Consider the following 137,500-nt stretch of genomic DNA (forward strand, 5'->3'; position numbering starts at 1 on the left):
AAAGAGCTATTTTGGAGGAGATTTCTAAACTTCAACATACACTATATTGCCAAAAGTATTTGGCCACCTGCCTTGACTCACATATGAACTTGAAGTGTCATCCCATTGCTAACCCATAGGGTTCAATATGATGTCGGTCCACCTTTTGCAGCTATTACAGCTTCAACTCTTCTGGGAAGGCTGTCCACAAGGTTGCAGAGTGTGTTTGTAGGAATTTTCCACCATTCTTCCAAAAGCACATTGGTGAGGTCACACACTGATGTTGGTTGAGAAGGCCTGGCTCTCAGTCTCTATTCTAATTCATCCCAAAGGTGTTCTATCGGGTTCAAGTCAGGACTCTGTGCAGGCCAGTCAAGTTCATCCACACCAGACTCTGTCATCCATGTCTTTATGGACCTTGCTTTGTGCACTGGTGCACAGTCATGTTGGAAGAGCAAGGGGCCCGCTCCAAACTGTTCCCACAAGGTTGGGAGCATGGAACTATCCAAAATGTTTTGGTATCCTGGAGCATTCAAAGTTCCTTTCACTGGAACTAAGGGGCCAAGCCCAACTCTTGAAAAACAACCCCACACCATAATTCCTCCTCCACCAAATTTCACACTCAGCACAATGCAGTTTGCAATGTAGCGTTCTCCTGGCAACCTCCAAACCCAGACTCGTCCATCAGATTGCCAGATGAAAAAGTGTGATTCACCACTGCATCCGACGCTTTGCATTGGACTTGGTGATGTATGGCTTAGATGCAGGTGCTCGGCCATGGAAACCCATTCCATCTTTTTCAGTGCTCCAAAAAAAAAAGTACAATTTTAACATGCGTTTTAATAAGAATAACTAACTTCTAGATAAATAATTTTGTATATATAAAAAAAAAAAAATAGAATGTACTACAAACTAAAGTATTTTATGAAGTAAAGTAATACAATTGTACAGTATTTACCTTGGTGAGCAGATTTATTCTGGCTGGCATTTTTATAGCCTTTATCTCTGCTTCAGTATGCTTTAGATTTAAACTTGACTTTGCCAACTCAGTTATACTCACACTTCAGTCATGTTTGTCGATTTTCTTTCTTTATTTCGGTACGTGTAATCTGTTTCTTCTTCTCAGTACTTTCCTTCACACGCACTTTTTTTTACGACAAAAAGTTTTCTAACTACAGTGTGCCTCACAATACAAAGGTCCTGGGTTCGATCCTGAGCTCGGGATCTTTCTGTGTGGAGTTTGCATGTTCCCCCCGTGACTGCGTGGCTTCCCTCCGGGTTCTCCAGCTTCCTCCCACCTCCAAAGACATGCACCTGGGGATAGGTTGATTGGCAACACTAAATTGGCCCTAGTGTGTGAATGTTGTCTGTCTATCTGCTTTGGCCCTGCGATGAGGTAGCGACTTGTCCAGGGTGTACCCCGCCTTCCGCCCGAATGCAGCTGAGATAGGCTCCAGCACCCCCCGCGACTCCGAAAGGGACAAGCGGTAGAAAATGGATGGATAGATGGAATATCTGTGTAATAGCAAGCTATTAGGTAATGCTAGTGAGTAAGACCAGATGTTTTGTTCTCATGGGGTTGATTGGGACAGTTGCTAGTACGCCAACTAATGGCGGGGAAGTGTTTTGCATGCAACCTGAAGCAAAACATCAGTTTCTCAAAAAACGTATGAGCTGGGGCATTCTTAAGTATTATAACTTTTTTTTACTGTTTAATATTACAACTTTTTTTTCAGTATTGCATTGTTATTCTCATAAAATGGCGAACAAACAATTTTTCTAAAAGTAAATCTGATTTAATTTTGACAAGATTTTTACCTTTCAAGAAGCGCAAGAGTTTTTAGTTTGTGTCTCGATGTCACACATAATGTTGAAACTTTTATTTAGAAGGTCATGAAAATGTTTTTAAATGTTACAGTTAATGAATAATTCCTACTTCAAAGAAATTACTTTACCACGCTCAGGCCTTGAACCAAATAACAGCGATAAACGAGTGATTACTGTATTTAAGATTCCGACTAGATCTTCATAAATTGACACCTTTTTTGACACAAAAGTATGACATTTTCTCAAAAATGTAAATGACCTTAAACCCTTTTCTAAAAACTATCACAACTTTATTGCAGCATTATTTGTTTGTCTTAAGTGTGTCCTTAATTCTCCTTGGTAGAACTTAGTTTACAGGTGTGCTGAACAAAGCTTTTATTTGCTTTGCTTTACATTATACTGTATTTGCATGACAGGATCACGATCTATTCTATGTTTCTATTTTTTCTCTCCCGGTGGCGCTTGGTTGCTATTGGCCTGACCCCAGGATGCAGAGATGGTAGTAATTAGAACTAGGCAGGCAAAATTTAAAAAGCACACCATGAACATTAGCCAGCGAATCAGATAAACCCCCCTGCTTCGTGATCAGAGGCAGGTGAGTGCCCTGATCACTAATCTTCAGCAGGTGTGGAGAACAGCACACGGAAACAGTGGTGAAGTCCTACTGAGTTATTTATAACCTACTATATTTATATCCATCCATCCATTTTTCTACTGTTTGTCGCTTTCGGGGTCGCGGGGATCCTATTTGAATCAGTTATTCTTTCTTGTCTTTCTTTAGTTTTTTTCGAACATGAACACACTTACATCATAATGCATCACACAATTTCATATCATTTCATTTTTACATCATGCCCGAAAAGGAGTAGGAAGAAGCAAAGCTTATTTAATCCTACCCCTTTCCCACTTCAAAGTGTTTACAATTATATAGAATCATTTACTGACCTTTTTATATAATAAAATAACATCTATGAATTAGTATATACAACAGTTTTATAATATGTAATTAATTAATTCAGTCATTATTAACATACTGAGATGAAGAATATCTTATTTTAAATAAGGTTGGAAGTATTTCTCATAATTCTTTGTACTTTGTAAGCACTATTATTTTGAACAACCTCTCAAACTGGATCATATCAGTACAATTTTTAACTTCTTTACTTAATCCATTCCATAACTTGATTCAACATACTGATATGCTAAAAGTTTTAAGTGTTGTACGTGTATATAAATGTTTTAAATAATTTTTTCCTCTAAGGTTATATTTCTCCTCTTTAGTTGAGAAGAATTGTTGTACATTCTTTGGTAGCAGGTTATAGATTGCTTTGTACATCATTTTAGCTGTTTGCAATTTTACCAAATCACCGAACTTTAATATTTTTGACTTAATAAATAAAGGGTTTGTATGTTCTCTATATCCAACATTATGTATCATTCTAACTGATCTTTTTTGTAACACAGTTAGCGAATGTAGCGCACATTTGTAGTTATTTCCCCATATTTCTGCACAATAACTCAGATATGGTAACTCTAGCGAGCAGTCGAGAATAATTTTTGGCCAAGAACGTGTTTTGTTTTATTCATTATTGAAATGTTTTTTGCCACCTTATGTTGTATGTTTTGTTAATGAGATTTCCAGTTCATTTGATCTTCTATTAATACTCCAAAAATCTGGTTTCTTTTACCCTTTCGATGTCTACTATGGCGTCACATTAGTACCAAAAATCCGAGCGCATAAAAACTGTTATCGCGCGCTGATTTTCCACTTTGCGCGCGCGCGCGACACCCTTTTGCGCGCGCGTGGTACCTTTGTGCGCGCGCGCGGCGCCTTTTTGCGTGCGCGCGGTGCCTTTCTGTGCGCGCGCGGTCTTGGTCTGGCATCTCTCCTCGCGCTGTCATGTTTCTTTTTGTTACTTTGGGGGCGGGTATGCTTAGACCGCCCCTTCTTTCTGATTGGCTCTGAGCGCTGTCAGTCAATGGAGGAGCAACGTGGCGGCCATCTTACTTTATTCAAAAGTTCAAAAAAAAAGGAAATCACGTTTTCATGGGGCTATCATGGCTGAACAAGTAAATCTTACACTATTATCTCTCAGATTTAAAGGCCTACTGAAATGAATTTTTTTTATTTAAACGGGGATAGCAGATCTATTCTATGTGTCATACTTGATCATTTCGCGATATTGCCATATTTTTGCTGAAAGGATTTAGTATAGAACAACGACGATAAAGATTGCAACTTTTGGTATCTGATAAAAAAAAAAGGCTTGCCCCTACCGGAAGTGGCGTGACGTAGTCAGTTGAACATATACGCAAAGTTCCCTATTGTTTACAATGATGGCCGCATGAAGTGAGAGAGATTCGGACCGAGAAAGCGACAATTTCCCCATTAATTTGAGCGAGGATGAAAGATTTGTGGATGAGTAAAGTGCAAGTGAAGGACTAGTGGGGAGTTGAAGCTATTCAGATAGGGAAGATGCTGTGAGAGCCGGGGGTGACCTGATATTCAGCTGGGAATGACTACAACAGTAAATAAACACAAGACATATATATACTCTATTAGCCACAACACAACCAGGCTTATATTTAATATGCCACAAATTAATCCTGCATAAAAACACCTGCGTGTTTGTTACGCTAGCTCCTAGTTCCTCTGCTAGCTCCTAGCTCCATAGAACACGCCAATACAATTCAAACACCTGATCAACACACACAATCACTCAGCCCAAAAGACCGTTCACCTAACCCAAGGTTCATAAAGCTTATATATTTTTAAAAAGTTACGTACGTGACGCGCACATACGGTCAAGCTATCAAATGTTTAGCAGCCAAGGCTGCATACTCACGGTACCTGATATTTAGCTGGGAATGACTACAACAGTAAATAAACACAAGACATATATATACTCTATTAGCCACAACACAACCAGGCTTATATTTAATATGACACAAATTAATCCTGCATAAAAACACCTGCGTGTTTGTTATGCTAGCTCCTAGCTCCTATGCTAGCTCCTAGCTCCATAGAACACGCCAATACAATTCAAACACCTGATCAACACACACAATCACTCAGCCCAAAAGACCGTTCACCTAACCCAAGGTTCATAAAGCTTATATATTTTAAAAAAGTTACGTACATACGCAAAAAAAAGTTGCGCACATACGGTCAAGCGATCAAATGTTTAGAAGCCAAAGCTGCATACTCACAGTAGCACGTCTGCGTCTTTGTCATCCAAATCAAAGTAATCCTGGTAAGAGTCTGTGTTGTCCCAGTTCTCTACAGGCGTCTGTGTATCCAAGTCAAAAGTCCTCCTGGTTAGAGTCTCTGTTATCCGAGTTCTTCCATCTTGACTGCATCTTTCGGGAATGTAAACAAAGAAGCGCCGGCTGTGTACTGTTGTTGCTGACTACGTTCGAAAAATACGTCCATTTCGCACCGACAACTTTCTTCTTTGCTTGCTCAGCTTCCTTCTCCATAATGCAATGAACATGATTGCAACAGATTCACGAACACAGATGTCCAGAATACTGTGGAATTATGAAATGAAAACAGAGCTTTTTCGTATTGGCTTCAATGTGGAAGGCATACCCGTGTTCGCCGGGCTACGTCACGCGCATACGTCATCCTCAGAGGCGTTTCGAACCGGAAGTTTAGCGGCAAATTTAAAATGTCACTTTATAAGTTAACCCGGCCGTATTGGCATGTGTTATAATGTTAAGATTTCATCATTGATATATAAACTATCAGACTGCGTGGTCGGTAGCAGTGGGTTTCAGTAGGCCTTTAATTTGCCTAATGTATGGAGCTAGCTTTTTTTGTTGTTGTTTTTTTAAATACATATTTTTAACTGCCATCTATACTGATCTGGGCTGATATCTAATTTTTCATAGTTTGAGTTGTTTGCAGAAACCTAAATACTTTTTATAGTAATATTAAAACCATATTTATTAATTGTAGTGATAACCTGTCATTCATTATTCTACTAAAATAGTAATTGCAATCATAACATCAATAATTAGGCCCATATGCTAATCATGTGGTCCTGATATGAAGTACGCATAGATAAGTGGATTCGGGCAGACTCTGGTGTAAACTTAAAGTAGATAGAGGAAAGAAAATAAATAGTCCCACATTGTGGCATACATTCAATATGTACATATACAAATATTAAATAAATAAAAATATTTTTTTAAACAGACAAGTGAGGAAAGAAAACATATTTGAAAATATAATTTCCATCATTGACTGACATCTGTCGACTGGTTGTATGTGTATGAAAAGAGAGATATTGATCTTGACACTTCATTAAATATGTGATGTTCTCTCAACAGATGAAACATTACCTTCTTCAAAGACTTTTAGATAAAATTCAATTGGCATTTTCCACAACTCCACTAAAATTTGACTTTTTAGAATGTGTTTGTCGACAGGAGCTGTATCTTCTGCAAGCCCTATCCAACCACATTCAAGTACCAGCTGCTATTATCCAGACTTTGCAGGAACTCTTTGAACTTGTGAAAGCACAACTGGAACATCCAGCCCCAGATGTCACAGTGGAGAAGACAGGCACCAAAGGACGCCCCACAATTTTGAAGGAACTGCTTGGCGTACACCTTCCTGTGCCTTGAATAGCCACACTGATGGCTGTTTCAAGAATGACAATCTATCGAAGGATGAGAGAGAATGAGCTTTCTGTCAGGGCCATGTATAGTCCCATCACCGATGCTGAGCTTGACTATTTGGTTTCTGACATCAAGCGTGATTTACCAAATGCAGGCTACAGAATGGTAAAAGGCCGACTGGATTCTCTGGGACACAGAGTTCCATGGAGAAGAGTTGCTGCCTGCATGCACAGAGTTGATTCCATAGATATCATCTCAAGACTGTCCAGTCTTGGCTGTGTCATACGCAGAGTTTACTCTGTACCAGGGCCCTTGTCCCTGGTACATGTGGACACAAATCACAAGTTGATCAGGTTTGTATTGAAGATGTTTATATATATATGTAATCTGATAATCAACCAGTTCTCATTTGTACAGTGACTATCCATCATGGGGATATGTAATTTCACATAATATATGGAATATTTTTATTTGTATGCATTATTCTGGACCTTTACCCACTTAAACCAAATTTCACTGTTTGTACACTGTTTAGTGCACAAATCGTAAATGACTAAATTCAAGTTGTATGTTTGCTTCTCAGATACAATATTGTCATATTTGGAGGAATTGATGGTTTTTCGAGAAAGGTAACCTAATTTTTCTTTTTTACAAATCACATTATAATAATTAGTCTTTCTGTGGATTGTTTCATTTTAAAAAAAAATTTGAGGCTACAATAGTACCATTCTCAGTCCAATTGCTCCATGTACTTAAGCCTCCCAGGACAGGATCTTGTACATAATTTTTAATTTCACCCTCGCCTTCCCTGTAGCCAATATGCCAGAATCTCACATTATTGAGGCAACTTATCCAAAGCAGTTGTTCAAATTTGGCAGTTGCCCACATATTGTATTCAAACTGCCATCGTGTTTATTTTACTTTTTTTTAGTTTCCAAGTGTAATCTTGGTGCAGGTGCACACGCATGGTTTACATTTTATTTGACTTTTGTAGATACTGTACTTAAATGCAGCAACCAACAACTGTGCTTCAACAGCATTTCACTTCTTTCTGGAGGCCACTCAACAACATGGTTTACCCTCAAGGTAGTGTTATTCAGATTATTACAATGCTATGCATATTGGCAATTTTCAGAAATGACAGATACAAATATAATATTATGTACCCCATCCTTTGGCTGAACAACAGCATTAAGTGCTTATACTATTTGATTAAAAAAAACTAAGACAGGAACATATTTAATGCCATTTCTCCACATAGTTCATATTCTTTGCTCATGATTCCTTGCTATTGTCTCACTGCATGTTTTTAGCTGTAACCAAAAAGGGGACTTTATATGCATACTATTATTACTGGGCACATTTGTTAATGTTGAAAATACGAATTGGATAGTGTACTCATGTACAAAAGTTACAAATACATTGTTCTGTTGATTCCTCCATTTTAACCAATTTCAGGGTACGAGCTGACCAGGGAGTAGAGAACGTGGACATCGCCCGGTTTATGTTCACAGTCCGTGGCAACAATCGTGGAAGTTTCATCTCGGGAAAGAGTGTCCACAATCAAAGGTACAGTTCCTCTAGCTTTCACTTATCAACACAATATCATGTTTGCCTTCATGGAAATTCAATGTTTATGTTTTTGTGACTCTCAATAGGATAGAGCGGTTATGGCGAGATTTGTGGATCTCTGTATCGTTCAAGTATTCCAACCTTCTGTATTCTCTTGAAGAAAATGATATACTGGACATCTCGTCCATAGACGACATATTCTGTGTCCACTACGCATTTCTTCCAAGACTCAAAAAAGACTTGGAGATCTTCACTGAAGGCTGGAACCACCATCCAATGCGCACTGAGGGAAACCGAAGTCCGATGCAGATGTGGGAATGTGGACAGATGTTGAACAACAGTGATGCTCATTCTGAGAACATTGCAGTAAGTGTTTTGTCGACAGTATTTTTGTGGCTAAAAAAAAGAAAACAATCAAAACACGAGGATTGAATTAGCGTATACTGAACAAAGATCCAGGAAGAATGGAACACCTTGAAAATAAATAACAACCATACACTGTAATGATCTGTGTAAACTAAAATACTCTCTTTTGGCACATAGGATCTTCAAGAGCCGGACATTGATTGGGAGACTGCGGCTGATTATAATGGCAACGACTTGGAACCTGAAACTGGCATTGTGGTGCCTGAATATGATTCCCCTCTAACTGAGGAGGAGCTGAATGAACTCCAAACTCTCATTGATCCGAATGACCCAAACTTGACAAATGAACAACTATACATTGTCTGCCATGACCACTCATTGCACAGTGGGTCTCCTCCTTAAACTTAAACCCCTCAAGGGGCGGCGTGGCGAGGTTGGTAGAGTGGCTGTGCCAGCAATCTGAGGGTTGCTGGTTACTGGGGTTCAATCCCCACCTTCTACCATCCTAGTCACGTCCGTTGTGTCCTTGGGCAAGACACTTCACCCTTGCTCCTGCTGGTTAGCGCCTTGCATGGCAGCTCCCGCCATCAGTGTGTGAATGTGTGTGTGAATGGGTGAATGTGGAAATACTGTCAAAGCGCTTTGAGTACCTTGAAAGTAGAAAAGCACTATACAAGTATAACCCATTTATCATTTATTTATTTATTAATACCGGCTAAATTCAAAGCCATTGACAATGGCCTGAGAGAGTACTGTTTTGAACACTGCATATGTTCTCAGGTGTGCAACTGGGAATGAAACTGAGCAGGAACATGCATTAACCACAGGATAGCAGATGGTATGATTTGCACCATAACGAACCTCACAGTCATGGTCAAATTCCATGACTATTTTAAAGTGTTTACGTTCTGCATAACTTAAAGGAATATGAGACTGTCCTGTGAGCCACTGGCAGAACTTGCCAACATTAATATGTGTCTCATTGTTTTGTTTTTCAGCCTTGTTGACCTCATCTTCTTCTCTGGTCTCTGAGTTGTGTTCATCCTCTTCTGAAAAAGTGATAGAAAGTTTTTAGTTTAGTTTTTTTTATGTTGAAACAGGAAGTTTTATGATGGCATTAATGATACAAAACAAACTTCAGTTTAAGCATTAAAAGGCAGTATGATTATAATGTAAGTGTTGATGTTGACTGCTATGTAAAGGACTATATAGGACAAATATATGTAATCCACCAAATTAACTGCTAACAAACTGTGCTTTGTAATTGTTTTGAAGGTGAAGCAACAACATTTGAATTAAAAAGAAAATATTCACCTTCATCCTCCATAGCCTGTACAAAGTCTTGGAGAAAGTTGACCACTGTGGACTCTCTTTGATGTCTCATTGTGCCAATCTCACTAAAGAAAGGGGATAGGGACTGCACAAGAAAATCAGCATCCACCTTGAGTTTATAAAAAGAAGAAAGTCATGACAGTTTAATTGTGGATATTCTGTAAATTATTAAATGCAGATGATTTTTTAATGGACATTATGAAATGTTTACCTTGCAAAAAGATCCTGGAACAAAAAGCTGTCTGCAGATGTCGTTTTCCTGCTGGACTAAGGTGAGGAGGTCATACAGTTTCATTCCAGAGGAGATTTGTTGGAGCATGGGCAGTAACCTGACTATAGAGTGTAGAACTAAAGAGCTATAACAAAAATAGTGAATTAATTACATTAGCAACAAAAGTTGAAGCGACACTGAGGGACATGTCCTACCGCACAATGTCTTCCTTTTTTTCAATGGACACAGGCCCTGTGTATCCACATGACTAAATCCTGTCTGTGTATGCCATCAGGAGTTCACTGTCAGCAGCCTCAATCTTTGAAAAGTACACAAGTAATGAAATCAAAACAACATATGAAACCCAAACATGAAATTATTCAAAACACATTTTGCCCACACAGTTAAATGTGCTACCTCTTTTATTAGTTCCATGAGCTCCAGGTCCACAACGTCCTTTTCAGTTATTGATCCCTGGTCAAATTCACCAGTGGATATGTAGCTGTAACACCACTGCATTAAAAAGTTTGGTGGTGGTCCACCCTTGTGCGAGACTCACAGCAAATATTTTTCCAATAGTCCTGTGATCCCAAAACAAAAGAAAAATACTATTACTAATAATAATACATTTTTATTTATAAAGCACTTTTCATACATTTAAAATGCAGCTCAAAGTGCTTTACATAGTTAAAAACAAAATGAGAAATAACACCCACACCCCATGAAGACAGTCAAACATGTACATAAAAATAAACAAACAACAACAACAATAATAATAACAACACAATGACAATGGCACATGCATGGATACAGAGGCTCCAGCGAGAAGAGCCAATCACAGGAACCCTCTGGACGTGGAGATCCAGAGGGCTCTTTGAGGAAACACTAGATGATAAAATAAATGGATTAAAAATAATTAAAATACACATCAGGTAAAAGTCCAAAAATAATATGAAATAAGATAAGATATAATCAAACATAAAAATAAACTACAATATGAAAAACTATAAAATAAAATACAATAAAAACTGAAATATAAATATAATAAGACCATATAAAAATAGACTAAGATATGATGAAACATAAAAATAAGCTAAAATATGATAAAACATAAAAATAACTAATACTAATAGAATAATCCTGCACACTGGGCCTAATAATTGTGTAGTAAAGTGGTTTTTGAATTTGAGCAATGTAATCTGAAAGATGTTTAAAATAACAACAATTAATGTTAATATTTTTGAAACAATATGCTTCTCATAACATGAGTATCTGTGTGCATGAGAGAGTGTAAAGAAAAGCATTGCTATAGTTTCACTTCATCTGCCTTTTTTTTTACAACCTACTTGAAGTTGTATTTTTCAAAGTCGGTCATTGAGTACTTTGGTACTTTGCCATCAATGCCCCCCTCAAAAAACCTCCTCTCCATCCCTGCCAGCATTTCTGTTTAGAAAAGGAAGATGCAAATTGGTTACTATAGAATACAGAAGTACAGTATATAACCAAAATGTGTAAGACCGATGACATGTCATGTCACAGCACATTTAATTTGAAGGTCAACAAATAAAACATACCAGTGTTAATAAAATAAAATAAATAAAACATACCAGCCCTACATGATTTTTCATTTACATTCACATTTCGTAATGCAATCGAACAGAATGCAAAAGAGATGGGCTGGCTAGTCAGGCTAGGAAAGAGGTGTAAAATACAGGATGTTTCAGGCCAAAACGGGATACTTGACAAGTATTAGGACTATGATGAGAAGAAAAGTAATAATGCAACAAGCGAAACAACACACATGAATGTCTAACAGCAGGGATGCTGTGTGAACTAGCAAGTCCAGGTGCTTTTTTTATTACACTCATGTGCAGTGCATTTAATGTTTTCAACTAAGATAGCAGTGGAGCCTCCATTCTTCTAACAAGTCAGTAAACCCTTACAATCACTCCAAAGCAGTTCAATAATGTAAATAAGTGTGTCCCTCAACTTACCTCTTTTTCAGCCGACATTTTTTTGATCCACTTCTTCCTCCGTAAATCTTGATACATATTGACGATGACCCGCCCTGCTATACTTCTGATTGGCTCATATGAAAAATGCTCAGAGCCAATCAGAAAGAAGGGGCCTTCGACGCATGCCCGCCCCCAAAGTACCAAAATGAAACATGACAGCGCACAGACCGAGACGCACAGAAAGGCACCGCACGCACGCAAAAAGGCGCCGCGCGCGCGCACAAAGGCACCACGCGCGCGCAAAAGGGTGTCGCGCGCGCGCACGAAGTGGAAAATCAGCGCGCGATAACAGTTTTTATGCGCTCGGATTTTTGGTACTAATGTGACGCCATAGTCTACTCCGTCTATTTGTATTCGTGTATGATGCTCTTTTCTACTATTACCAAATAGCATTATTTTATCAAGCTGAGGTACGCTGGCTCCATCTAGTGGTACGCCAAACAATCACTTGATTAAAGTACAGTGTTTTATTTTCTGTTATTTACTGTGAAACTGTGTGTAGTGTTACAGTGAGCAACAATATTCTATTTTCTTGTCAAATAAAACCTCTGCCGTGTTTTTAATGACTCCTTTGGCCTTTTACGCTACTGTATTTTAATGGTGGTCATTTGGGTGGTACTTGGAGAGCCAAGTTTTTTCTGGGGTGGTACTTGGTGAACCACTGATTTACATTATTATGTTTCATTCTTGCGGTAAATCCGGGACCTCGCATATTAAATTTGCTTGCCATCTCATGTGTGCTGGTATGACATAAAGTAAATCATTGAATTAAAAAATAAATATTGTATATTTTTTGTGAATCATACTCTGTCACCATGGAAAGGATGTCTGTCTTGAGAATCAATAAGTTGGGGGATGAAAGGTCAAAGGTGAAAGTGAAGTGAAAGGAGACAAAGCAACATTTACTGGACCTAATAATTGTAAATGTATGCATGTACAGTGTATTAAATGTAGAAAGTTGCACATTTCTTAAGAGCACCGTGCAGAGCACCTGGGGACACGGCGGCCATATGTTGAAGCTTTGTCTCGTCCTACAAAAGTGGGCCTGCCCTTCCTGTGATTTGTCAAAGGGGGCCTTACACGGTGACAGGTGCACGCGGCAGCGAGGACCCGAGACGCAGCGTGTCCACAGGCATGAAAGGAAAGAGGGGAACAGCGGCGCTGTTTATTAAAAAGACTGTCTTGTTTAGGAAGAAAAGGATATTTTGAAGCAAGGAGCCTCCGGGCTGCTTGTCCCCCATGCACCCCCCCTCACTGTGTCCTCCTGTACAGGAGGTTGGGGGCACTGAACAGATTATGGCATAATTAAGGCGCTAAAGCAGCACATTATCCACCTGGTGGCTTAACTGGGGTGGCTAGCACTGCGGCTAGGCTAATCAGTATGTGAGTGGAGCGAGTGTGCGTGTGTGTGCATGTGTGTGTGTGTGTGTGTGTGATTACAGATATTTGCATGTGTGCATGCGGCAAGCAGCATGGGGGCCCATCTCACCTGATTAAGGCCTCTTAGAGGGATGTGTTAAAAGCATTAAGGTGAGGACAGGAATGTAATTCGTCATGTTTAAAGGCTGCAAATTGAATCAGGGATTAAAAGGCAGCCAAATGAGCACACATTTATGTAGCAGCGAGAATACTGTATGGAAGTCATGCGTATGGAGACAAAACAGCGCCCTCTATTTCTCTCAACATTGTCCTCTAAGTGGGCGAATTGAAAATAATTGTGCAGACAATGCAATCAAAAGAGCAGTGAGACAATATACTTGGAAGAGACGCCACTATTATTAGGTTGGAGAGACTACTAAGTGTATAGTGAAATACCTCAGAGAGTCATTTTACACCTTCAGACTTTATTAAAGCTAATGGGTTTATATAGACCTCCCCAAGGCTGCTCTATTCATTACTTCTAACCATTAGGAAGTATTACACACATTCGCTCACAGACACTCGCACACACACAACAAAGTCAGAGCAGCAGCAGAGAACAAAAAAAAGTATCTTAAAAAAATACACCAAAAAGTTGATTCGCACACACGAGGCATGGTGAACTGCACAAAAAATGAATAAAAACAAGATCCAAATTGTGCTTCAATAAATAAATAACATATTTTTTATATTGTAAATATTACTATTTTATTATTACATGTTAAACAATGTATATATATATATATATATATATATATATATATATATATATATATATATATATATATATATATATATATATATATGTATGTATATATATATATGTATGTATATATATATATATATATATATATATATATATATATATATATATATATATATATATATATATATATATATATATATATATATGTATATATACAGTATATATATGTATATATATATATATATGTGTATATATATATATATATATATATATTATTTTTTTGTTTTTTGTTTTTTTAACTGTTATGGTTTAGTAAATGTTTAGGTTATTTTGAACGTGCATTATTCAACATTGCTGAAAAAGGAGTTGGAAGAAGTAAAGCTTATTTTAGTAAAACCCTGTTTATGTATGTCAATTGATTCTTGGTCTGACCGTAATAAATTAATTCCTGCTGTAGGAATTATTCATAAATATTTATCAAAATCATTTTTTCATAGGTAGAGCATAACAAATCTTTCATACATGATAGGAGCCTCATCACATACACCCACATAGTCATGTTTACATTCGTAAAGGTGGGACTGGATGCTGTCTGAGGCTGAGAGCCAATCAATGGCCGTGATTGTGAACACTGGTTTGGTCTCCTCTCATGGCCAATACTACTGTGGTATTGATATTTTTTATTCATTTTGCCATGTGTATGCTTGAAATTGCTGAACTTAGGGCAAACATATGTAAAATGTGCTTTTAGAATTCAAATTCCAACATGATGACTGTATTTCATTTTTGCAATAATCACGTTCCCATTTGTATTTCAACTGACAACATGTATTATTATTTTGGTTAGTGCGCATACTTTATTTATTTCATTATTTTGCAACATGCTGTTTAAAGCATGCATTGTTCACAATGTGTCAGCTCAAGTATAATATTAAAGTGTGTCTTTATTAGCCTGCTGTAGTGTCCTTGAGCAAAACACTCAGCACTTTAGAGTTAATCTATTCCTCTGACCCCTCTGTCATGAGCAAATGAAGTTCCTGCACAGGACCGAAAGGTTAAAATGGAAATACATATCTTTAAATGTGTGTACGTGCAGCTTTTATATGCCGTTATCAATAAAACATAGCAATAACTATACTGTTCACATTTGGTTGGAGCATTTCTATGAAGTTTGTCATCATTTTTTTTTTTTAAACTGAGAGCGTCTCTCCTTAGTCTTAATGAAACTGCACAAAAATACATCTATGACAGGTTCAATTAAAAAAAAAAAAAAGGATATGAAAACATAAATTGAGAGCAGTTGAGTCATCGCCAAGGGCGTACAGTTTTGTGTGAAGGATAGGACATGTGCTCATATTCATGCAGCGATTCAACTGTATTCCTATGTGCACATATGGTCGTTTCATATGCTCACTTTTATATAATTTTAACATGTTTTTTTACAACCCAATTGTGGATTTTAAAAAGTTTATTATTCATGTTCATTTGTGAGACAAGTATTTGAATCCTCTCATTATTATTGTATGGCGTGTCAGACATTGGATCCTCATTTACTCAAAACTATTGCAGCTAAAATAAATAATACTAATTTTAAAAAAAGACAGACAACAAAGCTAAATGTACTAGTTAATATTTTCATGTTATTATATTTACATTTTTTATCAACACTAAAATTGTAATTTCAACCTGTAATCCTGCACCATTTTTAATATTATCATTATAACTATTTTATCAAAATTTCTGCTGTCTCGTTCACCCGGAGCCAACCAGGTCCCTCAGGTTTATCATTATTATTATTATTATTATTATAATTATTATTATTATTATTATTATCATCATCATTATTATTTTAGCCTTTATTTACACTGGGTGTCCCATTGAAACTCTAGAGCAATATTATTAGATATTATAGATATTATTTTTTGATAATAAAATGTTCACTAATTTTACTATATCCCTAATAGGAGTTTAGCATTTTTAAAATGTATTTATTGTATTTATATGTGTATCTAATTCATTTATTCATACACTGGAGTAGTGCATGATATTTTATTATGATTTAATATGTGTAACTTTTGTATTCCATTATTTAATGCTGTTATTACTTTTACTCATTTTAGTTTTTCATTGTATTGTATTACTTTTGATTGATATATATATATATATATATATATATATATATATATATATATATATATATATATATATATATATATATATATATATATATATATATATATATATATATATATACAGTATTTAAAATCTGCACAAAACTTAATTTCCCCTCTCTGGGGTGAATAAAGTATATCCTATTCTATTGATTTCATTGGTCAGTTATGTATTTACATATACGCTGCATCATGTTGTGTAACATCTCTGAAAATGTTCATGTGAAGATGCTCACCGAGACAAAGCAGCCATCAAATTATTTATTTATTTTTAAAAGTTCCGGGCTGATAATGATGTAATACCCGTGTAATAGTCGTGTAATTACATGTAAAAATGCCACACAGCTGCTTCATGTTAACAGGCCTATTATTCAGCTGACCTTGACTACATTTGATCGTCAAACACATGCAGTGTGACAAATACGCCTGCACCTGTCCTGTATTTTTATTTCACCTCTGAATATGGCAGGCGTCGCTATGCAGCGGTTTTATTTCAAAGTGCTGCTTGATTAGTGCATAATTACAATATGGTAAACAAAATATGTCAACAAGAGCAAAAATGGGCAATAATCTAGACTAGTGTCAGGTTTGGAGCTTCAAGCAGAGCAAGTAAGTGCATGAGTTTGTTGTGTTGTTATTACTATAAGGGAATAAACAACTTTATTTGAAACTTGTCTTACTATGTTGCAGTTGTGTTGCTGCAGAATGTGCAGAATTACTCAAAGACAAAGAAAAACCACCAGGTACTACACAACTCTCTCCTTTTCTATCTCTCCGGCACACACTTTCTACTTTCCTCCCGGTTTTTCTATTCCTCACACACACACACACACACACACACACACACACACACACACACACACACACACACACACACACACACACACACACACACACACACACACACACACAAACACACACACACACACACACACACACACAAACACACACACATACACACACACACACACACACACAGACACTCACACACACACATACAGACAAACACACACACACACACACACACACACACACACACACACTCACACACACGCACACACACAGAATTCATCTGCTACGCTCCCAGTGTGATGTGCTGGTATAGACCGCCATCTACAGGCTGTCTGCTTTATCTCCTGCAACTTTAACAACGTTCTGAAGTCAACACTGCCCTCAAACAGCTGTGATGCTGAACATTTAATCCCATAAAAAGTATTAAAAAGATGTTGGAGTATGCTTAGATAATACATTAAGTGTACTATTGGTGATGCTGAGAGTGAGAAATGTTAAAAAAATGAAGCAAATAACATAAAAATGCAAAATATAGTTTTTATGGTTTTGCCTTTATACTGTACAGTACACCCCAACTATGGTTTGTTATTCTTAATTTAAGAATTGTGTTATTTGCTTGTAACTCTCTAAAAATATGTTTGGTTTTTTTGGTCTTTTTTGAAACTCTAAATCTGGCTGTCAAATGATTTTAATATTTAATCTCCATTAATCGCATTGTCCATAGTTAACTCATAATTAATTGGGATTGACCGCAGATTGAAAGTGTTTATCTTTAATAAGTCTACCTTATACAGATAATTTTCAAGTTTTGATATTATCAACATAGGACCGGACAATTTTTTTGCTTTGTAAAAATGTTTGTCCATTAAATATTGTGCTTCTTTACACAGCTCAACATAAAACAGACACAATCACTCGTTTACAGACACACACACACACACACACACACACACACACACACACACACACACACACACACACACACACACACACTCAAATATACTCTTTCACACATGCTTACCACTTCTGACACTCAATTTGTTTGTTTGTGGAAATTAGCGTTAACTCGTTATTACTGCATTAACTTTGACAGCCTTTGATAACAAACACATACCAAACTCCTCAAAATTTATTTTGGTCCAACTCACTTTAGATCTGACTTTACTCCATTTTTGAACAAGTTTCCTAACCCAAATATGACTAATTTGAATAACGAGAGTGTTTTTAGCATAGAATTAGCAAATACATGAAATATAGCCACATCTCATTTATGCTATTAGCATGTTGACACTAAGCACATTACAGGAAATCAACATGTTTTAAATAAACAAAACAACATTAAAATAATAATTTAGGTAACACGACTGTGCAGTAGGAAAGGGATTCATACGGCCCTATTTGTCACGGTTTACTTGACACATGAAACGTGACGAATTGGTGGGGTGTACTATCCACTTTAGTGTTGAATATCTTTAAATGTGTTTTGTGGCAATTTCAACTTTGATCACAGCTTCAGTTGCAAAGTAGAGTGGCGCTTTCCATAATTTTCAGCAGACTGCATTGCAAAATGGTTAACCACCCCTCTTCCTTCTCACGCTAGATCCACCCAGGAATGGGGCCATATGAGTCCCTTCCCTACTGTAACTTATGTAAAATACCATCTGCTATTGAAAAAAAAAAGTGAGTGAACTTACTTTTGGCCTTCTTCTCATGGCCTGCAGAGGATCTGAATGATGCAACTTCCTGTGGGCCATGTGACCTGGGCAATATTCCACCTTCTTAGAGGAAGTAATGTGTTAGTGTAACAGGACTGAGTTAAAACATTGCAAGGACTAAAATGTGAAATGTAACTATATTGTCTATTTTTTTCAAAGAACATTGACTTAAAGCATTATTGGGTTAAGGAGTAACACACATATGAAACAAAATAATTCCTAAAGATTGAAATTGTTACATTTAATTTAAAGGCTAAAACTAGCAAACTGGGCAACGCAATAAATGCTAGTTTTTCCAACAGTCCAGGTAGTTTTTATGAATATTGTACATTGTATTCATCAATAAATAAGTAATCATATCAATGTACTCGATAGACAAAATATTTTACATTTGATCGTACTGTGCATTTATTCCTCTAATTTCCCTGAAATGGCACAGCTTTAGTGGAATGGTCCTTTTGCTGTCATTAATTCTACAAACATACGACAACTTTTTAGCGATTGAAAGATAATTTTATCAACTTTTTGAAGGCTTTTTACTTCGTCTATCAACGTTAACACGTTAACGTATGTGATTACTTGAAAAAAATATATTGCTTTTCCATAAATTAATGAAGATTAATCACAGTGTTTGTTTTGACCGCCGGAAGGTGGCACGCATTGACAGGCAGTGTTCGCATCACACATTTTGTTGACAAAATGTTTACCTTTTTGATTTTATATATATATATATATATATATATATATATATATATATATATATAACCGCCCATGTCCTAATAGCCGCCCGGGGTCTGACCCCATTTTAATAATAATAATAATACCTGGGATTTATATAGCGCTTTTCTAAATACCCAAAGTCGCTTTACACGTGTGGGGGGGGGGGGGGGGGGATTAAAACAACTTTATTAGGAAAAGAAACTAAGAAAAGAAAAATAATAATAATAATAATAATAAAGAAACACCAAGGGCAGGGTCAGTTTGGAAAGGCTAATGTGAAGAGGTGAGTTTTTAGGGTGGTTTTGAAGGTAGGGAGGGAGGGGGCTTCTCTGATGTGCCTGGGGAGAGCGTTCCAGAGAGAGGGGGCAGCCACGGAGAAGGCCCTGTCGCCCCAGGTTCGGCGCCTGGTCTTGGGGACCTCCAGGAGGCCGGCATCACTAGACCTGAGGGAACGGGACGGGACGTGTGGCTGGAGGAGGTCAGAGAGGTAGGGTGGAGCCAGGTTATGGAGTGCCTTGTAGGTGGTGAGGAGTATTTTAAAGGGGATTCTGTATTTGACAGGCAGCCAGTGGAGGTCATGAAGGACAGGTGTGATGTGCTCTCTGGAGCGGGTTCCGGTGAGCAGGCGGGCAGCGGAGTTCTGGACATATTGCAGTTTATTGAGGGTTTTGGAAGTGATGCCATAGAGGATGCTGTTGCAATAGTCTAGCCGGGATGAGATGAAGGCGTGGATGAGGGTTTCGGCAGCAGAGGGTGTGAGGGAGGGCCGGAGACGGGCAATGTTTCTGAGGTGGAAGAATGCAGTTTTGGTGATGTGGTTTACATGGGGGAGGAATGAGAGGGTACGGTCGAAGATTACACCTAGATTGCGGATGTGGGTGGAGGTAGTGACAAGGGAACCATCGATGTTTAATGAAAAGTCCTGAGTGGAGCGAGTGAGGGAGTCGGGGCCAATTATAATTATTTCAGATTTGTTGCAGTTGAGTTTTAGAAAGTTTTTTGCATCCAGGTTTTTATGTCTGTGAGGCAGGTGGTAAGGGTGGAGTGGGTGGCTGGGGTGATGGTCGTGGTGGAAAGGTATAGTTGTGTGTCGTCGGCATAGCAGTGAAATTGAAGGCCGTGGTGGCGGAGGATCTGACCGAGGGGCAGGAGGTAGATGGTGAAGAGTAGGGGGCCAAGTACTGAGCCTTGGGGGACGCCGTGGGTGACTGGGGCAGTGGAGGAGGTGCAGTTGTTGATTGAGATGAATTGCTGACGGTCAGAGAGGTAGGATTTCATCCAGGAGAGGGCAGTGCCGGATAAACCAAGGGAGGAGTGGAGGCGTGATAGGAGGATGGAGTGGTTGATGGTGTCGAAGGCAGCACTGAGGTCGAGGAGAATGAGGATGGAGAGGGAACCAGAGTCGGCGGAGAGGAGGATGTCGTTGGTGACCTTGAGGAGGGCAGTTTCTGTGCTGTGGAGTGAGCGGAAGCCGGATTGGAACATTTCGTATAGGTTATTGTGGAGAAGGTGGGATTTGATTTGGGAGGCAACTGCACGTTCGAGAATTTTAGAGAGGAAGGGGAGGTTGGAGATGGGCCTGTAGTTGTTGGGGAAGTTGGGGTCGAGACCGGATTTCTTGAGGATGGGGGTGATGGCAGCCAGCTTGAGGGCAGGAGGGACAGAGCCAGAGGATAGGGAGGAGTTAATTATAGTGGTGATGAGAGGTGAGAGTGAGGGAAGGCAGGCTATAACTAAAGTGGATGGGATTGGGTCGAGGATGCAGGTGGAGGCTTTCATACCAGAAGTTATGGAGGATAGGTCAGTTGTGGTGATTTCGGAGAAGAAGTTGAGTGGGTGGTTGGAGAGTAAAGGGGGGGCATGATCGGGGGTAGGGGAGGAGGTGGGAGAGGAGGCGGCCAGTTCAGAGTGGATGGTGTTGATTTTTGATTGAAAAAATGATAAAAATTCTTCACATTTGCTGGTGGTGAATGAGGTGGTGGTGGTGTCCATGGGTTTGAGGAGTTGGGTTACGGTAGAGAAGAGTATCTTGGGGTTGTTGCTGCCGGATTGTATGACGGAGGAGTAGTGGGAAGTGCGTGCATTGTTGAGGGCATCTCTGTATTCCTGTTGGTGTAGTGTGTAGATGTCCAGGTGAACAGTGAGACCGGTTTTCTTTGAGAGCCGTTCAAGCTGCCGGCCTTTGGCTTTAAGGTGACGGAGGTGGTCAGTGTACCAGGGGGCAGTGTGGGTGTAGGAGACAGTTTTGGTTTTTATGGGGGCGAGTTGATTGAGACAGGAGGAGAGTGCGCTGTTGTATCTGTTAACCAGTTCAGTGGGGGAGGCGCTCAAAGTTTTGTGAATTAACCGCCTCTTCCTAATAACCGCCTATGTCCAAATAGCCGCCCATGGGCTGTTATTTGCATAATTTAGATTAAAATGCTACTGGGGTTGCGTTTGCTGCAGTATTATTGTTTTGATGGTTTTATGGTACTTGGTACCATAATTTTATTTTTCCCGGTAGGCTGCTTTATTTAAAAAGTGTATTTATTTTTAGTATTGGTATTCTATTTGACAATTGTTGCACTACTGCCATGTTGAGGCCTTGTTGATCTCTTGTCTTTTGATAGCCTACCTCATGTTGATCTCTTGTTTTTTTGTTTGTATGTTTACAATAGCTTTTACATTTAAAGTTTTTTGTACGAAAAAAAATACTGGACAGTAACCATTGTAACCAAATAATGGCCTGGTGCAGGCTGGTGCAAAAATAAATAAAAGCCTTGTGCAAATAACCGCCTGCTTCTTTTAAACGCCTGTCTCCAAAATCGATTTTGTGAAATAAACACCCGGGCTACTATTTGGTATATATATATATATATATATATATATATATATATATATATATATATATATATATATATATATATATATATATATATATATATATATATATATATATATATATATATATATATATATATATATATATATATATATATATATATATATATATATATATATATACGTGTATTAAAATAATTTAACAGGAAATAACAGAAATGGAACATAAACATATATTTGAAGCTCAAATCTTAACTTTAAAAATGTAATGAGGACTACTATAATACAGTTTTACATTATTTATATACACAAAATTGTATACATGAACTGTTGGCAATTTGGAGAGCATAACTTACAGAAATTATATTTTAACTATTACGTTCAAAAACTTGATTGTAACTATTTTCTGTTCCATCATTAAAATGTAATGTGTACATTTTATCATGTCGGTCTACTATTTATTCAGACAATTGTGACCTACCAAAACAGGAACACTCTCAACGCCAGTGTACAGTACATGAAAATATGTGTGCATGTTTATGGTCATATGAAAAAAAACTAGTTTTATTATATATGGTATATAACCACTAGGAGTGTGGGAAAAAATCGATTTGAATTCGAATCGCGATTCTTACGATGTGCGATTCAGAATCGATTCTCATTTTTTTTAAATCGATTTTTTTTTTTAAATGTATTTTTTTATTTTTTTTTATTTTACTTTTAAAATAAATACTTTTTTTTTAATTAATCAATCCAACAAAACAATACACAGCAATACAATAACAATGCAATCCAATTCCGAAACCAAACCCGACCCAGCAACACTCAGAACTGCAATAAACAGAGCAATTGAGAAAAGACACAAACACAACACAGAACAAACCAAAAGTAGTGAAACAAAAATGAATATTATCAACAACAGTATCAATATTAGTTACAATTTCAACATAGCAGTGATTAAAAATCCCTCATTGACATTATCATTAGACTTTTATAAAAATAAAAAAAAAGAACAATAGTGTCACAGTGGCTTACACTTGCATCGCATCTCATAAGCTTGACAACACACTGTGTCCAATATTTTCACAAAGATAAAATAAGTCATAGTTTTGGTTCATTTAATAGTTAAAACAAATTTACATTATTGCAATCAGTTGATAAAACATTGTCCTTTACAATTATAAAAGCTTTTTACAAAAATCTACTACTCTGCTTGCATGTCAGCAGACTGGGTTTAGATCCTGCTGGAATCCTATGTATTGAATGAATAGAGAATCGTTTTGAATCGGGAAAATATCGTTTTTGAATCGAGAATCGCGTTGAATCGGAAAAAATCGATTTTGAATCGAATCGTGACCCAAGAGTTGATATTGAATTGAATCGTGGGACACCCAACGATTCGCAGCCCTAATAACCACACTCGTGTGCACAATAATTGGCGTCTTGGCCACTGTCCCGTGTAAACGTGGCAACCAGCGTTACATATACAGTATATATATATATATATATATATATATATATATATATATATATATCAGTGACGTGCGGTGAGGTTCATGGCTGGTGAGGCGCTGACTTCATCACAGTCAGATTTACAGACATATGAACCCTAAAGAGTATCTTATTCACCATTTGATTGGCAGCAGTTAACGGGTTATGTTTAAAAGCTCATACCAGCATTCTTCCCTGCTTGGCACTCAGCATCAAGGGTTGGAATTGGGGGTTAAATCACCAAAAATGATTCCCGGGCGCGGCGCCGCTGCTGCCAGTTTCTCCCCTCACCTCCCAGGGGGTGAACAAGGGGATGGGTCAAAGGCAGAGGACAAATTTCACCACACCTAGTGTGTGTGACAATCATTGGTACTGTAACTTACTTTAACTTTACACATACAAACTGTAGCACACAAAAAAGCACATTTAATTAAAAAAACTTTATTATGGTCTTACCTTTACTTATAAAGGAAGTCCATGCGCTGCTCCTTCTGAACAAAAGCATCGATAACTTGTTTATAGAAGTCTTCCTTATCTTTCTTCAGTTTTAAAAGTATCTCTGTCTCGATGGAGATCTTCCTTTAATTATTACCTCCTGCTTCGATTGAATGTCCAGTTTAGAAAACTGTTTTATTTTAGATACGTAATCCTCCATGTTAAAAATCCAGGCGAGAGGAAAAAATAAACGATCGCTGCTAACTGTTGCTGCTTGTTGTCACTTCTTCTGCAGCCGAGTAGTCGCAAGAATGATCTCTGGGATCACTAGCGCCCTATACCACCAGGAGGCGGGTATACTGCGAGCCTCAGCCAGGACGTCTTTTGCAGCAGTTTTATGAATGCTCAGCACAAAAAATACGTTACACACATACAGTTGTTGACAAAATACACTGTACATTATATACCTCATTTCCATGATGGCAGGTGAGGCCCCGCCTCCCCTGCCTCTATTGACTGCACGCCACTGATATATATATATATATATATATATATATATATATATATATATATATATATATATATATATATATATATATATATATATATATATATATATATATATATATATATATATATATATATATATATATATATATATATATATATATATATATATATATATATATATATATATATATATATATATATATATATATACAAAACTTTATTCCATGACATTCTGACTACAACATTGCATTTGTATCCAAATATTGGGGTATTTTCATAAGCACATTTTATTAATGCAAGCAAATGACAACCTGTGATTAATCATGATTAATTACACTTCAAGAAAAAAAAATCACTTGACAAGCCTACTATTTACAAAATACAACAGAACTGGTGTCATCTCGAGACGGCATGGCTCAGCCGGTAAAGGGGTTGTCTCCCAACGTGATGGTTGCTGATTCGATCCGTAGGTAAATGTGGAAATAATGTCAAAGCACTTTAAGTACTTTGAAGGGAGAGAAGCGCTATACAAGTAAAATCCATTTACTATTTATCTTTGAAAAGCAATTTTTTTCATGATCTTTGAGTCCCAACCCACTTTTATAGAAGTCCCATCCATCCATCCATCCATTTTCCACCGCTTGTCCCTTTTGAGGTTGCGGGGGGTGCTGGAGCCTATCCCAGCTGCATTTGGGCAGTAGGCGGGGTACACCCTGGACAAGTCGCCACCTCATTCCAGGGCCAACACAGATAGACAGACAACCTTCACTAGGGCCAATTTAGTGTTGCCAATCAACCTATCCCCAAGTGAATGTCTTTGGAGGTGGGAGGAAGCCAGAGTACCCGGAGGGAACCCATGCAGTCACGGACAGAACATGCAAACTCCACACAGAAAGACCCCAAGCCCAGGGATTGAACCCAGGACCTTTGTATTGTGAGCACATGCACTAACCCCTGACCACCGTGCTGTCCCTTTTATAGAAGTCAACTCAAGCAAATAAACAAATTAATTAGAATAGGTCTAAAAACGTTATTTATTTGAGTAGTTAATTCCATCCATCCATCCATTTTCTACCGATTGTCCCTTTCGGGGTCGCGGGGGGTGCTTCAAAAATGGTAACTCTTTTTTATATGAATTTTCTGCACCCAAGAGTGAAATAGTTCAAGAATGTATTATTTTTTTGTAACTTTCATGAGTTAGCTTACAGCTAATAAAACCCCAAAATTCAGTCAGTATCTGATACAATTTGGAAACAAAATGTCCAAAAGTTCAATAATGTAAAATTGCTGTTTAATCAAAAGTTTAACTGTAAAAACAAGCTATTTATGTTGACCAGACAAAGAGAGCAATTAATTAAAGTCTCAGGGTGTTTTTACCGTTCATTTTTTGATTAACCAGTACTTTAATTTTTTATTTCAACAACCCTATTTTTGATATATACCAAAAAAGAAGATGCTTTTCAATCAAAAGTTTATTTCAAAACTATTTTTAGTTCAAATTAGGAAAAAAAAACAAATCTGACAATCGCCGCATATTCAATATGTTAAGGTAATTTCTGACTTGCTTTCTGCGATCCACCAGTTGAGAATTCCTGCGAGACAAAGGTGAAGACAGCAAGAGTCACCAACCAGCAGCAAGTATTCAGGGAAGAACATTGATTTTCATCCAAGTATTAAAAATTATGCTAACACTTGGAGCCCCTGAAAATAAATATATTCTAGAATAACTAGTGTTCAACATTTTTACACCCCGATAACAGGTTGATTGTTTACTTTCAGCTGTGTAGTGTATAAAGGCTAAATCATCATTTCAAAAAGAAAAGCTCCGTCACTGTCCTAAAACTTAACTGTGTTCCTTCTATAACTTATTCAAGCGTTCAATAAATGATTTAATTCCTAATGGGATAGGCATTTATGTTACCTGCAGCTTGATGGAGTGCAACTGCTTTAACTTCTCTCGTCTGGTTTGCTTGCAAAAAACCTCTGTTATATTTGTAAAAGTGATGAATGATTCCGCCCTAATACATTCTTCATTTTGAGTGTGTGCGCGTGTGTGAGTGTGTAAATTGTGTCCAGCACTTTCAAAGTCATGGTTTCCCGAGAGAGAGGTCAGTCGTCGGCGGGGCAATGCTTATGCTCACTGACCACTACTGCATGGGGACATTATAGTACACTAATAGTCTGACAGTACTGTGCATAAGTCTTGGTCCACGATTACATTGCTTGTATTATAATATCATATAGTGTAATGAGCATATGCTGTATGACTATAGAAAATTGTTTTCTTTTTTAGGCATGCATCACAAAAAGAATAAAAACAAGTTATTAAGATTGTTTATCACATTTTATACTTAGCCCAACACCTTTTGGAAAAAAATATCTTTTGAGAAAAAATTGTACATACAGGTACAGTGGAACCTCGATTTACAAACATACCATATTTTTCGGACTGTAAGGCACACTTTGTGTCACAGTGCATGCGGAATCCCGCATGTCTTCTGCTGCAAACACAGCCGGCACCTCCTCTAGAAGTGCGCCAGTGCCCCTGCTCGCTCTTCCTGCATCGCCGCCACGCGGCTGCAGGCAATCACCAATCTGCGCACCTGGGTCTGATGAGGGCAGACAGCATAAAGACCAGCGGACCCGAAGATCCATTGCCGGAACATAGTTCACTCCTCGTAGTAAGGATCCCGTCTCTAACTTCCCTCCTGCGTACTTGCGCTCTCTCTGTGCCTTCCCTGTGCCCGTGTCTTACGTCCTTTGTGTTCCCCGCAGTGTCTCCCTTGTTTCGCGTGCTCGAGCTGTGTGCCACGACTTCCCTCTGGATTCCGGACTGCCTCCCTCGATCCTCGACCCCCGCTTGGACACGGACCTCGTTGTTTCTCTCCAGCCCCCGACCGCTTGCCTGCCCACGGACTGCCTTCTCACCTTGCCCTTTTGGTCTGACGAAGGATTCATCCAACACACACTTACAACAAACTCTGGTAACATTTATATTGTAAATTCTACACATCCTCTTGCACCATTCATCTTTAGTAGCATACACACTCCCCCACTTCATCAACATCGAGTTCAATAAACCTACTGAACTAATCTCTGCCGTGGTGTCGTCTACTTCCCCCGTTGTACGTAACACTTAGGATCCTTAATTTTTTTATTTTAAACTTTAATCCTTTAATCCTTTAATTTTTTATTTTTCAAAAATTGACACTGCGCCTTATAACCCGGTGCGCCTAATGCACAGAATAATTTTTGCAATTTTATGTGGTACAAGGTGTAATGATAAGTGTGACCAGGAGATGGCAGTCACACATAAGAGATATGTGTGGACTGCAGGTTGAAGCCTGTTCAATAAATTAAAGCAAACCCAAAACTTTGATGTTTCATTGAGAATAAAGAACATTACACACAGCGCTGAAAAATCTGTCAGTGTAGACTCGCAATGGAAGTGCTAAAAACTACCGGTACGGCAAAGATGACGGGGGGAAGACACTGTCGTACAGCGGAAGAAAGGGGGAGGATGATTTGATTGTCTCGACAACGCTGTGGATATTTCCTGAATTTTTCAAAACACATCACTTGTCCATTACTATCTTTGGACTCGTATTGAAAACATTTTTTTAAAAGGCTAAAAAAATCCTTAGGAGCTAACAGCAGCACTGCTGTGCTTACTAAATGAGCACCAAAGATCAGGCTGCCCACAATGGATGTGCTGCCGGGCACAAAATGGCTTCACTGCAAGAGACACAATCTGTGAATGAAACGTTCATACACTGAAACAAGGTTCCTACAACCGAGCATATTTTCATACGGTCTGTGGTTTGTAAATCGAAAAGTCCGTACAACAAGGTGTTCGTAAATCGAGGTTCGACTGTATATCATATTCCCTCGCAGCTGAACAGTTTGTTTGATTCATCGACCACCATTGTCTTAAAATTCACATGATAACTCTGCCAATTCCTCTGTCGTTTGCTAAATTGCTAACAACTTTTGAGACACTTTTCTGTGTCTCAGCATCAGAGGTGCATCTCTCCAGGTCACTGGAGTGTGAGTGATTGGAATAAAAGCTCTGACTTGCTTGGGGAGAAGACGTTTGGCGCCACCTGTTGATTTATATCTATACATCTCAAAACACCCAATATAAAACAACTGAATTTTTGCAGAATTTTTTCTTGGAAATAAATTGCCCAAAAGCAGTGTGCCGTGGTTGGTAGCTGGGCCGTGCCACCAACTTGAGGGTTCCAGATTCGATTTTCGCTTCCGCCATCCTAGTCACCGCTGTTGTGTCCTTGGGCAAGACACTTAACCACCTGCTCCCAGCGCCACCCACACTGGTTTAATTGTAGCTTAAAGATGTAAATAATGAAACCGCTTTGAGTCTCTTGAGAAAAAGTGCTGTATAAATATAATTCAATTTACTTCATTCACTTCACAGCTTACATTTGGGTCATGGCATGTCATACCCAATGTTTGGGCAGAGATCCAGTCACTGTAAACGTATAATAAAGTGGGCAACTGCACATATTTAAACATGGGGCAACAACGATATTGTTATCAGATGTTCTTCCTGATTCATTTATGCCCAAATACTGGGAATTAATATTGTAATCCAAGCAGCAAATCAAGTACTAATCCAAGACTAGTACTGTATTGTACTTTTTATTGAACTACCATAACCTCTAGAATGTGTTATTCTTATAGCCAGACCTGTGTGTTTACTTTCATACCTGACGGTTTCGGCTACAACTGTTGTCTTCCTCAGAAGTTGTCACGTGATTGCATAATTTTTTGAAGGCCTAATGAACCTCTTTGGATTGTAAGCCTCTACTTTTTCCAACGTTTTGAACAATGTGGTTTAAAAACTGGTGCGGTTAATTTATGATTTTTTTTTTGCTAAAGTTTTGTATTCAACATATACTTTTCAGATTACACCAACAGAGACACTGAAAAGGTGTGTTATTGTTTGTGGTACAGCGCCATCTTTTGGACGAGTTTGCTAACTGGAGGTACTGCAGGTTGAAAATGTACTTCCTGTTTTGTGCATTGAACTGGAAGTGTAAGCGTCCATAGCGTTTCTGCTCGAAAATATTCTTCATTCATCACTCCAAGCAACGTTTGTAGGTATTACAATATAACTAAAACAATTCATACTTACTAAACTGTCCCACGTGTGACATCCGTAGGAATGTTTTCATGCATTTTTGTACGCGCTGTAACGACCGGGTCGCATCGTGGTGCGAGGGTGTTCTCCCAATGATGCAGACGGCTCGGACACAGCTTGCAGGTAGGAAAATGATTTATTTCCACAAATAAATCAGACAGAAAAAAAACAAAAACGACTAGCGTGGGAGCTAGTAAGCAAAATAATATAGCATGAGAGCTAGCAGGAAACAAGGTGGTCGTTAGCTGTTGCGTGAAAGCAAATTAGGAAGCCAGGCAGAGTGCTGCCCGGGCGAAGACTAAATAGCCCTCTGATTAGCGCTCGGGCAACAGGTGCGCGTCCCGAAACGCTAACCAGAGGCAGGTGAGCAAAATCTGCAGTCATGGCAACAGAAACAAACACGTGACGCTAAAGTGTAAACAAATTGTGATCCGAGCAGCGGATCCTAACAGTACCCCCCCCTAAAAGGACAGATTCCAGATGTCCCTTGAAAACAAAAAAAACAACTGGAACCCAAAAAAAAAAAGGCAATAGTTCACGAGTCAAGGGCGGGCGGGGGGGGTGACTTGGTGGTGGGTCGCCAGGCCACGTGTCCCCGAATCCACCGGGGAAGGGTCAGGTGGCGGCGGCGAATGGAACGCCGCCGCCGCTGGCGAGGCGGGCGAGGCGGGCGACCACGGTAAGGCCACATTCGTGGCCGCCGAGAAGGTGGGGCGTGAGTGGCGCCAGAATCTCAGCAGCCTCTGAGTCCTCTGAGAAAGCTGCTTGCGCAGCCGGACCACTCGAGGTCGCTGAGACGTCGCCGTGGAAGCGGTAGGTGTCGACGTCGCTGTCGTGGCAGCCGGAGTCGCCGCTGTCGTGGCAGCAGGAGTCGCCGCTGTCGTGGCAGCCGGAGTCGCCGCTGTCGTGGCAGCCGGAGTCGCCGCTGTCGTGGCAGCCGGAGTCGCCGCTGTCGTGGCAGCCGGAGTCCGCGCTGTCGTGGCAGCCGGAGTCGCCGCTGTCGTGGCAGCCGGAGCCGCTGTCGTGGCAGCAGGAGTCGCTGTCGTGGCAGCAGGAGTCGCTGTCGTGGCAGCAGGAGTCGCTGTCGTGGCAGCAGGAGTCGCTGTCGTGGCAGCCGGAGTCGCTGTCGTGGCAGCCGGAGTCGCTGTCGTGGCAGCCGGAGTCGCTGTCGTGGCAGCCGGAGTCGCTGTCGTGGCAGCCGGAGTCGCTGTCGTGGCAGCCGGAGTCGCTGTCGTGGCAGCCGGAGTCGCTGTCGTGGCAGCCGGAGTCGCTGTCGTGGCAGCCGGAGTCGCTGTCGTGGCAGCAGGAGTCGCTGTCGTGGCAGCAGGAGTCGCTGTCGTGGCAGCAGGAGTCGCTGTCGTGGCAGCAGGAGTCGCTGTCGTGGCAGCCGAGTCGCTGTCGTGGCAGCCGGAGTCGCTGTCGTGGCAGCCGGAGTCGCTGTCGTGGCAGCCGGAGCTGGTGCGAGAACCAGTCGTGGTGCAGGTACTGGTGCGAGAACCAGTTGTGGTGCAGGTACTGGTGCGAGAACCAGTCGTGGTGCAGGTACTGGTGCGAGAACCAGTCGTGGTGCAGGTACTGGTGCGAGAACCAGTCGTGGTGCAGGTACTGGTGCGAGAACCAGTCGTGGTGCAGGTACTGGTGCGAGAACCAGTCGTGGTGCAGGTACTGGTGCGAGAACCAGCCGAGGTGCAGGTACTGGTGCGGGAACCAGCCGAGGTGCAGGTACTGGTGCGGGAACCAGCCGAGGTGCAGGTACTGGTGCGGGAACCAGCCGAGGTGCAGGTACTGGTGCGGGAACCAGCCGAGGTGCAGGTACTGGTGCGGGAACCAGCCGAGGTGCAGGTACTGGTGCGGGAACCAGCCGAGGTGCAGGTACTGGTCTGGGAACCAGCCGAGGTGCAGGTACTGGTCTGGGAACCAGCCGAGGTGCAGGTACTGGTGTGGGAACCAGCCGAGGTGCAGGTACTGGAACCTGTGGTGGAGCTGGTGCTAGCCTTAGCCTTGGCGCTAGCTTAGGTGCAGGTGGCCTAGCTGGCGGTTGCGGCTTAGCAGGCCGAAGGACAGGTGGCGGTGGCCGAGCAGGAGGTTGCGGCTTAGCACGCCGTTGTGCCACCCCACTCGCACAGCTCCCAGTACTAGCCCCCCCCTCAAAAAGCGGATCCCAGACGCGCTCCTTGCGGATTGGAACCGTCTTCAAGGGTGGGTGGTGGGAGGTCCGGGGGAGGGCTGAATCCTCTCCTCTAAATTGTCCAAAATGTCTTTTCTTACTCCCCACTTGAGACTGGGTGGGAGCACAGGGGGAAAAAATATGTGCAGTGGGCGGAGCAATAGTCACTGGGGGTGGAGCTAGAAAGTCAGGTGACCGGGACTGACTAGATTTACATTTCACAAAAATGTCCTGATAATGTCTTATCTTAGAATTCAAGTCCTTAGGAGGTGGCTGATAAAAAGGAGCAGAAGAATTTTAAAAAAATTCTTCGTCTCTGACGTCATCCACAGTGGGCGGGATGACGTCATCTGTGTGGGTCTCCAGCTGACTGACAGCCCAATCGGTGAAATGTTTGGCAAAGTGGTCGATAGGGTTGCCAAACATGTGAGGAGGGGAATCTTGGGCTGAATGTTGCTTACTGTGTACCGGTGGAGGAGTCTGTGGGAGTGGCGCGTCTTTGCAGCGAAGTGAAGACCTCGTTGGCGGCTTCCGTCTTCGCTGACGCGTCCGGTGGTGCGGAGGTGTGGCGATGTCCTCGGGCCAAACGGAGTGGATTGGGACCAACCTTCCGTTAGGACCCCATATCAGGTCCTGGCGCTCCGAAGGGGAATAGCGGAGAGTCTCCGCCTCCATTGCTCGCAACACCATCCACGCACCTTCGTCCATCTCCTCCGACGTGCTCGTTGCGGGAGAACTTCTTCTTGCTGGCTTCCTACTGTAACGACCGGGTCGCATCGTGGTGCGAGGGTGTTCTCCCAATGATGCAGACGGCTCGGACACAGCTTGCAGGTAGGAAAATGATTTATTTCCACAAATAAATCAGACAGAAAAAAAACAAAAACGACTAGCGTGGGAGCTAGTAAGCAAAATAACATAGCATGAGAGCTAGCAGGAAACAAGGTGGTCGTTAGCTGTTGCGTGAAAGCAAATTAGGAAGCCAGGCAGAGTGCTGCCCGGGCGAAGACTAAATAGCCCTCTGATTAGCGCTCGGGCAACAGGTGCGCGTCCCGAAACGCTAACCAGAGGCAGGTGAGCAAAATCTGCAGTCATGGCAACAGAAACAAACACGTGACGCTAAAGTGTAAACAAATTGTGATCCGAGCAGCGGATCCTAACACGCGCTATGGTAATATATTCAAGCTAGTGTTGTTAGCATTAGCGAATATGCTAACACATATACATATACATGTCTATTTTAGTATTATTAACTTACAATATCATTCTTTTGTTTAGTTTCAGTTTTGTAAATTCACCAAAACATCACAGAGGAGTTATTGAGTCTGTTAAGTTGATAGGAGAGTTAGCTTCCGTAGCTAGGGGGGTCCATGACGATGACTTCTTTTAAGTTTGATCAGCCGTTTTACTGCCGTGTGGAAACAATTTAAGGGGCTGTTTGCAACATTTACACAGATGCCTAGAGGGCGCCAACGTTCCAATGTATTTAATAGAGTATTGGCTTCTCGTACCTAATGACGTAATTACGTACATGTGTAAGTATTAGCTTTCGGTGTTGTTAGCAAATAATAGCAATTTGGATAGCTAGCGTTCGCTGTTATTAGATGTATATTTTATAATAACAACAACATGACTGCAAATCGGTTGTTGTTTCTCTTGGACTGCATTTGTATGTGTTGCACACGCTCCCTGCATGTACAGTAGGGAAGGGATTCATATGGCCCCATGCCTGGGTGGATCTCGCGTGAGAGGAAGGGGGCGGTTAATCATTTTGTAATGCAGTCTGCTAAAAATAATAGAAATTGCCACTCTACATATTGTTGCTATGGTCAAAGTTGGAATTGCCACAAAACATATTTTAAGATATTCAACACTCCACTGCCATCTGGCAGTTAAAGTGTATTGTGCGCCCCACCCAATTTGTCACTTTTCATATATGAATCTCCTTCCTACTGTACGTGTTGACGACACCAGGTAAGTGACCGCCGTGAACACCTATCATTTTACTCGGGCCGTTAAAAAAATGTACCACAAAAACTTAGTAATTGTGAAAAATGTAGACAACCGTCATACAAATGTGTTCTGTTAAACAACTAATGGTAACATAAGCTAGGTGTCCTTGTTATATTTTTTGCTTTGAAAAATATAACTGTGGGGAAGCTGCAAACAGCCTCTTTAAGGTAAGTAAATAAAGATTTACAAAATATTTCATACCGGTATACATCTGCTGCTTATAGTCCGGTGCGGCTGTGTAAAAATACAATTTTGGGAGGGTAAAATTTGGTGAGTACTTTTTAAATACCGGTGCGCCCTACAGTCCGGAAAATACATTATATCAAGTATTTGTATGAATGTAACAAATTATGTACGGCAGCACATTGCGTAAACCTAATTTTCCAATGCCTTAAGAGCTCTACTGGACAATGGGTTGACAGCCTGTGACTTTTAGCTCTTTTGCTAGCACTGCTCGAAGTCGAAAAATTCTAAATCAGTGGGGATTTGTGACTCTGGTTTGAGCCCAGCATGTAAATCAGGAATATCAAACATCACGGCAATGGTTGCCCTCAACAAGCCACCTGTAAAACTATAGAAATGTACAGTCGCCACATGATATTGTTACACAATTTCCCTAGTCATATGGTTATTGTCGTATTGTGTGTGACGTGATTTTATGTGAATCTAATAACAAGTCACGGTTCAAATCTATTCCGATTTTTTGGGTGACGATTTGTTTCAGAATTGATTCGATTCAACACAATACTCAATTTAAACAGATTCTTGCAATATATCATTTGATTTATAAATGATAATAAAACCTTTTTAAAAAAGTGTTACAGGTTACAAAAGCTCGTCTTGGCTGCTGACGTATAAGCTGCAGATGGCCTAAAACAGTGTTTTTCAACCATTGTGCCGCGGCACACCCGTGAGATACAGTCTGGTGTGCCGTGGGATATTATCTAATTTCACCTATTTGGGTTAAAAAACATTTTTTGCAAATGAGTAATTATAGTCTGAAAATGATGTGCTGTTGTTGAGTGTCGGTGCTGTCTAGAGCTCGGCAGAGTAACTGTGTAATACTCTTCCATATCAGTAGGTGGAAGCCGGTAGCTAATTGCTTTGTAGATGTTGGAAACAGCGGGAGGCAGTGTGCAGGTAAAAAGGTATCTAATGCCTAAACCAAAAATAAACAAAAGGTGAGTGCCCCTAAGAAAAGGCATTAAAGCTTAGGGAAGGCTATGCAGAACGAAACTAAAACTGAACTGGCTACAAAGTAAACAAAAACAGAATTCTGGACGACAGCAAAAACTTACTGTGGAGAAAAGACGGCGTCCACAATGCACATCCTAACATGACATCACAATAAACAACGTCCCCACAAAGTAGGATAGAAACAATTGAAATATTCTTGATTGCTAAAACAAAGTAGATGCGGGAAATATCGCTCAAAGGAAGACATGAAACTGCTACAGGAAAATACCAAAAAAAGACAAAAATACTTTTTACTGTCAACTGAGTTTCGGTTTTTAATTATTTCTGCTGGTGGTGTGCCTCTGGATTTTTTCAACGCAAAAAATGTCCCTTGGCTCAAAAAAGGTTGAAAAACATTTTTTATTTTATTATTTGTTTAAGTATATTTTTAGGATTTTTTTTTAAACTATGAGCCGATATTGTATTTGAACAAATGAGAATCGTGATTCAGATGTGATTGGATGGAAAATGAACTTTGCGATCAGAAGTCAAGGTGACAAGCAGATATTAAAGTTCAGCTTTTGTAGAAATAATTTCAAAAATAGTTTCAATGACAAAAAATGCTTAGAATTGTTTTTGACCTCAAATAATATTGAGTTAGGAAGAACTGCAGCTCTGTGCGGTACAATTTTTTCTGCCAAAGTTTAGCAAAAATGCTGAAATACATTATCAACATACATTTCCAGATTTTTGCAGGCCACGTACACAGCAGGATGTGCAGGATGACCAGTGTTACTTAAACAGGAGACAATACGTTGGTTTTTTTACATAGGACATAATACTGCTGTTTCGGAACAACAGTACAGGCGTGGCCTATACCTTAGGATCACAAAAACAGACACACACACACGCACACACACACACATTATTATTATTATTATTACTATAGATTGGAGTGTGCCATTTCTCTTCTCCCGTCTGCTCACAGCCCTGGAACAATTTGAGTTTTAATAGCTTTTACTAGGTAAGTGAAGCACAGGAGTGATGAAAAGGAAGGACAACACACACACACACACACATGCACACAAACACACATTGTGAAAATAGAGCCGTCAAAAAATGAAGGCCGACACGGCGAGACCGACAAAAAGACAGACAGACATATCCCGGGAGCATCTTGTAATTATCCCCGTGGACGAGTTGCCTCTAGCAGAGCTCAGCGACGGACCCTAATATCCCCCCTCGTTCTATCATCCCTCTGTAACCCCTCGCCTTGCTAATTTCATCCCAGGGATTATTTCCCGCTTGCTTGTCTATCTTGCAATATTTCTTGGGTTGCAACAGTGAAACATGTCTTCTACTTCCAGACTCCATCCTCCTCTGAGGGTTAAACAAGGAGACGAGGATAGGGGGAGAGAAAGTACCTGCAGGGCAAGGTAAACTCTTTTCTTAATGCATAAAATAGATAGAGGTGGGGGTGGGGGGTGGTGTCATACAGTATTCTATACAGTATACAGTAGTATAGTATACAGTAGTCATAAAGTATTTTATACAGTAGTATAGTATACAGTACTGTCATAAAGTATTTTATACAGTAGTATAGTACACAGTAGTTTCATACAGTTTATTATACAGTACAGTAGTATAGTATACAATAGTTTCATACAATATATGGGCGGTGTGGCGTAGTGGGTAGAGCAACCGTGCCAGAAACCTGAGGGTTGCAGGTTCGCTCCCCGCCTCTTACCATCTAAAAAATCGCTGCCGTTGTGTCCTTAGGCAGGACACTTCACCCTTTGCCCCCGGTGCCGCTCACATCGGTGAAATGAATGATGAATGATAGGTGGTGGTCGGAGGGGCCGTAGGCGCAAATTGCAGCCACGCTTCCGTCATACGAAAGTAGCTTACCACCACCAGGTGTGAATGAATGATGGGTTCAGAAAAACATGTAAAGCGACTTTGGGTACTTAGAAAAGCGCTATATAAATCCCAGGTATTATTATTATATTACACAGTATACAGTACAGTAGTATAGTATACAATAGTTTCATACAATATATTACACAGTATACAGTACAGTAGTATAGTATACAGTAGTAGAGTACAATATGTTATACAGTATACAGTAGATTCATGCAGTAGATTTAAACAGTACAGTATACAGTGTAGTATACATTATACAATAGTATAGTGTGCAGTAATGTCATACAGTATTTTATACAGTATACAGTGCAGTAGTATTAGTATTGTATACAGTCGTGTTATACAGTCTAGTATACATTATGCAGTAGAGTAGTATTTTATACAGTATACTGTATATTAAACAGTATAGTAGTATGGTATTCAGTAGTATCATACAATATATTATACAGTATACAGTACAGTAGTATAGTATTTTGTAGTGTCACACAGTATAGTATACCGTAGTATAGAATACAGTAGTGTCATAAAGTATATTATACAGTAAGTAATATAGTGTATAGTAATATAATACAGTGTATTAAACGGTATACAATAGTATAATGTACAGTAGTGCCATACAGTATATTATACAGTACACAGTACTGTAGTATGGTATACAGTAGTGTCACACAGTACATTATACAATATACAGTAGTATAGTATACAGTAGTGTCAAAGTATATAATACAGTATACAGTAGTAAAGTATACAGTAATGTCATACAATATTGTATACAGTAGTATCATACAGTATATTATACAGTACAGTAGTATAGTCATACAGTATATCATTCAGTATACAGTAGTGTCATACAGTATATCCCTTTCTAGTTTTTTTAACTGTCTCTTTACCAGAGCCTGCATAAATATTTGGCATAACTTATACATACCATTATGCATCATCTCTTTTGTAATCCAATATGAGAGTTAACAATACATATACAGTAATAGTAGTAGTATTGCAGTATGTGTCCATGCACTAAACGACCTGCAGCCTGGTGTCTCCTCTCCATCACTCCGGCCTCTCATTACAGCGGCACAAGCCCAGCCTGTCACGTAATTAAAGGCACAGTTATAAACGACCGTCAGGCCAAAAGCCATATTTCACAGGTGGCCATCTATTTATTTATAATTTTTCACCTTTTAAATGTGTTTTTTATGCAAATGAGCACCCGGACACTTTTCAATTAACTTTGGGGCCAGTCCCTCTATGAGTACCACAGAAGCTTGTTATTAAAAAATAGAATATTTTTTTGTTAGCAGCCATAAATTAACCCTGCGCGGTAAAGTAATGTATGTCGCAGCTATATTTCTCTTCCCTTTACATCTTGGCAATTGCTTTTTTGTAAATAATATACAGCCATATTCATTCTCTAGTACAGACTACTGCACATGATGTATTCCCTTCCTCTTTGTCACAGCAGCTGCACTCAGACAGCAGGGCAGTTTAATGGGATATTATATGCAATGCAAGCAAGCAATTGGCTGCCAGGTAGTCGGCTATGGTCCTTTTTATGGTAACAGACTGGAAGTGTCCCCCTCATTTTCTCCCTAATTGACCCCACAGAAAAAGCAAAGACTCAGCGACAATATCCCCTCAAGGGAGACGCAAAGAGCAGCTATTCAACTTTCTAGCACAGCTTTTGACTGAAGAAAGTTAAGGCCAACTTTTCTCATAGTAAATGGAAGAGTCGTCTTCTATTCAGGGTATGTAGATTCCCATTGGTCCATCTGTAAAACAGAAACTGTTAATCACTTGTCATTGCTTTGACACAAAATGCATTCAGTGACCTCAGTCACCAAAATGTATGAAGTCTTTTTTTCAGTTGTTAGTTGAACACCTGCAAAATACCTCATTTTTACAGGACATTTTTCAAATCCTAAAACACTTTAAAGCTGTTAAAACGCAATCAAAACACCATGATGGGGTAAAACATGACACATTTCTGCTCCGGTCCCATTGAAATCTATTAAAAAAATAATAATATCAAAATATTGCTAAAATTATAAAGAAAGATCACATGTATTTATATATTCATACCAAAGTCTATAAAAATGGGACCCAATGCCTCCCTGCTTGGCACTCAGCATCAAGGGTTGGAATTGGGGGTTAAATCATCAAAATGATTCCCGAGCGTGGCCACCGCTGCTGCTCACTGCTCCCCTCACCTCCTAGGGGGTGAACATGGAGATGGGTCAAATGCAGAGGATAATTTCACCACACCTAGTGTGTGTGTGTGTGACTATCGTTGGGACATTAACTTTAACTTTTATCTTTATATAAGATTTTTCCAGACTATAAGCCACACCCACTAAGTTTTAGAAGATTTTTCATATATGAGCCGTACTAGACAATAAGCTGCAGATGTATTTGTAAAATAAGATGCTCACATAGAAAGATTTTGTAAATGTTTATTTACATACTTTATTGTTCCCAAACGGTGCCTATAACACGGCTGTAATGGAAATGCAGGCTGCGTTAAGAGTTTTGAACATGTGACTTCAGTTTCCGCCAACACTTGTTAGCAATCGAAAAAAAACTGTAACTTCTCATTATACTTGTATGCCAATTAAGAAGTTTAAAACCAGTGACGGGCAGTGAGGTTCAAGGCAAGTGAGGCACTTTGGAGTTTTCTTTTTTTTTTAATGTAATTTAATTTTCTCTCATCAATGTTAATACAGGCTGCTCATTAATAGGACAAGAAGAAAAATAAGATAATAATTCACTTAAATAAAAATGTCATCAAATACTTCTTGGTCACATTTATTTACTTTTATAATATTAAAAAACATTTTGGGTCTTGCTTTTTATTTGTATCTGAGGTACGTACTTTTTCTCTTCCAGGAAAAGCACTTATACATGTGCTGTAAATATAAAAGTGTATATATATATATATATATATATATATATATATATATATATATATATATATATATATATATATATATATATATATATATATATATATATATATAAATGTGTGTGTGTGACGACCGGTAGACAATGGATGTATGTGTATGTATATATATATGTATATATATATATATATATATATATATATATATATATATATATATATATATATATATATATATATATATATATATACATATATACATACATATATAAATACGTACATTAGATACATTACACAGGCTGTATAGAGTGCAGGAAGCTGATATCAGGAAATGTGCAAATATAGATATTTTTACTAGAGAACATGTTAAAATTGTATAAAATTGTAAAGTTGTATTCATGAGTTTAGAATATTTCCAATGGAAAAACATAGAAGTCAATCAACATCATGAAACAGACTTTGGAAGTTACTCTATGTTAATAAGCACTGCTCTGTCTTAATTATAAATATATATTACATATCATTATTAATTATCATTATATTACATATCATTAAAAAAAATACCTAATAGCTTCCTTCTGCACCCTTGCCCTATAACAAGCTTGTGTTGTAAGTAGCTTTTGTTCAAATGTGCTTACCATATAAACGTCTGTGCGCGCGTGTGTGCGTGTGTGTGTGTGTGTCTGTGTGTGTGTGTGTGTGTGTGTGTGTGTGTGTGTGTGTGTGTGTGTGTGTGTGTGTGTGTGTGTGTGTGTGTGTGTGTGTGTGTGTGTGTGTGTGTGTGTGTGTGTGTGTGTGTGTGTGTGTGTATGCTTGTGCGTGCCCGTGTGCAGCTGTGCCCTCTCCCTGGTGCGTAAAAAACATCCATTAATTGAATTCCCTTTAATTTCCTCCGTCAGCGTCGCCTTGCAAAGCGAAACGCCACACTTCAGGTGTGCTGGATAATGGAGGATGACGTTTGTGTCCCATCATGCCTCGGGGGCAACATGTGATACATGGCTTCCTTCTATGAAGGTTAAACTGAACTACCTGCCTATGGCGTTTCATTACCCACTTGTTAAATACTCTTATGGTCATAAAACTATTTTTAAAAAAAATGTTTAAGGCCTCTTTTTTTTTAAACGGTGGGTAATGACTTTGGATAACGATGTGTGTGTGTGTGTGTGTGTGTGTGTGTGTGTGTGTGTGTGTGTGTGTGTGTGTGTGTGTGTGTGTGTGTGTGTGTGTGTGTGTGTGTGTGTGTGTGTGTGTGTGTGTGTGTGTGTGTGTGTGTGTGTGTGTGTTCTTGTATTTATACCCTTCTTCAGACATCAACTACGGAAAAGTATTGTTGTGGTATTTTAGGCTTCATATTGCGCCACACATTTTCAATGGGAGACAGGTCTGGACTACAGGCAGGCCAGTCTAGTACCCGCACTCTTTTAATACAAAGCCATGCTGTTGTAACACGTGGCTTGGCCTTGTCTTGCTGAAATAAGCAGGGGCGTCCATGATAACGTTGCTTGGATGGCAACATATGTTGCTCCAACACCTGTATGTATCTTTCTGTATTAATGGTGCCTTCATAGATGTGTAAGTTACCCATGCCTTGGGCACTAATACACCCCCATACCATCACAGATGCTGGCTTTTCAACTTTGCGCCGAGAACAATCCGGATGGTTCTTTTCCTCTTTGGTCCGGAGGACACGACGTCCACAGTTTCCAAAATCAATTTGAAATTTGGACTCGTCAGACCACATAACACTTTTCCGCTTTACATCAGTCCATTTTAGATGAACTCGGGCCCAGCGAAACCGGGCAGCGTTTCTGGGTGTTGTTGATAAATGGCTTTTCGCTTTGCATTTTCAGATGTAGAGACCAACTGTAGTTACTGACAGTGGTTTACTGAAGTGTTCCTGAGCCCATGTGGTGATATGCTTTACACACTGATGTTTTGATGCAGAACAGCCTGAGGGATCCAAGGTCACGGGCATTCAATGTTACATGCAGTGAATTTTCCAGATTCTCTGAACTTTTTGATGATATTACGGACTGTAGATGGTGAAATCCCTAAATTCCTTGCAATAGCTGGTTGAGAAATGTTGTTCTTAAACTGTTCGACAATTTGCTCATGCATTTGTTCACAAAGTGGTGACCCTCGCCCCTTCCTTGTCTGTGAATGACTGAGCATTTCATGGAAGCTCCTTTTATACCCAATCATGGCACCCACCTGTTCCCAATTAGCCTGTTCACCTGTGGGATGTTCCAAATAAGTGTTTGATGAGCATTCCTCAACTTTCTCAGTCTTTTTTGCCACTTGTGCCAGCTTTTTTGAAACATGTCGCAGGCATCAAATTCCAAATGAGCTAATATTTGCAAAACATAACAAAGTTTTCCAGTTCGAACGTTAAGTATCTTGTCTTTGCAGTCTATTCAATTGAATATAGGTTGAAAAGGATTAGCAAATCATTGTATTCTGTTTTTATTTATGATTTACACAACATGCCAACTTCACTGGTTTTGGGGTTTGTACTTTCACTTGAGTATTTTGTGAAGAACAATTGTGACTTTTCCTCCATTGCATTGAGTTTCATTCGGATCACTATATTTATTAATATACAAACCCCGTTTCCATATGAGTTGGGAAATTATGTTAGATGTAAATATAAACGGAATACAATGATTTGCAAATCCTTTTCAACCCAAATTCAATTGAATGCACTACAAAGACAAGATATTTGATGTTCAAACTCATAAACTTTTTTTTTTTTTGCAAATAATAATTAACTTAGAATTTCATGGCTGCAACACGTGCCAAAGTAGTTGGGAAAGGGCATGTTCACCACTGTGTTACATGGCCTTTCCTTTTAACAACACTCAGTAAACGTTTGGGAACTGAGGAGACACATTTTTTAAGCTTCTCAGGTGGAATTCTTTCCCATTCTTGCTTGATGTACAACGTAAGGACTTTCACAATGTTATGTCAGACCCACTCGACATCCATTGCTTTCGGTCTCCCCTAGAGGGGGGGGTTACCCACATATGCGGTCCTCTCCAAGGTTTCTCATAGTCATTCACCGACGTCCCATTGGGGTGAGTTTTTCCTTGCCCGTATGTGGGCTCTGTACCGAGGATGTCGTTGTGGCTTGTACAGCCCTTTGAGACATTTGTTATTTAGGGCTATATAAATAAACATTGATTGATTGATTGATTGATAAGTTGTTTAACATTCCGGGGGTCTCCAATGTGGTATTTTAGGCTTCATAAAGCGGCACACATTTTCAATGGGATACAGGTCTGGACTACAGGCAGGCCAGTCTAGTAACCGCACTCTTTTACTATGAAGCCACGTTGATGTAATACGTGGCTTGGCATTGTCTTGCTGAAATAAGCAGGGGCGTCCATGGTAACGTTGCTTGGATGGCAACATATGTTGCTCCAAAACCTGTATGTACCTTTCAGCATTAATGGCGCCTTCACAGATGTGTAAGTTACCCATGTCTTGGGCACTAATACACCCCCATACCATCACAGATGCTGGCTTTTCAACTTTGCGCCTATAACAATCCGGATGGTTCTTTTCCTCTTTGGTCCGGAGGACACGACGTCCACAGTTTCCAAAAACAATTTGAAATGTGGACTCGTCAGACCACAGAACACTTTTCCACTTTGTATCAGTCCATCTTAGATGAGCTCAGGCCCAGCGAAGCCGACGGCGTTTCTGGGTGTTGTTGATAAACGGTTTTCGCCTTGCATAGGAGAGTTTTAACTTGCACTTACAGATGTAGCGACCAACTGTAGTTACTGACAGTGGGTTTCTGAAGTGTTCCTGAGCCCATGTGGTGATATCCTTTACACACTGATGTCGCTTGTTGATGCAGTACAGCCTGAGGGACTGCTTACGTGCAGTGATTTCTCCAGATTCTCTGAACCCTTTGATGATATTACGGACCGTAGATGGTGAAATCCCTAAATTCCTTGCAATAGCTGGTTGAGAAAGGTTTTTCTTAAACTGTTCAACAATTTGCTCACGCATTTGTTGACAAAGTGGTGACCCTCGCCCCATCCTTGTTTGTGAATGACTGAGCATTTCATGGAATCTACTTTTATACCCAATCATGGCACCCACCTGTTCCCAATTTGCCTGTTCACCTGTGGGATGTTCCATATACGTGTTTGATGAGCATTCCTCAACTTTATCAGTATTTATTGCCACCTTTCCCAACTTCTTTGTCACGTGTTGCTGGCATCAAATTCTGAAGTTAATGATTATTTGCAAAAAAAAAAATGTTTATCAGTTTGAACATCAAATATGTTGTCTTTGTAGCATATTCAACTGAATATGGGTTGGAAATGATTTGCAAATCATTGTATTCCGTTTATATTTACATCCAACACAATTTCCCAACTGATATGGAGACGGGGTTTGTAATTTTTATATTCATTTATAATCTATTAATTACTGCTTGCAAAGACTAATTGTTTTGGCTCGTTAGAGAGATGTATCCAGCAGCCACTGTCACATGACTGTGTTTCACCAATCCAATGTAAGCACTAGTGACGTTTGACTCTTTTCACCAATCAAACGGAGGCTGGCAGTCACATGACCACACTCAAACTATATATTGTAATAAGTTATGTCAGATGAGGCAGCACAACTCTTTAATGTTGACCTTACAAACTATGAAAAATAACATTTGAATCGGTGGCTCCTAAACTTTTTTCACCAAGTACCACCTCAGAAAACATTTGGCTCTCCAAGTACCACCAAAATGACCAGCATTAAGATACAGTAGCAGAGTAGGTCTGAGTATTCATTATGGACAAGACAGAGGTTTTATTTAACAAGCACAATGCACAAACATCATCAACAATGATACTTCATACAAAGTACATATTTACAGACTGTGGTACGTTTCCGCGTACCACAGTGTGAGAATCACTGATTTTTATAATTCGCTGTCATTAGTGTCAGTAGAAATGTTCACATTTCATCCATCCATCCATTCATCCATTTTTCTACCGCTTGTCCCTTTCGGGATCGCGGGGGGTGCTGGAGCCTATCTCAGCTGCATTCGGGCGGAAGGCGGGGTACACCCTGGACAAGTCGCCCCCTCATCGCAGGTTCACATTTCAGCCTACAAGAATTCCACCTCCAAATAAAGGAAACATGTTGCAGTAAGTTGTAGATGTTTTTTATGCTTAAACTGTGCATACCATATGCTAACATTCGCCCTGTTATAACGTCATAAGTGATTGTAAAATGTGCATCTTTTGTAGTACATGCTATAATAGTGTCTCTCCTTCTCTCCCTCACACACACTCTCTCACACACACATTCTGATGTAATGTATTGTAGATGTATTGTAAGTACTATTAAAAATAGCTACTAAATAATGAATAAGTTTCTCACCAGTTACTCAGTAAATGAGTCGTTTTTCACTGAATACATACTCACTCTTACTCAAGTAATTATTTGCGCGACTACATTTTACTTTTACTTGAGTCATATTACTCTAAAGTAAGTACTCTTGTGTCATGCCTGTTATGGCAGGTTTGGACAGTTCCGGTGTTTTGTATTGTTTCTTTTCCATCGATCTTATTTTCAGTACCACTTCCTGTTTGCCTCCTTTTGACACCTATTCTCCAGTCTGAGCGCTGGCTTCCTCACCTGTCCCTAATTGGCTATCAGGACACACTTGTTTCTGGTTAGCAATCAGGATGCTTGATATGCCATCTTTGTCTTCTGCACGGGATTTAATAGTTGTTTTGCTTTGCGTGCATTAAACGTCCAATGAGCATATCTTTCCCTATGCTTGCTGTGTCTATTTTGCTGTTTTTGTGCACATCCCTGCTGCACTATATTTTGTTATAAAATACTTTTTTACCTGCACTTTGCCTGCCGTGTCTGCATTCTGGGGTCAAGACCAACACAACAACCATGACACGTTCCAAGCTCTGCTACACCGGAACGTAACTACTTGAGTATCATTTTTGTCTACTCTACCCACATTTGTAGCTTGCTAACTAGTTGTTACACAGGTGTTAGCCTTGATGCTAGCAAAAAATCCAGTTTGGGTAGGTTGTCACATAAGATGCATGTGATAAGATGCATTAAGTTATGTATTTGTCAACTTGTCAATTGACTCTCAGATTTAGTTCTGCCTTCTGGCCTTTTTTGTGACTATTGTGACTGCCATTCCCGTGATGGGGTTGGTTGTCCCAGCATGTCAGAATGTCTTTAAAAGTTTATTATCTGGAATATGAGAGGGATCCGCATTTCAAGCCAACACCATAAGCTTCAATTGTACACAGGAACAAATATTGGAAGATGTTTTGCTAATGAGCAATTCACACACGAATAAAACAGTGTGCCAACCTACCCCACTGTGTGCAAAGTAGCAACCACATTTTACATTCATCAGCGAAGTATTTAGACGGAAATGAATGCTCTTGACTTTTTTTTTAACATCGCAAAAGTTAAGTACTGTGGCAACGGCACATTAAATATTATATTCGAGCCATTAACAGCAACTACACGCCTCGCCTTGGCCAATATGGCTCCACTGTGACTTAGCAAATCATACCTGGTGTCATTTTGGCTGTTAAAGCAGCCATAAAGGGACTTGACAAACTGTTCTCCAAAACCTAATAAAGCACTTTAACAAGGCCAGAGTCAGGACACAGGAGTGGGTCATGGGAACAAGCCTAGACAAAAATTTAGTTTTGTTTAATACTTGATAGTACTCCTAGAGTAGAGTGAGCAATGATTGTGTGTTTTTGTACATACAGTGCATCCGGAAAGTATTTCCAGCACTTCACTTTTTACACATTTTGTTAGGTTACAGCCGTATTCCGAAATGGAATAAATAAATGTTTGTCATCAAAATTCCACACACAGTACCCCATAGTGACAATGTAAAGTTTTTTGTTTTTTTTAATTTAGCAAATTTATTAGAAATAAAAAAACTACAAAATCACATGTACGTAAGAATGCACAGCCTTTCCTCAATACTTTGTTGATACACCTTTGGCAGCAATTACAGCCTCAAGTCTTTTTGAATACGATGCCACAAGCTTGGCACACCTATCTTTGGGCAGTTTCACCCATTCATCTTTACAACACCTCTAAAGCTTCATCAGGTTGGATGGGAAGCATTGGCTTTCATCTAGGATGTCTCTGTACATTGCTGCATTCATCTTAGTCGAGTCAGGGAGGTGACCAAGAACCCGATGGTCACTCTGTCAGAGCTACAGCATTCCTCTGTGGAGAGAGGAGAACCTTCCAGAAGGACAACCATCTCTGCAGCAATCCACCAACCAGGCCTGTAGGGTATTGTGGCCAGACGGAAACCATTTATTCGTAAAAAGTTTGCCAAAATGCACCTGAAAGACTCTTAGAGCATGGGAAACAAAATCCTCTGGTCTGATGAGACAAAGATTGAACTCTTTGGTGTGAATGCCAGGCATCATGTTTGGAGGAAACCAGGCACCGCTTATCACCAGGCCAATACCATCCCTACAGTGAAGCATGGTGGTGGCAGCATCATGCTCTGGGGATGTTTTTCAGCGACAGGAACTGGGAGACTAGTTAAGATTGGAAGATGAATGCAGCAATGTACAGAGACATCCTGGATGAAAACCAACACTTCCCATCCAACCTGATGGAGTTTGAGAGATGCTGCAATAAGGAATGGGCAAAACTGCCTGAAGATAGGTGTGCCAAGCTTGTGGCATCGTATTCAAAAAGACTTGAGGCTGTAATTGCTGCCAAACGTGAATCAACAAAGTATTCAGCTAAGGCGGTGAATACTTATGTACCTGTGATTTGTTTTAGTTTGAATAAATTTGCAAAATCAAAAAAAAAAGTTTTTAAATTGTCATTATAAGGTATTGTGTGTAGAATTTTGAGGACAAAAATGTATGTATTCCATCTTGAAATAAGGCTGTAACTGTTACGTCTTGGGGGGCGCATGGCTGCGATGGTAGCGTTCCCTCCCAGGCAGAAGACAAGCAGGAGCGGCGTGCAGGTAAGATTAATGTTTTTAATTATTTTAAGGCAGGATCAAAAATACAAAAACTGAAGATACTAGCAAGCATGGAGCTAAAAAAAAACACAAAATGTCACCAAGGGTGAAAAACGAGGAATGCTAGTGTATACAAACTTACTACAGCGAGGAGAAAAAACAGGAGAATGCAAATGTTGCCTATAGCAAACATTGACCCAGCTGCAGCAACTACTGCTGGGTAACAGGAAACTATAAAGGGGAGTGATTAACCAAAACACCTGGTGGGAACACTAATTGCAAAAGACAGGTGAGGAGAATCAGTGCCCATGGAAACCAACAGTAAACAGGGAAAGAGGGTGCACCCAGGAAACAGACTAAAACAGAAACATTACCAAACATAAATCATGCCATGACCCGGATAACGGATCGTGAAAGTAACATAACAAAATGTGGAAAAAGTGAATACTTTTCGGATGCAAAGTAATACAGAGTAGTAATTCAATCACAAAATGAGTGTATTTAAAGCAAGTAGATAAATATTGACTTAAATAATGAGTCAAACTGTCGAACAATGTTTTAAGTAACTTGCCAACATTCTTAAACGCAATACAGGTGTAAAAATAAGTTAACCATTGTTAATATGGTGGTATCTTGTTGAACGAATACCGCAGTCAACGGTATTTTCTGTTAACAACCGAAATTTTTTGCCAAAATGTTGCCTTCGTTACCCCTATTTGTCGCGGTTAGCGTCCAATATTGCACGTAATTAACTGTTGTATTTTACCTTTGTTTATTCAGCCATCTTGAATCACACAGCCAACACCAAATCTCGTGATACACTACAATCCTGTGAGGCAGATTCACTTTCCACAAAATTGTTCAATGAAGGTAAAAATTATGTTTAATGTTCATTTGTCCTTTTCATTAGCCATTTATATGGTTATGTGGCTTTTTTTTCTGCAAGCTGTAACACTTTGATAATAAAAGTTTTACATGGTTTCCTATGAGAAAACTTGCTTTGGTTATGTTATGTTTTGCTTAACACTTATAGAATGGATTATCGACTTTTACTGAGGTACCACTGTACAGTAGAACCTTAACTTACGAGCTTAATTGTGTGACGTAACTCTTAACTCAAAACACATCTCAAACCAAGTTCACCCGTTGAAATTAAAACAGCACATATGTAATATCCTTATAAAAACAAAAACAAAGTCTTAGAATAGATTTATTGTATAAAAACAATACAACATAATATACTGACAACCACAGTAGTAGTAGTAGTATAATAACAATAATGTACAACATTTACATTGGAGAGTAGACTTCTACTCTATCTCCTTCCAGCTGCTTATCCATCAAACACACCATTAGGAGCTTTTTTATATTTTCATGGATAAACGTCTGTCATTTAGATTTTATTTCAACTTTTTTTGTCTGGCAATACACTCACTCTGCTTCAGTATGGTGCGGACTAGCAGTGATACCAAGTTGGCAACACACACTTTCATGCTTTTAATGATTTTTTTGATGTTTTTATTCAATAAATATCACCCGCTTGTACTTTTGAGTACTGTCCTTCACACTCACTTCATTCCTTTTTTTCTTTGGAAAAAAAAAGTTATTTCGATCTCTAGCTAGAAGCTAATGCTAGCGTGTAAGACCAAATGTTTTGGCGGATCTTACCAGGTCCACTGTGACATTTGCTACCACAACCAATGGCAGAGATGCATGTAACCCACATTTTATTTCAAAAACTCTTAAATTGGGGGCACTTTTAAGTTGAAGTATTGTACTAATATATAAAACAGCGTAACAACTCTTGTCAACATTAGCGCCGAATGACAAAGGTGAGTCACGTCACAAGTGTGTCTCACGAGTTATGTTTTTTAACATTCCTAATTTACTGTCTTCCAAGTGAAAAAAGAATTTGCAGAATGTAAAAACAAAATGATATAGTGTATACTGTATATTGTATGTATACATATGATATGTTTTTTTAATTATCATTTTCCATTCTCAAATTCTTCTGAAAACACCTGCTCAGTGGTGTTGTGGTTAGAATGTCCGCCCTGAGATCAGTAGGTTGTGAGTTCAAACCCCGGCCGAGTCATACCAAAGACTATAAAAATGGGACCCAGTACCTGCTTGGCACTCAGCATCAAGGGTTGGAATTGGGGGTTTAATCACCAAAATGATTCCCGGGCGCGGCTACCGCTGCAGCTCACTGCTCCCCTCACCTCCCAGGGGGTGAACAAGGGGATGGGTCAAATGCAGAGGACATATTTCACCACCTAGTGTGTGTGTGACGATCGTTGGTACTTTAACTTTAACTTCTTGTTTTTATAGATTGCTCCTTGTTTAGGAATAAGTGCTGCAAAAATGCCCCAAAGAAAAGCCAAAGAAAAAGGAAAACACATACAGGGAGAGTTTTAAAGGCTAATAGTATCCAAATATTTTGTTTAAAACATAATGTTTTATTGGAAGTGGTGACCAATCCAGCGAGCCTTTGTTCAGTCAAATGAGTGAGTCATGGTCGCCCTCAGGCCAGAGCAGTACAGTCCATGTGATAGATGACTGCGGTCCACTCGGCTCCGCTCCACTGGACCCGGACTAACACCTGTTACCCCATCAGGGGACGCTGTGTTGGCGTGGCAAGGCTATGCCAGCACACATTAGCGCCCAGTTGGATCAGTGGAAGAGATGAAGTATGAGGTACAACTGCTGCAAAATGTAATAAACTCTTAATTTGAAGGGAGGGTCGCTGTGGAAATGAGGATCAGGGTGATTTTCTTTGACGTCCTAGTTATCATCCAGTTTGAGTAAATATATATTTAACTCCAAAACTATTTTTTTAGGATGTCTATCATTACTTTATTATATATATTTTTTTACCCTAAAGCCATGAGACTGCTGGTAATGACATTTTCAAATAAGAGCGACAAAAGCGGTAGAAAATGGATGGATGGATGGAAATCGCTTTTTTTATTTTGGAAAATTTTAAATATATTTTGTATTTACACAATATATATAATTTAATGTAATATGATGTACTACATTTCATTTGACTGACACATTTCCTTTTTTGATAATTACCAGAACTGTACAAAGTGAGCAAATATGTTTTTTAGTTTTTTGGGGCGGCAAGATCTGGCCCGCTACATCATTTTATTTGGCCCTCGAAAACCTGGAAATAATATGCTTAATAAATACATAATAAATAAAAAAATTAAAAAAAATAATAAAAATAATATACTTAATCTTTCTGACTAAATGCATTTGTTCCTTCCATTTTGACATAAAAACATACATGTACTGCATGCAGTCACATATTTTTTTAACTTAAATACTATCTACTAATGCAACATATATATCATCATACATCAAACCATTTTTTTAGAAATAACTATTTTTATCTGCTTGACTTATGATTTCAGAGCAAGTTATGCGTAAAATTGTACACTGTATAAATGGCAATACATTTTATGGTAAAATTGTAAAATAATGTGTTTTTTATTTTTACAGCATTTTACAATAGAAGTCTATCCTTCCAGTCAGGGATTTATTTATTTTGTTTCTATCTGCATTTGAGCCAGATGCTAGCACGTTAGCTCAGTAGCTAAAGAGCTTCGCCGATGTATTGTCGTGGAGATAAAAGTCCCTGTGAATGTCCATTTCGCGTTCTCGGCTCTCATTTTCAAGAGGATATAGTATCCGAGGTGGTTTAAAATACAAATCCGTGATCCACAATAGAAAAAGGAGAGTGTGTGGAATCCAATGAGACCTTGTACCTAAGTTACGGTCAGAGCGAAAAAAGATACACCCTGCACTGCCTCTCTAGTCCTTCACTCTAACGTTCCTCATCCACGAATCTTTCATCCTCGCTCAAATTAATGGGGTAATCGTCGCTTTCTCGGTCCGAATCTCTCTTGCTCCATTATAAACAACGGGGAATTGTGAGGAATCCTTCCTCCTGTGACGTCACGCTACTTCCGGTATAGGCAAAGCTTTTTTTTATCAGCGACCAAAAGTTGCAAACTTTATCGTCGTTGTCCTATACTAAATCCTTTCAGCAAAAATATGGCAATATCACGAAATGATCAAGTATGACACATAGAATGGATCTGCTATCCCCGTTTAAATAAAAAAAAATCATTTCAGTAGGCCTTTAAGGTAACGTGCAGAGTTCCCCAGGGTTCGGTTCTTGGCCCTGCACTCTTTAGTATTTACATGTTGCCGCTAGGTGACATCATACGCAAATACGGTGTTAGCTGTCACTGTTATGCTGATGACACCCAACTCTACATGCCCCTAAAGCTGACCAACACGCCGGATTGTAGTCAGCTGGAGGCGTGTCTTAATGAAATTAAACAATGGAAGTCCGCTAACTTTTTGCAACTCAACGCCAAGAAAACGGAAATGCTGATTATCAGTACTGCGAGACACCGACATCTATTTAATAATACCACCTTAACATTTGACAACCAAACAATTACACAAGGCGACTCGGTAAAGAATGTGGGTATTATCTTTGACCCAACTCTCTCGTTTGAGTCACACATTAAAAGTGTTACTAAAACGGCCTTCTTTCATCTCCGTAATATTGTTAAAATTTGTTTTGTTTTGTCCACTACCGACGCTGAGATCATTATTCATGCGTTCGTTACGTCTCGTCTCGATTACTGTAACGTATTATTTTCGGGTCTCCCTATGTCTAGCATTAAAGGCCTACTGAAACCCACTACTACCGACCACGCAGTCTGATAGTTTATATATCAATGATGAAATCTTAACATTGCAACACATGCCAATACGGCCGGGTTAACTTATAAAGGGCAATTTTAAATTTCCCGCCACACTTCTGCTTGAAAACGTTTTATTATGCTGACTTATGCGTGTGACGTCACGAGGACAAGGGAAGTATTCGGAGCCCGAAAAATCCTATACACAAAGCTCTGTTTTCATTTCATAATTCCACAGTATTCTGGACATCTGTGTTGGTGAATCTTTTGCAATTTGTTTAATGAACAATGGAGGCTGCAAAGAAGAACGTTGTAGGTGGGATCGGTGTATTAGCGGCTGGCTGTAGCAACACAACAAGGAGGACTTTGTTGGATAGCAGACACTAGCGCCGGTGACCTCACCTTGACTTCCTACGTCTCCGGGCCGCCGACCGCATCGTCGATCGCTGGAACGCAGGTGAGCACGGGTGTTGATGAGCAGAGGAGGGCTGGCTGGCGTAGGTGGAGCGCTAATGTTTTTATCATAGCTCTGACGAGCTCCCGTTGCTAAGTTAGCGTCGTTAGCAACAGCATTGCTAGGCTTCGACAGGGGTGGAATACACATTAACCGTGTATTTACATGTCCAGTGTTTGGTTCGGTGTCTCCTGATAGTAGTATTGTTGAACTTCTGTCTATCCTTCCAGTCAGGTATTTATTTATTTAGTGTCTATCTGCATTTGAGACAGATGCTATCACGTTAGCTCATGCTAAAGAGCTTCGTCGATGTATTGTCGTGGAGATAAAAGTCACTGAATGTCCATTTCGCCTTCTCGACTCTCATTTTCAAGAGGATATAGTATCCGAGGTGGTTTAAAATACAAATCTGTGATCCACAATAGAAAAAGGAGAGAGTGTGGAATCCAATGAGCCAGCTTGTACCTAAGTTACGGTAAGAGCGAAAAAAGATATCTCTTGAACTGCATTCTAGTCCGTCACTCTAACGTTCCGCATCCACGAATCTTTCATCCTCGCTCAAATTAATGGGGTAATCGTCGCTTTCTCGCTCCAAATATCTCTCGCTCCATTGTAAACAACGGGGAATTGTGAGCAGCACTACCGCTTGTGACGTCACGCTACTTCCGGTAGGGGCACGGCTTTTTTTTATCAGCGAGCAAAAGTTGCGAACTTTATCGTCGATTTTCTCTACTAAATCCTTTCAGCAAAAATATGGCAATATCGCGAAATGATCAAGTATGACACATAGAATGGATCTGCTATTCCTGTTTAAATTTAAAAAAAAAATTCAGTAGGCCTTTAACAGATTACAGTTGGTACACAATGCGACTGCTAGACTCTTGACAAGAACAAGAAAGTTTGATCATATTACGCCTTTCCTGGCTCACCTGCACTGGCTTCCTGTGCACTTAAGATGTGACTTTAAGGTTTTACTACTTACATATAAAATAGTACATGGTCTAGCTCCAGCCTATCTTGCCGATTGTATTGTACCATATGTCCCGGCAAGAAATCTGCGTTCAAAGAACTCCGGCTTATTAGTGATTCCCAGAGCCCAAAAAAACTCTGCGGGCTATAGAGCGTTTTCTATTCGGGCTCCAGTACTATGGAATACCCTCCCAGTAACAGTTAGAGATGCTACCTCAGTAGAAACATTTAAGTCCCATCTTAAAACTCATTTGTATACTCTAGCCTTTAAATAGACCCCCTGTTTAGACTAGTTGATCTGCCGTTTCTTTTCTTTCTCCTCTGCCCCCCTCTCCCTTGTAGAGGGGGAGAGATACACATTTCTGGTGGCCATGGATGAAGTGCTGGCTGTCCAGAGTCGGGACCCGGAGTGGACCGCTCGCCTGTGCATCGGTTGGTGACATCTCTGCGCTGCTGACCCGTCTCCGCTCGGGATGGTTTCCTGCTGGCCCCACTATGGACTGGACTCTCACTATTATGTTAGATCCACTATGGACTGGAATTTCACAATACTATGTCAGACCCACTCGACATCCATTGCTTTCGGTCTCCCCTAGAGGGGTGGGGGTTACCCACATATGCGGTCCTCTCCAAGGTTTCTCATAGTCATTCACATCGACGTCCCACTGGGGTGAGTTTTCCTTGCCCTTATGTGGGCTCTGTACCGAGGATGTCATGGCTTGTGCAGCCCTTTGAGACACTTGTGATTTAGGGCTATATAAATAAACATTGATTGATTGATTGATTGATTGATTGATTGATTGATTGATTGATTGATTGCACCTCTACAAATCTAAAAATCAAATGCTTAGGAAATTGTGTAATAATATCATAAGCAGCCCTCTGAGGTCAAACATCACAGTGATAATTATAAAACAAGTTTGACATGCCTGGTATGGAGTGATTGTTTTGAATATATAATATTAGTTTCCTCTTCAAACAAGAAGACCAATTAAAGCAAAATAAATGTTATTTTGCAATTAATTATAGAACATTTCAATTGTGAATATTGTCTCTTTTACATTAAACGCTGAAGTAAAAATTGAAGTGCTGTTTTTTTTTCCAGTAGAGGGCAATATATAGCAATAAATGGCTTCTGTAGTGCCTTTGAGTGGATCAGGTGATTTACCAGCAACAGTAGTGATTTAGTCAAGAAATATCTTAATGTGTGAGAACAAAAAGTGTATTCATAATTAAAACACACTTTAAGTAATTACTATTTTACCTCTATATTACTCTACTTGACACACCTCAAATGGTAATAAAGTACATTATAGAAGAAAAAAAACCAAAAAAAACCTGCTGTTCCTGTATTCAAAGCCTGAATTTAATCTAAGTAAGCTTGAAACTTGATGTTAAAAAAGTAGAAATAGACGTGTGACGTGTAGAGTGATGGTCCGTACCAACATGGCGGACAGAGGAGGAGTGGGAGGTCCTGTCCTCTCGCAGAGATCAAACCAAAAGTGATGACACGAGCGACCCTCACTTGCTCTATGGCGGGTGAGATGGAGACAGCCGGCTGAATAAACGACTTTTCTTCAAGATTTATATGTCTCTTTGTCCACCTGGGTGGCTCAAGTGAGTAGGTTTTTATTCCATTTTTTCTGTTTTATGACTGTAATTTGTTCAGGGTAGAGCACGTTTAGTCATCAAAGACTTCTTAATGACGAGGCTGGTGATGCTGTGTCTTGGGTGAGCAGGAAATAATCAACTGAGGGCCTGCAGCCTAAAAACCGAAAAATAATATTATTGTTTTTGTTCATTCGCGTTCATATCCTCCTTAAAACGTTAGACATATATAATATATATTTATATAGCTAGTCTTACATCTTACTAGCAGTACAGCAGTGCCGACATGTTTGTCCTATCCCAAAACATTGACTTCCTGTTGACTTTTTGTACGATTTAAGTCGGCCAAATGTAACAGTACAAACATTTTTTAAAAATAACATTCATTATATATATTTATATATATATATATATATATATATATATATATATATATATATATATATATATATATATATATATATATATATATATATATATATATATATATATATATATATATATATATATATATATATATATATATATATATACATATTTATATATATACATATTTATATATATACATATATATATATGTATGTATATATGTATATATATATATATATATATATATGTATATATGTATATATCTATGTATATATATATATGTATATATATATATATGTATATATATATATATGTATATATATATATATACATATATATATATATATATATATATATATATACATATATATATATATATATATATATATATATATATATATATATATATATATATATATATATATATATATATATATATATATATATATATATATATATATATATATATATATATATATATATATATATATATATATATATATACATATATATCCATCCATCCATATATATATGTACATATATATATATATACATACATCAATTACATTCAATTGGAATAGCAATGAAAAATGTATTATATTTGTACTGTATGCAAGCATGTTCAAAGTGCAGCCCAAAGGGCAATAGTCTACCGCATGGCATATTAATATAATGTCATGTTTTTCATTATAGGAATGACCTCAATAACATTGTGTAAAACATTGAGACTCTATATATTTACACAGAAATAATTGTACTATTTTTGGTTTCTAACTAAACTGTGTTAAATAATATTTACCTCATGCATGAAGCGACTCTAGCCTGAGGGCAATAATATTGTGAATCTTATATCAGCATAACTGTACATGTAATTATTATAGAGCTGATGCCTAATTTTTGAATATGTTGTTGTATTGCAATGTATGAATATGTGTGTACAAGGGATGTAACCATATGAACATGTTATATCACAGTTATTGTGATCAAAGTTCACCGTTATTGATATTATCACGGTATCCAATCCAATCCAATCCACTTTATTTATATAGCACTTTTCAAAAAACAATAGAAGTTTCACAAAGTGCTGCACAGAAGTTAAGACATACATACTAGAAGAGTCAGTGAAACATTTAACTATAAAAGCGGGTATTGTCGAAAGTGCTCAAAAAGTACTTAAAATACACACGCTGTAATCATTTCACAAGTTTTATTTATTTAAAAAAAAAATGGAATAAATAGACACACAATGTACTTTCTTGGCAGAAGAAACATTAGATATTGTCCTGGGTTCTTTTTTATAAATGATAAAAAGAACACATTTGGCTTTATTTTTTTATGCATTCTAATTAGTAATATACGACCAGTATGAGGTGGCTAACTATGCAGCTTATTGCAGCATTTTATAGCGCCCATAAAGCCCTCTAAAAACATCTAAAAACTGCTAACAATACCCCATTTACATGTTGTGACCTGAATATTAATCAAGTATTAGCAATATTGTTAGTATAAGTCAGGGGTCACCAACGCGGTGCCCGCGGGCACCAGGTAGCCCGTAAGGACCAGATGAGTAGCCCGCCTACCTGTTCTAAAAATAGCTCAAATAGCAGCACTTACCATTGAGCTGCCTCTATTTTTTAAATTTGATTTATTTACTAGCAAGCTGGTCTCGCTTTGCTCGACATTTTTAATTCTAAGAGAGACAAAACTCAAATAGAAATTGAAAATCCAAGAAAATATTTTAAAGACTTGGTCTTCACTAACTGACAAACAAACAGATAACAGATTTGGTGTCCAGTTCAAAGTGTGACATGATTTATTTAAAAATTGGAGAGTTGACTTTTGTATTTTACATGAGTTATTATTTGTACAAACATGGTGCAAAGTAATTCATGATTTGTTCAAAAATGTTAGTGGCTAGCTAGTTAAAATGGGATATTGTGATTTCACAAGACTGTCTTAAAAGTGATAATTTGAAAATGTTCAATTTGAAAAATGTGCACTTAGAGAAAATATAAAAATAAAGTGTTGCATATTGATATTTATCTGTTTCTACATATATTTAATGTGAGAAATCATTAAGATGATCAGTGTTCCCACAAAGATAAATATCATTAATTATTAATAATAACAGAGTTAAAGGTAAATTGAGCAAATTGGCTATTTCTGGCAATGTATTTAAGTGTGTATCAAACTGGTAGCCCTTCGCATTAATCAGTACCCAAGAAGTAGCTCTTGGTTTCAAAAAGGTTGGTGACCCCTGGTATAAGTGCTAACGCAGAGGAACTGCTTTTAGCGGCGCCATTATCACAGAGAGTTAACTTGCTTTTTTAGCAATTGACTTGTGGTAAAAGTTAATTCAAGATTATAAATCATGTTTCTAAAACTTGAAGCTCATCTTATATTCAGGCTCAAAAATATAAGGTTCTGAAACATCATTTGTTCCGAAGTAGTTGTTGGGTCTCAAGAAGTCTGCCATGGTTAGTAGTAAGGGAAGGCAAGTTTATTTATGGAGCACAATTTGTACACAACAATTTTAATTCAAATTAAAATCAAAGAGTGTAGATCAAATACTTTCAGTTGTCATATGCACAATTAAATACAAGTGTTTTCAGCCTGGATTTAAACATTGCCAATGTTGAGGCCTGTCTCACATCTTCTGCAAGACTAGTTAAAAGTTTAGGTTTTTAGTAGTTTTTATTCGTGAAGGAAAAGCAAACGTTGTGATGCGTCCGTGAAATGAATGCGCTGCCGTATGCTTAAAATGAGCAAAGTACGTAAATATTACATGTTATTATGAATGTGCCTGTTACTACATTACATATATGCTTACAGCATATAAAACGATGATGAAGTTTTTTGGATGTTTTTTTGAGCGCTTTATAGGCGGAACAGAGCGAATCCCATTACCTCCATTGATAGCTGACTTTTTCTAGCGTTTATTTACGTGTTAGAATGCATTAAAAAAGAAAGAGATGCAGTGTGTGTGTGCTTGTCTCACATAAGGATTGTGAATGATGGGCAAAATTCCCCCGAAAAGTGCAGTTCCCCTTTAAGAACTATATTATTTTTATTTTAGTGTCTAAATATTTTATCTTCTTCCATTTCTTTGTGTTTTTTAATAATGTATGCACAACGTGTGTTGCGCGTCTAGTCTATGTGATGTCACGTGTGTTTACCTTCTGTTGTTGACATCTCCGTATCATATTTCTCAGAGTGTAAATTTTGTGCTAAGAGAGCACATGCTGTAGGTTCAATGAGCACAACTGAATAGCTTAGTTAGTTTTAGTTAGTTAGTTAGTTAGTTTTTATACAAGTTTAGATTGTGATATGCTGTTTCTTAATGGGGGAAGACTTGAAATGTCTCTTGCATTCTGGTTAGCATTCAAGCTAGCTAGCCAGCCATTAATATTCTAGCTCTGTTCTCCAGTAAATGAGCAGTATCACCAGTATAGTAGTGCGGTTATCAATCACAATTTTAAAATAAATGATAATAATAGTTATATATAATAATAATTTTAATTTAAAATGGTAATACTGACCATGGGAGTTTTACCACAGTTTCTCATTCAATGTCAATCAATCAATGTTTATTTATATAGCCCTAAATCACAAGTGTCTCAAAGGGCTGCACAAACCACAACGACATCCTCGGTTCAGATCCCACATCAGGGCAAGGAAAAACTCAACCGGGACGGCGTGGCGAAGTTGGTAGAGTGGCTGTACCAGCAATCGGAGTGTTGCTGGTTACTGGGGTTCAATCCCCACCTTCTACCTTCCTAGTCACGTCCGTTGTGTCCTTGGGCAAGACACTTCACCCTTTGCCTCTGATGGCTGCTGGTTAGCGCCTTGCATGGCAGCTCCCGCCATCAGTGTGTGAATGTGTGTGTGAATGGGTAAATGTGGAAATACTGTCAAAGCGCTTTGAGTACCTTGAAGGTAGAAAAGCGCTATACAAGTACAACCCATTTATCATTTATCATTTAACCCAGTGGGATGACAATGAGAAACCTTGGAGAGGACCGCTTAGGACCATTATTATATTTTATCATTACATCCCTAGTGTGTACTCACTTTGGTCTTAGATGTTGTACATACAGTATGTACTTTATATTTTATGTAGAAATGAAGCATGCTTTTGACATATTTAGACCCCCAGGAAGAGTAGTAAACTAAAACCTAATAAAACTGTCAGAATAATTAGTATAAATATCACACATGAAGATGTATTGCTGCAGCTATTGATTATTACATTACAATCAAGTTATCTATTAGGGCTGCGAATCTTTGGGTGTCCCACGATTCGATTCAATATCGATTCTTGGGGTCACGATTCGATTATAAATCGATTTTTTCGATTCAACTCGATTCTCGATTCATTCAATACATAGGATTTCAGCAGGATCTACCCCAGTCTGCTGACATGCAAGCAGAGTAGTAGGTTTTTGTAAAAAGCTTTTATAATTGTAATGGACAATGTTTTATCAACTGATTGCAATAATGTAAACACACAAATGTAAATCCAAGACAACAATATGTTGTCTGGTTTATTCATGCTTGCACACAGTTTAACTAGAACAAAACGTTTTAACATCTGACTGAATTTGACACTCAGTTACTACTCACTCAGTTACCAGAACAATAAAATACAGCAATACAACTCCTGTGACTGTAACATCAATAGAATACAATTGGTAGGCTAGGCTAGCTGCCAGTCTGTGCCAAAACTTGGTGGTCCTAGAGGTCCAGTGATCACAGGTAAGAGCTACTATGCTCGCTTTAGTCACAGCTTCCCCCACTTTTAGCTTTGTCTCTCTGTAGAGTGAAGGTACAACATTGTCTGTAAAAACCGAGCGTGATGGGATGTCATACCGTGGCTCAATAGTTTTGATCGTGAATCTGAAGCCTTCTTTCTCCACTGTGCTGTATGGTCGCAGGTCTTTTGCAATGAAACAAGCGATGGATCTGGTGATCTTTTTTGCCCGTTCAGAACTGGGTGGTAATTTTGTAAACTGGTGAAGTGTGCGTTGCTCAGCTGCCGGTGTTGTTAGTGGATGATCCTTTTCCTCTGATAACTCTGGGTGGTGTCTGCCCAAGTGAGCGCAGGGATTTGAAGTATTCCCAAAATACTTAACTTTAGCGTTGCAAAGTCTGCAAATTGCATGAGTCATCGATATATCGATATGCGCGATATATCGATATATGCGATATATCGATATACGCGATACATCGCGGGTTTGTCTCTGTGCGATATAGAAAATAACTATATTGTGATATTCGAGTATGCGTTCTCACGCAGTTGCTTTTAGCTGCTGGCATTACAGGACAGGCTCTCCTCGCTCTTTCCTGTCTCTCCTTCTCACAGACAGCAAGCGCAGCTTCTACACACGTCCCATACTGTCACGTCGTATACGTCCCATATGTATACGCCCTCGCGCAGCAAAGAGGTAGCAGCATGGCTAACGTTAGCTGTGATGCTAGCGGTAATACGAGAGAAAGAAGGTGCGAATCTGGTAACAAATGAAGGAATAATTAATTCCCCCAAAAAACAGCAGGGGGTCCATCGTCTGGCGGTGGTTTGGCTTCAAGTGGGAATATGTCGAACAGACAACCGTAATTTGTCAAGTGTGGGGCGAAAGCGTTGCTATAAAAAGTAGCATTACTGCTAATATGTAGCATCATTTGAAAAGTCACCCGTTAGAGAATGAACAGTGCTTACTCCGCATGTCAACATCTTCGTTCGGTGCCACACGCCCACACCATCAAAATGCAGAGGCAAACATTTCCAGATCAACACCGTATGAAAAAAATTGTGATTTTTTTTTAGTTGTGATTTCCTTCTCTGCATGAAAGTTTTAAAGTAGCATATATTAATGCAGTATGAAGAAGAATGTTTTAACGTAGAAACATAGAATCATCATACTGCTGTGATTATATGCATCAAGTGTTCATTCAAGGCTAAGGCAAAATATCGAGATATATATTGTGTATCGCGATATGGCCTTAAAATATTGCGATATTAAAAAAGGCCATATCGCCCAGCCTTAGCACCCACACATTACTGCTCTCACGTGGGCCTTATTACAGTGGCCGTGCGGAAACATCGTCCGCATATTTAAAGTTCCGGGCACTCCATGCGATCTTGATTTGATGAATTTTTATTATTACACTCATTAAACGATTAATAGAAGCAATGAAATATAAATCCAAAGTTTTTTTCTTATCAAATTAATGATTAATGGTTGCAGCCCTATTAAGATATCACACTTTGAATATTGAATGTTACCATATTACACTAATACTATTTGTTTTGCCAAAAGCTGATTTTGCAGGCAGTTTTTTTGCTTTAAATGTATTTAAAGCAAATGTACCTGCTTTATATGTTTCCCTATGTTTATTGATTGGCTGAAGAAACACATTTTCCTGTATGAAGCCCTTGGTGGACAAAGTTTGGACTGAAGTTCTTTAGACTTTTAGAATAATAGGGGAAATGCAAGACAGTGTCTAGGTTAAATGGGAGTTTTTGAAAAATGTTTTATGAAACCTTTCTTACATAAGGTAGTGGTAATGGTCCTTAGATTATCACAACATGCTTAACTCTTGCACAATTCAACATGTCCAAAGACTCCGATTTTCGTGGAAATGCTTTGTTATGCTGTTCACAAATGCCAAACCTCTACGGCTGATAATCGGCTAGCAGCTAATTATGTGTGTCCGTACACAGTGTAGAGCCGCTCCTCAAAGCTAATAATAATCACCTCCATTAAGGCGAATAAACTGTATTTCCTAGTATTTTAAGTATCGTTATTAAGTATTAATATTATCACTGGAGAACAAGGCCTTACATGGCACACACCGAGAGAAAGCCAGGAGCAAGCATGCTAATAGCTAAGCTAAAAAATAAGTGCTTAGCAAACTTTAAGAAGTGTAGGTGGAACCACTTTACAGCAGATGTCAGCAGGAAATTACCAAGTAGATTAGTAAGAGTCTAAATAGATAATAATATAACTTTTTTATTATCTCAAAATAATGTTTTTGTTGTTTTTGTTAATTTGTGTTTACCAACTCAAGGAATAATTCCCTCGACACAGGAAGGCAAAAATTAAATAACTTAAATAAGTAGTAGATAGTAGTTTTTGCATTTGTTTAGTTATTGTGTACTATTGACTTTGTTTTGCTCAAACAACTGAATATAATAAAAGAGAATAAGGACTAAGTGTAAATAGTGTCAAACTGAATATAATAAAAGAGAATAAGGACTAAGTGTAAATAGTGTCTTCATGTTGTTAAACTGTCGAAAGCACTCACCATAAATAAACTGAAAAATGTACAGTTAATACATGTGATCGGTATTGGTATCAGCTGATCTCACTAATGGATGATCGGTATCGGAATCAGCAACATGAAACCTTGGATGATCGGTATCGGAATCAGCAACATGAAACCTTGATCGGAACATCCTTAATGGATATGATTACTTCATTAGCCTGTGAGGGAAATTAGGATTCATATATGTAAAGTTATTCTGTTACCGTTATTATATTCCTCTCGCAACCCCATGGTGTACAATGGTTGCCGGTGCTATTGGTGAAGAACAATCGAGTGTTTTGTTTTTAAAAACATTTGATAAAAGTCTCTGTGCGCAGACTCTCAGTGAGTTCATGTTCTGACACATAAATAAACATTGCATGTTGTGAGTCATAATGACAGGGAACGTGCTGCATCTGTTGAGGTACATCCAGATTATCTGGACTGTAGACAAGACAAGTTCCCTGGAAGTGAGGCAAGAAAAAGAGCACAAAGAATAAACATCTCAAGGATGTGGCACCGGCCCAGCTCATTTAGTCTGGTGTCGGTGTTTAGGCATTATGGTCACTTTAAGTGAGCCAGATGTAAACACAGTGATATGATAGAGATTCACGTCTTTGTGGTATTGACATCGCTCGTGTGGAACCTTGTGTGTGCATGGGGGTGTCGAGTATGTCGGTGGGCCAGTTGCCTGTCCGCGGCCATCGATCCGATGTCTGTTGAGCAAACTCTGAATGAGCGCATCTTGTGGGGTCAGAGGTCATCACTGGGCACATGCGAGTCTCCACTTGTGTGTGTGACATCTCTTTGCATGTGTTTGACCGCGGGTCAGTGCTCATGTAGCATCTGCAAAGCTGCCATTCTCTTGGCTTTACTGTGTGATGCTTTACGCTGACCAGATGACACACACACACACACACACACACACACACACACTGTCTCTTTTTAAATGAATAAACAACATGTGTGTGTCTGGATTAGTGTGTGTAACCTGATCTGCTCTCCATGGTACTGCGGTGGAGGATGGACGGACGCTGCAATCCAGCCTGTCAAACTGAAAAGAAGGAAGGAGTGAGGATGCTGTGTGTGTTTGTGCGCGGCTGGTATGTGGGCCTGGCAAGAGAAAGAGCCTGGGGATCTTATCTGACCTCTCCCAGGATGACCTTTCACCCCTCCCCAAGACAAGCCCTTTGTGTCCACTGAGCTCAAACCCATGGGAGAGCGTCTGTGTGGGTGTGCATTCCACTGTTCACCCGTGTGTATGTGTGTGTGTGTGTGTGCGTGGGCGCGTGCGTGTATGTTAAAGGTAAAGGCTCCATCAAAGTCTGTGCGTGCGTGTGTGTGTGTGTTAAAGGTAAAAGCTCCATCAAAGTCTTGCTTAAACATTGTTATCTAGACTGACCTTTGACACTGTGGTGATGAGACGCCAAGGCTCTCTCCATATAGTTTTGGATATACTAGCTTTAAGTCTTGTATAATTTGCCCTGCATTGTTGCAAATGTTTTATGGCATATATGCTTTCAAGTAAATTGTTTCATAAGAGCTACAAAGAAGATGCAAAATACCTGTGGAGGTGACATCCTGAAATGGTTCCTAACTACAGGTTTTGTATTTGTGTGTTTAGAACATGGGGTTGGTGGTGGTGGGCAGGCAGGACCAAGAGGTCATAAAACACCACAATGGTGTCTCTCTCCCCAGGGTGAAAGAGAGACACAGAAAGAGCAAAAGAGATGGGAATGGGGGTAGTAGTGGGGGGGTTTAGGGATGAAAGGATCTCCCACTTCCACGTCAGGCAGTACAGGGTCAGAGGGGGGAGATGCAAAGAGAAAAGATCAACAAAGGTTCTGTCAAAGATTTAACCATTGCTATGTCTTTTTCCTCTAAAAGGGAACTAAAAACATTGACCAAAAAGATTTATTAGGCACCAAGGACCTGCTTAAAAACAAAACTGGGGACAACTAAATGTAATATCTAAGTGCCTGAATACTGACACTTTGTTGTGATTGTTATGTTGATTGACTATATGTCCCCATTTTTAGTCAGGAGGACGTCTCCCCTCACTTTCATCTGGCGTCTCCCTCCTCTCCCCGCGGTTGTAAATGTCAGTCTCCTCTTTGCTAGAAGGTGTGATTACTTCCTCTCCTTCCCTCGCAGACCATGTTATGAAGGGCCTTCCTCCTTCTTCTGTCTCCCTACAAAGCGGCCCGAGGCAATAAGTTCTGCATTGTGTCTTTACGTATGAAAGTGTGGAGGCACGAGGTGGCTGTCGAAGTGTGTGTGCTTGTGCTTGTGTGTGCCTCCAAAATAGCATTTCAGGGGAATAACATAAATCAGCAACTTTGTGAATACATTTAATGTAGGGCTATATCGATTCAATTGATTATTTGATTACAAAAAAGCTTTGATTTATATTGTATCATTTAATGAATACTCACAAATTAAAAATGTATCAAATACGGACCGGATGGAGTACACAGAACTTGAAATATGTTGTCATAGCCATGATCTGAGTGATTGTGAGAGTTTTTTGGGGGTTTTAAATTTGTATTAATGCACACGTTGTGCAGTTTCAATGTTGATGATATCCGTTTATATTATAAAAGAATAATACAGCTTATGAAAAGGATAAAAATCCTTTATTTTAACTATTTTCCCTAAATAATGCATAGAGGCTACAAGGTGTGTTTCATCCGATTACTTAAGTAATCAAACAAACCTATTGATAGATTACCCGATGAACCGCTACTTCATTGTGTAGTGCTCATAATGGTTAGAGTTTTCCTATACATGTAAATTATGTCACAGTTTTATTTACATGTTTACAACTAGGGACAGACTTTTAAAAAATCTTGATTGAATAATTGGGAATATAAGATTCCGTGGTCTCGTGACGTTTTTTTGTATTCCGTCCGAATCATCCCAGCAGGCACAAGACGCTGATAGAACGTTGATTATACATGCATGTCCTTTAAAACTGACTTTGAAACAACGTTGCAAAATAGTTGAATTTGTAAATTGAGACAACGTTGATGGCCAATGTTGGATCCTCGTTGTTGGTTGGTCAAATCAACGTGACAACCTGACTAAACGTTGTCAAATGTGTATGACCAAAATGCAATGGTTAAATCAATGTCAGAACCCAACATTGATTAAACGTTGTCAAAAAGCATTTTGTTTTAACGTTATGTTTGAGTTGCTCAATGTTAGGACCAAATTCAACAATATCTTAACGTTGTTTTAATGTCTTGTGCCTATATGAAAAACAAATCAAATTCTTCCATTGGAAAACAATAAAATGTATCTGTTCCAGACACCCAAAAATATTAACATGAAACACATTTATTAGACAATATTTGTAGTTGTACTTGCAGAAAACAATGCAAAACATAAATGACAAATGGAATCACTTTTACCTTGATTAAAGACACTCGTTGGAAGGAGGTAACGGTACCTTTGTGTATTTTACTATGATTTATCTCATGAATTTAATATTGTTTCTCATCTTTTTTATCAAAATGCTTTGACTTGAAACTTTATTTGGCCTTATAGTGGTTTATTTTCGTCATAGAAGGGCGAAATAGCTGCCGGGTGGGGAGTGGAGCAAGCTAACACAGGCTTGTTTTCTAATGAAAACAAGTTGCAAACACAGTTAGACTCACACAGTGTAGTAATAACTCGATAACGTGTTTGTTTGGGCACTCGATTTTGCGAAATAATACACTAGAAAATTGACTAGTTTGTTAGGCCCAATGTTTGGCTGTACGATCATCGAGAAAATCCTACACAAAAGGGGTGTACGAAAACCAAGGTACAACTGTATATATTGAACGATCGGAATCATGTTTTCTGCAAGAGGTCTATTTCGGAGTAGCTCAACTTCTTCTGGTGGCAGTAAACTAGTTGAAGTTTAATTAAAAGCATCTCTGCTGGTCACAGCCAATTAATCACACAATCATTTAGTTCTTAACAATTGATTCATCTATTATAATCGTTTGTATAACAATACTGTGCCTCATAGTTCGAGGTCTGCAGATCCTGCACAAAGTTGCACAAAACTTTGGAGTTTGAACCGCCATCGTCTGTAATGTCGCGGAAAACTTGTAACCTCTGTATACATCACGTTTTGCTTCTTCAATTGCTTTTAATCGCTCCTTTTAGAATGCATGTACCGAAAGGAGCAGCCTCAACAATGGGCGTCAAGAGAAAAAGAATGTGAGAAAAGAAATATACTGTATACATCAGACATGAGCAAACTTGCAGTCAAAGAAGTAGGACTCAAGTGTTTCCACTGTTACTCAGTATTTGCTGTAACAATGTATTTCAATGCAGCAAAGTGAAAAATGGTGGGAAAACCAACTAAAGAGGTCCTGAAATCCAGGTTTTGGAGTTGACTGCTAACATTAGCAGTTTTCAATGTTATCAAAGGTGTGCATTTTACGTTTTATATCAGTGATTACCTTCTTTCTTTTTGTGCTTGGCTGGTACTGAAAGTTTGTTGCTCAGGGGTCTTGTGATTTTAGGAAGCTGTGGTCCAGCTAACAGGTGTTATATGTCTCAAAAAGCTATAGATCAGTATTACTTACTAGTGTGTGTATTTACGTAGCTGATCTGCAGGTTATGTCTGTCTTGCTTGGGTGTGCTGTCTTGGGTTAATGAATATGTGTGTAATGTTAAATGGGGGTAGCGGCATATGGGCAAAGGGAGGATTATGTTGGTGTTCGCAAGCCACCCTTGTTGTATGCTTATTTGTTGACCCAGTTTGTTCCACACTGAATCTAATCAACTTGCCTGCCAGTGTTCACAATTAGCACCTTGGCCGAAATACATTCTGCTCACTAAATACAAATCTGTGAGAAACAATGTTTTTGTTGGTCGAATAAGCATCTGTGTGTAATTTAAAAGATAAAAAACGCAGCATTCATTTCAGATACACTGTCAGTTACGCAGGCAACATTTTGAAGGAGTGTTTTCTACATCTGGGCTGTGGTCAACCAGAGTGACATGCAGGAGAGAGAAAAACAAAAAGGGAGTAGCGTCTAGGTCAGGGTGTCCTTACTCTGTCAGTGCTGCTGATTTTATGGCATGCCGTCTGGACTGATGCCTCCATTAGTTACTACTGTTAATGTGTATGTGAAGACGTGGCTCTGGATTTCAGAGTTTTGAGTCTACTCTGTGCTTTTGTCCAATAACCTGCTCTTTTGTTTATGGGACATTAGTCAATACATGTCATTGTCTTTTTAAAACACATTCTCCATTATAGTCCGGACTGGATGAATTAGTCATACTGGGATAGATTATTTTGTTTGCTTCAAAACGTTTTGCAATACTTTTGTGTTGTTGTATATTTTGTGTAGCACTTTCCAATCTTAACTGTTATTGGACTGCCATTACACCATTATAGTAAAATGAGTAAAATGCTGGTAAGCACACAATTTTTTGCAAGTGTTTTTGATTGATATGTTTTATAATAACTGTGTCACGTCTACTCTGCATGGGGTGTGTTTTGAGGTATAACCACCAGTATAATAAAATTAGTAAAATGCTGGCAAGCACACCATTTTTTGCAAGTTTTTTTGATTGATATGTTTTATAATAACTGTGTCACGTCTACTCTGCATGGGGTGTGTTTTGGGGTATAACCACCAATATAATAAAATGAGTAAAATGCTGGCAAGCACACAATTTTATGCAAATGTTTTTGATTTATATGTTTTATATTAACTTTGTCACGTCTACTCTGCATGGAGTGTGTTTTGGGGTAAAAACATCTACTGCTACACATGGTGTTCTTCAAGTAAAGGTAATTACAAGGAAAACAGAGGTATCTATTTGAGTTTTTAGTGTACAGCACCCAATGTTTAACAAAATATGGCTTATGTAAATGTAATAGAAAGACATTTACCTACAGTAATGACCATTTACAAGTTACATAAAATGTTTTCTGGTCAATACTGATAACTTCTTGCTTCACAATCAATAACTTTTTTTTTTTCAGAATTAACTGTAGTTTTTGCAAAACTTTCTTTGCAGTAGCTTGTTTAGCAGCGCAGGTGATGTTGTAATGATTCTGCCGTTTCAGCTGGCTGATACGGTTTGATGTGTTGAAGATCAATGTTTTTCTTTCCTTACAGAATGTTTGCAGAACATTTGGTTTAAATAGCACGCAAAATTAATCCCTTTTAGTAAAGACGTCCCCCACAAGCGACACCATGTTTGTTTAGAGTGAGCTCAGGAAGTTTTCTTAGGTAGGAGAAAAAGAGTGCTTGATTTGGTCACATACCACATTAGTATAGGTAATCTCGCCTCATTAGAGCATTGTTGTTGTTTTTATCTGATCTGTTTTTTAATGTTATTGGATTTATCGGTGGGGCCCCATAATTCCTCATATTGACCCGGCAATGATCTGTCCTACATTCACAGTATGCACACTTATCATTTGCATATTCATTTCAAGTAGAGACAAGCCCATAAAGGGGACTAATGATGCAAAACAGACTTTACCTACTTATTGGTACCTGCTTTTGTATATTCGGGATCTGCAGAAGTCCCGAACATTTGAAATCAAACCATAGAGGCATGGCGGAGATATTTCTAAAACAATTTTGCCTTCCTTCATACTTCCCTTCAAAGAGCCATTTGAAATTTGAACAACTTGTAACATTTTTCTCGAGTGTGACATCGGCAAATATTTCCATAAATAGTAGAAATTTTCCCAAAGTGCTTACACGAGTCCACCATTTTAGTGAATAAGCGCCTTCTTTTTCTCTATCTTCTTGATGTGACGCAGACTGGCTCGTGCATGCACATGCATCCTCCACTTTTGTGTTTGTCCTTTCTAATACAAAGTAGCGTATAGTTCAAACTCATATCTGTCAGTAGACTCTGTGTTGAAGCGCTAAAACTACAAAATGGATGACAGGGAAAAGATGCAGTCAAAGTAGAGACATGTAAAGAAGAGTGCCCACAAAACGGCGCATCCTGAAGAGACGGTCGGAAAGCTTCTTAAAAATGGTCTGTAAAACATAATCTATGCTGACCAAAGAACCACCATTACACGCTATATAGATTACAAGGAAGTGTTGGAATAAATAAATAAAAGTAGAAAACAAAGTATAATATGGCCCTTTTAAAACACAGTTCAGGCAAGCCCATATTCATTAATGCCAGATTGATGTGTCTCAAGACTTTTGTCACCATGTTCACCATAAACTGAATTTGTAGGTGAATCTAACTATTACAAAGTGTCAGGACTGGGTCCTTGGCGTGGTTTGTTCTCCCAAAAGGCAACGGAAAATTGGCGCGTGCGAGACGTGAATTTAAATACATGTTTATTTAAATTAATCAAAAAGGTGCAAACAAAAAGCGCTCACAGCGGAGGTAAAAACTTGACTATGACAAAACAAAAGACTTGCACAAGGGCACAAAAACTATTAAACAAAAACTTACTTGGCATGAGAAGAGGGGCATAAAAAAGAGCAGCATGGATCAAAAGCATGAGGGTGAACAGAGTGGCAGGAGTGTGAATGTGATGTCGCCAGGACGAACAACAGAAACAGACAGATTTAAATAGTGACATGATCAGTGAAAACAGGTGCGTGACTCAAAACGTGAAACAGGTGCGTGACAGGACAGGTGAAAACTAATGAGTTTCTATGGAAACAAACAAACAAGGAAGTGCAACCAGGAACTAAAAAGAGTCCAAAAAACAAACAACACATGGCCAAAACAAAAACATGATCAACAGACATGACAGAGCCCCCCCCTTACGGACAGATCCCAGATGTCCCAACAAAAAAATGAACAAGAGTCATGGGAGGGCGGGAGGGGGACATGGCGGTGGGTCGCCAGACCACGTGTCCCCGGATCCACCGGGGCAGGATCAGGTGGCGGCGACGCGTAGACCGCCGCTGTACCTGACGAGGTGGGCAACCCGGGAAGGGCCACATCCATGGCCGACGAGGAGGTTGGCGTACCTGGCGTGGCGGACGACCAGGTAGTGGCCACATCCGTGGCCGACGAGGAGGCAGGCGCTTCGTCATCGTGGCCGGCGTGGAAGCACCCGTTGAAACCGGTGCGGGTGCAGCAGACGAAACAGGCGGCGAAGCTTGGCGTGGAACGTCAGGCGGCGCAGCTTGGCGTGGCGAAGCTTGGCGTGGCCATGGTTGGTCTTGGTCTTGGCGTGGGGGGTCTTGGTCTTGGCATGGGGGGTCTTGGTCTTGGTCTTGGCGTGGCGGTTCTTGGTCTTGGTCTTGGCGTGGCGGTTCTTGGTCTTGGCATGGCGGTTCTTGGTCTTGGCATGGCGGTTCTTGGTCTTGGCTTTGGTCTTGGCATGGGGTGTCTTGGCCTTGGCATGGGTTGTCTTGGTCTTGGCATGGGGCAGCCACGGGCGGCTCTTGGTCTTGGCATGGGGAAGCCACGGGCGGCACTTGGCGACATGGGGCAGCCACGGGCGGCACTTGGCGGCGTGGGGAAGCCACGGGCGGCACTTGGCGTCGTGGGGCAGCCACGGGCGGCACTTGGCGTCGTGGGGCAGCCACGGGCGGCACTTGGCGTCGTGGGGCAGCCAGGGGCGGCACTTGGCGTCGTGGAGCTGGTACCGGAGCTTGGTAGCGTGGAGCTGGTACCGGAGCTTGGCGTGGTGCAGCATGGCATGTTGCTAGCTTTAGAGCTAGCCGTGGTGCAGGTGGAGGTGGCCTAGCTGGGGTTTGCGGTTTAGCAGGGCGTGGAGCAGGTGGAGGTGGCCTAGCTGGGGGTTGCGGCTTGGCAGGCCGAAAGACCGGTGGTGGTGGCCGAACCGGAGGTTGCGGCTTAGCAGGCCGAAAGACTGGTGGTGGTGGCCGTGCTGGAGGCTGTGGCTTGGCAGGCCGAAAAACTGGTGGTGGCGGCTGTGCTGGAGGCTGTGGCATGGCATGACGATGCTGAACCACCCCACCTGAACAGTTCCCAGCCCTAGACCCCCCCTCAAGGAGCGGATACCAGACGCACTCCCCACAGTTTGGAACTGTTCTTTTGGGTGGGTGGAGGGAGGTCAGGAGGGGGGCAGAAACCTCCCCCATTAAATTGTCCAAAAAGTCTTTTATTCTTCCCCACCTGGCATTGAGTGGGGGAGAGAAAAAAATGTTGTGACTTGGGCGTGGCTTGAGTCCTGGGGGGCGGGGGATCGAAAGAAAAAGAGTTGAAAAAAAATTCCTGGTCTGTGCCGTCATCAGGGCGAAGCTGGGCTGCCTGCTGCTTGCTTCCGCCCGGAGGGGGAGGAGCTTGCGAGAGTGAGGCGTCCTCTCTGTTTGCGGAAGTCCTCCGTCTTGGGCGACGCTTCCGCGGCTTCGTCCTCGGACCAAATGGAGCACAATGGCACCAGTCTTCCATCTGGCCCCCACATCATGTCTCTGTGCTCCATGGAGGAGTAGCGCAGCGTTTCCTCCTCCATCGCGCGCAGGACCGCCCAAGAAGCCTCGTCAAAAACGTCCAATTTTCGTGCGGGAGAATTTTTATGCTGGCGACATACTGTCAGGACTGGGTCCTTGGCGTGGTTTGTTCTCCTAGAAGGCAACGGAAAATTGGCGCGTGCGAGACGTGAATTTAAATACATGTTTATTGAAATTAATCAAAAAGGTGCAAACAAAAAGCGCTCACAGCGGAGGTAAAAACTTGACTATGACAAAACAAAAGACTTGCACAAGGGCACAAAAACTATTAAACAAAAACTTACTTGGCATGAGAAGAGGGGCATAAAAAAGAGCAGCATGGATCAAAAGCATGAGGGTGAACAGAGTGGCAGGAGTGTGAATGTGATGTCGCCAGGATGAACAACAGAAACAGACAGATTTAAATAGTGACATGATCAGTGAAAACAGGTGCGTGACTCAAAACGTGAAACAGGTGCGTGACAGGACAGGTGAAAACTAATGAGTTGCTATGGAAACAAACAAACAAGGAAGTGCAACCAGGAACTAAAAAGAGTCCAAAAAACAAACAACAAATGGCCAAAACAAAAACATGATCAACAGACATGATACAAAGTTGTGAGTTGAATGTCCAGCAAAAGGTTATTGTGGGCGGTTTGTTTTTTTTACCAGAACACCAATGGGGAACTCCTATGCGGGCCAGCTGCGGACCACACGCTTTGAGGAGGTTCTTCACAACTCCATTGAAGCATCGCTGAGGTCCAACATTGTAGTTCCACGACCCATTTTCTCCCAACTGTACCTGGAGGCAGAACAGCCACTTGCAGCACACAATAGTAAGTGCAGTCCCCAATAAATTAAGTGTGACTGCTGAGAAGTCCTTACAATACTCAATTGAGGACAATAACGCTGGTTACTGCATCACAGCATATCATAGAAATCCCTAAGTACAATTAAAATGTACAGGGACAAAAACACTTGGTTGCAGTTCCGGAATTAACTATGGTGTCTCAATATATTAAAACATCAGTTTTGCTGCAACACAAACATAGTTCACACAGTAATTGTTATTATCAATATGGAAATGTACAGAGAGGGTAAAAGTGGTCAATCTAATTCCACAGTCCTCTTTGGCTTCTTGTTGTTGTTATAGCTTCTATCACGTCTTTACTACAATTGTTTGTATTCACTCATGCATTGCTCTTATTGTCACATTTGCCTAAAGCTGTCCACGCTAGATGTTTCGATTCATAGTTGTTGTAGTATTACATCATAGTATATGCTGCGTAAAAGCTCCCATTATGCTTAAGTGTGACTGACTTTTTTCCTGTACACGACTCTTAACAGGCCGTGCAGAGAATGATGATGAAGATGAAGAAGATGGGTCAGAATCAAACAGTCCCCCAATACTCTATCAGATTAAACCCCCGCCAGAGGGATGCTGCACCACAGATGGTTTGTGCACACTTTGTTCACTTTCATACAGAAAAAGTCAGAGAAAAGTGACTTAAAATGTGGTCTTTTGCAAAACTTCTGTTTGTGCAATATTACCACATGACATTTAAAAATAACTATTCTCTTTCGCTGCAGGTTTCTGTCAAGCAGGCAGGGATTTACGTCTGTCATCATTGGCATCAGACCCCTTGGATGTTCTCCCTGGGTTCATGCTGGTTGGGCTTAAGCCCCCCTCTCTCCCCGACAGCCTGCTGGTGTGCGCCGTCGACCATCGCTTCTTGCCGGATGAACGAGGACACAACGCTCTGCTGGGTGAGGCAAGAGGTTTACACAGCAAACTTTGCATCAATGTATCTGGAAAGGCGTCATTGCGCATTATTTTGTGTGCGTGCCTGCTGCAGGCTTCTCTGGGAACTGCATGGGCTGTGGTGAAAAGGGGTTCCGCTACTTCACAGATTTCGCCAACCACATTAACCTGAAACTCAGCACCCAGCCTAAGAAACAGAAGCACTTAAAGTACCATCTGCACCGAAACAACCAAGGTGTGCTAGTTAAAGGAGCTGCCATCTGTTGGAGGGGACACGGTAAGGACATTGAATCATGAAATCTTACCTTTGAATTCAGAAAGAATTTCTTTGAAAACATCCATGTTTTTACACTCACATTAATATATGTATTCAAATATGTATGTTGCGTTTCAGATGGCAGGATAAGACAAATAGGTCCCAGACTCTTAGAGGGTCATGTGACATCAGATGAACAGTCATCGAACTTGCTGTTGTTGCAGCCATCACATACACCCGCCAACTACACAGGTGATACTCAAAAATAGTCTCATTTAGTTGTGTTCTGTTTTTTATACACATTGTGTTGACTGCCATCGTAACCCTTTGTTGGACACTCATTGAAATACATACACATTCAAATCATTATATTAATATCATTATGGTATATCAGTAATATATTTTGCTATTATTATTACATTTTCTGCCTTATACTGATGTGTGGGGGCCTTGATTTCAGTTCAAATTTAAGTTACCAAGTATGGTTCCTTACCCTTGTAAAAAGCTAGTTACATCTTGTCGCAAAATGGACCCATGAAGTAGAGGGACGAGCAGTGTGTTTAATAATAGTCTTTTAATGTTCGAAGGCACTACAGGGTACAGCCAGTGCCACAAAAACATCCAAGAAAATACAAAGTAACAAAATAATATTAAACGTTGGTAGACTAGGTACATAGAGCACGATAAAAAGACACTGTAGCAAAGTAAATACCGACTTGTATCGAAACGGGAAACAGCAAGGAGGGAGCTGTTTGGTATGCATAGAAGGACACGAGGTAAAGAAACAGCAACAAGTTTAAGTTGCTCGAAGGGATTGCCATCAATTTTGCTCTATGGTCCTGTTTCACTTTGGCGTTACGCAACTTAGAGGTGAGAGAGAGAGCAGAACCAGCAAAATCAGGAAGGCAAAAACAGTCCCGTCACAGAGCTTAATTAGCTGACAATATGACTAAAATGTGCTGAGTAATAATTACAACACATGTTTATTGATTTTTTTGACATCATGTAACATGTTTCTTTCTCTGTGTACAACAGCGTCTCACACAAATGGTTCGCCTCAAATTGCTGATACCCCACACCCTCTAACAAATGGCCATAATGCCATTCCTCCCATCCCGCAGCCAGCAATGAATCACTCAGGACCGGGGAGACCGTCCACAACAGGTACTGTATATCTTCACTGGTACACTGAAAACGTGTGTGCAAATGAAAGATGTAATCTGAGTCATGTGGATCAAAATATCTTAATTGCATCATCAGCATTTTGGTGGAAACCTTATTTTAAAACATTATATAATTGACACACTCTGCAAATGGTCTTGCAATTATAAAGAAAACTTTACTTTTCAGGGAATTTTCATCATCCATCCATGTGTGAGACAATAAAAAAAACGTATTTCTCTTTTCTGTGCGTTCTAGGTTGTAAATAGGTGGATAGTATGGTGCGGCTAAAAATTAAGGTAATTGGGAGTCATTAATTTTGCCTATAAAGCCCTATAAAAAACATCCAAAAACAACAAATAACGCTTTATTTACGTGCTGTGACCTGCATATTAACCAAGCTATTACATCATTGTTATTGTAAGAGCTAACACAGAGGAATTACTTTTCTGCCGTAGTGACACAGCGTCTTGCTTACAGCGTCTCATTCAAACTCCTCCACTAGCCACTAGCGAGAGGGATGTTAGTTAATGGAGCTGCTTCTGCTGCTGCTGTATCGTCTTTGAGTCTGAAAACGTTAATGCCAGGTTTTAAATTATACCTCTCACCTCTATACTGTAGCATAAAGTTGTGGCACAAAGATAAGAAGTTGAAATGTTTTGTAATTCCACTCACAACACTTAAAATCAGGACCAACTAAAGCAGTGGATACTTGCTCTCAACTTGGCTATCAACAAATGGAACGCAGCGTAAGACCCGACGACATTGCTACGAAGACCAAGCAAATGCACAATGTGCTCCCAGCATTTTATACCTTAGCAGCAGTGAGGATAAAGCTGAATTTAGCAGCGGAAGGACAGCTATCTATAAGATACAGCCATCCCATTAGTTGGCATCCCGGTGATAGCGGGCTTTGTAAGTGTCTGTTTTATGTTCTTGTTTTGTCCATGAAACGTTCAGCACTAGCGCGACATGATAAAGCTCCAAGGGTGTCTCAATGCGTTCTGTGAAATCTCGGAAGGAAGTTACGATCATGCCTATAATGACCCAATTTACTGTCAGTAATACATGTTTTCATGAATGTTACAACATTACAGACATAATTACAACATGTAAATTAAAAGTTTTTTGGAGGTTTGTCAGAGGGCTTTATAGGCAGAAGAGATTAATCCCTATTACTTGCATTCCTATCACTTTTTTACTATTTAGAACACAAAGAAAAGGGGAAAATGCGTGTGTTCTTTTCTCACATACGGATTGTGGATGATGGGCAAAATTCCCCCAAAAAGTGCAGTTTTCCTTCAAGTATTGCATTCTAAATGACATCCTGTATCATATCATCACTGTAAGTGTAGCCATTGTGTCTGTTGTCCCTAAACCCCCAGGGATTTTTCACACTTCTAAAAGAGAGAGCAGCCCCGTGTATTATAACACCACTGCTGTAGGGAGGTAGCAAGCTGCATTGTGTTGGAGGACGTCTTTTGTCTGCCTGAATTTATTTGCCAACACTTAAGGCACTAAACTTTTCCCTCTCGCCTTCTTCTCCTCAGTGGCCTCCATAAAGCAGGGTTGTAAAAGTCTCTCTTCTTTTTTCCTACTTTCTCACTGAATAAAAAAAAAGCTTCCTTCCTGTCAATGTTGTTTAATTGGTGCAGGAGGAGACAGGGTGTTGCATAAAATACAACTATACCCTTTTGAAAAAAAACTCAAAAAAACTTTATTGTGTCAGTGTGTAAATCAAATTTTCGCGGAAACTATTTGTTATACATATATATATACATATATATATGTATGTATAAATAATATTTTATTATTAGTACTTCCATTATTAATATAAGAGAGTCGAACAGCAGGAGAACAAAGTTTTAACTTGAAAATTAACTAACTTGCAGTAAAACACTTATTCTTACTCTGCAGGGACACAGACAAATGTTGGACCCCCTAAAAAGAGGCACAAGGGTTGGTCCCCTGAATCGGCTTCCAACGTTGTTTCAGAGAACACAGTAAAGATGCCGCCATCTTCATCAACCTTATCGTCTTCGACAGCGCATTCTTCCACCACAAACGGAGCCAGATTAGGTAAAAAAACATTTAAGTGAGGGGTGCAATATGTGTGTCTTTACTCTAAAGGGATAAGTTTCCATGAATACAAATAATTATGAATATATATTTGAGCAGATGCCGCCACACCCATGAGTTCCTCCCAGAGGTCTTCAACCACACTTTCTCCCTCTGGATTGTCTGTAGCTGTGCCTGATCAGCTGTTACGCACATGTGGACTACAACCTGTCATCTTCAAAGGTCAGACATATTTATAATAGTGGCACACAGGATGATATCTGTCATAATTACACCCTTCTTAAATACGTTTTGTGAAGTATTGTATGTGTCTATTCTATACATACAGGTCACGGTCCTCTCCCTAGGCTGACTGGTAATGTCAGCGAAGTGCTCGTCAGTTCTCTTCTCCAGAGTTGTTATTTGAGCTCACAGACCCTTCCCAGAGTCTACCAGCACTACGGACCATCACCCATTCAGCCACTCTCAACTGAGATGCAGATTCTACTCACTGTCTACTATCTTGTTCAGCTTGGTGAGTCCCATATCAAACTGTAATCACACACTGCTCAGCAGGACTTCAGATAAAAAGTGATTCATGGTTCACAGTATTGGAAGCGTTTTTCACAATGACCACTAGATGGTGAGCAAACACTGTGTGAGAGAGCAATCTACAGCTACAGTATAGTTATTTAATATTTAACTGTATTTTTCATTGTTTTGCAAGCATACCACACATTTAATACTCCTGTTTTTTACATTTTCCCTCCACACTCATGATGTATGCCTTTTTTCCCAAGGCCCAGACCAAGTGCCCCTGATTGAGGACTTGGAGCAGATATTCATGAGGTCATGGAGAGAATCACACCTCAGTGAAATCAGACAGAACCAACAACCTCAAGCACCGGGCTCTCAGGGGAGGCACTATGGCATTGAGGTTGATTTGTCACATATATACTGTAATTTCAATATTTTGAACGTGAATAATGGACACACCTATAAAATTACTATTTTTAATAAAACCTTGTAAAATGACACTCAAACCCATGCTTCTCAAAGGTATTAGATAAATGGGTTATACTTGTATAGCGCTTTTCTACCTTCAAGGTACTCAAAGCGCTTTGACAGTATTTCCACATTCACACACACATTCACACACTGATGGAGGGAGCTGCCATGCAAGGCGCTAACCAGCACCCATCAGGAGCAAGGGTGAAGTGTCTTGCCCAAGGACACAACGGACGTGACTAGGATGGTAGAAGGTGGGGATTGAACCCCAGTAACCAGCAACCCTCCGATTGCTGGCACGGCCACTCTACCAACTTCACCACGCCGTCCCGTAGATGCATTTTAAAATAGTTTGACAAATTAATAAACATTTTCCCGTGGTCCCCGATTTGCGTCGTTCCATGTAACAAAGTTTTGTGGTTATCGCGCTTCCATAAATTAATACAAAAATGTATTAAATTCTTAAACACAAGACTGCTTAAAGAAGTAGTTACATCACAGCTCGCTCAATATTAGACGTACTTGTCGCAAACGCTCGTATTGTAACGTCTACGGCAGTGGTTCTTAACCTTGTTGGAGGTACCGAACCCCACCAGTTTCATATGAGCATTCACCAAACCCTTCTTTAGTGATAAATAAAATGTTGGGTTTTTTTCAAATTCACGACAAAGTTACATATTTTTTTTACTGGTGCACAAAATGAACTGTGCATGAACATCACCTTGTTCAAAGAACAAAACCAACACAGTGCATGAACTCACAACAAATGACACACCTGCTAATCAGACGGAAAATTAGAGGGAACATTGTTTGGGGGTATCCATAGTACGCCGATAGGGAGAAGTTTTTATTTACACGATGAGTCGGGTGTGTCTTGACCTCCGAGGCAAAGGCTCCACCGAACCCTTAGGGTTCGATCGAACCCGGTTAAGAACCACTAGTCTACGGCAATGTAAGGATTACAAAGAGACGGTTGATTAACATTATCTATTTATTGCAAAAACAAAAAAGCTAATGTTAGCCTCAATTATGCTAAAACAACATCAGCAAACATAACTGTCCTCTCTTTACACAGCAGTCCTCCTTGGCGCGCATTTGCACACACAGAGACAAGATTAATGACACTTTTATGGCCTTACGAACAGTCAGAGACAGCAAAACTCTTGAACACTACACATAGCATGCAACAGCAATAACTAAGCAGTTTAGTGGTTTTATTATTGAGATATAAAGGTTGCTTTGTCTAGAAGACCTTAATCTTAACTCTTCTCTTGCAAATTATCCTGCCTCTTCTCTTTCTTGCTTCCAATAAACCACAGTGATAAAGATACATTTTATATTTAATTTTCCATTTTAAAAAAGTATTTACAGTTTAAAACAGAGAAAAGAAAGCCTCAACATTGCCAAACCACAGAAAAAGTGTATTTGTATTTATACATAGTTCTATTTAAATAATAATTGGTAGTCTCTGCAGTAAAGCTAATAACAACCCTCAGCTACTATGAGCACTTTTTTACTTTTCTGATTCAAGACACTAACCAATGACTCACATGCTCTTCTTGGCTCTCCAGACACCTCCCACTCTTCCTGGGCTCCCTCAGCATCTCAGTTTACCCTACCAGCAGCCACTGACCCCAAGCCAGCTGCCTTGGCTTGCCCAGCTGGCTGCGTCGTCGTGTGGAGTAGGGGTTGTGGTGTTTGGGGAGCATGTGGGATCTTTGGCTCAAGGCCTTCAGCTGATGTTTTGCAAGTTATTGGAAGGAGGGTTCCAAAACACAAACTATGTAGTCGTCATTGTCACTGCTTCCGGGCAAGAAACACAGTCTTGTGTGGTAGTCACAGGTGGGAGTTGTGTTTGTATCATATAAATATTTATCTGAAAAAGCAACAGATTACGTGTATTTGTGTGTGTTGTTGATGCAGGTAAACACCAGTGTCGGGCCTTGGCAGAGAGTATGTTCTCTCCCAGTGAGGGTTTGAGAGAAATAAACCACCAGCTTTCATCTGGCGAAACCCAGGAACTCATCCAGTTCTGCAATTCACTTGGACAAGGTGAATTTGACTCCGCTTTAGCTTTGTTTGGTTTTGTCGTGTGCATGTTCTGTTACGGTGTGTGCAAGCTCCTAAACACTTAACTTACTGTTTCTCAGACGGTGATATGGATTCCCTGCTGGACAGTGCAACACTGGACAGCAATGAGCCATCCCCCTTATCCAGCAGTCAGGAATCAACTGATGACAAAAGTGTGAAAAAGACACACAGTCCAAAGGACTCACACAGCCCTAAAGAAAGAGTTCTGGCTACTAAAGAAACCTGTACAGGTGAGACACCATTTATAGTGGATAATTTAGCAGCATGTATGTTTTACACAATTTCAACTCTAAAGTTCAATATTAACTGCAGTTAACTTGAATTGTGCCTTGGTGAGGCGAGCGCCCCTTTTGTCCTCATTCCTTGTCTACATTGACAGAGATGTGGACTTGTGATGATAATCTCTCATCGTTTCTCATTGGTTTAGGTTTATTCACTTTAAGCAAGGGCTGGGGGCACAAATAGATACCTTTGTTTCCTCCTCATCCTTGTGGCGCCCCCTAGAGAATCCTGCCCTGGGCAATTGCCATGTGGCCCACATCTGAAACCGCCACTGATTGACTTTATTTAACACTGCCAATACTTCAGCCTAATATGTGAACACCTGTGTGTATGTGTACTTATAGAGTACTCTGTAGAGTGGCGGGAGGTCCGGCCCATCCAGTTAGCAGTGGCAAGAAAGCTGCTGTCTCATGTTTGTGCCATAGCAGATTCCAGCACACAGAACCTGGACCTTGTGTCTTTTGACAGGGTCAATTTCCTCATCCTGGTTCCTCCATCTGAGGTCACATTTCAACAAACTGTCCTCCACCTATGGAGCTCGGGTTGGTTACATGTTTCTATGCATTTCCGCTCATCCCTATTTTGTCCACAATGGTGTTTAAATGATGACTTGTATACCTGCATTTAAGGTGTTCTTCAGGAACTCGGGAGTCTAGACCAAGCGTGCGCATCTCAGCGGGATGCGGAGCGCTTTGTGGTTAAAATGGATCAAAGTGCTCAAGTGCAAATTGACAGCCTTATCCAAGAAGCACACAGCAACTCTTATACGCTTTACATCCTAATCCATGACCACGCCCACTGGGACATTAGCAGGTGTGTAATTACATCCAAATCTTACCTTGTCACTTACTTTTTTTTTTATTAACAAATCGTTTTTTCTGTCCCTCAGTGCCTCCTACTGTAACTCGGAGTCTGGTTTGGGCCTGGTGGACCAGCTACTGAATTCCAGACGGATCAGAGATGCTCCCAACATTCTGATTCTCCATGTGACATCCTTCCCCTTCGCCCTGCAGACACAATTCACACGCATCAGCCCTTACAACGAAATCCACTGGCCTTCCTCTTTCAGCAATGTAAAATTTGATTCTATGTGTGCTAAAAATGAAACAGCAGAACATGTTATTAGTTGTGTCGTGTGTTTGTGTAGGATGTTGACCTGTATCATGAAAGAACACGCTACTTTGGTGTGTCCGAGCTTTTAGACTCAACTCGCTCAGGGGGCAGCCTGCCCCTGATGCGGTACGATTCTTCGTTTGAGAGCATGGCAGCTTCCCTGGAGGAAAGGTAGCATACACATGTGATGTCAGTAGCGAGTTATGGTGGCTTGCACACAAAATAATAATTTTTCCCTCCAGGTTCCCAAAGCTGCACAGTGCTGTGATCCGCACCACAGTTCTCATTCATCACTACTGCATAGCGCTGATGGCCGTGTCTGGGAGGCTCAGCGGCTCGCACAATCTCCACAAACACTCATCTGTGGAGACGCTGGGCATCGTGCAGTCGCTGCTAAGTGCTGCCCAGCAATGTCCTACCCGCCACGGTCACATGGTCTTACTGCGGATCCCCTCTCTGGCTCTGGCAGCATGGGCACAACAGAGACTATCCAGAGTGAGGAGGCAGCTGGGTCTTGAGGAGAAGTTTGAGATCATACTGGGGAATCCAGGCCAGCCTCTGAATATTGGGCAGAGCTTTGTTGATCAGATTAAGGTATGCAAAAGGGAACCAACTCTATATTTTTTTCCATGTTTTGTTCATGTAAGTGTAATGACCAGATTCTCCATTCAATGTATTTGCCTTTCTATTTTATGATGGTATTTAGAGCTGTCTTTGACAAAGGACTTTTATAGTCAAATTTGATTTGTTGGATATTGCCCATCCTCGACGATCAGTCGAATTCAGAACGCGTTTTGAAGAGAAATAAACAGATAACAATATGTAGAAGTGCAGTGGTTCTCAAATTTTTTTCATCAAGTACCACCTTAGAAAAACATGGCTCCCAAAGTACCACTATAATGACCAACAGTAAAATACAATAGCGTAGTAGGCCTATGTATTCATTAAAAAACAAGGTAGAGGTTTTATTTAACAAGTATATTTAATATTTTTGTGCCACTATAACATTTCTCACATTTTAAACAGTAATACTTTGTTTCCATATAGGAAATTAAAACACTCTACTTTAATCAATTGATTCTTTGGCGTACCACTAGATGGGCCTGTGTACCACTAATACAGTTTGACGATCTCTGTAGAAGTGTATACTGACTGGTCACAAGGTATCAGTAACTTCACATGGATGTGCTCCAACACTTATACACCTGAATATTTACAAATTAATTAAAGTACTCATAAAAGAAATATAGTTTTACAGTAAAGTAACCAAACAAAGATCTCATTTCAAACTTTTTCCACCTAAAAAAAAAAGGCCAAACCACAGTGTGTGAGGTCCTCGGTTAGGCGCAACACCAATCAACCTTGGCTAAACAGAGGAAGTAACCGTGATAACAGATTTCAGTATGTAAACCAGCGGAAGGATAATTATCTTTCTCAAGAGAAGAGTCACAATCCGGGGCGAGGTGGTGTGCGCCCGCTCTTTGTCCACTGGCGACCAGTCCCAACGGCGGGATTTCTGCCAGCCAGAGGTGCTCAATGGAACGGCGAGCTCATCCTCCTAACCCTATTAGTAAAATATTTGTGTGTGTAAACAAATACACCGTATGTAATAAGTGTGGGAAGTCAAAACATTGATTTTCAAGATGTGACGTCACACCAAGCAGCGAGTTCTGAGGAAGTCTGAAGTGACAAAACTAAAACTTATCTCTTACTCTCTAAACAATATTTGTCTGCACACAAGAATATTTTACTAACATTTAAATAAGACATGATAAACGCAATCGATGTATCCTCACAACACACCTGCTGTACGCGAGGGCACTAAGGGGTATTAACTCGCCTCCCTCCTACGGATGAGGGGAGGGAATATTTATATCATATGATTCGACGGCGAGGTTGATAGTGAAATCAGACTCCGCCGAACCGAATTGTCATATCTCTGATTATTTAAAGACAGCCCTAATAATATTGTAGTTTTTGTGTAAAGTTCAAGACTGCAGCTAGTTTGTTTAATGTAGATATGGCTGAAAATCCAAGAAGCTGATTGGGTTCCTCGAACCTACCTGGAGCTTGAGGCCCTTCCTTGCATCCTAATCCTGTCAGGAGCTGAACCTCTGGGAGAGTCACTTCCCAGGTTGGCACCAAACCAAACTGTTTCCTCTGAAATTCTAAAATATACCAAGTGCAGTCACTGACTATTATTTCCACAGGTCATTGAAGTACTGTGACCTTCGAGTGATAAGCTGCTCCTATCTGCAACGTACCACCCTCGAACAAGAGTTGGGACTAGCAGCCTACCTGCTGAAGGCGGAGTCTCGGTCCCCGCACAACCCGGGGCCAGGAAGTGACTTGCTGGAGAGTGATGCAGAAAAACTCAGCAGCACTGACAATGAAGAAGAGGAGGCCCAGGATAACGGTAGTCAGTAAATAATCACTACTAGGCACAATTTTAGTTTGAGGATCATGTTAATCATGAATGAGTGTACAGTATTAATGTGTTACTCTATTCTTTCCTTTTAGAAAACTCCACTCCTTCCTCCAACCTACCAGTCCAATCCAGCCCAGATATTGGAGCAAAAGCTACACCCTCTACTCAAAACAACATATCACCAAAAGCCCCAAAGAGCACAAAGGCCAGCACCCCGTCTCCTTCACGAGCGCAGACTCAGCTTCCTGCTCAGTCCACTTCTCAAGCATTTTTATATCCTAAACCCTCTTTTCACCACCTAAGCCAGTATCAGTCCCAGACTTACGCCCAGGCCCAACAAGTTCCAAGTCAGAACCATCCAGTATCTCAAATTAACTTTCAATCTTACTTTCACCAAGTATCCCACCCACAACTCCAACCACCACTTCCCCCTGCCCAGTCTCGTCGCCACCCTTCCAAATCTACCTCCTCTGGCTCTTTGTCACCCCGAGCCTCCTCTCCCCATCTGAACTGCTCCTGGGCACGAGGAGTAAGTCGCCCACCATCTGTGCTCCTTCCCCGCTCGCTTTATGATATCATCACAGCCAATGACGGCAGTGGGCTTCCGCGATGTACCTCCTTCCTGCCACATATGTCTGTAGCATGGGTCAGCAGCTTCAGGTGAGGACACAAAACACCTTGAAACATTAGTTGTTCTCAGTAAAATGCAAAGCTTTGTCCCTAATATGTATCATCATTCACTCACCAGTATGTAAATGAGTGTCCTAAATTGCAGGTATTGGTATTTTTACTGAAAAACTACATTCAAAAAATTCAACAAGGTCTGCTCTACTTGTGAATGTTATCATTTATTTCAGTATACCCTCAACAGGCCCTTATCGAGTGAATGTTAAATTAACTTTAAATTATCCGTCTATACTTGTGTTCAGGCCTTTGCTGAGTAAAATGATGACGTGCACAGAACAGTCTCTGTACTACCGCCAGTGGACAGTCCCCCGTCCTTACCACATGGACAGTAGTAATCGTACCGAAGGTCGAAGCGACAACTTCCACCCTCGCAGGCTGCTCCTCAGTGGACCCCCACAGGTATCTTTATTTTTCCTTATTTACCACCAAACCCATGTTGTTCATGCCTTCTTTTCTTTTGTGGCTAATTCGGTAAGGTGGGTAAGACAGGCGCTTACCTTCACTTCCTGGGTATTCTGTCTCGGATGCTGATCAGGCTTATGGAGGTGGATATCTACAATGAAGAGGAAATCAACCTCAGTAAGGGTAATGGAATACAATTAAATAGAGGATTATGTTAAGGAAGTATTTATGCATTAGCTGTGCTTTTAGATGCCCGGGAAGATGGGGTCCAATACAGCCCATCCAATGTCCTCTGGCCCAACCCAGAAATTATGAAGACATTGTCCTTTGACTACACAGTCCATGACCCCAAATATGATGACATCAGTTTTGTCTACTGCCCTGGATACAAACCAGTTTCTGATGGTAGGCATAGTCAGACAAAAATACACACAAGAAGACATATTTGGTGCTTAATAATCACATATGTAATATTTTCACTTTTTTTGTTGCCTTTCTAAGGCAACACAGTGCGTCAGGAAGATGTGTGCTTGAGGAGGCGCACAACCAGGATTAAACTATCCAAATATGCTGCCTTTAACACCTATCACCATTGTGAACATTGTCATCTGTACTTAGGCTTCAACCCAAGATACCAGGTCAGTCACAAACAAACATACAATAGGATGAATTACTCTCTAACTGATTTTATTTCTGTAAAATGCTTTTAAGATCTACGATTCCTCGCTCCATGTCTTTACATTTACCCATCTGCGTCTTGGAGAAGAGATCCAGCTCTACTTTATCATCCCAAAGTCCAAAGAGCACTATTTTAGCTTCAATCAACCAGGAGGCCAAGTGGAGGGCATGCGGCTGCCTCTTTCCACAGACAGGGTGAGTCAATGGACAATCAATATTAGCATGCCTATTTATTCATATTGGTAATCATTCCCAATATGAGCCACCTTTCTCATTTGCAATATGCTTTTTTATGCACTAGGTGGTGCTGCAGATGAGCCATTGCAATATGCCAGTATCCCAAATGATGCAGTGTAATTGTATATCACTGCAAACCACAATAATAAACACATAGGCTGACTTTTTTGTCCTTTCAGTACATTTTTGCTATATTTTGTCCATAACTCTTCTTGTGTTTCTCCATTGTACATTATTTTCCCAAGTACGTTTTTTATTTGTACTGTAAAATTGTATTGTCCTATTCTTTCACAGGTGTACAATACTGACAGTTATTCAACAACATCCCAAATCCAAACAGGACATTGGAGTCCTTTATTTTTCAAAGGGCATACAAACATTTGGGATTTTTTTTATTTTATTATGTTTTTTTACTTTTTTTGCTCCAATCTTGAAATCAAATTTAGCACTACACAAAAATACCAAACATGTATTGTTTTATTTTTGTTTTAACACTTCGAAGGCCTTTTGATCAAATTATGTCAGTTTTCAATTAGTATAAATTTGCATACTAGAGTTACTTTATTAATTCAAACCTGTAATCAAAAAGCCTTCAAAGGGGTCAAATTTAAAAAACACTCACAATCACACATTTGGACAATTTAGAGTCTTAATTAACCTAACATGCAGATTTTTTGAATGTGGGAGGAAGCCGGAATATCCAGAGAAAATCCACGCTTGCACAGAGAGAACATGCAAACTCTACACAAAGATGTAAAATCGGAGTTTCAAACCCAGCTCTCCTGACTGTGCGGCCTACGTGCTAACAACTGCGCTACCGTGCAAAAAATAAAAAAAACAACAACACAAAAACGAAAGAAGAATATGAATCCAAACTTAAGAAACTGTATGTCCTGTTTGGCGTGGAAGATAATTTAAATCAAATTTCACCCGATGTTTAATTCTTCTCCAAGGGATATTAAAAGGATCCCATCAGAACGTTCTAGTGGACAGTCCCTGTACTGTACATGTAGGAAAATGCATATCAATGAAAACATGTTGTAGACCTTATTATTCGAAACATTAACAATTAGAGGATTCACTGTGGTCCTCCAATTATCATGCATTTTTTGTAAATATATGTAAACTTTACTTGCACTATGTGTTGTTTTTTTCTTTGCATCAGAGCCCAGACAGCATCAAGAGTCCAATCTTCACTCCCACCACTGGTCGCCATGAGCATGGTCTTTTTAACCTGTACCATGCAATGGATGGAGTCTCTCATCTTCATATCTTGGTGGTCAAAGAGTATGAAATGGCAGTCTACAAGAAGTACTGGCCAAACCACATCCTGCTGGTGATGCCTGCCATCTTCAATGCAGCTGGGATAGGTGTGCATGTTACTGCTACAATCAAACTTTGTTCATAGTGCTTCTTTTTAAAAACTGGTTCTCTTGTAGGTGCCGCTCACTTCCTGATTAAGGAGCTCTCGTACCACAATCTGGAGCTGGAGCGCAGTCGCCGGCTAGAGGGAGGAGCCCCAGCAGTAGATGTCTGGCCCTTTGTTATCCTGGCAGATGACTCGTGCGTGATGTGGAATGCAGTGGACCTCAATGTACACACGTATGTGCAAACACATCACTTTCATGTATGAGAAATACATTATAAGCGCTTTCCTTGAGACTGAGGGCCTGATTTACTAAAGGTTTGTGTGTACTAAAACATGTGCAAAGTTGATAGCACACGCAAAGCTGATCTACTAAACGTGTGCAAACTGAATTGCATCTGTTGCGTGAGTAGAATAAGCCGTGCAATCCATTTTGCATCTACGTCTTCATTAATATTCAGAATATATGCTGATAATCAAAACGCTCACAATACCGGGAGGAGAAAATGCAAATATTATTATTAAGCACAGGCAATGTGATTTATTAACACTCCTCACTGTTTCGATAGCACTATTTGCGTTTTATTTCCTACGTTTGAAAAGGACTTGCAAACTGACATTTTTCCACACACGGCTGTGAGAGAACAGTGCTCCTGCTGCAAAGACACACAACGAACAAAAAATCCTCCATCCTACGCATATCTTTTAACATATTTTGACTGTCAGAAAAAACATAGGCAACATCCTTTTATAATCTCATAGTTGCTAAATGACTTAAAGGGCAACTGCGCTTTTTGGGGAATTTTGCCTATCGATCACAATCATTATGAGCGCTAAGACAACAGATGTTTTTTTTTTATGCATTCTAAATATTAAATAAATGGAATCAAATGTCAGCTTACAATGAAGCCTATGGGAGATGCTTTATTCTGCCTATAAAGCCCTTAAAAAAACATTCAAACACCTCCATTAGGGTGTTGTATACATGTTGTAAGTATATACGTAATGTAGTAACAGGCACATTTATAATAACATTTTGAAAAATACGTATTTTGCTCATTGTAAGTATATGTGTTGCATTAATTTAAAAAACGCATCACAACGTAAAAAGTGTCTCCTGCTTGTTTGAAAACATAGCAAACACCACAGGTAGAAAGCATGATAACATGAATGTGCAGTAAGTGAGAGTGTCTCTGTGGTGATGCCCCGTACAGTACACGTAAAATCCTCATTTAAATAAGGCTGTCTGCACCACTTTTCGATTGCACACAGTGTTAGTAGATTGCACAAAACACGCCCAATAATAGTACACGCTGTTTTACAGATTGCTCACGCTGTTTAGCGCTAGGTATTCAGATCTTAGTAAATCAGGTCCTAAAGGTTTTTTTCCTACTTCTGCTAGAGGTCCAGTGGAGCATGCTGTGTCACTCAAACAGGTGTTGCAACACATGGAAGCCTGTCCAGACCTGTCCCACTATGGTCTGTGTGGAATGAGGAAGTGGAGCAGCCGTGTGCTTACAGGTTAGCAATCTGACCTGCATGATTTTGTCACGTCATCATAAATTCAAGTTCCAAATACCATTCGGACTAAAAGTAGAGTGCACTCTTTTTGCATCCAGCTCCTAACCAGAGGGAACCTTTCTCCAGAGGTCACCTGCATGACTTCCTCCTTCTCAACGTCGACCGGAGTCAAAACGTCCAGTACGACCAGAACCGCTTTACCTGTCATGACGTTGACTTTACCCTGCGGTTGCACAGTGCCGGGCTGCTCGTCTGCCGCTTTAACAACTTCAGCGTCATGAAGAAGCAGATCGCAATTGGCGGATACAGAACTTTCATCATCAAGACGAAGGTAATTCAATTGAAAATACTTAATGGGAACACACAATCACACCTTCGGGATACGGTGAGACTCTCCTAGAGGTGGTGTTGGTGTTTTGAAAATTATTTTCTGTCATTTAAATATGTAAATTATGAAAAAAACGACATCATAACTTTTAATATAAAATGTATATAGTCGTGAAAGTTCAATAATCAGGTTGCTTGAACCAAATTGATAATGTGTAACACTATGTAAACCCCCTGTCAAAAATGCTGCTATCACCTGGATAGCAGCAAACCTAATTTCAAACACTTCACACAGACGTCGTAACGTGATCAAGGTTCCCCTTTAAGCATATACACATTTTTGAAGAAGGATGAGGTGATAGAAGAAAGGTCGAAGTATAATAAATGTATCTGTGGCAGCATAGGAGAAAGTTATGTTCAAGTTTTACTTTTGTATCTCATTGCACATAACATTGGTGCATTCAAGGGCCCTCGGTTAAAGTTGAAAACAGATGTGTCACTAGGTTTTAAAGACGGGGAGACCAAACAATTAGGGAATGCACTAATAATAATATATTCATAATAACAATGATTATGATTCATATTACCCACTAATGATAATCCTATGTGTATTAGCTAATCTCTATTTTACTTGACATATTTATAATTATATTTAATTGAATAATAACAGGTTATATGAATATTTTTAATAATATTTTGTCCAATTTATTTTGAATTTGTTATCACTTTTTGTTAAAAAAAAAAAAAAAGGGGGGGGCCCAGAATTTGATGCTTCGTTCCTGGTTGGGCATAACATTCTTTCATTTTTCAACAGATGACTGACGTTCCCACTTCAGTGGGGCCCTCCCAGTACATCTGCGCACCCGACAGCAAGCATCTTTTCTTGGCCACGCCGGCACAACTCCTCCTGGAAAAATACCTCCAACACACCAGCCACAAGCTATTTCCTCTCAGCACCAAGAACTACGAGCACCCCGTTCTGTCTGTGGACTGCTATATCAACCTGGGGCCTGAGGTACACCTATGGTTATCTCCCATACGGAGACTCGTAATGGTGCAGTGTATTGCACCGTAGCTTATATGTGATACTTCTGTCGCCTCCGCCCTGCAGGTGACAGTGTGTTTTGTAAGTTCAAGACCTCACTCCGTCAACATCTGCACCACGGGTCTGCTCTTCAGCGGCCTACTCCTCTGTTTTGCTGACACCTTTGTGACCCCCAGCTTTCTCAAGAACTTTACATTCCTTAAAGGTACATGTGCAAGGAAAATAATGACAGAGTGAAGCGCGCATGTTATAGAGCAGTGGTTCTGAAACTGTTTTCACCAAGTACCACCTCAGAAAACATTTGGCTCTCCAAGTACCAGCATAATGACCAACATTAAAGGTGCCATATGTAGTAATGTGGCCAGAAATGGTACTGCAATCACGGTCAAAATTTCGTAGTCCCCTCCCACTCTTCATGACTGAGGTTGCCAGATACGCAGCCAAATCCGAATCCTAGTCCAAGGAACTTCAAATGACAATCAACGAGTCCTACGCTGTAGGTTTCCCCTTGTTTATGCTCCTTGCAAGATGGTTTACTAAATAATGATGTCACATTTTACTGGTGTCGATTAGCCAAATGTATTTGTAAAGTTACGCAGCAATATTTTCGTCGGGAGTCGGGACAGATTGTTGGCATTACCCTGCTAAAATGTCTAGTGTGACCGCACCGACCACCATTGAAATAATTATATATAATAATATACAATATACTGTATATCGCATAGGCCTACTTTGATGGCAAGCCAAGGCCAACAGTAAAATTACCGCCACATTTCGTTCAGCATAACTCCATGTTGCATCCAACCTGGCGCACTGCATTCTCTTCCATGTACGCACATCACCATCTTTCAGTGCAGAGTGCAATTCTATGAGCCAACCCACGTTACACAAAAACCACGTTACGCATAAATCATATAGCCTACTACCAAGTCAATACACAAAGTAGAAAATAATTACATGTAATGCAAATATATTGTGCCAAGCAAATACCACCCCATATGTCTGATACAGTACCAGAAACCGCAATTAGCCGTGCTAATGTTGGAACGCATTTCCTCTGCGTATCAGCATATTGAGAACGAAATAGGCACTGACTACCCATATCCACATAGGTTTTATTTGTCGAAAATATAGGATTCCCTGTCAGTTGGATGACACATCGACATATAGTATGTCGATGTGTCATTGACCCGGCTAGCATGCTAAGCATTCATTGCACAAACATACTAGCTTTGTTAGACAAGGTCATAGATTGTATTGGACAATATAGTTTACATACGAAATGTCCATTTCCATTTCTTACAAGTAATAAGAAAACGTAAATGCCTGACTTACCTATCAAGGAGGAAATTAGCAAGTTTGGCGTCAGATGAAAAAATCTTCTGCGCCTTCAATCGTCTCCATCTTTCAAAGGCATCCCTGAATGAATAAGTTGAGAATCGTAACGACGCCTTTTAGATTTACTAAGGCAGGGGTCGGGAACCTATGGCTCGCGAGCTAGGTGTGGCTCTTTTGAAGATTGCATCTGGCTCGCGGGTTTCGGCTTTTCAGATAAAACAAAATATTATCGCTTGTTTTAATCCATCCATCGATTTTCCACTACTCATGTCTTGTTCAGGGCTGCAGTTGGCTGCAGAAGCAATTGTCCATTATTTTATTTGGATGATAATAGCCTACGTTGGGCGTTGCTGGGTAAACTGGTAAACGCCCCCTTTTGAATCAGTCTGCGCGGTCATTAGCTCAAAGCTAACCCTTCGACGAAGAAGATGGCAAAAAGAAAAAAAGATGAGGAATATCGTACATTTCAGGACGAATGGACCGAAGAATTTGCCTTTGTGGAGAGAGCAGGTTCTGCAGTGTGTCTAATTTGCAATGACAAAATTGCATCGATGAAACGGTCGAATGTAAAGCGGCACTTCGACACACGCCATGCTACCTTTGCATCAAAATACCCTGCGGGAGACAGCAGGAAGAAAGCGTGCCAAGAGCTACTGAGCAGGGTGCAAGCTAGCCAGCATCAACTCCGCGTATGGACCCGGCAAGGTGACTATAATTCCGCTAGTTTTGCTGGATCTTTAGCAATAGTGAGGAACGAAAAACCATTCACAGATGGCGAGTCTGCTAAAACCTTCATGCTGGATGTAGCCAATGAACTTTTTGATGATCTTCCGAACAAAGACAAGATAATTAAACGGATACAAGACATGCCTCTGTCGGCAAGAACTGTTCATGATCGTACCATCATGATGGCAAACCAAGTGGAGGAAACGCAAGTGAAGGACATAAATGCAGCGCCGTTCTTTTCCCTGGCTGCATGAAGCTTAACCTCACCAAGTACCAACCAGACTACAAAGCCATCAGCAAATCCGCGCAGCACCAGAAGTCGCATTAATGGTGAGTATTATAACGACATTATTTAAAAGAATTAATTTAGAGACTTATTATACTCACATTTAGTTGAATTCAGTCTTAAAATATATTATATGGCTCTCACAGAAATACATTTCCAAACATTTTGCTTTCATGGCTCTCTGAGTCACAAAGGTTCCCGACCCCTGTACTAAGGTCTGACATGTTTAGTAACTTTACCAGTGGGAGAAGCTCGACAAAGAGGGCGGTGCGTAACTGGCAACCTGGATGTGACACACTCACAGACTTTCTAATTGGTCAAACGGTGGAGGGCGGGGCATCGAAATGAAAACAATAATATTTCGGGGCTGTAAATCGAATTTTGAAATGAGCATAACCCGGCTGAACTACCGTTATCAGTTATAGAGGTATTCTAAAAGAACATGATTTATTAATGCCTTTGGACATATCAGGGTCATTTAATGATGACTTGACATGAAATTATTACATATGGCATATTTCAAATACAGTAGCATATTAGTTCTAAGTATTCATTAAAAACAAGGCAGGGGTTTTATTAAGTATATTTAATATTTACTGCCACTGTAACACTATACACAATGCACAGACATCATCAAGGACACTCCATAACACTACACACAATGCACAGACAGCATCAAGGACACTCCATATACAGTACATATTTACAGACTTCTTTGGTCACTAGATGAAGCCTTTGTACCACAAATGGTACATGTACTAACTACAGTTTGAAAATCTGTATTGTAGACTACTTGTGACAGTGCTACTCTGGCATGTTAGCAAGGAATCTCAAAGTGTGGGTAAATTTGTGTATCATCGAGGGATTTAACGGTATCAAAATCTCATGGTACGATATTATCACGGTATTAAGGCCACAGTACGATATTATTGTGGTAAAGACTTTAAAATGTTATAGTGTACAAAATGAAAGTGGCAGGAATGTTTAGGATAAACACACACACTTTCCATCTTCGGGTCGGGAACGAAAGTTCAAGTACCTTTGGGTCTTGTTCACAAGTGAATGCGGATTTACATTCCCATCCCAACCTATGGTCCTGAGCTTTGGGTTATGACCAAAAGGACAAGATCACGGGTACAAGCGGGCGAAATGAGTTTTTCTGTCGGGTGGCGGGGCTCTCCCGTAGCGATAGGTTGAGAAGTTCTGTCATTCGAGAGAAGCTCAGAATAAAGCCACTGCTCCTCCACATCGAGAGGAGCCAGATGTGGCGGTTCAGGCATCTGGTCTGGATGCCCAACGCACGCCTCCATTGGGAGGTGATTAGGGCACATCCGGCCCGTAGCATGCCACGGGAAAGACAATGTCTCCCAGCCGGCCTAAGAACACCTCTGGATCCCCTGGGAGGAGCTAGACAAAGTGGCTGGGAGAGGAAAGTCTGGCCTTCTCTGCTTAGGCTGCTGCCCCCATGACCCGACCTCAGATAAGCAGAAGAATATGGATGGACACTTACTTTAATTGAACACAGACATAATTCTCAAATGTTCAAATCATATTTATTACGACAAACATGACTTTTTAAGTGCAAATAATTGTCCGAAACAATCCACTGTTTCAAGCAAATATAAAAAACAACTTATTGTTGAGTTTCTCTAACGTGACAATGTAAACATCAAGTGTAACAATAATGAAATAATGTTCACATAAGTGTAGGGGTGCAACGATTTTTTTAACATTGTCGACAATAAAATTTGTCGCCGACAAATAAGTTTGTCAACATAATCGTGACGTCATCACTCGTGTTTTTCCAGGGGACCTGAGTCAGCGCCACCACTCGCATCAACATCGCAGGTGAAAACATGTCAAGTGTGGGAATATTTCCTCCTATTCTTGTTAAAAAGATGAATAACTTGCTCATTTTGCAAAGAATATCTTGTTTTTATGACACTATATCTGTGAGACATTAAGCATTAAGTACTTTTTAAAGCATTGCCAATTTGCAATACAGTGAAGAAAGACACAATAACAAACGCAATTGCACACGCGTGCGCGCAAACACACGCACACACTAAACATTAGGCACCAATGCACAGGTATCATAAGATTAAACATACAATCTATTACATAGCTAAAATGTTAAGAATTAATCAATGATACAATCATAGGCATTGTGTCTATTAAAATGCTGAAAATGCCAGGAGTTAATCAATAATATATCCGTGTGCATTTTTTTTAAACACATCACAAAATGCTTGTTTTTTGGGGGGTTTTTTTGAACAAGTTAGTTTTGTTGTTTTATTGTTTGTTGTTATTGCTGCTATTTTAACCAGAGGTGGGACCAAGTCATTGCTTTGCAAGTCACAAGTAAGTCTCAAGTCTTTGCCCTCAAGTCTCGAGTCAAGTCCCGAGTCAAGACAGGCAAGTCCCGAGTCAAGTCCAAAGTCAAGACTGGAAAGTCTCAAGTCGAGTCCCAAGTCCTGCATTTTGAGTTTCGAGTCCTTTCAAGTCCTTTTAACCACATACTAATATTTTTACACAGATTGTGTATGCTTTTAAAACGCTGTATTTATTTATTAAAACAAGTGCATTTGAAATTGCAAGAAAAAAAATAGTGCTGACATTGCAATTCATAATAGCACTATTAACAGTAATTTTAATAGTTTAAACAATTTTAAACATTTAACTCATTCCTTTACAGAATAAACACATTTGCAAAAACAAACATTAACATACTATTGGTTGTATTTTATGAAAATAATATTACTACAGAGTTGAGAAGGAGCAAAGATATTCAATATTTGTATGTGAAAATCACAAATAAATCTTCTGGGGGAGGATGACGCCCCTACAGGGGTTTGGTTTACAAACTTTCAGCCCCACCTAAAACAAAATTCACCAGCCGCCACTGATTATGATGCATTCTCATTTTAGGCAAAATATAAGACAATACTTTCTTAACAGTATAATTGTAACCAGGAATAAGTCTTCAAGTAACAATATTCAAATACTAACATTGTTGGGTAAAACAGCATTTGGTTTTATTCTGAATGTAGTGAAACAAATTGGTGGTTTTAGCTGATATAAAGACTTTCAGGTGTTTATATATGTTTAAGTATTTGGCAGACGCTTTTATCCAAAGCGACATACATAAAAAATACATACATAACAATCACTGTAAACATTATCATTTAAGGGAAGAATGTAATACAAAATATCAATACAAAGTGTCAAGACAGAATAAACTCTCTGCTGCTGCAACAACAGAGATACAGTCTATAGGTCCCTAGGATATATAGATATCTAATGTATTCATACATTGTTTATGTAGGATATACGCATGTATATATAACCTAATCATATTGTTTCTTCAATTTAAAAATAGCTTACCGTTTTTTCCCCCTTCTCTGGGATTATATTCCCAGTTTTGATCTCGGACGTCTGGTCACTTATAGCGTATAAGAATATTATATTACTGTTAAGCAAACTATAAATAATAAAACTTGCCAAAACATGTGTCCGTTATCATAGCTACACGTATGACAAAAAACCGCGTGCAAATCAGTGGTATTCAGTGAGGTAAAATAAATTAAATGCGCTGACAGTTCATTGCTCCTGACAAATGAATTGCACTGAGTGGAGCGGATCACCACTCCAAGATGGCGGCCCCGCGTCTCGTCTGCGCCAGTAGGCAGTAGCGCTCGATGCTGCGTACCCTTAAAACATGTCTATGGTTATAACGTTAGCAGTGAGTTTACAGCCTCACTGATTTAACTACACAGCAAATAAAAGTCATGTTACTTAGCCAATAAACGTTATCTTACATTCAAAACTTACCCTTCTTTGGGCAACTTCAAATGTCGAACGAAGTTGGAAGTTGTTGCGTCTCCGTCTGTAATATTCGAACTGCGTGATTTGCATACGCAATTCGTTTTTTGTTGACCAAGTCGTAGTTTTTATACCCGAACGAAACCAACTTTGGCATAATTGTTTCTCTCTGCCGCATTGTTTGACAACTCTTGTTCGGTGGTTGTCCTGCAATTTGATTGGATGAATGCTGTGTGATGAAAACAACGTATAACTAATTTGATTGGCTGTTGTACTGACAGCACACCAGCTGACAGGCAGCACACACGCTGATAGACAGACAGACACGTACAAAATGAAAGATACGGAGCGCTCCCAAATAACTTTTTAAGCTTTGGGTTTTGGGGAAAGTAGCAAGTCATGTCAAGTCAAAAGGCTCAAGTCCAAGTGAAGTCACAAGTCATTGATGTTAAAGTCTAAGTCGAGTTGCAAGTCTCTTTACATTTTGTCAAGTCGAGTCTAAAGTCATCAAATTCATGACTCGAGTCTGACTCGAGTCCAAGTCATGTGACTCGAGTCCACACCTCTGATTTTAACTGTCCTTTTTTTACATAAAGAATATTTTTTGTTCGTTTATTTATATGGACAAAAGTTTAATAGTCATTAAATGTTCTCGCCCGGAAAAGGGTGGATTGCCATCTCTGGGTTGGGGAGGAGATCTTGCTCCAAGTGGAGGAGTTCAAGTACCTCGGAGTCTTGTTCACGAGTGAGGGAAGAGTGGATCGTGAGATCAACAGGCGGATCGGTGCGGCGTCTTCAGTAATGCGGAAGCTGTATCGATCCGTTGTGGTGAAGAAGGAGCTGAGCCGGAAGGCAAACCTCTCAATTTACCGGTCGATCTACGTTCCCATCCTCACCTATGGTCATGAGCTTTGGGTTATGACCGAAAGGACAAGATCACGGGTACAAGCGGCCGAAATGAGTTTCCTCCACCGGGTGGCGGGGCTCTCCCTTAGAGATAGGGTGAGAAGCTCTGTCATCCGGGAGGAGCTCAAAGTAAAGCCGCTGCTCCTCCACATCGAGAGGAGCCAGATGAGGTGGTTCGGGCATCTGGTCAGGATGTCACCCAAACGCCTCCCTAGGGTGGTGTTTCGGGCACGTCTGACCGGTAGGAGGCCACGGGGAACCAGGACACGTTGGGAAGACTATCTCCCGGCTGGCCTGGGAACGCCTCGGTATCCCACGGGAGGAGCTGGACGAAGTGGCTGGGGAGAGGGAAGTCTGGGCTTCACTGCTTAGGCTGCTGCCCCCGCGACCCGACCTCGGATAAGCGTAAGAAGATGGATGGATGGATGGATGGATAAATATTTTGTAACAGCCTAATGAGCAGCATAGTTACCATATAAATAATTATTTATGAACAAATTAGTCGTCTTTGTTAACTTATCACATTGGCTAAATTAGAGCATTCAATATGTGTACGCTTTATAATCCGACTCGTCGACTAATCATTAAGATAGTCAATGACTAGTCAACTATCAAAATAGTCGTTAGTTCCAGCCCTACTTTAGTGTCTTACAAATTTTACTTTATAAGAAGCAGTGTCCTCCATAGTGGACATATCAGTTAGGAAAATTATGTTTCTCATAAAAGTCAACTAACAATATAACTTTTAATAATGTAAATACCTCACAAACCGATGTTCAGCTTCGCTGGCTTCAAATATGTTTTCTGGTTGAGGGTTTATGAAGTGTCGACTTGTCCAGGGTGTACTCTGCCATCTGCTTGAGTGCAGCTGGAATGGGCTTCGGCTCCACCGTGACATCGAGAGAGACAAGCGGTAGATAATAGATGGATGGATTGAGGATTTGTTAAGTAGCTTTTCAGTTTACTGGTATTTCCCACAATGTATTTTTGGGTGATTTTCCTCTTTGCGGTGCGCGGTGAGCTTTGTGTCGCCTTGAAAACACTCCAAACAAAAGTGGGGCGCTTTGCTTTCCAGAACAACCGGTTCTTGTTTCGGACCAGTTTCCAGTGTATCAATTCCTTGGAATCGCTTGCCATTTATTCAAATGATTCCTCTAACGATTCTTGCGGGCGGCAATGACATCATTACGCAACGTGTGTAGTGACGTCAGATAGCAACTTGCCGGTGTTCTGGCGGAAAAAGCGCTTGAGAGTTTGCCGGCATTTTACAAGAAGAAAACGCAACAGCGCTACTTGTAAAAATTTCAAGGCTGCTATTTCATCAAGAGGAGAAAATACGAGCATTATGGTGAAACATTTAAACACACAGCATGCAATAACAATAAATGAATGTAGCATTTTTGAACCGCGCCAATTTCATACAGTGCAGTAGCAGTCTATTAGGCGCAAATACAACATACTTTATACCAGGGGTCACCAACGCGGTGCCCGCGGGCACCAGGTAGCCCGTAAGGACCAGATGAGTAGCCCGCAGGCCTGTTCTAAAAATAGCTCAAATAGCAGCACTTACCAGTGAGCTGCCTCTATTTTTTAAATTGTATTTATTTACTAGCAAGCTGGTCTCGCTTTGCCTGACATTTTTAAATCTAAGAGAGACAAAACTCAAATATAATTTGAAAATCCAATAAAATATTTTAAAGACTTGGTCTTCACTTGTTTAAATAAATTCATACATTTTTTTACTTTGCTTCTTATAACTTTTAGAAAGACAATTTTAGAGAAAAAATACAACCTTAAAATGATTTTAGGATTTTTAAGCACATATACCTTTTTACCTTTTAAATTCCTTCCTCTTCTTTCCTGACAATTTAAATCAATGTTCAATTTTTTTTTTTTAATTATTGTAAAGAATAATAAATCCATTTTAATTTAATTCTTCATTTTAGCTTCTGTTTTTTCGACGAAGAATATTTGTGAAATATTTCTTCAAACTTATTATGATTAAAATTCAAAAAAAAAATTCTGGCAAATCTACAAAATCTGTAGAATCAAATTTAAATCTTATTACAAAGTCTTTTGAATTTCTTTTAAAATCTTTGTTCTGGAAAATCTAAAATAAATAATGATTTGTCTTTGTTAGAAATATAGCTTGGTCCAATTTGTTATATATTCTAACAAAGTGCAGATTGGATTTTAACCTATTTAAAACATGTCATCCAAATTGTAAAATTAATCCTAATCAGGAAAAATTACTAATGATGTTCCATAAATTATTTTTTGAATTTTTTCAGAAAGATTCAAATTAGCTAGTTTTTCTCTTCTTTTTTTCCGTTGAATTTTGAATTTTAAAGAGTCGAAATTGAAGATAAACTATGTTTCAAAATTTAATTGTCATTTTTTTCATGTTTTCTCCTCTTTTAAACCGTTCAATTAAGTGTAAATATCATTAATTATTAATAATAACAGAGTTAAAGGTAAATTGAGCAAATTGGCTATTTCCGGCAATTTATTGAAGTGTGTATCAAACTGGTAGCCCTTCGCATTAATCACTACCCAATAAGTAGCTCTTGCTTTCAAAAAGGTTGGTGACCCCTGGTTTATACTAACAAAACAATGCCTACACCGTTAGTGCTGTTACCTGTTTAATTGAAAGAAATGCCTTCTCAATTAAAGTTAACGTCAAAGTACCACTGATAGTCACGCACACACTAGGTGTGGTGAAATTACTCTCTGCATTTGACCTATCCCCTTATTCCACCCCCTGGGAGGTGAGGACAGCAGTGAGCAGCAGCGGTGGCCGCACTCGGGAATCATTTTGGTGATTTAACCCCCAATTCTAACCCTTGATACTGAGTGCCAAGCAGGGAGGTTATGGGTCCCATTTTTATAGTCTTTGGTATGACTAGGTTTGAACTCACAACCTACCAATCTCAGGGCGGACACTCTAACCACAAGGTCACTGAGCAGATTAGACGAGCATGAGGAGACGTGTTCTGACTGGTTTGGAGGCGGGCAGTGAGGGCTCAAGTTCACGTCTGCCGCTAGCTTTCACCGCCGCAGGGAAGAGTACCACTCGGCCGGATGTCACCGAGCAGCGACTAAGTTTGTGGTCAAAAGCTTGCACTCGTTTGCCACACTAGATTCTCCTTCGTTAGAGGAATGTTCAATTGAAGTCAGAGAAAAGTTGCATGTTTTCCTCCAACCACATTTTCACTCAGTCATTATATTACACCGGTGATACTCAAAATATTAGAATATCGTGTAGAAGTTCATTTATGTCAGCAAATCAACTTCAAATGTGAATCTAATATGTGATATAAACTCATTACGGGCAAAGTGAGATATGTCAAGCCTTTATTTATTATAATTTTGATGATCATGGCTTGAATTTTTTGAAAACCCACATTGTCTTGAGATTTTCAATTGATGGTTTTTATAAGCTGCAAGCAATAAACATCAACTTTATATCGAAAGAAGGCTTGAAATATCTTGTGTTGCATGTTATTGACCTATGTCATATATTACTTTCAGCTTGTACATCTAAACAAGCCTTTACATGATAGTCTTTTTTTTTTTACTTTCACCAGTATGTTTTTTAGGGAGATGACAAAAGATTCTTAAAATGTTATATTCTTGTGTAATTTCCACTTATGTCTAGTTTGTTAGACTCTACAGAATAATATTTATTTCTTATTTTTATTCTCAAAAATGTTTTTCTTTTCTATACTTTGTGCCTTTTAAGACCTTACTGTAGTCTTTGTAAGATCATGTTACCTCTAAACTAAACTCACCTTTTTGTTATCTTTTTTTACATATAAGAATTGATAAGACAATCGATAAAGACCCGAATCATTTAGCAGAATCAAAAGTAAAATCAGAACTGTAAAAAATCTTATCAATTCCCATCCTTAAACATAACTCAAATAATTATAGATTTTGATGACATTTTTCAGGAAATGTCCTAAAAACAATTTCTCTCAACTGCTGTAGAAAATGGATGGATGGACTACGAACACACTTCCTTTTTCTGCTTACAGCGTTCCACACCCCCACCTTGCCGCCCCCACGCTGTGCAGAGGATTCTGGGAGATGTAGTTTATTTTCAGACCCGGCCAACGCTAAAGCGCCAGACAAAAACTACACACCAAGTTTTTGTTTGATACCGCCTGGCGTCACGGCAATATTTTGAAGACTTTGATACCGAAATACCGTGGTATCTACAATACCGTTACATTCCTAGTATCATTCCTTCTGCTTGCAGGTGCGACTCTGTGTGTGATCAGTGAAGATCGCAGCTCCTTACGGCAGACAGTCAGCAGGCTGGAACTGGAAGAGGAATGGAGGTTCAGGCTCAGCGATGAATTCCAGACCGCAAACGCCAAGGAGGACCGACCTCTGTTCTTCCTGACAGGAAAGCATATATGACTTGGAACAACCATGAACACATGAATCACCTGAAAACATATTGTTTACATGAACTAAATTTATGCTCTAAATGGAAACTATTTGTATTCCTTTTTTGTGTGTGTGTTTGGAAAGTGCCTAGCTGTTTTTTCAAGAGTTTTGTGTGAAAAGTAATGTACTCCAGTGACAGAAAACTTTTGTATTTTTGCTTTACTTGAAAAAAGCTCTGTTATTCTAAAAAATATAAGCAGTATTTTTAACATTTTCGCTGCAGCTTATCAGCGGCATGTAATTGGAAAACGGAAAACAATCCAACTATGTATGATTTCTTACTTGTGAGAACACAATGTAGGTCTGCAGTATTACTTTCTGCAGACCTTTTCCATCAAGTGACAATCATGAGGGTATGAGGGTAGCCGATTTTTGGCATTATGTTTTTTATATCTTTTTTTTTTTGTAGAGATTTGCATGTTAATTATTTTAAGAATATTTTATACAGTACTTATCTACTGCTTGAGCATGTTTTTCTTTATTGAAATGTAGATCTGTTCCCTTTCATCTGAAGAATGCTTTGTACTGTAAATTGGCAGCATGTGATGTATGTTTCTAATTGTATAAATGTACAGAAATGTTTTAATTTCTAATGTGTTGCTGTTTTTGTTGTTTGTAGTCCCATTATGGAGCACAGCGATTTTTTTTAATCACATTCAATAATTATATCTCCCCTAAAAATTATTTACAACCTTTTAGACTTAGACAAACTTTAATGATCCACAAGGGAACTAGTTCCACACAGTAGCTCAGTTATAAAGGATGGAAAGGATAATGCAGGTATAAAGTAGACTAAAAATGTACCGTAGTAGCAATATAAAATATAACATATACGGAATATTTACATATTATATATACAGTATATGATATATACTGATATATTATATTTGTGTATAATATATACAATATATAACAATTACCATGTACAATATTACAGTATATGTAACAGCTGCAGCATAAAATAGAGAGTAGATCCAGCAGAAAATACACATTATAAACAAAGAGAGGTAGCTAACATAGAAGCGGTCAGATATCATCTCTTGCTGTATGGTGAGTGATTATTAGGGGTGTGGGAAAAAATAGATTCGAATTCAAATCACGATTCTCACGTTGTACGATTCAGTATTGATTCTCATTTTTCAAAAATCGATTTATTTATTTTTTTTTAATTTTTTTTTATTAATTCAACAAAATAATACACAGCTATACTGTAACAATGCAATCCAATTCCAAAACCAAACCCGACACAGCAACACTCAGAACAGCAATAACAGAGCAATTGAGAGGAAACACAAACACGACAGAACAATCCAAAAGTAGTGAAACAAAAATTAATATTATCAACAACAGTATCAATATTAGTAACAATTTCAACATGGCAGTGATTTAAAAAAATCCCTCATTGACATTATCATTAGACATTTATTTAAAAAAAAGAACAATAGTGTCAGAGTGGCTTACACCTGCATCCCATCTCATAAGCTTGACAACACACTGTGTCCAATATTTTCACAAAGGTAAATTAAGTCATATTTTTGGTTCATTTAATAGTTAAAACAATTTTACATTATTGCAATCAGTTGATAAAACATTGTCCTTTACAATTATAAAAGCTTTTTACAAAAATCTACTACTCTGCTTGCATGTCAGCAGACTGGGGTAGATCCTGCTGAAATCCTATGTATTGAATGAATAGAGAATCCTTTTGAATCTGAAAAATATCATTTTTGAATCGAGAATCGTGTTGAATTGAAAAAATCGATTTATAATCGAATCATGACCCCAAGAATCGATATTGAATCGAATCGTGGGACACCCAAAGATTCGCAGCCCTAGTGATTATACAGCTGGATGGAGTGCGGAACTCCGGCTTCCGCCCACCTCCAAAAACATTGCACCTGGGGATAGGTTGATTGGCAACACTAAATTGGCCCTAGTGTGTGAATGTGAGTGTGAATGTTGTCTGTCTATCTGTGTTGGCCCTGCGATGAGGTGGCGACTTGTCCAGGGTCTACCCCGCCTTCCGCCCAAATGCAGCTGAGATAGACCCCCGCGACCCCAAAAGGGACAAGCGGTAGAAAATGGATGGATGGATGTTTCTAAGCCAAACTGTCAAGTGCAAATGAAAATACAGCTCCACCGGTTTAGTCATATTTGTTGTGTTCATTCAAGTTAATCTTAAATACTGTTCTTATACTTGAATGCCTATTGGTAATGTGTTCTACTGTCTTACTCAGGCTATTTACGTTGTGCTTTTTGATACCTTGAAGCCACCGTAGTTGGGCTGGGCCTTTTGAGGAAGTTACTGAAATAAAGGAGAGTGCTGTTGTGAAGTTGAGCGAGGCTGTTGTGTCTGTTATTTGAACATAACATTTGGCGAACGAGGATGGCTGACACACCTATATTCTCCCTGCCACCTCCGGACCCGTTTCTACCCCTCCCGGGCGATCCTGTCATTCCCTGGAATCAGTGGAAATCGTCTTTTGAGACGTATCTTTTGGCCACAGGTTTGGACAATGCCACTAGCGCGAGGAAGCGCGCCATTCTCCTACACCTGCTTGGAGCGGAGGGGAACAGAATTTTCAATTCTCTCAGCGGTACGCTGGACACTTATGATGCAGTCATAACAGCTTTGAGCGGACATTTTGTAAAATCACAGAATATCCTACTCCGCCGGTTGGAGTTCAGACGAAGATGTCAGCGCCCGGGTGAGTCTGCCAGGCAGTATGTAGCAGATTTAAGAGCCCTATCACAGAACTGTAATTTCGGCAACCTCACTGATGAACTCATTCGAGACCAGCTCATTGAGAAAACGTCTAATCCCAGAGTGCAGGAGGAGTTGTTACTCAAGGATGCAACTTTGACACTTGATGACGCACTAATAATCGCAATACAAGTGGAATCGGCTACTGAATGTGCGGCCAAAATTGCGGAAAATAAGCCTCATAGGCCTACCCCTGTTATTGAACAGTCAGTGCAACAGCTATCAACCTCAGACCCTGATGCTGCTATACAGGTAGCGCGTCCCCAGCCAACACGTCAACAGAGACGGTGTGGGAATTGTGGCTCCAACCGCCATGCAACAAGGGCCCAGGACTGCCCTGCTAGGGGCCAAACTTGTCGCCGTTGTCAGAAGCCTAACCACTTTGCCAGGTGGTGCCGGTCCGCTCCGGCCGATTACCCTGATGCACAGTCACATGACCCGGCGGTGCCTGTGCGCACTGTAGGCCCCCACTCAGCGACTTTCTCGAGGTGCCCTGTTTACCTGGATGACTGCTGTGTCCCTCTCCTCCTCGACACTGGGGCCAAAGTGTCACTACTGAATGTCGACACCTGCAACCTGCTCTTCCCGAACAGACAGCTACAGCCCCCGTCCACTGCCCTCTGTGGCTACGGCCGCAGCAAAATCGATGTCGTCGGCCTTCTCTACCTCCCGGTTCGCTACACCTCTACAGCTGTGGACCGTTTCCCGTTCCACATCACGCGCCGCGGCGAGAACATCATGGGCCTCGACCTCTTCACTAGCCTGGGTTTTACCCTGCAGGACAACAGCGGTATGCGGATTCTACACGTAGCGTCTCCGAGGCAACACGACCAGCCGGAGCTGTTTAACGGCCTGGGCTGCCTCAGCTCATTTACACACAAGCCACTCCTGGACCACAGCGTGCCTCCCGTGGTCCAGCCCCTTCGCCGTGTTCCCCTGGCTTTGCGGGACGGCGTTACGCAGGAGCTTCAACGCCTCCAGGCTGGTGGAATCATAGAGCCCATCGACGCTTCCCCATGGGTGTCCAACATTGTCATCGCCAAGAAGAAGTCGGGCGGACTGAGAGTCTGCGTCGACCTCCGCCAAGTGAACAAGGCAGTGGTGCCTGACAAATATCCTCTTCCTACGACGGAGGAACTCACTACACACTTCCACGGCTCCCGAGTTTTCAGTAAATTGGACTTGCGCCAGGGCTATTTACAAGTCCCTTTACATAAGGAGAGTAGGGACTTGACAGCGTTTATCACCCACACTGGCCTGTACCGCTACACGAGGATGCCTTTTGGGCTCAATTCAGCGCCGAGTTGTTTCCAGAAAATCATGTCCACAATCCTCGCTAGCTGCACTGGGACTGTGGCGTATCTGGATGATATTGTGGTGCATGGGCCAGATGCTGCCACACACGATGCCCGCCTGGAACAGGTTTTCACCGCACTCAAGCGCCACCATGCCACGCTGAACACAGAGAAGTGTGTTTTCGCTGCACCCGCCATAGACTTTGTTGGGTTCCGTGTCTCCGCCGACGGCATCTCGCCTCTCCAGTCGAACGTGGATGCCATCATCGACGTCCCCACTCCTGCGACGGCCTCCCAGGTGGCATCATTTTTGGGGATGACAGCCTACTACATGCGGTTCCTGCCTCAGTACTCCTCCATTACGGCCCCGCTCAGGATGCTGCTCAGGCAGGAGACACCATGGTCTTGGACTCCCAAGTGCCAGGTTGGTTTCGACGAGTTGAAGCGGCTCCTCACCACGTCTCCGATCCTGGCGCACTTCCAACTGGACAGCCCCACATTTGTGACCTGTGATGCTTCCGCAGTGGCTCTAGGTGCCGTTCTGTCACAGATCCATGATGGCGTAGAGAGACCGGTAGCGTTTGCCTCTCGGGCGCTCAGCCCCACTGAGCAGAAATATTCAGTGGGCGAACGGGAGGCACTCGCCTGTATATGGGCATGTGAGCGTTGGCATCTCTACTTATACGGAAGGTCCTTTACTTTACGGACGGACCACCAGGCCCTGACGACCCTGATGTCTACCTCTGGTGTGGGGCACAGGCCCCTCCGTCTTCACAGATGGTCAGACCGTCTGCAGCAGTATGACTTTCAGCTACAATTCACCCCTGGCAGGAATAACGTGGTGGCAGACTACCTGTCCCGTCCTGCCACCACCCAGGGCCCCGCTGTCTCCCCGGAGGACGAAGAAGACGTGGTCCACCTGGTCCACTCACCATTGAAGGACACTGTCTCCCTTCGTGATTTGGAGACGGCCTCAGCAGCCGAGCCTGTCTTCACCATGCTGCGTGACTACATCAGACACGGTTGGCCTTCCCGTGTCCCACCTGAGCTAGAGCCGTATTCCCGTGTGAAGAACGAACTGTCATGCTGGGGTGAGGCCTGCATCGCCCGGGGACACTGCGCTGTTATCCCAGTAGCCCTCAGAGGGTGTGTCTTACAGATGGCACACCAGGGTCACCTTGGCATAGTCAAAGCCAAGCAAAGGTGCCGTGACACAGTGTGGTGGCCCGCCATCGATCGAGACCTGGAGGGACTCATCCGCTCCTGTGCAGCGTGCCTCACCAGTGGGAAGACTGGGCCACCCGCTTCGCCTCCACTCCAGCCCCTGGACTGGCCAACTAAACCGTGGGACCATCTCCAGCTTGATATCTGTGGTGAGCTGCATAATGTGCCACACCACCAGAGGTTTCTTGTGGTGGTCTACGACCTGCATTCCAAGTGGCCTGAGGTGGCTCCCATGGGAACGGTCACCTCTGCTGCCGTCGTCGCCTTCCTGGACCGCCTGTTTTCCCGTTGGGGTTTACCCCGAGCCATCACCACGGACAACGGTCCTCAGTTCCTGTCCTCGGAGTTCACCGCCTACCTTGCCAGCAAGGGTGTTACTCACATCAGAACCTCCGTCTACCACCCCCAGGCAAACGGGGGGGTGGAAAGGTACAACCAATCACTGAAGAATGGACTGCGTGCTCACATGTCCGAGGGATACTCGCTGGAGGCTGCACTGAATCAGACCCTCCTCCACTACAGGGCGACTGTCCACTCTACAACAGGGGTCTCTCCTGCCAGCCTCATGGTGGGTCGAGAGTTTGTGCTTCCCCTGTCGAGACTCCGCCCACCGATGGCCGCGAGCCCGCGACCATGCTCAGCAGCAGTCAAGTCTCGCGTCAAGGGACAACAAACTTCCATGAAGCAAAGGTTCGATCAGAAGCACAGGGCTAAATGGCCAGCTGTCAGAGTGTCGGACTGGGTCAGAGCGCGCCGGCCCCACCGCGCCAACAAACTGTCAACATTCTGGTCTGCTCCATACCAGGTCAGCCGCCAGCTGGGCCCAGCTTCATTTCAGTTAACCGATGGATCCCGTTGGCACGCTAGCTGCCTGCGCAAGGTACCTGCCCCTCCTCACCAGCCTCACGTCACAGGGGTGGCACCGAACATTCCCGCATTGGGGCCACGCCCTCCGGTGCCCGATCCAGTGGCAGCACCCCTCGCCCAGGCTGTGCCGGTCGCGCAGTGCCCTGCTCCAGCACCGGCCCCACTGCCGGTCCCCCTTGCTCCTGAGCCTCGGCCTGTTAGGGCCCGTGCACGCCCTGAGCGTTTTCAGGACTTTGTGGCCACCTTCCATACTTGAAGTTTTAAGAGAGGAGGGGAAATGTTGTGTTCATTCAAGTTAATCTTAAATACTGTTCTTATACTTGAATGCCTATTGGTAATGTGTTCTACTGTCTTACTCAGGCTATTTACGTTGTGCTTTTTGATACCTTGAAGCCACCGTAGTTGGGCTGGGCCTTTTGAGGAAGTTACTGAAATAAAGGAGAGTGCTGTTGTGAAGTTGAGCGAGGCTGTTGTGTCTGTTATTTGAACATAACAATATTTTTTATACTCCAGATTTCTCCCGTTTGTGTGATATTGTCATTACTGTCAAAAGTGGTGAAAAAGTGTATTACAACTGAGTACAGCTGCGGCCCATACAGACCAAAGCTGAAAACCATGTCTATTGGCGGCCCTCTAGGGGGTGCTACACAGCAGACTCTGATGCTCTCTTTGGTTCCAGTGGACTACACATCATCCACCTTAATGTGAACAGCCTCTCTGGAACCAAACTCGACCAAATCAGAGACATGTTCCTCAACAAAAAGGTAAAAATTCTGTGTTTCTCTGAAACCAAATTAGATCAAAGTGTTTCTGACTCGGAGATAGAGATAGAAAAACTTCTCGGTTATCAGAAAGGACAGGAATAAACATGGAGGGGGCGTTTGTATGTATATTCACCAGGATATAAAATACATAACTCGCACTGATCTCAACCACAATGCCCTTGAATCTGTGTGGGCGGAAATCAAATTTCAAAACGCTAAGCCGGCATGCTTACATATGCATTGCCTTGTATTTTTAAACTAACAATATTGTCAATAGGCAGAAACAGAAAATGGTCAATTCACTCTATAAAGTAAATATATATATAAAAAGTAAATATACGTATTTAATCTATTAGGCTACAACTTCAAGGAAACGCTGCTCCATGCACAGCTAACATATCAGAAAATGAATAACTGGTGAATGACAAGAAGTCCAATAAAAGGTTGTTTATTTATACATATACATCTCTATTCCTCCTGAGGAGGTGGAAGCGGGACGTCTCGTCTCCTCGTTGCTCCCCCGCCAAGTTGAACCACCTGATGGCGTGTTTGGTGACCTCAGCGTCCGTGGCTGACCGTCAACACATTTTTACTCACAGCACCTGTAATCAAACAAGATTACAAGACAGATACGTTTATGTTTATGGTATGTAGCATCCAAAGCCAAGTATGCTTACACAATACAAAATATGTGATAGGTATTAAGGAGATTACATTTGAAAAAAAAACATGACTTAAAGTTACCGGAGGTGGTTAAAATAAGGTGCGTAAACTATGAATTTGTGATCAGGGTTTAGGTGTGCAAGACATCCAAAATGTTCAAACAATATCGTTATTTGGTTCCTTGATAAGAGTACTTGTTTGGCTCTGTTGGATGACGGCGGCGGGGGGTTGGGGTTGGGGGTATACATAAATATCCATAACCCAACTTTGGGAGGTTGACATTGTTTTCTTATTATATTTGTACTATCATTCTGTGTTTGTATTCGTGTAGGCCAGGGGTGTCCAAAGTGCGGCCCGGGGGCCATTTGCGGCCTGTGTGTCATTTTTTAACGGCCCCAGGGCACATTTTTTTAAAAATACAATCGAAATAAATAAAAAACTTTAAAACGGAAAATGCTGATTATCGGTCCTGCTAGACACCAACATCTATTTAATAATACCACCTTAACATTTGACAACCAAACAATTACACAAGGCGACTCGGTAAAGAATCTGGGTATTATCTTCGACCCAACTCTCTCGTTTGAGTCACACATTAAGAGTGTTACTAAAACGGCCTTCTTTCATCTCCGTAATATCGCTAAAATTCGTTCCATCTTGTCCACTAGCGACGCTGAGATCATTATTCATGCGTTCGTTACGTCTCGTCTCGATTACTGTAACATATTATTTTCGGGCCTCCCTATGTCTAGCATTAAAAGATTACAGTTGGTACAAAATGCGGCTGCAAGGCTTTTGACAAAAACAAGAAAGTTTGATCATATTACGCCTATACTGGCTCACTTGCACTGGCTTCCTGTGCACCTAAGATGCGACTTTAAGGTTTTACTACTTACGTATAAAATACTACACGGTTTAGCTCCAGCCTATCTCGCCGATTGTATTGTACCATATGTCCCGACAAGAAATCTGCGTTCAAAGAACTCCGGCTTATTAGTGATTCCCAGAGCCAAAAAAAAGTCTGCGGGCTATAGAGCGTTTTCTATTCGGGCTCCAGTACTCTGGAATGCCCTCCCGGTAACAGTTAGAGATGCTACCTCAGTAGAAGCATTTAAGTCCCATCTTAAAACTCATTTGTATAATCTAGCCTTTAAATAGACCCCCCCTTTTTAGACCAGTTGATCTGCCGTTTCTTTTCTTCTCTCCTCTTCTCCCCTGTCCCTTGCGAGGGGGAGTTGCATAGGTCCGGTGGCCATGGATGAAGTGCTGGCTGTCCAGAGCCGGGACCCCGGGTGGACCCCTAGCCTGTGCATCGGTTGGGGACATCTCTGCGCTGCTGACCCGTCTCCGCTCGGGATGGTTTCCTGTTGGCCCCGCTGTGGACTGGACTCCCGCTGATGTGTTGGATCCACTGTGGACTGGACTTTCAGACCCACTCGACATCCGTTGCTTTCGGTCTCCCCTAGAGGGGGGGGGTTACCCACATATGCGGTCCTCTCCAAGGTTTCTCATAGTCATTCACCGACGTCCCACTGGGGTGAGTTTTTCCTTGCCCGTATGTGGGCTCTGTACCGAGGATGTCGTTGTGGCTTGTACAGCCCTTTGAGACACTTGTGATTTAGGGCTATATAAATAAACATTGATTGATTGATTGATTGAAAAGTGGTATTTAAAGAGCAAACAGGTGAAATGTAACAAGAAAATGTAGCAGTTTACTCTAATCACACAAAGCTGCCATGTAGGCGGTTTCTTTCTTTAAAAAATAATAATGAATCAAAATCAATGTCATTATGAATTATTGACCTATTCAAGGCTTAAGAAGTTTACCTTCGCAATCAGCTGGTCTTGGTTGGGCTTAATAGTTTCCAGCAGGCTAAGGATCTGGATTACCTCAGGCGCTGTTGACAAACAGCAGTATAAAATTAACATGTTTCAGTGTTTATCCTCATTACTCATAATCCTGACATTAGCTATTGACCTTAGTTAATTACAAAAGTTATTGACAAAGTTTGAAGAAAATATGTGATTGCTTGTGAATTTAAATTTTTTCCAAAATTTGTGGCACAGAATGTCCATCCGGTATTTGTCAGTTATTGCTCACCAGAGCAGGAAATGTTGTCGGCCATTCTTCCCCCTCGCCATGTTGGCCTGTAGGCCAGGCTGGATCCAGGCTCCTCTGTCTGCCACATGTTGAGGGCTGCTGGTGAGGGGGGTGGAGGGAGTCGAGGAGGGACTGCCGTTCCTAGTGAGGTGGGCATTGTGAGAGAGCCATCAGTTAACCATGACTGGTAATACCCAAGGGGCCTATCTATACACTAATATTTCAGAGATCAGTCCCTACCTTGTGTAACTCTCTGCATGTTTAATGCAGGTGCTGGTGAAGGCATATGAATGCGTCCTTCCCCATGGTGAGGTGCTAAGGGAGATAAATTGGTATTAAATGGTTGTGATCTGTTAACCATGGTTACTGGATGCTGAGATATTATTTCAGAGATCAGTCTTTACCTAGAAAGTTATCTCCAGTTGAGGAGTCGAGTTGACAAGTACTCATGACTCTTGCTGGCACTCGGCGAGACGGTGGAGCTGGGAGAAGGGATACAAGGAGAGGGGGATATCTTTAGCACTAAGAATGTTAACCATATCTTTAATATTAATGTGGTGGTTTCGTTTTTTTGCAATACCAAAATTGCCAAATATACACATAGTACAAGCATCTCTGGTCTATTTTTGAATGCTACCGGAAATAACCTTCCTATTACTGTAGAAACATGACAAAAACAAGACGGAACACACTTACACTGGCTTCCTGTTCCTTTTTTCTGGCAGCTCCTCATTCTCTGCCTCAGATTGCAAATCCCAACTCCATGTTCCTCAGTAATGTGACACAGGAGGAAATAGTTACAATCATGAAAAATGTTTAAATCTAAGACTTCAACTGATTGTAACGGAATTGATATGGAAACGATAAAAAAGGTTATTGAAGAGATCTCAGGACCATTGATGTATATTAGTAACCTATCATTTCAAACAGGTAAATTTCCAAACAAAATGAAAATAGCTAAAGTTGCACCAATTTATAAGACTGGAGACAAACATCAATTTACAAATTATAGACCTGTTTCTTTACTTCCACAATTTTCTAAAATCATTGAAAAACTGTTCAATAAAAGATTAGAGAGTTTCATAAATAAAAATAGAATACTCGAAGAGAACCAATATGGATACAGAGCTAATGTTTCAACTTCAATGGCTTTAATTGAAATTACAGAAGAAATTACCAACGCAATAGATAGTAAAAAATGTGCGGCAGCAGTTTTTATGGATCCAACTAAAGCATTTGACACAATTAATCACAATACTTTAATCAAAAAACTAGAACGATATGGCATCAGAGGGTTAGTCTTAAACTGGATAAGAAGTTATCTAACGAACAGGAAAAAATACGTGAAGCTAGGCGAACACACGTCTACAACGCTAAATATATCCTGTGGTGTACTTCAGGGATCAATATAGGACCTAAATTATTCAATGTCTAGATAAATGACATTTGTAAAGTTACAAAAGATTTAAAGTTAGTATTATTTGCGGATGATACAACAGCGTTTTGTTCAGGAGAGAACACACAGGAGATAATACAAATAATAACAGAAGACATTAACAAATTAAAAAGATGGTTTGACACAAACAGACTATCTTTGAATCTCAGTAAAACTAAAATAATGCTATTTGGTTACAGTAGAAGACAAAGTCAAACACAAATACAAATAGACGAAATAGACATTGAAAGAGTAAATGAAACCAAATTTCTAGGTATAATGATTGATGATAAATTGAACTGGAAATCTCAAGTAAAAAATATACAACATAAAGTAGCAAGAAACACGTCAATAATGAATAAAGCAAAACATGTTCTAGACAAAAAATCACTTCATATTCTCTACTGTTCACTAGTGTTGCATATCTGAGTTATTGTGTAGAAATATGGGGAAATAATTACAAAAGTACACTTCATTCATTAACGGTGTTACAAAAAAGATCAGTTAGAATAATATATAATGTTGGATATAGACAACACACAAATCCTTTATTTATTGAATCAAAGATACTGGAATTCCACGACATAGTGAATTTGCAAACAGCTAAAATTATCAACAAAGCAAACTATAACCTGCTACCCAAGAATATACAACAATTCTTCTCAAAAAAAGAGGAGAAAAATAATCTTAGAGAGAAATGTAATTTAAAACATTTGTACGCACGTACAACACTTAAGACCTTCAGTATATCACTATGTGGAATTAAATTATGGAATGGATTAAGCAAAGCAATCAAACAATGTACTAATATGATCAATTATTTATGCTTACATGTGGAAATAATAATAGTAAATAAAATAATAATAATAAAAAAGGTAAATAAAGCATAAAATAGTCTCTAATAAATTAATTAAATAAAAAACAGTATATAAAATATATACATCAGCAAATAACAAAAATATAGATCAAGAAAAAGGATCCTTAATATGTGCAGCAATTTTTCCCACTCACATCACCTCATTTTATATTTTTTCTACAATTAACTATGCCAAAAAACACATAATAGACATACCTTTTTTTTTTTTAATGGAAACAAAAACAACAGGGCGTCACACACAGCTAGTCCACAGTAAACAGGATCTCGAGCTCCACTAAAGAACAAAGAAAGAAATAATACACACTCATATTAATAGCAAAGAACGGCTGTTTCCACTCCGTTAACGTTACGTTGTTGACTAACGCAGTAACGTTAGCGACCTGGGCCTAAACAACACTGACAATAAAGTAATACGCTTTCGTTTCAACCAGTTGGAAATATGTGGAATATCGTAGCATGTAACCTACACACATTCACAGCGTCTAACAAAAGATGGCCTAAGTTAACTGCATTGAACTTTTTACTCACCGGCTTCACGCGGGAAACTTTCACATTCTGGAGTCGGGGTCCCCTGGAACACAAAACACAGATAAAAGACAATTTTACAATAGCACGGCGAAAAAATGACCGTCGTTCTGTGGGTTTTTTGACGAATAACACTCTTTTCCACTTTTCTTCGCTCGGGCCTCACCTACCGCGTGCAACCATTTCGAATTTTCTGGCTACGTGACATCAGACGCACGTCCCCATGCAAAGCATTCTGGGAGGCGGCGCTGGAAATAAAACAGCCTTTTTTTACAGAATATAAATTTTTACTGCTAGTCCTAATATCAAACAACGTCATTACAATCATACATAAATGATGATGGAAACACAAAGGCTGATCTTTACTGCGAATGTAGCAATAAATCAATAAATCTATACTTACGTTCGTTTTCCAGCAAAGAAAGTCCAGAAATTATGATCTTGGCTCATGCGCGTACACGCTAGTAGGCGCGTCCACGTCTGCGGGTGCAGACATTGGTCGGCTCAGCGCGCGTAGGCGCAGTCTATAACTCTAGGCGGCGCGCGCCGGTTTAGTTTGTCGCGTCCGCGTATGCGAATCAGACACGAGTCCGCTCAGGATCAGCTGTCTGACCGTACAATTTTCAGAGGCGGAGCTGTATCCTCTAGGCGGAGCCAAAACGAATGTGACAGTAACGCGGGTTGGGCGACTTGAATGCGGATCCGTATAGGAGTCTTCTGCTGTGTGGGTACTGATAGGGACTGTTTACAGACCCCCTAATCAGAGTGATTTCTATGGTGCTCTTGAGAAGTGCTTGGCTGGGGTAGACAACGTGGAGAAAATTATAACTGGAGATCTGAACACAGATATTCAACGCAGAGATGCGCCTGTCTTCAGATCCTACAGCAAGCTTTGTAATCTGCATTGTTTTTCCCAGCTAATAACACTACCCACAAGGGTGTACGATTCCACCCAATCAACCATAGATCTCATTCTCACATCAGGCCGGCCTAAAATAAAAAATAGTGGGGTCATGATCTGTGGTCTTAGCGACCACTATCTAACCTTCTGCACCCGCAAAATAGCTAAACCCACATAACAGCTCAATCCAGATTCCTTAAAAAATACTCTAGTGATAATTTCAACCTAAAATTAGGTGAGTGGGACTGGTCCCCTGTGCTCACGAGCAACCTGGTCGATGATGCTTGGGATCGCTTCAAAACAGCGTTCCTAGCGATACTAAATGATATGGCTCCCGTGAGAATAGTCAAGATCAAAGCCCGCTCTGAACCATGGATGAATCCGGACCTATTAGCTGCCATAAAAGACAGAGACAGAAAATACTCAGAATACCAAAAGTGTAAAACCAAAGTAGATAAACAACCCAATAATAACCTCAAATCACTCCTTTCAACACTTAAAAAGCAATGCAATAAATTAAGAAATAAGACAACCAACCTGACTAAATCCCTAAAAAAAAATTACATTAACGACAAAATAGAAGAAAACACAAATAAGCCACGTGAGCTCTGGAAAATCCTCAACAATCAGCTTCCTGGCTGCAGCCAGAAACTTAAAACCAGACTCACCAACATCAACATCAAGGAGGGTGACTCCCTAATTACAGACAAAATGGAGGTAGTAAGCAGACTTAACACCTTTTTCACCAGCATAGCCACAACTCTATAGTCAACAAGCTGCCCCACCACTCTGGTCGCTTTGGTGTAGAACACATTAAAGCCTTCTACAGAAAGCTAGGAGTGTCCAACAACGATTTCAAATTAGAAATGGTCTCAGCTGACGAAGTGCTTAAAAAATTGAGCGCGCTCCACCCAAACAAGGCCACAGGCCTTGACAATATCCCCTCCAGATTCCTCAGGGACTCTGCCACCACCATTGCCCCAATCATCACGCACATAATAAACCTCTCAATTACACAAGGCAAAGTACCAAAATATTTCAAGATAGCAAGAGTAACTCCCCTCTTTAAAAAAGGAAGCAAATTGGAACCTGGCAACTACCGACCTGTTTCAATTCTTAGTTCCATTTCGAAAGTAATGGAAAAAATAGTTTATGAACAGGTCGATAGTTACCTTGCCACTAATAAACTCATGTACAAATTCCAATCTGGCTTCAGAACTAACCACTCCACTGACACATGCCTTCTCTATCTGACCACATCAAACATGAGGTGAACGTGGGCAAATACGGCGGCATGGTCATGCTGGACCTTCAGAAGGCCTTTGACACCGTTAACCACGCTATACTGTTGGATAAGCTCAGAGCAATCGGATTTGATAAAACCTCATCGAGCTGGATGCAATCTTACTTGGAGGGGAGGGAACAGGTGGTAGAGGTGAACGGCACAAATCTAGACTCCAAACATCCCAGAACAAGCTAGTCAGGTTATTTCTAGACCTCCACCCCAGATCCCACCTCACTACTACCCACTTCTCCAAAGTGGGCTGGCTCAGGGTGGAGGACAGAGTAAAACAACTTGCACTGAGCCTAGTCTATAAAATCCGCTACACCTCCCTGATACCGAAGTACATGTCAAACTACTTCCATAACCTGAATGACCGCCATAACCACAACACCAGGGGGAGCTCCACTAACCACGTTAAACCCAGATTCCGATCCAACAAAGGTCTTAACTCATTCTCCTTCTATGCCACATCAATAGGGAATGCACTCCCAACAGGTGTAAAAGAAAGGGCATCTCTATCCTCCTTCAAAACCGCACTAAAAGAACACCTCCAGGCAACTTCAACCGTAAACTAACAAACTTCCTTTCACATCCTACCTCCCCGGATTGTAAATAATCAAATTTAAATAATCAAATGTAGATACTTATTCTTATTCTTATGCTCTCAAATCTCTATCTCTATGTCCACTACTTGCTGTACATATCCTACCAAGTCAGTCCTACACTGTTCCAATGTCAATTTCTCTGATGATGCAATTGTTGATGACTGAAGTGTTGATATCAACCAAACCTAACCCCCGCCCCCTCCACACCCCGGATTGTAAATAATGTAAATAATTAAATGTATATACTCTGATGTTTATCTTGTGTGATGACTGTATTATGATGGTAGTATATATCTGTATCATGAATCAATTTAAGTGGACCCCGACTTAAACAAGTTGAAAAACTTATTTGGGTGTTACCATTTAGTGGTCAATTGTACGGAATATGTACTGCACTGTGCTATCTACTAATACAAGTCTCAATCTATCAATCAAAACCAGTCCTATGGTAAAGAACCATGGAGTATATTATTCACAGGAACACAGTGTCATGTCTGTTCATGTTTTTGTTTTGGCCATGTGTTTGTTTTTTGGACTCTTTTTAGTTCCTGGTTGCACTTCCTTGTTTGTTCGTTTCCATAGCAACTCATTAGTTTTCACCTGTCCTGTCACGCACCTGTTTCACGTTTTGAGTCACGCACCTGTTTTCACTGATCATGTCACTATTTAAATCTGTCTGTTTCTGTTGTTCGTCCTGGCGACCTCACACTTTTTCATCCCTCTACTTCATGTCATGTTCACAGTTCCTTGTCAAGTAAGTTTTGTTTATTAATGCCACAGTTAGTGTTTTTGTTTCATTGTTCATAGTTTCTGTCTTTGTGCAAGTTTTATTTTCATAGCCAAGTTTTTGTACTTCCGCCATTGTGCGCGCCTTTTGTTTATTCTTTTTTTGAGTGTTAATATTAAATCATGTTTCTTAATTCACGTCTTGCCCGTGCCAGTTTTCCGTTGCCTTCCGGAGAAACAAAACCCAAGAACCAAGTCTTGACAGTAGGTCGCCAGCATAAGAGTTTCTCCGCAAGAAAGTTGGACAGTTTTGACGAGGCAGCGTGGGAGGTCCTCCGCGCGATGGAGGAAGAGACGCTGCGTTATTCCTCCGGGAAGCGCAGAGACCTGATGTGGGGGCCAGATGGAAATCTGGTGCCATTGAGCTCCATTTGGTCCGAGGACGGCGCTGCGTCACCGCAGTCCCGGAAGCGCCGCTCCAGACCAAGGACATCAGGGAAGGCGAGCGGACAGCATGCGGCGCTGCCGCAGGCTCCTCCCACTCCGGGCGGAAGCAGGTTGCTGCCAGCTCCGCAGCTCCAAACTGACGTTTCAGACCAGGATTTTTTTTTCAACTCTTTTACTTTTGATCACCCGCCTCCAACAAAAGACTCAAAGAACAAGATAAAACACTACCAAAACATGATCTTGAACATCAAGTCTAGTCAATCACAGTCACCCAGATTTCATGCCCCGCCCCCCAAGACTCAAACCCCGCCCCCGTCACAACATTTTTCTTTTTATCCGCCCACACAACCCCAGGTGGGGGATAAGGGAATACGTTTGGGACAATTTAAAGAGGAAGATTCTGCCCCCCTCCTGACCTCTCTCCACCCACCCCAAAAGACGGTTCCAGACCGCAGGGAGCGCGTCTGGGATCCGCTCCTTGAGGGGGGTCTAGGGCTGGGGACGGTTCAGGTGGGGTGGCTCAGCATCGTCATGCCATGCCACAGCCTCTAGGACGACCGCCACCACCAGTCCGTTGGCCTGCTAAGCCGCAACCTCCGGTTCGGCCACCACCACCGGTCTTTCGGCCGGCTAAGCCGCAACCTCCGGTCCGGCCACCACCACCGGTCTTTCGTCCTGCCAAGCCACAGCCTCAAGCACGACCACCACCACCATTCTTTCCACCATGCCAAGCTCCACCATGCCAAGCTCCACCACGCCCAGCTCCACGCCAAGCGCCGCCAGTCGCAGCTTCACGACGCCAAGTGCCGCCAGTCGCAGCTCCACGACGCCAAGTGCCGCCAGTCGCAGCTCCACGACGCCAAGTGCCTCCAGTCGCAGCTCCACGACGCCAAGTGCCGCCGGTCGCAGCTCCACGACGCCAAGTGCCGCCAGTCGCAGCTCCACGCCAAGACCAAGACCAAGACCCCTCAAGCCAAGACCAAGACCCCTCAAACCAAGACCAAGACCCCTCAAGCCAAGACCAAGACCCCCCACGCCAAGACCAAGACCCCCCACGCCAAGACCAAGTCCAAGAGCAACCATGCCAAGACCAAGTCCAAGACCAACCATGCCAAGTCCAAGACCAACCATGCCAAGTCCAAGACCAACCATGCCAACACCAAGACCAAGTCCAAGACCAACCATGCCAACACCAAGACCAAGACCAACCATGCCAACACCAAGACCAACCATGCCAAGACCAACCATGCCAAGACCAACCATGGCCACGCCAAGCTTCTCCGCCCGACGCGCCACGCCAAGCTTCGCTACCTGCTTCGCTGCCTGCTTCATCTCCTGCACCCGCACCTGCGTCATCTGCGGCTTCCACGCCTGCAATGACGACGACGCGCCTGCCTCCTCGTCTGCCACGGTTGTGGCCACTACCTGGTCGTCCGCCACGCCAAGTGCGCCCACCTCATCATCGGCCACGCATGTGGCCCTTCCCGGGTCGCCCACCTCGCCTGTGGCGGCGGCGAGTGGAACGCCGCCGCCACATGACTATGCCTCGGTGGATTCGGGGCCACTTGGCCTGGCGACCCACCGCCATGTCCCCCTCCCGCCCTCCCATGACTCTTGATCCTGCTTTTTGTTTTTTGGACATCTGGGATCTGTCCGTAAGGGGGGGGGGTTCTGTCATGTCTGTTCATGTTTTTGTTTTGGCCATGTGTTTGTTTTTTGGACTCTTTTTAGTTCCTGGTTGCACTTCCTTGTTTGTTCGTTTCTATAGCAACTCATTAGTTTTCACCTGTCCTGTCACGCACCTGTGTCACGTTTTGAGTCACGCACCTGTTTTCACTGATCATGTCACTATTTAAATCTGTCTGTTTCTGTTGTTCGTCCTGGCGACCTCACACTTTTTCATCCCTCTACTTCAGACCTGGGTATTGTACGGCCCGCGGGCCGCATCCGGCCCTTTGCGCATCCCTGTCCGGCCCGCGTGAGGCCAATCATAAATTACAAAATACATTTAAAAAAGTATCTATGTCGAGTGTGCAATACAACGGTGCTGCTTTTGTTTTGAAAAGCGTTATTTGTATTACTTCCGTGTGGACGTGTGCGATTGTGAGTGAATTGAACGGCGCAATAACAAATTACAAAATAAAGTTTAAAAAACATCTATGTCGTGCGCGCAATACAACTGTGCTGCTTTTATTTTGAAATGCGTTATTTATGCCATATGTCCGGGGGGAACCTGTGAGTGAAGGTGCATAGAGACAAGTGATGAGATGCTAAAAAAAGAAAAGTTGATGACGAATGGCGTGTTTTGGACTGGCAAGTATTTCTTTACATAAATTAATGGTAAAGCCATGCGCTTAATTTGTGGTACACAGCTTGCTGTGTTTAAAGAGTATCATTTTAATCGCCACTACACGAAGAAACACGAGGGAAAATACCGGAATCTGTCTGATGAAGCGCGCGCAAGGGAGGCCGATGCGTTGATGATAAAACTGCAAAGCCAACAAGGACTTTTTGCCATATTTCACACCCCCAGAGATGCAGCCGTCAGGACAAGTTTCGTCATTTCTCACAAAAGCGCCAGAAAAAGTAAGGCGTTTTCTGACGGAGAGTTTATTAAGGAGTGCTTATTGGACTTTGTTGCGCTGTATGCCCGCGGAGACATGGACTGTTTTTCGCTAACTTTGGATGAGATCTGTGATGTACGTGACACCTCCAGCTGCTCTTCTTCTTACGTGGGATAACTGCAGACTTTCAAATCACGGAGTAGCTGGCAGTCAATTAAAGAGACAACCACAGGTAATGACTTGTTCACATAGGTAAATGCGTGTTTGGACATGTTAGGACTGAAATGGGACAAGCTGGCAGGTGTGACAATCCAATCCACTTTATTTATATAGCACATTTAAACAACAAAATGTTTCCAAAGTGCTGCACAACAATATTAAAAACAATATTCAAATATTATCCTTAGCTCCACCAATGACTGAATAAAAAGAAAAAACAATTACATATAAAACCAATATAAAAAACAATATAAATTAAATATGATTAAAAACTATTTTTAACAACAGATGGTTGTCCAAATCTGATGGGGAAAAATGTTGGATAATGCAGGATAAAGTGACTATCAAAAGCAATCTGCTTTTGTATAAAGTTAAGTTAGGTTAAATTAAATTATTATTATTAATTATTATTATTATTATCATCATTATTATTTATCTTACGGTATATCAAAAATAATATTGAGCAAAATTTAATTGAAATATTGTCGTGTGGCCCTCCAGCAGTGCTCGGGTTGCTTATGCGGCCCCCGGTGAAAATTAATTGCCCACCCCTGCTCTACTTCATGTCATGTTCACAGTTCCTTGTCAAGTAAGTTTTGTTTATTAATGCCACAGTTAGTGTTTTTGTTTCATTGTTCATAGTTTCTGCCTTTGTGCAAGTTTTATTTTCATAGCCAAGTTTTTGTACTTCCGCCATTGTGCGCGCCTTTTGTTTATTCTTTTTTTGAGTGTTAATATTAAATCATGTTTCTTAATTCACGTCTTGCCCGTGCCAATTTTCCGTTGCTTTCCGGAGAAACAAAACCCAAGAACCAAGTCTTGACACACAGTGTAAATTAACTAAATCACTGAGATCTTGTCAAAATGAAACGCGATTGGTGGAACTACTTTTTCTTCCGCTTACGTAATGAGCAAGCGCAGCGTCACGCTGTGCTGCGCTTAGTAATTTAGTCTGTCATTCGGTTATTTTAGAAAAATTACTGGCAATTAATGAGTCACTCAGTATTGTAAAACAGCAAATGTACGTATCCTTTTCTTCTTGGCTATTTGGAGACGCTACATACACAGATGATGGGAAATAAGATAATTCAACATATTTCCACAAAGTATCGGATTGGTATCGCAGGTATAAGCCTGAATTTTACTCGGTTTCGGATCGGAAAGAAAATCAGTGGTATTGCACATCACTGTACTTAGCTACTAACTGGACATACGACAAAGAAAACTACAGTATTGTTCCATTTGTTTTTTTGTCTTTTGCTTTTTGTAACTTATTTTTCCTCTTCGAACTGTGTCCCGTTCACACTATAAAACGCCACTCCTAACAACTTTATAAGTCAAATGAAACAATACAATACCATGCTAGTTTAGCTCAACAGTCATTTTTATTAGTCGCTTGTTGCTCGGCAACATTTTTAGGTTATACTATTACTTTAAACCTTTCAACATTGGCATTTGAAAAAAAGTTACATGTCCAGAAGTCTAATTATTTTCAAGAATTTTGCAGTTAATTCAGCATTACTAAATATGATATGGTAAACTGTACAATACTGGGGTCAAACTCAAGGCCCAAAGGCCAAATTTAGCCAGCCAATCATGTAATGTGTGTGGCCTGTGAAAACCTGGAAATAATATTTTTCGATAAAGCATTTTTTCCTTGCTAAATGTATTTGTTCTTTTAAATTTTACAGAAAAAAAATTTGAATACCTTCTAAACCAGAGAAGAGATCCAATGTAAAGTTGAATTTGTCTCCGCATTTAGCCCATCCCTTCCAGGAGCAGTGGGCAGCCACCATGCATGATGACCCGGGTCATCAAAGTTGCCCAGGTCATGACATCAGTGCCTGGGATGGAGGAAAGATATTCACACCGGTAACCCAACGAGTATGGGAATACTGTATATGGATCCCTGCCTATTTTATTGTATAGTATTGATGGCAAAAACACTCATCATAAGCTCCATGTTTGTTACTATTAATGCAGTATACACTTTTATAGGTCTGTCACATGCTTGTGCTTTATTTGCAATGCTGCAAAGGGACACCTGAAGATGCAGAGGAGCCTTCTCAAGTGTCCATCTTGTACTCCATTTCCAGAATGCATTTTGAGGTAAATTTAGTCTACAATATTTTCTGCAAGTTGAGCCAGCAATAAGCTCCAAAAAATTATTCAATCACAGAGGACTTGTCCACAAGCGAGGAACGCTTGCAGATCTCTTCTAAAGACCTTCAAACAAAAAAAACAAAAAACTTTTTGACCACCTTAAATCTACCTTTTTTCGACCTTTTTGTGACACTGTTGGTCTGCTACATACTTCAGGACACTTTTCTTTGGCAAGTCTTGGTATGGTGCGCATGAGAGAGCAGGGTGGACGCTTCAGCGGCTGCATTGTGAAGGACAGCTCCACTGATAACCAGGCCTCATGGGTAAGAAATATATGTACATTTCCATGTCTGTTATTGGGTAAGACATACAATACATGAATATGTTCATGTCTGCCACCTAACAGGAAACATGAAGTACATTTTTCCCGGGCTTTTGAAGTTTTTCCCTGCCCGTATGTGGGTTCAGATCAGGGTATGTTGTTGTGGTTTGTGAAGCCTTTTGAAGCACTTGTGATTAAGGGCTATATAAAATAGATTGTAATTGATAGATACACTTGTTTAGCTCTTTTTCATATGCATTAAAAACCAAGAGTGTGACGGTTGACTGTCAATTGCACTCTAATCGTCATATATTGAATTAATTCATTCATTCATGTGGTCCCGTCGCATAAACACATGTCATATCCGTCAAATTTAAGGCCCGGTTGCTGGATCCGCCCTGCCACGTCATTTTATCAGGCCTGTGAAAGCCTGGAAATAATATACGTCAATAAAGTAATTTATCTTTTTGTTTTACTAAATTGTATATGTTCTTTCTATTTTGACGGGGCTAAAATGCATGTACTGCATGAAACCGTATTCCTTTTCAACTTAACATTATCTAATATTGCAACAAATATTTTTACCATATATACTAAAAAAAATTTGTTAAAATAAGAATAAATACTTAAATATCTTCTTGACCTATGATTTCAAAGCAAGTTATCCATGATATCGTACACTGCAAAAATGACCGTAAAAAACTGGCAGCTCAGTTTCCCAAACTTTACAGTAAAAAAAACATGTTACCATTTTTCCATTTACAGTCATACACCGTAAAAACAACAGTAGATTTTACAGATTTTTGCAAGTTTAGTCGCCAGAATTTTACAGTAAAAAACAGTGGTACCATTTTTTTTTTCAATTTACAGTAATATGCTGTAAAAACAACCGTAATATTTACTGTACAATTATTTACCGTAAGATCTACACATTTATTTTTTCAGTGTACGTAGTATAATATCAAATGCAATTGTCTGATAATATCATGAGGCAAATCCTCATATATGAATAGTCCATACTTGCCAACCCTCCCGAATTTTCCGGGACACTCACGAATTTCAGTGCCTCTCCCGAAAATCTCCCGCGACAACCATTCTCCCGAATTTCTCCCGATTTCCGTGCGGACCTGAGTGAGGACAGCCTGTCGTCACGTCCGCTTTTCCTTCATATAAACAGCATGCCGGCCCAGTCACGTTATAACATCTACGGCTTTTGGAGAGTGCACAACTGCACACACAACAAGAAGGAAACGAAGCAGAAGAACGAAGAAGAGACAGTCATGGCGACGACGAGTGACAGAGAATAGAACGAGGATGGACAATTCAACCCTAAACTCATTCCTCTCCTGCAAATTAAATTTCACAAATGCTGCCCATACCTATGCTCCTTCAAAGGCTGTGCTACTGGCTGCAAAGCATTGCACTTTCAAATACAACAATGAGTAGAGGAGTGTTATGTGTGTGTATATGTGTAAATAAATGAACACTGAAATTGAAGTATTTATTTTATTTTATTTATATATATATATATATATATATATATATATATATATATATATATATATATATATATATATATATATATATATATATATATATATATATATATATATATATATATATATATATATATATATATATATATATATATATATATATATATATATATTAGGGCTGCAACAACTAATCGATTAAATCGATTACCAAAATAGTTGGCGATTAATTTAGTCATCGATTCGTTGGAACTATGCTATGCGCATGCGTGGAGTCTTTTTATTTTATTTTTTTGGTTATTTTTTTGTTGTTTTTTTTTTGTTTCATAAACCTTTACTTATAAACTGCAACATTTACAAACAGCTGAGAAACAATAATCAAAATAAGTAGAAAAACTGTACAAAACAGTGCCAGGGCGGCGGTGAGGCTAAGTCTCATGAGGTGGCGTAAGCTAGCCAATGATGTGTCATGTGCAGCTCAAGTGACGACGGCGTCTCCTTTGCTGGAAAAATTCGAAAAATGGCGCAGGAAAACACTACTGATAGTTTAGCGGAGAAACATCTTGAGGTTATTGCTTCAATGGAGAAAAGTGTACGACCTAAGTCGTCAAAAGTGTGGGAACACTTTACTTTAAAGACTTCAAAGAAGACCGTTTCCTGCAAAATGGCACGGAAGTACAACATTGCTTCAGGAGCACCTGAAGAAGAAACATGTTGTAGCCATGGATGAAGGGAACAACTCACAGTACGTAACTTTTTAAGTCCATAGTGGCAACAGGCATTCATGACTTCAGCTTTTTTGTGAGTAACGTTAGTTATGCCTTTGTTGCAACGCGGGGCTGATAATGTGTCTCCGGCACATTTGACTCCATTTTGAGAGAGAAAACGCACGGTTACCAATTTCGAAATAAACGTAACGGACAGAAATATCTCAGGTTGGTTTCATAATGGATCAATGTAGCCGGGCCGATAAAGCTATATAAATCTATTTAGATTTGAGTGACGCTTTAGTTGGTATAACTAAACGTTATGAAGGTGCTGGAATATTTCATGCTATTATTCAGAGGCAGCCTAAAATGAATCCTTTATTATTCACAACAGAAACGTGTACAATATCTGATTCAGTTCTGATGAGTTACATTTATAATAATGATAAATGGGTTATACTTGTATAGCGCTTTTCTACCTTCAAGGTACTCAAAGCGCTTTGACAGTATTTCCACATTCACCCATTCACACACACATTCACACACTGATGGCAGGAGCTGCCATGCATTTCTGTGTTATTATTGGTGTATGCTGCACCCCCAATGTCCACAACATGGTGCCAGTATGCTGTTTTTTTTCAATAAAATACTGGAAAGGATAGAAATGTAGTTTGTCTCTTTTATCCGATTATTAATCGATTAATCGAAGTAATAATCGACAGATTAATCGATTATCAAATTAATCGTAAGTTGCAGCCCTAATATATATATATATATATATATATATATATATATATATATATATATATATATATATATATATATATATATATATATATATATATATATATATATATATATATATATATATATATATATATAGCTAAAATTCACTGAAAGTCAAGTATTTATTTTATATATACACTGCCGTTCAAAAGTTTGGGGTCACATTGAAATGTCCTTATTTTTGAAGAAAAAGCACTGTACTTTTCAATGAAGATAACTTTAAACTAGTCTTAACTTTAAAGAAATACACTCTATACATTGCTAATGTGGTAAATGACTATTCTAGCTGCAAATGTCTGGTTTTTGGTGCAATATCTACATAGGTGTATAGAGGCCCATTTCCAGCAACTATCACTCCAGTGTTCTAATGGTACAATGTGTTTGCTCATTGGCTCAGAAGGCTAATTGATGATTAGAAAACCCTTGTGCAATCATGTTCACACATCTGAAAACAGTTTAGCTCGTTACAGAAGCTACAAAACCGACCTTCCTTTGAGCAGATTGAGTTTCTGGAGCATCACATTTGTGGGGTCACTTAAACGCTCAAAATGGCCAGAAAAAGAGAACTTTCATCTGAAACTCGACAGTCTATTCTTGTTCTTAGAAATGAAGGCTATTCCACAAAATTGTTTGGGTGACCCCAAACTTTTGAACGGTAGTGTGTATATATATATATATATATATATATATATATATATATATATATATATATATATATATATATATATATATATATATATATATATATATATATATATATAAAGAAATACTTGAATTTCAGTGAATTATTGCTATAAATATACTCCTCACCACCCCTCCCCCCCCCCAAAACAGCAATTAAAATCTGCTGAAACAGCTACAAAAGCAACATGCTTCGACAAAGCTAGTAAAGAAAGACACAGACTCCGATGCCACTTCAGCTCCACTTAAGGATTTTAACGGAGGGACTGCTAGCCAGGACAACTTTGATAGAGCCATTGCAGCGCATGTGCTAGAAGACATGCAGGCTATTTCTACAGTGGAGTCGCCCGCTTTCAGGCAGCTAATTAGCATGATACCGGCGTCAAACAGCAAATGGCACGGAAAACATGTTCCAAGTACCTGGACAGTGAGTATATAAACATGGAAAGCGAGCTAAAGAAGACACTCCAAACTCTGCCTCTGCTCATCACTCAGCACTGAAGGTACACACTCTATGTCAATTATCTTATATACTCTTTCATTCTAGACTTCTAGAGTGTTTGATTATCACATCACTCTAAATGTATAGACTATAAAGTTCACAAACATAAAGAGGGATCCTAGTGGGCCAGGCCGATCTTTTCTTATCTCTAAACTAAAACTGGGGAAATGTGTAGAGTGTTCTGGGCTTCAGTACAGTGTTGATCTCCTGAATACATGATTTTATTTTTTATTTTTATCAAATTACTTGAGACAAAAAAAATGCCTGGTTAGGCTTTGTGTTTGTCATGTGTGCCTTCCTTGGGTGAAGCCAGGTTTACAGCTATGCTGTTATTATGCTGTTTGTTACTTATGTATGTTATGTTGCAGCTATTTAAAATAGTGTTGTCAATTTGTTCTGGCCTGAAATAATTTGGCCCTTTGAAACATATCTTTGTCTTTGTGTGTTGTATGTAGACCACATTGCTTAGCAGAGTTCAGTGATGCAAATGCATGTCAAGTTGATCAACAGATTGTATTATTCTCCAGTGCAATAACAGTACTGAAATGAAGGCTAAAAGGGCATTAATGGGAGAGAGAAAAAAGAAAGTAACTAAATAGTTACTTTTCACAGTAACGCATTACTTTTTGGTGTAAGTAACTGAGTTAGTAACTGAGTTACTTTTGAAATAGAGTAACTAGTAACTGTAACTAGTTACTGGTTTTCAGTAACTAACCCAACACTGGTTATAAGATACAATGTCATAAAAGTTCAGATACAAATCTGTAAAAGTTCAATAATAAGGGTTTTTGAATCAAATTAGGAATGTCTAACACTATCTACACACCCTTGCAAAAAATGTAAAATGGTTCATTTTGCAAAAAATTCAGCATGAAATATTTCACTCTTCACGCAACAAAGATGTCACAATGTCATTAAAGCTCACCTTTATGTAAATGGTAAATGGGTTATACTTATATAGCGCTTTTCTACCTTCAAGGTACTCAAAGCGCTTTGACACTATTTCCACATTCACCCATTCACACACACATTCACACACTGATGGCGGGAGCTGCCATGCAAGGCCCTAACCACGACCCATCAGGAGCAAGGGTGAAGTGTCTTGCTCAAGGACACAACGGACGTGACGAGGTTGGTAGAAGGTGGGGATTGAACCAGGAACCCTCAGGTTGCTGGCACGGCCACTCTCCCAACTGCGCCACGCCGTCCCCATGTATTCACACTATTGGTGGGAATGTTTGGGCACCTCACGATTCGATTACGCTTGCAATTCAGGAGTTCCAATTCGATTAAAAATCGATAATTAATGCTTATTTAATTTATGTATATTGATGCAGTTTTACATTTATTTTCGTTTCACTAAATAAGTATTTATCACTTTTAACTTTAAAAAAAACAATTCATTTGGAATAACAAACAGTTAAATTAATTCCCACATTGATTAAAGTAATGAAAATGTGTGCAAAACTGGACCATAAATGCCCAATAGTAAAGGAGCTGGTCGGATCTTTCGGTGAGGTGGCTCGCTGCAGTCAGCCAAATTGTAAAACTGTCTGCATTACTTTATTTACAATATATATATATATATATATATATATATATATATATATATATATATATATATATATATATATATATATATATATACATAAAATATATATTTATTGACGTTTACTAATCGATTCCATAATCGTCCATGTCCCAATTGCGATGCATCTAAAAATCTATAATTTCACCCTCCTCAAATTCACACACAGCGCAAATTTTAGGTAACCAAGGTACGGTAATAGAAGAAAAGTAAAAATATGATAAATCTATTTGTGGCAGCATCGGACAAAGTTATGTTTTAGTTTCACTTTAGCATGTAGCACAGTACTGAGGTGCGTTCAATGAACTTGGTTTAAAGTTCAAATCATTACTTTTTAAAGACAGGGCAGGCTTAACCCCCAGTAGATGCACTAATAATTATGTGTATTGTTATCATTATTATGATCCATTAATGGTAATCCTACTTGAATTAGGTCGTCAGAAAAAAACATATTTAAGTTTTTTCCATAGGAAATGTTGGAAACATTACATGCTACATGCTAGTTTCAACCAAGTTAAGTCAATAATTAGTTTTTAGAGCATGTAAACATAGTAAGTGTGTGAATGAGTGATGTTTTGGGTGGGGTGTGGGCCCTTCAGGAGTCTAATAATACGTTTGTAATAATAAATAAGTAGAGTAATATTAAAAAACAAAATGGGGCCACACAAATTTTGTTTAGGGCCTGATATGGTGGTTATTTATCCATCCTATCTTACTATTTACTAGTTTTACTGTATTACTGCTTCAACACAATTTCCCTTCAAAAGCTGAAGCAAGAAAAATGATGCTTTTGTGAATGAATCAAGTCGACTCATAGTTATTCACGTTAACTACATTTAGGGAAAAGGAGGCTTCTTTTGAATTATTGCAAAAATGTGCTGCATGTGCAAGTTTGTGCAATATACCGCACTGCAGGCTTGCATTGTGCAGACTTTTGCCTTACTTTCGCAATCAATCAGTGTGTAAAAAGAGCTGAATTGTATCATTTCACAATGTACAGTTAAAATGTCTAGACCAGGAGTCTTCAAAGTTTTCCAGGCCAAGGACCCCCTAACCGATGGAGAGATGGAGCAGGGACCCCTTACTTATATATCCTGTATAACATTTTATTTGTGTTTTAAATTAAAGTGATCCAAAGGGAACTTTTTAAAATTGTCCAATACTAAGATATTTAAATGATACAGTATAACACCACTATTTCTAGATATCTTACATGCTAACATGATTATAGTAATATAATTGTTCTTTTTTTTTCTTTTTTTTTTAAACTTGCAAGTAAGTAAGTAAGTAGGGTGGCCATGCTGCTGCCATTTATAAACAACTCTACAGTGCGTTGGCTCAGTGTTAATATATGTTTAGTATAATAATTTGTGGAAAAAGAAAAAAAAACATTAAAGTCTAATCAACCAAAAATTTAAAGACCCTTCCACAGTATCTCTGCGGACCCTTTGGGGTCACGGACATCCTGTTGAAGATCTTTGGTCTAGACCAGTGGTTTTCAAACTTTTTTTTACCAAGTACGACCTCAAAAAACCCTCCAAGAATCACCATATTGACCAAGATGAAAGTACAGTAGCTTAGAAGGTCTAAGTATTCATTAAAAACAAAACATAGGTTTCATTTAACAAGTATATTTAATATTTTGGCCACTGTAACATTACACACAGTTTGAACACTAACACTGTTTGCATATTTAATTAAGTTATTCTTTGGCGTACCACTAGATGGAACCTGTGTACCAATAGTGGTACCCTTACCAACGTTTGAAAATCACTGTGCTAGATATTGTACATGCTAACATGAATATAGAAATGTAATTATTTATTCATGTTTTTATATTAAACTGGCAAGGTACAGTAAGTAGGGTGGCTATGCCGCTGCCATTTATAAACAACTCTACAGTGTGTTGGATTAGTGTTAATGTGTGTTTGATAACATTACATTTGTGGAAAAATTAAAAATTATATTAAAGTCTAATAAACAAAAAAATTCAAGACCCCCCTGCAGTACTTCCGTGGACCCTGTGGGGGTCCCGGACGTCCTATTGAAGATCCCTGGTCTAGAATCTATTATATCGTGCGTCACATGAAAGTTACGAGACTTACAAACTCTTACTTCCTTCAATATGGATCTAAAACTGTGTTTACTTGAAAATCCAAATTGCACTCATAATGAATCTTTAAAGGCCTACTGAAACCCACTACTACCGACCACGCAGTCTGATAGTTTATATATCAATGATGAAATCTTAACATTGCAACACATGCCAATACGGCCGAGTTAACTTATAAAGTGCAATTTTAAATGTCCCGCCACACTTCCGGTTGAAAACGTCTAAACGTCAAAAATATTTGAGAAAGTGGTCTATAACCGACTGAATGGCTTTCTGGAAAAACTAGATATCCTTGTCCCCTCCCAATATGGTTTTCGTAAAAAAAGTACCGCCTGTATGATGGCTATACTCGACCTCTTGGAAAAGGTCAATGACTGTATAGAAGAAGGAAAATGTGGTATTGGTATTTTTTTGGATCTGTCCAAGGCCTTTGACACAATAGACTTTGAGATTTTATTATATAAGCTATACCACTATGGTGTCAGAGAGGTACCTCTCGATTGGTTTCGTTCCTACCTATGCGGAAGGCAACAATGTGTATTCGTCAATGATCACAATTCACCCTGTATGACCATAAATTATGGAGTTCCCCAGGGATCCATCTTGGGGCCTCTCCTTTTTATCCTATATATGAATGATTTTGTAAACTCCTCCGAAACTTTTAATATAATAATTTTTGCTGATGATACAAATTTGTTTACCTCACACAGGAGCCTCCACGATCTACAAGAAACTGTCAATTCAGAGCTTGTGAAAGTGGATCCCTGGTTCAAATGCAATAAGCTCTCACTTAATGTTAATAAAACAAATTTTATTCTATTTCATTCTAATAAAAACCGGACAAATACTGAGCACTGCCATGTCAATATCAATGGGCAGGAAATACAGAGAGTGTACTCCACAAAATTCCTGGGGGTCATCATTGACGAATACCTCAATTTCAAATGTCACATTAGCCATCTGTTAAACAAATTATCTAAATATGTTGGCCTGTTCTTTCACCTTCGTCATTATCTTCCTCTGTATGCTCTACTTACCCTATATAAAACTCTCTTTGAACCACATCTAAACTACTGTGATGTCATCTGGTGTAACACCTTCCCTACCTACCTTCACAAATTAGAATCTATGCAAAAGAAAATCATACGGGCCCTATCATGGTCCAAGTTTAATGCCCCCACTCGACATCTATTTCATAAATATAATCTCTTAAGACTGACAGAATTCAATATTCATCAAAATGCTTGTTTAACCTATCAAGTCATTCACAGGCTGAATCCTAGGCTCTGTAGCTTGGTTCCTATCTACCATCCCCAGCATGCCCACAACACTCGTAACTTAGATCTGATATCAGGTAAACATCGTCTACTGGCTTGTACCGATCGAAGTGTTGTATGCAGGGGACCTAAGATTTGGAACCGGCTTAATGAGAGCCTTAAGATACGGTATCCATTCTCCATCTTCAAAAAGAAACTGAAAACTTACCTATTAACCACCTATCTCTAATGCCTCATGTGGGGTTGACTACTGTTGGGTTTTGCATGGTCGAATGAATGTATGTGTGTATGTGTATGCGTGCTTTAGTACTATCATCTTGTGTTTATCCATAGCGTTGTTGTTTTTTTTTTTTGTTGTTTTTTTTGTTTTTTTGTTGTTGCTACCATTTTTCATCATGCCATATATAAATTGTCCTCTGGTCCCCCTGTCAAAAGCTTCTTCTAGCTTATTTGGGGGACCCTTTCACTTACCAATATCTTTAAATGATATTCACTACTATTGAAATTGTTGTATGGTATTGTGAATAAAACTTGAAACTTGAAACTTATGTATGATGACGTATCCGTGTGACGTCACTGCGGCAACGGAAGTATTGGTACACCATTGAATCCAATACAAAAAAGCTCTGTTTTCATCTCAAAATTCCACAGTATTCTGGACATCTGTGTTGGTGAATCTTTTGCAATTTGTTTAATGAACAATGAAGACTGCAAAGAAGAAAGTTGTAGGTGGGATCGGTGTATTAGCGACGGACTACAGCAACACAACCAGGAGGACTTTGAGTTGGATAGCAGACGCGCTACCGTGAGTACAGCTTTGGCTTCCAAACATTTGATCCCTTCCCCCTTACGTGCGTGTCGCTCTGTGCATGTCACGTACGTATAACTTTGGGGAAATATATTTTTCTTGCCGACTGATGGCGGCCGGGGTGTCGTCGAAAGCTACAACGCCCGCCGCCGCCGCTCCATAGCTAAGTTAGCTTCAATGGCGTCGTTAGCAACAGCATTGTTAAGCTTCGCAGAGCTGGAAATTATTAACCGTGTATTTACATGTCCACGGTTTAATAGTATTGTTGATCTTCTGTCTATCCTTCCAGTCAGTGGTTTATTTATTTTGTTTCTATCTGCATTTGAGCCCGATGCTATCACGTTAGCTCAGTAGCTAAAGAGCTTCACCGATGTATTGTCGTGGAGATAAAAGTCACTGTGAATGTCCATTTCGCGTTCTCGACTCTCATTTTCAAGAGGATATAGTATCCGAGGTGGTTTAAAATACAAATCCGTGATCCACAATAGAAAAAGGAGAGTGTGTGGAATCCAATGAGACCTTGTACCTAAGTTACGGTCAGAGCGAAAAAAGATACACCCTGCACTGCCTCTCTAGTCCTTCACTCTAACGTTCCTCATCCACAAATCTTTCATCCTCGCTCAAATTAATGGGGTAATCGTCGCTTTCTCTGTCCGAATCTCTCTCGCACCATTGTAAACAATGGGGAAATGTGAGGAATCCTTCCTCCTGTAACGTCACGCTACTTCCGGTATAGGCAAGGCTTTTTTTAATCAGCGACCAAAAGTTGCGAACTTTATCGTCGTTGTTCTATACTAAATCCTTTCAGCAAAAATATGGCAATATCGCGAAATGATCAAGTATGACACATAGAATGGATCTGCTATCCCCGTTTAAATAAAAAAAATTCATTTCAGTAGGCCTTTAAATCAACATAAAAAACACAAGATACACTTACAATTAGTGCACCAACCCAAAAAACCTCCCTCCACCATTTACACTCATTCACACTCATTCACACAAAAGGGTTGTTTCTTTCTGTTATTAATATTTCTGGTTCCTACATTATATATCAATATAGATCAATACAGTCAGCAGGGATACAGTCCGTAACCACACATGATTGTATTTTTCTATGAGAATATGGGAGGGGACTACAGAATTTTGACCGTGATTGCAGTACCATTTCTGGCCACATTATTACATGTGGCACCTTTAAATTCACTGGACGTGTTGTATAATCACATGTAATTGATAAGTGTATTTTTAATGTACGGGTTGTGTTTTGGGGGAGATGTTGCTGGTGATAAACCAGTCTTGTGACCCTGTCTGCTTACATGCACTTTATGTATGCAAATGTTGTGAGATAGTGCGTAAATAATCACAACTATGCAAACTAATCTGTGCAATAACACTTGCACACACACAGTGTGTGCAAAATAAGTACAACAGGGCAATGTACAATTTACACCAGCACTTTACAAACTTGTGAATTAGCACTTTATAACAGCCAATGTGCAATTCTCTTCTTGTATATCTTAACACTCAAGCACATTAGCACGTCAGCACTCTTACACTTAAATCCAACTTTCTATGGTCTATTTAATTGCTGGTCTGTCATTAGTAATTTGGTTTATTGTTTAATGTTTTTTTAGTCCTACTGTACTTTTTATTGTTGTATATGGCCTTGTTGAGCTGTGGTTTGGTGCTGTCGTGTTGTTTTATTTTTCGGCATTAATTGTGGCAGGGACGAAAGATGGAAATTAGCCATGTGGGTACAATCTTGCATATTTACACTTACTTACTTACGCAATATGTACTGATCCTGTTTTAAAAATAAAGTCAAAATCCAATTTGGGGTAGACATATAATATGGAAGCGTGTAAATGGATTTAATAATATGTTTTGTTTTGTCACCATACTCCCGTCCTGATAGCAGTGCCACTGAGTGCACAACAACAGTACGCACCGTTCTTATCTCCACGTGGCCTCGAGCCCACATGGGGGGAACACTTTGGTCACGCTCTTCAGGGCACCATTGAGCTCTGGAAACATTACATAACACCAAGCGCCATGTTGAGGCTCACATTATGCTCTGTGGGCTCCGGCCTCCACACTTCCTGGTTCATGCTTAATAGACCACATGAGGCCCAAAGTTTATCTCCCTCCTTCCGTTCCATCCACGTGTTTCTTCTGATTGTGTGGCAGCAATGTTCTAAAGTGCTTTCAGCTGAAAGCAACATGTGCTTTAAAAAGTCTCACTATTGCCAAAGAAACCTCATGAAGACCAAAAGTTCATCTCAGGCCCGCGGCGTGCTTTTAGGCTGTTGCAGACTCAGAGAGTGCGTCCTTTGTTAAACACGCCAGTCTTAAACCTGCAGTGACATTGCAAACTAACGACAACTGCAAGCTTACATTCATAGGCGCCTATTCCGTGGGTGCTCACAGATAAGGCCGAGCACTCACGTGGGATTGATGGCTACTTTCAGTCTTTAAAATAGTTTTTGTAAAATAAATCTTGTTGTTGTTAATGTTGTGGCGAATTTGGTCCGTTTTGCTTAATAAAGAAATCACATAGCCTACATTCTTAAAGGCCAACTGAAATGACATTTTCTTATTTAAACGGGGATAGCAGATCCATTCTATGTGTCATACTTGATCATTTTGCGATATTGCCATAGTTTTGCTAAAAGGATTTAGTAGAGAACATCGACGATAAAGTTCTCAACTTTTGGTCGCTGATAAAAAAAGCCTTGCCTCTATCGGAAGTAGCGTGACGTCGCAGGTTGAAAGGCTCCTCACATTTGCCCATTGTTTACACCAGCAGCGAGAGCAATTCGGACCGAGAAAGCGACGATTACCCCATTAATTTGAGCCAGGATGAAAGATTTGTGGATGAGGTACGTGAGAGTGAAGGACTAGAGTGCAGTGCAGGACGTATCGTTTTTCGCTCTGACCGTAACTTAGGTACAAGGGCTCATTGGATTCCACACTTTCTCCTTTTTCTATTGTGGATCACGGATTTGTATTTTAAACCACCTCG

General features: G+C 40.2%; 1 protein-coding gene and 2 long non-coding RNA genes across 6 annotated transcripts; 2 read left to right on the forward strand and 1 right to left on the reverse strand.

Annotated features, from left to right (window-relative positions):
- Positions 1 to 7,450: 7,450 nt before the first annotated feature.
- On the forward strand, positions 7,451 to 8,165 carry LOC133663089 (uncharacterized). Its single transcript, XR_009828238.1, has 3 exons — positions 7,451 to 7,518; positions 7,891 to 8,001; positions 8,091 to 8,165. It is a non-coding gene; the product is annotated as an uncharacterized LOC133663089 (long non-coding RNA).
- A 47,496-nt stretch (positions 8,166 to 55,661) lies between these two features.
- greb1 (growth regulating estrogen receptor binding 1) lies at positions 55,662 to 103,626 on the forward strand. 4 transcript variants are annotated; one of them, XM_062025821.1, is made up of 34 exons: positions 55,662 to 55,812; positions 73,554 to 73,717; positions 74,229 to 74,336; positions 74,472 to 74,648; positions 74,738 to 74,920; positions 75,038 to 75,151; positions 75,935 to 76,063; positions 77,978 to 78,139; positions 78,239 to 78,361; positions 78,468 to 78,653; positions 78,919 to 79,055; positions 80,698 to 80,968; positions 81,050 to 81,178; positions 81,277 to 81,447; positions 81,844 to 82,041; positions 82,129 to 82,312; positions 82,389 to 82,572; positions 82,647 to 82,783; positions 82,855 to 83,206; positions 84,631 to 84,746; positions 84,823 to 85,031; positions 85,133 to 85,700; positions 85,970 to 86,126; positions 86,204 to 86,312; positions 86,379 to 86,534; positions 86,631 to 86,767; positions 86,841 to 87,002; positions 88,210 to 88,414; positions 88,484 to 88,646; positions 89,813 to 89,931; positions 90,030 to 90,262; positions 91,073 to 91,273; positions 91,370 to 91,508; positions 102,643 to 103,626. In XM_062025821.1, exons 1-34 carry the CDS (start codon positions 55,784 to 55,786, stop codon positions 102,804 to 102,806), a joined length of 5,976 nt encoding a protein of 1,991 aa, XP_061881805.1. In that variant the 5' UTR covers positions 55,662 to 55,783; the 3' UTR covers positions 102,807 to 103,626. The 4 variants fall into 4 exon arrangements, with proteins under 4 accessions (XP_061881805.1, XP_061881819.1, XP_061881809.1 ...); XM_062025835.1 differs by having other exon boundaries at positions 86,204 to 86,306; XM_062025825.1 differs by having other exon boundaries at positions 84,823 to 85,028; positions 102,643 to 103,625.
- Positions 103,627 to 113,210: 9,584 nt separating this feature from the next.
- On the reverse strand, positions 113,211 to 115,384 carry LOC133663097 (uncharacterized). Its single transcript, XR_009828241.1, has 3 exons — positions 115,355 to 115,384; positions 115,022 to 115,100; positions 113,211 to 113,283 (listed from the first exon to the last, which is right to left on the reverse strand). It is a non-coding gene; the product is annotated as an uncharacterized LOC133663097 (long non-coding RNA).
- Between the last annotated feature and the right edge of the window lie 22,116 nt (positions 115,385 to 137,500).

Source organism: Entelurus aequoreus, linkage group LG02 (assembly GCF_033978785.1).
Source record: "Entelurus aequoreus isolate RoL-2023_Sb linkage group LG02, RoL_Eaeq_v1.1, whole genome shotgun sequence".
Classification (NCBI taxonomy): domain Eukaryota; kingdom Metazoa; phylum Chordata; class Actinopteri; order Syngnathiformes; family Syngnathidae; genus Entelurus; species Entelurus aequoreus.

Coding starts and splice junctions, on each gene's coding strand:
- greb1 (XM_062025821.1), top strand. CDS start 55,784: ATGTCTCTTTGTCCACCTGGGTGGCTCAA. Junction 74,337..74,471: donor GGGATGCTGCACCACAGATG/GTTTGTGCACAC, acceptor CTTTCGCTGCAG/GTTTCTGTCAAGCAGGCAGG. Junction 75,152..75,934: donor TACACCCGCCAACTACACAG/GTGATACTCAAA, acceptor TGTGTACAACAG/CGTCTCACACAAATGGTTCG.